Below are 144179 nucleotides of genomic sequence, written 5' to 3'. Positions count from 1 at the left end.
AAGGTTTAAACTTCCACCCTGAGCTTGCTCATCTTTTGAGGTGGAAAGAACTTGGCCAAGAAAGCATTGACCAATTTTTTCCAAGAGTCCAGGCTTTCTTTGGGTTGAGAATCCAACCATATCCTAGCTCTGTCTCTAACAGGGAAAGGAAAAAGCATAAGTCTGTAGACCTCAAGATCAACTCCATTTATCTTAATAGTATCACAGATTTGCAAGAATTCAGATAGGAACTGATGTGGATCTTCTAGTGGAAGTCCATGGAACTTTAATTCTGTTACATTAGAGAGACTAACTGAGGCTTTAGCTCAAAGTTATTAGCTCTAATGGCAGGTATATAGATACTTCTGCCATAGAAGTCAGAAGTTGGTGGAGTGAAGTCAGTCAAGTCACCAAGAACCTTCCTTGCATCTCCTCCATTATTCTGTTTGGCTGCCATGCTTGTATTTTCTGTTTCTTGTTCAAAAAGTTCCGTGAGATCTTTTCCGGATTGTTGTGCTTTAATTTGTTGTAAACGCCTCCTTAGGGTCCTCTCAGGTTCAAGATCAGGATCAAAGAGAAGTTCTTTATCTCTGTTCCTACTCATAAATAAGAAAAAAAAAACAAGAAAGAAGAAGAATGTGAGCTCTCTATGTCAAAGGATAGAGGACTCATTGTGAGATGTGAAGAAGAAAGAAGAATGAAGATAGGAAGAAGAGAAGAAGAATTCGAATAACGGGGGTAAGGAATTCAAAAATTAGAAATAAGAAGGGAAACTAGAATTAAAATATTTTTGTTTTTATTTTATTTATTAATTGAATTCGAAAATAAAAGCTAATTAACTAAAAAGATTTGAAAATTGAATGATGATTTTCGAAAAAGAAGAGAGAGAAAGAAACAAGAAGTTTTCGAAAATAGAAGAGAGAAGAATTAGTTAGGAAGTTTTGAAAAAGAAAGAAAGAGAAAACAAGTAACTAATTAAGAAAGATTTGAAATTAAGATAAGATAGAAGATTAAAAAATATTTGATTTTAAAATTTTGAAATTTAAAAATTAGAAAGAAGAAGTCAACAAGATAAGATAAGAATTGAAAAGATTTAAAAAGGATTTAATTTTGAATTTTGAAATTGAAACAAGATACGATAAAGATTTGAAAAAAATTTGATTTTTGAAAAAGATTTGATTTTAAAATTTGAAATTGAAATAAGATAAGATAAGATTTTTTGAAATTTTTTTAAAGATAAAAAGATAAGATAGAGATTTGAAAAAGATATGATTTTTGACAAGATTTAAAATTAAGATAAAATAAGATAATAATTTGAAATTTTTTTTGGAATTTTCGAAAAGTCAATTAAAGATAAAAGATATATTTTTTTTTGAATTAATGAAGAAAGAGAAAAACAACCAAAAGACACCAAACTTAAAATTTTTAGATCAAAAGACACTTAGTTTTTGAAAATTAAGAAAACAAATACCAAAATACACCAAACATAAAACTTTTTAGATCAGAACAAGAAAAGAAACAAGAACAACTTGAATACCAAGAAAGAACACTAAGAACAATTCGAAAATTTTAAACAAAAGATAAACACACAAGGGACACCAAACTTAAGAATTGACACAAAACTCAAACAAAAGACACTATTTTTGAAAATTTTTTGAAAGAAAAGCAAGAAAATTCAAAACTTTAACAAGAAAAAGAACAAAAGACTGAAACAAAGATAAAGATCAATAAAGAAAAGCAAAGATTTTTGAAATTTTTTTATTTTTTCAAACAAAAAAAGAAACAAAAGACTCAAACAAAATAGTAAAAAGTACATAATCTAGGCAACAAGATAATCCGGTTGTTTGTCAAATCCGAACAATCCCCGGCAACGGCGCCAAAAACTGGGTGCACGAAACTGGCTCTGCAGAATTCGCACAGATAGACCGGCAAGTATACTGGGTCATCCAAGTAATACCTCAGGTGAGTGAGGGTCGATCTCACGGAGATTGTTGGTTTGAGCAAGCAGTGGACACCTTGCAGATCTTAGTTAGGCAGATAGAAAATATAGTTTGTCACAAAAAATATATAAAACAGATAAATAGAATGTTACTAGATAGATGATAATTCAATGGTGATAGAATGGTTGAGGCTTCAGGGATGCTTTGTCTTTCCGGATTAACTTTTCTTACTATCTTCTTCAATAACCTTCTGATTCCTTCAATGGCAGCCGTAAGTGATTAACTCATGTCCTCTCGTCAAGTTAACCTCATCTACTGCAGCCATCCACCACGTTGAGATGAATCATGTCCTCTCATCAGGCCAGTTCTAGGTTTCTCACTGTAGCAGAAGATGAAGCTCTAAGCAATCTACTCCCCTTCATGATCCTACTCAAGGTGCCATAGACAAGGTAGATCTTTCGGATTAGAAAGTGCTACTTCTTTGACTCTAGCCTTAACGCCACAAAGACCTCACGCACCCATAGTCAACAGGATTTCATGCCACATATCCAAAGTTGATCAGATGCTCTATTGGAATCTGCAATGTAATCTCTAGCTTTAGTTCAACGCTATCCGGGTCAGGAATCGCACAGAACCCATGTAGAACAAGGGTGATTGTCACAGGTCACCCTCGATTTATGAGATGAAGAACGAGATTGCATAAGAGAATAAAATCAGACATATTGAATTAGAACAGTAATATTATTGATCCATGAAATTTAGTAGAGCTCCAAAACTTAACCTTAGGAGGTTAGTGACTCATACTATATAGAAAATAATAATGAAAGGTTCGAATGAGTAAAGATCTCTAACAAGGGTGATCTTTGTTCTATATATACTAGTTTAGTAACTAAGGATTACAGAAAATAAGATAAACTAGTATTGTAGTGCAAAAATCCACTTCTGGAGCCCACTTGGTGAGTGTTTGGGCTGAGCTTGAGTGTCTCCCACGAGCTAGTACCCTTTAGGGGCATTGAACGCCACCCCTAGGCTCCCTTTCGGGCGTTGGACGCCAGCTGCTCCCCTGTGGGCACTGGACGCCAGGAATAGGGCTGGTGGCTGGCGTTAAACGCCAGTTTTGGGCCTACATTTTCAAAGCAAAGTATGGACTATTATATATTTCTGGAAAGCCCTGGATGTTAGCTTTCCATAGCCGTTGAGAGCGCGCCATTTGGACTTCTGTATCTCTAGAAAAGCTTCTTCGAGTGCACGAAGGTCAGATCCTGACAGCATCTGCAGTCCTTTCGCTGTCTCTGAATCAGACTTTTGCTCAAGCTCCTCAATTTCAGCCAAAAAATATCTGAAATTACAATAAAATGCACAAACTCAAAGTAGAATCCAAAAATGTGAATTTTTCACTAAAACCTATGAATACTTAATAAAACTTAAACAAAACATAACAAAAGCTATATGAAAATAATGCCAAAAAGCGTATAAAATATCCGCTCATCAGAACACCAAACTTAAACTGTTGCTTGTCCCCAAGCAACCAAAAAAAAGTAGGATAAAAAGAAATAGTAGGATACAATAAATCTCAAAGTTTTCAATGAAGCTCAGTTTCAATTAGATGAGTGGGACTAGTAGCTTTTTTCTTCTGAATAGTTTTGGCATCTCACTTTCCATTGAAGCTCAGAATAGTTGGCATCTTTAGGAACTTAGAATCCAAATGATACTATTGATTCTCTTAGTTAAATTCTTTTTTATTCTTGAACATAGCTTCTTTAGAGTCTTGGCTGTGACCCCAAGCACTTTATTTTCTAGTATTACCACTGGATACATAAATGCCACAGACACTTAATTGGGTGAACCCTTTTGGATTGTGATTCAACTTTTCTAGAATCCCCAGCCAATGGTGTTCAGAGTTCTTAAGCATACTCTTTGCTTTAGACCACGACTTTAACTGCTCACTCACAAGCTTTTCACTTGACACATTCACACCAAAACATCATTTTCTTGCGTTCCTTCCACTTTTGCATGCTTTCTTTCCGTCCTCTAAGCCATTCCTGCCCTATAAAGCATAAAAACACTCAGCAAACATATCACGGCATCGAATGGTAATAAGAGGGGGATTAAAATTAGCAAATTCAAGGCTAAAGAAACATGTTTTCAATCATAGTACAAAATTAGGAGGGAAAATGTAAAACATGCGAATTATATGAATAAGTGTGAGAATAATGGATAAAATCTACTAAATTAAGCACAAGATAAACCCTAAAAATGGAGTTTATCACCTCTCATCAAGTTAACCTCCTCTATTGCAGTAATCCACCACGCTAAAATGACTCATGTCCTCTCATCAAGCCAGCTCTTGGTTTCTCACTGTAGCAGAAGATGAAGCTCTAAGCAATCTACTCCCTTTCACGATCCTACTCAAGATGCCACAGATAAGGTAGATCTTCTGGATCAGAAAGTGCTGCTTCTCTGACTCTAGCCTTAACGCCACAGTGACCTCACGCACCCATAGTCAATGGAATTTCATGTCACATATCCAAAGTTGCTCAGATGCTCTATTGGAATCCGCAATGCAATCTCTAGATTTAGTTCAATGCTATCCGGGTCAGGAATTGGACGAAACCCATGTAGAACAAGGGTGATTGTCATAGGTCACCCTCAATTCATGAGATGAAGAACGAGGTTGCATAAGAGAATAGAATCAGACATATTAAATTAGAACAGTAATATTATTGATCCATGAAACTCAGTAGAGCTCCTAACCTTAACCTTAGGAGGTTAGTGACTCATACTGTACAAAAAATAATAATGAAAGGTTTGAACAGGCAAAGATCTCTAACAAGGGTGATCTTTGTTCTATATATACTAGTCTAGTAACTAAGGATTACAGAAAATAAGATAAACTAGTATTGTAGTGCGAAAATCCACTTCTGGAGCCCGCTTGGTGAGTGTTTGGGCTGAGCTTGAGTGTCTCCCACAAGCTAGTACACCTTAGGGGCGTTGAATGCCTCCCATGGGCTCCTTTTTGGGCGTTGGATGCCAGCTGCTCTCCTGTGGGCGCTGGACGCCAGGAATTGGGCTGGTGGCTGGCGTTGAACGCCAGTTTTGGGCCTACATTTCCAAAGCAAATATGAACTATTATATATTTTTGGAAATCCTTGGATGTTTGCCTTCCATAGCCATTGAGAGCGCGCCATTTGGACTTCTATATCTCCAGAAAAGCTCCTTCGAGTGCACGGAGATCGGATCCTGACAGCATCAATAGTCCTTTCTCTGTCCTGAATCAGACTTTTGCTCAAGCTCCTCAATTAGCCAGAAAATACCTGAAATTACCATAAAACACAAAAACTCAAAGTAGAATCCAAAAATGCGAATTTTGTACTAAAACATATGAAAACTTAATAAAACTTAAACAAAACATAACAAAAACTATATGAAAATAATGCAAAAAAGCGTATAAAATATCCGCTCATCAATAAGGAAGAATAGAATAAAGACAAGGTACATATATGTATATAGACATGAATATAATAGCCACTAGCCACAACCTGCGAAGTTTAGGCCGACTAGGATACAGTAATATGATCAGTTGACAACAGTAATTTTCTTATCTCTCCCAGAATATACATGAAAGCCTCTATAGGCAAGTTTTCAAAAGGAAATAAATACATAATAAAAGGTTTTCAAAATAAGTTTGGAGAAAAGTAAAACAGAGTCTAATGATCTTTGCCATCTTTTAGATCAACCACAACTCACTGCTGAGCACCTGGACCTGCATCTGAAAAACAGAGAATATATACGGAATGAGAACCCCTGACCCATGGGTTCCCAGTACGGTAAAAATGCCAAATAAATACAATGCACTATAATAAGAACTCACTAAGCATCCTAATCTTTCTTTCGTCAATTGTCCACCCTAGGTTTTCACTAATCCATGACTTAGACAACTGTCCTAGGGAATACTACGTCTAATTCAATTTATCATCTTTTCCAACTTCCAAACTTTCCAACTTCCAATTTATTGCAGAACCATGACCAGAACCAGCACCATCTAATTCGACTCAGTGATTATATATCAATACTTCACATTTTCACTTGGAGCAAGTGAAATCACTTAAGTGCGTCTACCCAGGGAACTCAAATCATCTCTTTCAGTGTTCATCATTGTTAATCAGTTATCTCATCATTTCATTTTTACAAAGACAGCCCTCAGCGTCAACCAACACCAGTATGAAGGACCTCTGGTGCACGAAATTGTGATCACACTTTTCACAACTCCGCACAACTAACTAGCAAGTGCACTGGGTCGTCCAAGTAATACCTTACGTGAGTAAGGGCCGATCCCACGGAGATTGTCGGCTTGAAGCAAGCTATGGTCATCTTGTAAATCTTAGTCAGGCGGATTCACATGGTTATGAGGTTTTGATAATTAAAAGATAAATAAAACATAAAATAAAATAAGATACTTATGTAATTCATTGGTGGAAATTTCAGATAAGCGTTTGGAGATGCTTTGTTGCCTCTGAACCTCTGCGTTCCTATTGTCTTCCTCCAATCATGCGTGCTCCCTTCCATGGAAAGCTGTATGATCCTCTCGGATGAAAAATACTAGGTACGATCTCTGCACGGCTAATCAACTGTCGGATTTCTCGTCTCGGATGAAAAATACCAGGTACAGCTATCGCACGGCTAATCATCTATCGGTTCTCACTAGCATCGGAATAGGATCTCTCTATCCTTTTGCACACTGTCACTGCGCCCAACATTCGCAAGTTTGAAGCTCATCACAGTCATCCCTTCCCAGATCCTACTCGGAATACCACAGACAAGGTTTAGACTTTTTGGATCTCAGGAATGCTGCTAATAGGTTCTAGCCTATACCACGAAGGTTCTAATCTCACGAACTCGGTCCGTGTATTAGAGGCCCAAGAGAATATACTCCGGCTGTCGTCTAATGACTACGTTGAATATCATGTAGACCGCTTGTGGTTGTCAGGCACGCGGATCTTGGCTAAGCGAGTAACGAAGATAGTGGGTGATTGTCACGGGTCACCCCTTCATTCTGACTTAATTGAATTAAGTACGAGAGTATATCTTGGAGAAGAAGTAAGCGTGAATTGAAAGAGAAACAATAGTACTTGCATTAATTCATGAAGAACAGCAGAACTCCGCACCTTAATCTATGAGGTGTAAAAACTCCACCGTAGAAAATACATAAGAGAAAAAGGTCTAGGCATGGCCGAATGGCCAGCCTCCAAAACGTAACATAAGATGATAAAGTCTGATAAAGTATGCGAATACAATAGTAAAAAGTGCTATTTATACTAAACTAGTTACTAGGGATTACAGAAAATAAGTAACTAAGTGCAGATAGTGTAGAAATCTACTTCTGGGTCCCACTTGGTATGTGCTTGGGCTGAGCATTGAGCTTTACACATGTATAGGCCATTCTTGGAGTTAAACGCCAGCTTGGATGCCAGTTTGGGCGTTTAACTCCAGTTTTGGTGCCAGTTCGGGCGTTTTATGCCAGAAAAGGGTCTCTGGTGGGCGTTTAGACGCCAGTTTGGGCCATCAAATCTCGGACAAAGTATGGACTATTATATATTTCTGGAAAGCCCAAGATGTCTACTTTCCAACACAATTGAGAACGCGCCAATTGGGCTTCTGTAGCTCCAAAAAATTCCCTTTGAGTGCAGGAGGGTCAGAATCCAACAGCATCGGCAGTCATTTCTCAGCCTCTGAATCATATTTTTGCTCAGGTCCCTCAATTTCAGCCAAAAAATATCTGAAATTACAGAAAAATACATAAACTCATAGTAAAGTCCATAAATGTGATTTTTGCATAAAAACTAAGAAAAATATAATGAAAAGTAACTAAACCGTACTAAAAACTATGTAAAAACAATGCCAAAAGGGTATAAATTATCCGCTCATCACAACACCAAACTTAAATTGTTGCTTGTCCCCAAGCAACTAAAAACAAAATAGGATAAAAATAAGAGAATATACAATAAATTCCAAAATTATCAATGAAGATTAGTTTTAATTAGATGAGCGGGGCTAGTAGCTTTTTGCTTATGAACAGTTTTGACATCTCACTTTATCCTTTGAAGTTCAGAATGATTGGCATCCATAGGAACTCAGAATTCAGATAGTGTTATTGATTCTCCTAGTTCAGTATGTTGATTCTTGAACACAGCTACTTTATGAGTCTTGGCCGTGACCCTAAGCATTTTGTTTTCCAGTATTACCACCGGATACATAAATGCCACAGACACATAACTGGGTGAACTTTTTTAGATTGTGACTCAGCTTTGCTAAAGTCCCCAGTTAGAGGTGCCTAGAGCTCTTAAGCACACTCTTTTTGCTTTGGACCACGACTTTAACCGCTCAGTCTCAAGCTTTTCATTTGACACCTTCACGCCACAAGGACATGGTTAGGGACAGCTTGATTTAGCCGCTTAGGCCAGGATTTTATTCCTTTGGGCCCTCCTATCCATTAATGCTCAAAGCCTTGGATCCTTTTTACCCTTTCCTTTTAGTTTAAAGGGTTACTGGATTTTTCTGCTTGTTTTTTCTTTTTCTTTCTTTTTTTCTTTATTTTTCACAATTTTTTTTTCTGCAAGCTTTGTTTTTCACTGCTTTTTCTTGCTTCAAAAATCAATTTTATGATTTTTCAGATTATCAATAACATTTCTCTTTTTTCATTATTCTTTCAAGAGCCAACAAATTTAACATTCATAAACTTCACTATCAAAAATATGCACTGTTCAAGCATTCATTCAAAAAACAAAAAGTATTGCCACCACATCAAAATAATTAAACTAATTTCAAGATAGAATTCGAAACTCATGTACTTCTTTTTCTTTTTCAGAAAATATTTTTCATTTAAGAAAGGTGAAAGATTCATGGAATCATTCATAGCTTTAAGACATAGGCACTAGACACTAATGATCATGTAATAAAGACACAAACATAGACAAAACATAAAGCATAGAATTCGAAAAATAGAAAAATAAAAACAAGGAAATTAAAGAACGGGTCCACCTTAGTGACGGCGGCTAGTTCTTCCTCTTGAAGATCCTATGGAGTGCTTGAGCTCCTCTATGTCTCTTCCTTGCCTTTGTTGCTCCTCTCTCATGGCCTTTTGGTCCTCTCTGATATCATGGAGGATAATGGAGTGCTCTTGGTGCTACATTCTTAGTTGCTCCATGTTAGAACTCAAATCTCCTAAAGAGGTGTTGAGTTGCTCCCAATAGTTATATGGAGGAAACTGCATCCCTTGAGGCATCTCAGGGATTTCTTGATGAGGAATTTCCTCATGCTCTTGTTACGGTCCATGAGTGGGCTCTCTTATTTGCTCCATCCTCTTGTTACTGATGGGCTTGTGAAATGAATCTCTCCATCTCCCATGACTCGAAGGTGGAAGTAATTGCCTTCCCTTTCCTCTTTCTAGAGGTTTCTCTGGCCTTAAGTGCCATTAATGGTTATGGAAAAATAAAAAGCATAGCTTTTTCCCACACCAAACTTAAAAGGTTTGCTCGTCCTCGAGCAAAAGAGGAAAGAAAGGAGTAGAAGAAGAAGAAATTGAGGAGATAGAGGGGTGTTTTGGTTTTGGCCAAGGGGGGGTTTAAGTGTTTATGATGTGTGAAATTGAAGGTGGTAAGGAGGGGTATTTATAGGGTAAGAGAGAGAGGAAATTTGTGTATGAGGGGGTTGGGTTTGGGAGAGAAATGTTTTGAATTTGAATGGTGAGGTAGGTGGGGTTTTATGATGGGTGGATGTGAGTGGTGAAGAGATTATGGGGAAGAGGGTAGGACTTGATAGGTGAATGGTATTTGGGGAAGAGGTATTGATGTGATTGGTCAATGGTATTTGAGAAAGAGTGTTATGGAGAGGTGTGAAGAGGAGAGAGAGTGAGTTGGGATAGGTGGAGATTCTGTAGGGTCCACAGATCCTGGGGTGTCAAGGAATTCTGCTCCCTACACCTTTCTGGCGTTTAAACGCCCACTGTGTCCTATTTCTGGCGTTTAACACCAATTCTGCTACCTTTTCTGGCGTTAAACGCCAGACTGATGCCCCTTTCTGGCGTTTAACGCCAGACAGACACCAGACACCTTTTTCTGGTGTTTAACGCCAGTCTAGCTCCCAATTCTGGCATTTAACAGCCAGAATGCTGCCAGACTGGGCGTTAAACGCCCATTCTGCTATCCTTACTGGCGTTTAAATGCCAGTAAGCCTGTCCTCCAGGGTGTGCTATTTTTGATGCTGTTTTTTATTTTGCTTTAATTCTGCAGCTGTTTTTATGACTTCACATGATCATCAACCTAAAGAAAACATAAAATAACAATGGAAAATAAATGCCTATAAAATTAAATATAATTTAATAACATTGGGTTGCCTCCCAATAAGTGCATCTTTAATGTCAATAGCTTGACAGTGACCTCTTAGAGAGCTTCATAGAGACTCAGAGCTTAATGGTGGCCTCCCAACACCAAACTTAGAAGTTGAGTGTGGGGGATCTGTTTGACTCTGTATTGAGAGAAGCTTTTCATGCTTTCTCTCCATGGTTACAGAAGAAGATCCTTGAGCCTTAAACACAAGGTAGTCCCCATTCAATTGAAGGGCTAACTCTCCTTTATCCACATCAATCACAGCCTTTGCTGTGGCTAGGAAGGGTCTTCCAAGGATAATAGATTCATCCTCATCTTTTCCAGTGTCTAGGATTATGAAGTCAGTAGGGATGTACAAGCCTTCAACCTTCACTAAGACATCCTCTATAAGTCCATAAGCCTGTTTCATTGATTTGTCTGCCATCTCTAGTGAGATTCTTGCAGCTTGTACCTCAAAGATCCCTAGTTTCTCCATTACAGAGAGTGGCATGAGGTTTATACCTGACCCCAGGTCACACGGAGCCTTTTCAAAGGTTATGGTGCCTATGATACAAGGTATTAAGAACTTTCCAGGATCCGGTTTCTTCTGAGGTAATTTCTGCTGAACCAAGGCATTCAGTTCATTGATGAGCAATGGAGGTTCATCCTCCCAAGTCTCATTACCAAATAAGTTGGTGTTCAGCTTCATGATTGTTCCTAGATACTGAGCTACTTGATCTTCAACAATATCTTCATCCTCTTCAGAGGAAGAATACTCATCAGAGCTCATGAATGGCGACAGTAAGTTTAGTGGAATCTCTATGGTCTCTGTATGAGCCTAAGATTCTTTTGGTTCCTCAGGAGGGAACTCCTTAGTGGTCAGTGGACGTCCATTGAGGTCTTCCTCACTGGAAATCACTGCATCTTCCTCCTCTATAGGTTCGGCCACTTTGGTATATTTATGGCCTTGCACTCTCTTTTGGGATTATCTTCTGTATTGCTTGGGAGAGTACTAGGAGGAGTTTCAGTAACTCGTTTACTCAGCTGACCCACTTGTGCCTCCAAATTTCTGATGGAGGACCTTGTTTCAGTCATGAAACTGAGAGTGGTCTTAGATGGATCAGAGACTATGGTTGCTAAGTTAGAGAGGCTCTGCTTAGAATTCTCTGTCTGTTGCTCAGAAGATGATGGAAAAGGCTTGCTATTGCCAAACCTATTTCTCCCACCATTATTATTAAAGCCTTGTTGAGGCTTCTGTTGATCCTTCGATGAGAGATTTGGATGATTTCTCCATGAAGGATTGTAAGTGTTTCCATAGGATTCTCTCATGTAATTCATTTCTTCCATTCCAGGATTCTCAGGGTCATAAGCTTCTTCTTCAGAGGAAGCTTCTTTAGTACTGCCGGTTGCAGCTTGCATTCCAGTTAGATTCTGAGAAATCATATTGACTTGCTGAGTCAATATTTTATTCTGAGCCAATATTGCATTCAAAGTATCAATCTCAAGAACTCCTTTCTTCTGAGTCATCCCATTATTCACAGAATTTCTTTCAGATGTATACATGAACTGGTTATTTACAACCATTTCAATGAGTTCCTGGGCTTCTTGGTACGCGAAATCGTGATTAATTGTTCCCTGGCTATAGTCCCAAAAACTTGGTGTGAGAGAACATGATTTCAAGACTTCTTCACAATTCCGTGTAACTGACCAGCAAATGCACTGGGTCGTCCAAGTAATACTGATGAGCGGATATTTTATACGCTTTTTAGGGATGATTTCATATAGTTTTGAGTATGTTTTAGTTAGTTTTTAGTCTATTTTTACTAGTTTTTAGGAAAAATTCATATTTCTGGACTTTACTATGAGTTATGTATTTTTCTGTAATTTCAGGTATTTTTCTGACTGAAATTGAAGGAGCTGAGCAAAAATCTGATTCAGGCTGAAAAAGGACTGCTGATGCTGTTGGATTCTGACCTCCCTGCACTCAAAGTGGATTTTCTGGAGCTACAGAACTCCAAATGGCATGCTTCCAATTGCTTTGGAAAGTAGACATCCAGGGCTTTCCAGAAATATATAATAGTCCATACTTTGCACAAGGATAGATGACGTAAACTGGCGTTCAACGCCAGTTTTCTGCCCAATTCTGGCGTCCAGCGCCAGAAAAGGATCAAAAGCTGGAGTTGAACGCCCAAACTGGCATAAAAACTGGCGTTCAACTCCACAAATGGCCTCTGCACGTGAATTGCTTAAGTCTCAGTCCAGCACACACCAAGTGGGCCCCAGAAGTGGATCTCTGCATCATCCATCATAGTCTACTCATATTTTGTAACCCTAGGCTACTAGTTTAGTATTTAAACAACTTTTAGAGACTTATTTTATATCTCATGATATTTTAGATCAAAACTTTGTATTCTATGATGGCATGAGTCTCTAAACCCCATTGTTGGGGGTGAGGAGCTCTGCTGTGTCTCGATGAATTAATGCAAGTATTTCTGTTTTCCATTCAAACACGCTTGTTTCTCTCTAAGATGTTCATTCGCGCTTAACTGTGATGGAGGTGATGATCTGTGACACTCATCACCCTCCTCAAATCACGAACGTGTGCCTGACGACCACCTCCGTTCTATATACGATTGAGTGAGTATCTCTTAGATTCCTTAATCAGAATCTCCGTGGTATAAGCTAGAACTGATGGCGGCATTCATGAGAATCCGGAAAGTCTAAACCTTGTCTGTGGTATTCCGAGTAGGATTCAAGGATTGAATGACTGTGACGAGCTTCAAACTCCTGAAGGCTGGGCGTTAGTGACAGACGCAAAAGGATAGTAAATTCTATTCCAACCGGATCGAGAACCAACCGGTGATTAGCCGTGCTGTGACAGAGCGCGTGAGCGTAGTTTTCACTGGAAGGATGGAAGGTAGCCATTGACAACGGTGATCCACCAACACACAGCTTGCCATAGGAGGACGTGCGTGCGTGAACAAGAAGACAGAGAAAAGCAGAAATTCAGAAGACAAAGCATCTCCAAAACTCCAACATATTCTCCATTACTACATAACAAGTAACCTTTAATCCATGCTTTATTGTTTATTTGCAATTCAACTGATAAACATAATTGACTTCCTGACTAAGATTTACAAGATAACCATAGATTGCTTCAAACCAACAATCTCCGTGGGATTCGACCCTTACTCACATGAGGTATTACTTGGACGACCCAGTGCACTTGCTGGTCAGTGGTACGAGTTGTGAAAAGTGTGATTCACAATTTGTGCACCAAGTTTTTGGCGCCGTTGCCGGGGATTGTTCGTGTTTGAACAACTGACGGATTATTTTGTTGCTTAGATTAGGAAAAATTTCTTTTTTTTTGTTTAGAGTCTCTTATTATTGTCGTGTTAAAATTTTAGAATCCGTATTTTCTTTTTAAAAATAGTTTTCAAAAAATAATTTCCCTATTAGCTCCTGTGCCAACTTTAAGTTTGGTGTTTTCTTGATTGATTTTCCTTAAAATTTTCGAAAATTTTGGTTTGGTTTTCTAAAAAAATTTTAAGTTTGGTGTTCTTTCTTCGTATTCTTGAGTTTTCCTTGTGACTTGATCTTAAAATTTTTAAGTTTGGTGTTCCTTGGTGTTTTCCCTCCAAAATTTTCGAAAATAGGGAACATTAGATCTAAAAATTTTAAATCTTGTGCTATCTTATTGTTTTTCTCTCTCCTCTTTAAATTCAAAAATATCTTTTCTCTCTATTTTAAAAACAATTTTCGAAATATATTTATAAAATTCAGATTTTTTTATTTCAAAATTTAAAATTTTTTTTAATCATCATATCCTTTTCAAAACTTCCTAAACACTTTCTCTCTCCTCACTTTTTCGAAAATCATAGTTTTTGTTATTTTTACTTTTGGTTAAGTTGTCCTCTGTCTATAAAATAAAATAATTAAAAAGGTAAATCAATCCAAGTTATATCCCTTTGTCCATCATGGACATAAGTGGAAATGAACAGTCCAGGAGGACTCTGGGGTCATATTCTAACCCCTCTACTGCTTCATATGGGAGTAGCATATGCATACCCTCCATTGGAGTTAGTAGCTTTGAGTTGAATCCTCAGCTCATTATCATGGTGCAGCAAAGTTGCCAGTATTCCGATCTTTCACAGGAAGAACCTACAGAGTTTCTGGCACAATTTCTACAAATTGCTGACACAGTACATGATAAGGAAATAGATCAGGATGTCTACAGACTATTACTGTTTCCATTTGCTATAAAAGATCAAGCTAAGAGGTGGTTAAATAACCAACCTAAGGCCAGCATAAGAACATGGAAACAGTTGACAGAAAAATTCCTGAATCAGTATTTTCCTCCAAAAAGGATGACACAGCTAAGGCTGGACATCCAAGGCTTTAAACAAGGAGATAATGAATCTCTTTATGATGCCTGGGAGAGATACAGAGAGATGCTACGAAAATGCCCCTCTGAAATGTTTTCAGAGTGGGTTCAGTTAGACATCTTCTACTATGGGCTTGCAGAAGGAGCTCAGATGTCTCTAGATTACTCAGCTGGTGGATCTATCCACATGAGAAAGACAATTGAAGAGGCTCAAGAGCTCATTGATACAGTTGCCAGGAATTAGCATCTGTACCTAAGCAGCAACCCTTCCATGAATGAAGAGGTTAAAACAGTAACTGCTGAATTCAGTACTGTAAAACAAGCTGCTGAATTCAATCAGCAATTGGATTTTCTAACAAAGCAGCTAGCTGAATTCAAGGACAGGCTACAAGAGACAAGGATAGCTAATATACATATGGACGAATAGTTTAAGCAAACAAAGCAGCAGCTATCATGGCAAATAGCAGAAGAATGCCAAGCAGTTCAATTAAGAAGTGGGAAAACATTAAATACCCCACCTCAAGGCATCAAAAATTCAAGAAATGAGCAACCCACCAAAGATTCACCTGAGAACAGTAAGAGCCCAGGGAAAAATAATTCTGGCACTAAAACGCCAGAAAAGGGGTGGAAGGCTGGCGCTGAACGCCCAGACCATGCCCAAAACTGGCGTTCAGCGCCAGAAACAAGGCAGGATTGGCGTTCAACGCCAGAAATGGGCAAGAATCTGGCGTTGAACGCCCAAATGGGGCAGAATCCAGCATTGAACGCCCAAAATGGGCACATTTCTGGCGTTCAGGCGCCAGGAACAGACAGTAAGCTAGCGTCTAACGTCACTCCAGCCTCTGACTCTGGCACTCAATTGTCAGTGAGGGATCAGATACACACAAGTGCTGATAACAACCCCTCTAAAAAGGCTTCTTTAACCACTAAGGTTGAGGAATATAAAGCCAAGATACCTTATCCTCAAAAACTCCGGAAAGAGGAGCAGGATAAGCAATTTGCTCGCTTTGCAGATTATCTAAGGACTCTTGAAATAAAGATTCCATTTGCAGAGGCACTTGAGCAAATACCTTCTTATGCCAAGTTCATGAAAGAGATCTTGAGTCATAAAAAGGAGTGGAGAGAAACAGAAAGAGTTCTCCTCACTGAAGAATGCAGTGCAGTCATTCTGAAAAGCTTTCCTGAAAAGCTTAAAGACCCTGGGAGTTTTCTGATACCATGCATATTAGAAGGTGATTGCACCAAGACAGCTTTGTGCGATCTTGGGGCAAGCATCAACCTGATACCTGCATCCACTATCAGGAAGCTTGGCTTAACTAAAGAAGTTAAACCAACCCGGATATGTCTCCAACTTGCTGATGGTTCCACTAAATACCCATCAGGCGTGATTGAGGACATGATTGTCAGAGTTGGGCCATTCGCCTTTCCCACTGACTTTGTTGTGCTGGAGATGGAGGAGCACAAGAGTGCTACTCTCATTCTAGGAAGACCCTTCCTAGCAACTGGACGATCCCTCATTGACGTCCAACAGGGGGAAATAACCCTGAGAGTCAACGATGATGAGTTCAAGTTAAACGCTGTCAAAGCCATGCAGCATCCAGACACATCAACAGACTGCATGAAAGTTGATCTTATTGACTCTTTGGTAGAAGAGATCAACATGGCTGAGAGTCTCGAATCAGAGTTGGAAGACATCTTTAAAGATGTTCAGCCTGATTTGGAGGATTCAGGGGACATGAAAGAGCCTCTGAACTTTCTTCTGAAAGAGGAAAAACCTCCTAAACCCGAGCTCAAGCCACTACCACCATCCTTGAAATATGCATTTCTGGGAGAAGGTGACACTTTTCCAGTGATCATAAGCTCTGCTTTAAATTCACAGGAAGAGGAAGCACTTATTCAAGTGCTAAGGACACACAAGACAGCTCTTGGGTGGTCCATAGGTGACCTTAAGGGCATAAGCCCAGCTAGATGCATGCACAAAATCCTATTGGAAGATAATGCCAAACCAGTGGTTCAACCACAGAGGCGGCTAAATCCAGCCATGAAGGAAGTGGTGCAGAAAGAGGTCACCAAATTACTAGAGGATGGGATTATTTATCCCATTTCTGATAGCCCCTGGGTGAGCCCTGTTCAAGTCGTCCCAAAAAAAGGAGGCATGACAGTGATTCATAATGAAAAAAATGAACTGGTTCCTACAAGAACAGTTACAGGGTGGCGCATGTGTATTGACTACAGAAGGCTCAATACAGCCACCAGAAAGGATCATTTTCCTTTACCATTCATAGACCAGATGCTAGAGAGACTAGCAGGTCATGATTATTACTGCTTTTTGGATGGCTATTCAGGCTATAACCAGATTGCAGTGGATCCCAAGGATCAAGAGAAAACAGCATTCACATGTCCATCTGGAGTGTTTGCTTATAGAAGGATGCCCTTTGGGCTATGTAATGCACCTGCAACCTTCCAGAGATGCATGCTCTCTATTTTCTCTGACATGGTGGAAAAATTTCTGGAAGTCTTCATGGATGACTTCTTAGTATATGGAGACTCATTCAGCTCCTGTCTTGATCACCTGAAACTTGTTCTGAAAAGATGCCAAGAAACCAACCTAGTTTTAAACTGGGAAAAGTGTCACTTCATGGTGACTGAAGGAATTGTTCTTGGGCATAAAATCTCAAACAAGGGAATAGAGGTGGATCAAGAAAAGATAGAGGTAATTGAAAAATTACCACCACCTGCCAATGTTAAGGCAATCAGAAGCTTTCTGGGGCATGCAGGATTCTATAGGAGGTTTATAAAGGATTTTTCAAAAATCGCAAAACCTCTAAGCAATCTGTTAGCTGCTGACACGCCATTTGTGTTTGACACAAAGTGCCTGCAGGCGTTTGAAACGCTGAAAGCTAAGCTGGTCACAGCACCAGTCATTTCTGCACCAGACTGGACATTACCATTTGAGCTGATGTGTGATGCCAGTGATCATGCCATTGGTGCAGTATTGGGACAGAGGCATGACAAGCTTCTACATGTCATTTATTATGCCAGTCGCATTCTAAATGATGCCCAAAAAAATTACACAACCACAGAAAAAGAACTACTTGCAGTGGTTTACGCCATTGACAAGTTTAGATCATACTTAGTAGGATCAAAAGTAATTGTGTATACTGACCATGCTGCTCTTAAATATCTACTCACAAAGCAGGATTCAAAACCCAAGCTCATCAGATGGGTGTTGCTTCTGCAAGAGTTTAATATAGAAATAAGAGACAGAAAAGGAACAGAGAACCAAGTGGCTGATCATCTGTCCCGGATAGAGCCAGTGGAAGGGACGTCCCTCCCTTCTTTTGAGATCTCTGAGACGTTTCCTGATGAACATTTATTCGCCATTCAGGAAGCACCATGGTTTGCCGATATTGCAAACTATAAAGCTGCAAGGTTCATACCCAAGGAGTACAACAGGATACAAAAGAAGAAATTAATTACTGATGCAAAGTACTACTTGTGGGATGAACTTTATCTCTTTAAGAGATGTGCAGACGGAATAATCCGTAGGTGTGTGCCTAGAGAAGAGGCACAGAGGATCCTATGGCATTGTCATGGATCTCAATATGGAGGCCATTTCGGAGGTGAGCGAACAGCCACCAAGGTCCTCCAATGTGGCTTCTATTGGCCCACACTTTATAAAGATTCCCGAAAGTTTGTACGTAATTGTGACAGTTGCCAAAGAGCTGGTAATCTGCCTCATGGTTACGCCATGCCTCAACAAGGAATCTTGGAAATTGAGTTGTTTGACGTATGGGGAATTGACTTCATGGGACCTTTCCCACCATCATACTCAAACACTTATATTCTGGTGGCAGTTGATTATGTATCAAAATGGGTTGAGGCTATTGCCACACCCACCAATGATACTAAAACAGTGCTGAAGTTCCTCCAGAAACATATCTTTAGCAGATTTGGTGTCCCTAGAGTACTAATCAGTGATGGGGGCACTCACTTCTGCAATAAACAGCTTTACTCTGCCATGGTTCGGTATGGAATTCGCCACAAAGTGGCCACTCCATATCATCCACAAACCAATGGGCAAGCTGAAGTCTCTAACAGAGAATTAAAAAGAATCCTAGAACGGACAGTAAATACCCGTAGAAAGGATTGGGCACGGAGCTTGGATGATGCTCTGTGGGCTTACAGAACAGCATTCAAGACCCCTATAGGGACCTCTCTATACCAACTGGTGTATGGTAAGGCATGTCACCTGCCCGTGGAACTGGAACATAAGGCCTACTAGGCAACCAGATTCCTAAACTTTGATGCCAAATTAGCAGGAGAAAAAAGATTGCTCCAGCTAAATGAGTTAGAGGAATTCAGATTCACAGCTTTCGAAAATGCCAAGCTTTATAAAGAAAAATAAAAAAAATGGCATGACAGAAAGCTGTCATCTAGAATCTTTGAACCAGGACAAAAGGTCCTGTTGTTTAACTCTAGACTCAGGCTATTCCCCGGGAAACTGAAATCCCGGTGGAGGGGACCATACGTGATTACAAGTGTGTCACCATATGGTTATGTGGAGCTTCAAGATATTGATTCTGATAAGAAGTTCATTGTCAATGGACAGAGAATCAAGCACTATCTTGAAGGCAACATCGAGCAAGAATGCTCAAGGCTGAAGCTAGATTAAAAGCTCAGCAAGGTCCAGCTAAAGACAATAAAGAAGCGCTTGCTGGGAGGCAACCCAGCCATGGGGCAACAATCCTCTAAGCATTTTGCCCTATTTCTATTTTTATTTTTATTTGTTTATATAGAGTTCATTGACAACAAGGGAAATAATCATTTACAGAAGACCTCGGCACACAAAACAGAGAAAAAGAGCTCAATGGCAAGAAAACGCCAGTAAAGGGGCATTTTGGGCGTTCAGCGCCCAAAATGGGCATCCACTGGGCGCTGAACGCCAGGAATGGCAGCAACTGGGCGCTGAACGCCCAGGAGATCAGCATTTGGGCGCTGAACGCCCAAAACAAGCAGTGTTTGGGCGTTCAAACGCCAGGAAGGCAGGGAGGAGCCAAATTCATTTTTCCACACGTTTTTCCATTCTAATTTAAAATTTTATGATTCAATACATGATTTTATTTACATAAACATGTCAAGAACCCTGATTTCTAAAAATCCTACTTTCAAAATATCAAATGTATCTTAATTCATAAGCACACACCCTCTTTGCAAATTCAATCCAACTCTTTTCAAATCTTTTCCAAAAACAAATCTATCTTTTTCACTTTAAAATCTTTTCAATATCTTCTTTTTTTTTTCATAATATCTTTTTCAAAAATCTATCCTATCTTTTCAAAATTAAACTATATCTTCTATCTTATCTTTTTCAACTCAATCTTTTTATCTCATCTCTTCCAATTTTTCGAAAACCCACCCCCCACCCCTTTAAAATTGGATTCGGCCTCCCCCTCCTCCATCAACAAGTGCACCTCGATCTCCTTCTATCCCTCTCCTTTCTTTTCTTTTGCTTGAGGACAAGTAAACCTCTAAGTTTGGTGTGTTTATCCGAGATCACTAAGATCATGGCTCCCAAAGGAAAACAATCCACTCCAAGAGCCAAGAAAGAGAGCGTTCCAAAATCACTTTGGAATCAAGGGAAGTTCTTATCTAAAGAACATGCAGACCATTATCTTAAAGTAATGGGTCTGAGATCAATGATCCCGGAAGTGAGATTCGATCTGAAAGAAGATGAATATCCGGAGATCCAGGAGCAAATTCGAATCAGGAACTGGGAAGTCCTAGCTAATCCTGAAACGAAAATAGGAAGGAACATGGTCCAGGAGTTCTATGTAATATGTGGCAGACTGACAAGCAAAGACTATCTGGAACTGCCCACTATGAATTTCGGACCATGGTCAGGGGAAAGATTGTTCACACCACCCCTGACAAGATCAGAGAGGTATTAAAGCTACCTCAGCTAAAGGATGATCCAGACTCCTTCAATAGGAGGATGATGAGAGCAGACATTGGCCTGGATAAGATTCTAGAGGACATATGTATCCCTGGAGCCAGGTGGACCACCAACACAAAGGGCGTCCCAAATCAACTCAAGAGAGAGGATCTCAAACCAGTTGCCAGAGGATGGCTGGACTTCATTGGGCATTCTCTGTTGCCCACCAGCAACCGCTCTGAAGTCACAGTTAAAAAGAGCAGTGATGATCCATTGCATCATGATGGGAAAGGAAGTGGAGGTTCATCAGCTGATTTCAACAGAGCTCTATAAGATTGCTAACAAAAATTCAAAAGAGGCCAGGTTGGCTTATCCAAGCGTGATTTCTCTGCTCTGCAAAGACGCTGGAGTAAGGATGGGAATAACTGAATATATCCTAATTGAAAAGTCGATCACCAAAGCATCAATGGAGAGACAACAAGCACAGGAGGATCCCATCAAGAAGAGAGCACAGGAATTCCTCCCAGAGATCCCTCAAGCAGAATATTGGGAATATCTTGAGACGTCCGTCACCAAGATACAGGAAGCTATGGAGCAAATAATAAAAGAACAGAAGGAACACAGTCAAATGCTGACCTATATGTTTAAAGAACAAGAGGAGCAGGGGCGTGACTTAAGGGAACTGAAGCGCCAAAAGTCTTCTCTTGTAGGACCAAGCACCCCAAGGATCAGAGGAACCCCCGTACCCCCAGAATAAAGGTTGTTAATTTCCAATTTCTGCCTTAACTCTGTGACAGTGTCCTTATAAAAGTTTACCTTAGAAGTCATATAATAGTAATTAGTATCTATTTGATTTTATCTCCAATTAAGCTATAGTTTATTTTTCTCATCATCATTAGACATGAATAAAATAGTAGATCTTTTGAATAAGAAGCAATAAAATTTTGAGTTTAATAAAAGAAATTCTAATTGGTTAAATGTGGTGGCAATGCTTTCTATCTTCTGAATGAATGCTTGAACAGTGCATATGTCTTTTGAATTTGTTGTTTAAGACTGTTAAATATGTTGGCTCTTGAAAGAATGATGAACATGAGACATGTTATTGATAATCTGAAAAATCATAAAAAATTATTCTTGAAGCAAGAAAAAGCAGCAAAGAATAAAGCTTGCAAAAAAAAAAAAAAAAGCAAGCAGAAAAAGCCAAAAGCCCTTAAAACCAAGAGGCAAGGGTAAGAAAAAAAAAGGGAATCCCAAGGCTTTGAGCATCAGTGAATAGGAGGGCCTAAAGGACTAAAATCCTGGTCTAAGCGGCTAAACCAAGCTGTCCCTAACCATGTGCTTGTGGCGTGAAGGTGTCAAGTGAAAACTTGAGACTGAGCGGTTAAAGTCAAGGTCCAAAGCAAAAAGAAGAGTGTGCTTAAGAACTCTGGATACCTCTAATTGGGGACTTTAGCAAAGCTGAGTCACAATCTGAAAAGGTTCACCCAGTTATGTGTCTGTGGCATTTATATATCCGGTGGTAATACTGGAAAACAAAGTGCTTAGGGCCACAGCCAAGACTCATAAAGAAGCTGTGTTCAAGAATCATCACACTGAACTAGGAGAATCAATAGCACTATCTGAATTCTGAGTTCCTATAGATGCCAATCACTCTGAGCTTCAATGGATAAAGTGAGATGCCAAAACTGTTCGGAAGCAAAAAGCTACTAGCCCCGCTCATCTAATTAGAATCTGAGCTTCATGCAAAAAAAAAAAAACTCTGAGATATTATTGCTTCTCAACCTATTAGTCTTCTATTTTATTTGTCTAGTTGCTTGAGGACAAGCAACAGTTTAAGTTTGGTGTTGTGATGAGTGGATATTTTATACGCTTTTTGGGGATGATTTCATATAGTTTTGAGTATGTTTTAGTTAGTTTTTAGTCTATTTTTACTAGTTTTTAGGAAAAATTCATATTTCTGGACTTTACTATGAGTTGTGTGTTTTTCTGTAATTTCAGGTATTTTTCTGACTGAAATTGAAGGAGCTGAGCAAAAATCTGATTCAGGCTGAAAAAAGACTGCTGATGCTGTTGGATTCTGACCTCCCTGCACTCAAAGTGGATTTTCTGGAGCTACAGAACTCGAAATGGCATGCTTCCAATTGCTTTGGAAAGTAGACATCCAGGGCTTTCCAGCAATATATAATAGTCCATACTTTGCACAAGGATAGACGACGTAAACTGGCGTTCAACTCCAGTTTTCTGCCCAATTCTGGCGTCCAGCGCTAGAAAAGGATCAAAAGCTGGAGTTGAACGCCCAAACTGGCATAAAAACTGGCGTTCAACTCCACAAATGGCCTCTGCACGTGAATTGCTTAAGTCTCAGCCCAGCACACACCAAGTGGGCCCCAGAAGTGGATCTCTGCATCATCCATCATAGTCTACTCATATTTTGTAACCCTAGGCTACTAGTTTAGTATTTAAACAACTTTTAGAGACTTATTTTATATCTCATGACATTTTAGATCAAAACTTTGTATTCTCTGACGGCATGAGTCTCTAAACCCCATTGTTGGGGGTGAGGAGCTCTGCTGTGTCTCGATGAATTAATGCAAGTATTTCTGTTTTCCATTCAAACACGCTTGTTTCTCTCTAAGATGTTCATTCGCGCTTAACTGTGATGGAGGTGATGATCTGTGACACTCATCACCCTCCTCAAGTCACGAACATGTGCCTGACGACCACCTCCGTTCTATATACGATTGAGTGAGTATCTCTTAGATTCCTTAATCAGAATCTCCATGGTATAAGCTAGAACTGATGGCGGCATTCATGAGAATCCGGAAAGTCTAAACCTTGTCTGTGGTATTCCGAGTAGGATTCAAGGATTGAATGACTGTGACGAGCTTCAAACTCCTGAAGGCTGGGCGTTAGTGACAGACGCAAAAGGATAGTAAATTCTATTCCAACCGGATCGAGAACCAACCGGTGATTAGCCGTGCTGTGACAGAGCGCGTGAGCGTAGTTTTCACTGGAAGGATGGAAGGTAGCCATTGACAACGGTGATCCACCAACACACAGCTTGCCATAGGAGGACGTGCGTGCGTGAACAAGAAGACAGAGGAAAGCAGAAATTCAGAAGACAAAGCATCTCCAAAACTCCAACATATTCTCCATTACTACATAACAAGTAACCTTTAATCCATGCTTTATTGTTTATTTGCAATTCAACTGATAAACATAATTGACTTCCTGACTAAGATTTACAAGATAACCATAGATTGCTTCAAACCAACAATCTCCGTGGGATTCGACCCTTACTCACGTGAGGTATTACTTGGACGACCCAGTGCACTTGCTGGTCAGTGGTACGAGTTGTGAAAAGTGTGATTCACAATTTGTGCACCAAATACCTTACGTGAGTAAGGGTCGATCCCACGGAGATTGTCGGCTTGAAGCAAGTTATGGTCATCCTTGTAAATCTCAGTCAGGCAGATTCAAATGGTTATGATGTTTTGATAATTAAGAGATAATTAAAACAGAAAATAAGATAGAAATACTTATGTAATTCATTGGTAGGAGTTTCAGATAAGCGTATGAAGATGCTTTGTTCCTTCTGAACCTCTGCTTTCCTACTGCCTTCTTCCAACCATGTGTTACCTCCTTCCATGGCAAGCTGTATAATCCTCTCGGATGAAAACAAATCCATCTGCGCTGTCACCGCAGGGTTAATCATCTGTTGGTTCCCGCTAGCATCGGAATAGGACCATTGTCCTTTTGCGCACTGTCACTTGCGCCCACATTCGCAGGTTTGAAGCTCGTCACAGTCATCCCTTTCCAGATCCTACTCGGAATACCACAGACAAGGTTTAGACTTTTCGGATCTCAGGAATGCTGCCAATGGTTCTAGCCTATACCACGAAGACTCTGATCTCACGGAATGGAATGCTCTGTTGTTAGGAGAGACAACCATGCGTCGTGAACCAGGAGGCTAAGAGATACACACTGAAGCTATTGCAGATAGAACGGAAGTGGTTATCAGGCACGCATTCATAAGTGAGAATGATGATGAGTGTCACGGATCATCACATTCATCAGGTTGAAGTGCGAGTGAATATCTTAGAGAAGAAGTAGGCGTGAATTGAATAGAAAAACAATAGTACTTGTATTAATTCATGAAGAACAGCAGAGCTCCACACCTTAATCTATGGGGTGTAGAAACTCCACCGTTGAAAATAAAAAAGTGAAAAGTCTAGGCATGGCTATGAGGCCAGCCTCCAATGTCTAAGGACTAAACGTTCCAAAGTTTTTCCAAAGATGAAAATACAATAGTAAAAGGTCCTATTTATAATGAACTAGTAACCTAGGGTTTACAGAAATAAGTAAATGATGCAGAAATCCACTTCTGGGGCCAACTTGGTGTGTGCTTGGGCTGAGCATTGAAGCTTTTTCATGCATAGGCTATTCCTGCAGTTAAACGTCAGCTTTGGTGCCAGTTTGGGCGTTTAACTCCAATTCTGGTGCCAGTTTGGGCGTTTTACGCCAGAAATTTTAGGCTGACTTTGAACGCCGGTTTGGGCCATCAAATCTCAGGCAAAGTATGAACTAATATATATTGATGGAAAGCTCAGGATGTCTACTTTTCAATGCAATTGAGAGTGCGCCAATGGGGCATCTGTAGCTCCAGAAAATCCACTTCGAGTGCAGGGAGGTCAGAATCCAACAGCATCTGCAGTCCTTTTTCAGCCTCTGAATCAGATTTTTGCTCAGGTCCCTCAATTTCAGCCAGAAAATACCTGAAATCACAGAAAAATACACAAACTCATAGTAAAGTCCAGAAATGTGATTTTTATTTAAAAACTAATAATTATATACTAAAAACTAACTAAATCATACTAAAAACTACCTAAAGACAATGCTAAAAAGCGTATAAATTATCTGCTCATCACAACACCAAACTTAAATTGTTGCTTGTCCCCAAGCAACTAAAAAATAAAATAGGATAAAAAGAAGAGAATATATAATAAATTTTGAAAACATCTATGAAGATCCGTCTTAATTAGATGAGCGGGGCTATTAGCTTTTTGCTTCTGAACAGTTTTGGCATCTCACTTTATCCTTTGAAGTTTAGAATGATTGGCATCTATAGGAACTCAGAATTTATTTCTTTAGGCCCTCCTATCCATTAATGCTCAAAGCCTTGGATCCTTTTTACTCTTGCCTTTTGGTTTAAAGGGCTATTGGCTTTTTCTGCTTGCTTTTTTTTTCTTTCTTTTTCTTTTTTTTTTGCCTCTTTTTTTTATTTTTTTCTTCAAGCTTTTCTATTCACTGCTTTTTCTTGCTTCAAGAATCAATTTTATGATTTTTCAGATTATCCATAACATTTCTCCTTTTTCATCATTCTTTCAAGAGCCAACAATTTTAACATTCATAAACAACAAATTCAACAATATGCACTGTTCAAGCATTCATTCAGAAAAACAAAAAGTATTGCCACCACTTCAAAATAATTAAACTATTTTAAAATTCAAAATTCATGTACTTCTTGTTCTTTTGTAATTAAAATCATTTTTCATTTAAGAAAGATGATGGATTCATAGGACATTCATAGCTTTAAGACATAGACACTAGACACTAATGATCATGTAATAAAGACACAAACATAGATAAAACATAAAGCATAGGGAACGAAAAATAGAAAAATAAGAACAAGGAAATTAAAGAACGGGTCCACCTTAGTGATGGCGGCTAGTTCTTCCTCTTGAAGATCTTATGGAGTGCTTTAGCTCCTCTATGTCTCTTCCTTGCCTTTGTTGCTCCTCCCTCATGGCTATTTGATCCTCTCTAATTTCATGGAGAATAATGGAGTGCTCTTAGTGCTCCATTTTTAGTTGCTCCATGTTGAAACTCAAATCTCCTAAGGAGGTGTTGATTTGTTCCCAATAGTTGTATAGAGGAAAATGCATCCCTTGAGGCATCTTAGGGATTTCTTGATGAGGGACTTCCTCATGCTCTTGTTGAGGTCCATAAGTAGGCTCTCTTATTTGCTCCATCCTCTTTTTAGTGATGGACTTGTCCTCTTCAATGAGGATGTCTTCTCCTATGACAACTCCAGCTAAATTGCATAGGTGACAGATGAGATGAGGGAAGGCTAACCTTGCCAAAGTGGAGGTTTTGTCAGTCACTTTGTAGAGTTCTAGAGATATGACCTTATGAACTTCTACTTCCTCTCCAATCATGATGCTATGGATCATGATAGCTCGATCTATAGTCACTTTGGATCGGTTGCTAGTAGGAATGATGGAGTGTTGGATGAATTCCAACTATCCTCTAGCCACGGATTTAAGGTCATGCCTTCTTAATTGAACTGACTTGCCTTTGGAGTCTCTTTTCCACTGAGCTCCTTCCACACATATGTCCATGAGGACTTGGTCCAACCTTTGATCAAAGTTGACCCTCCTAGTGTAGGGGCGTGCATCTCCTTATATCATTGGCAAGTTGAATACCAACCTTACATTTTCCAGACTGAAATCTAAGTATTTCCCCCGAACCATTGTAAGCCAATTCTTTGGGTTCGGGTTCACACTTTGCTCATGGTTTTTGGTGACCCATGCATTAGCTTAGAACTCTTGAACCATTAAGATTCTGACTCGTTGAATAGGGTTGGTAAGAACTTCCCAACCTCTTTTTCGAATCTCATGTCGGATCTCCAGATACTCATTCCTTTTAAGCATGAAAGGGACCTCAAGGATCACCTTCTTCTTGGCCACAACTTCATAGAAGTGGTCTTGATGGACCTTTGAGATGAATCTCTCCATCTCCCATGACTCGGAGGTGGAAGCTTTTGCCTTCCTTTTCCTCTTTCTAGAGGTTTCTCCAGCCTTAGGTGCCATAAATGGTTATGGAAAAACAAAAAGCAATGCTTTTACCACACTAAACTTAGAAGGTTTGCTCGTTCCCGAGCAAAAGAATAAAGAAGGGAGTAGAAGAAAAAGAAAATGAAGGAGATGGAAAGGTGTGAGCGGTTCGGCCAAGGGGGGAGAAGTGTTTATGATGTGTGAAAATGAAGGAGGGATGAAGGGTTTATATAGGAGTGGAGAGAGGGGTAGGGTTCGTGTATTAGGGGTTGGGTGTGGAAGGGAAAGGATTTGAATTTGAATTGTGAGGTGGGTGTTATGGGGAAGAGTGGTGGAGGTGATTGGTGAGGGGTATTTGAGGAAGGGTGTTATGGGAAGTTGTGAAGAAGAGAGAGAAAGTTGAGGTAGGTGGGGATCCTGTGGGGTCCACAGATCTTGAGGTGTCAAGGATTTCTCATCCCTGCACCATTTTGGCGTGTAAACGCCCCTTGGAGTGCCAATCCTGGCGTTAAACGCCAGGTTGCTGCCCATTTCTGGCGTTTAACGCCAGCTTTTCTTCCCTTTCTGGCGTTAAATGCCAACTTTTCTTCCCTTTCTGGTGTTAAACACCCAGAATGGTGCCAGGCTAGGCGTTTAATGCCCATTCTACTACCCTTACTGGCGTTTAAATTCCAGTAAGATCATCCTCCAGGGTGTCCTGTTTTCAATGCTATTTTTGATTTCAGCTTTTGTTTTTGTGACTCCACATGATCATCATCCTAAAGAAAACATAAAATAGCAATAGAAATTTAACATAGATAAGTAAAAATTGGGTTGCCTCCCAATAAGAGCTTCTTTAATGTCAATAGCTTGACAGTGGGCTCTTATGGAGCCTCATAGATACTCAGAGCATGATGATGACCTCCCAACACCAAACTTAGAGTTTGAATGTGGGGGCTCTGTTTTACTCTGCATTGAGAGAAGCTTGTCATGCTTCTTCTCCATGTGTACAGAAGGAGATTCTTTAGCTTTAAATATAAGGTAGTCCTTATTCACTTGAAGGACCAACTCTCCTCTGTCAACATCAATCACAGCTTTTGCTGTGGCTAGAAAGGGTCTGCCAAGGATTATGGATTCATCCTTATTCTTCCCAGTGTCCAGGATTATGAAGTCAGCAGGGATGTAAAGGCCTTCAACCTTTACCAAGACATCCTCTACAAGTCCATAAGCCTGTTTTCTTGAATTGTCTGACATATCTAGTGAGATTCTTGCAGCTTGCACCTCAAAGATTTTTAGTTTCTCCATTACAGAGAGGGGCATGAGGTTTATACTTGACCCTAAGTCACACAGAGCCTTCTCAAAGTTCATGGTGCCTATGGTATAGGATATTAAGAATTTTCCAGGATCTAGTTTCTTCTGAGGTAATGTCTGCCTAATCAAGTCATTCAGTTCATTGGTGAGCAAGGGGGGTTCATCCTCCCGAGTCTCATTACCAAATAACTTGGCATTCAGCTTCATGATTGCTCCAAGGTACTTAGCAACTTGCTCTTCAGTAATATCTTCATCCTCTTCAGAGGAAGAATACTCATTAGAGCTCATGAATGGCAGAAGTAGGTTCAATGGAATCTCTATGGTCTCTGTATGAGCCTCAGACTCCCTTGGTTCCTCAAAGGAGAACTTCTTTTCGTTCAGAGGACATCCCATGAGATTTTTCTCACTGGGAATCACGTCCTCCTTACTCTCTCCAGGTTTGGCCATGTTAGTCATGGTTATGGCCTTGCACTCTCTCTTGGGATTTTCTTCTGTATTGCTTGGGAGGGTGCTAGGAGGAGTTTCAGTAATTCTCTTACTCAGCTGACCCACTTGTGCCTCCAAATTTCTAATGGAGGATCTTGTTTCATTCATAAAACTTAGTGTGGTCTTAGATAGATCAGAGACTATGGTAGCTAGGCCAGAATGACTCTGCTCAGAGTTCTCTGTTTGTTGCTGAGAAGATGATGGAAAAGGTTTGCTATTGCTAAACCTATTTCTTCCACCATTATTGTTGTTGAAGCCTTGTTGAGGCTTCTGTTGGTCCTTCCATGAAAGATTAGGATGATTCCTCCATGAAGGATTATAGGTGTTTCCATAGGATTCTCCCATGTAATTCACCTCTTCCATTGCAGGATTCTCAGGGTCATAAGCTTCTCCTTCAGGGGAGGCTTCTTTAGTACTTCCTGTTGCAGCTTGCATTCCAGACAGACTCTGAGAAATCATATTGACTTGCTGAGTCAATATTTTATTCTGAGCCAGTATGGCATTCAGAGTATCAATCTCCAGAACTCTTTTCTTCTGAGTTGTCCCATTATTCACATGATTTCTTTCAGAAGTGTACATGAATTGGTTATTTGCAACCATTTCAATGAGTTCTTGGACTTCTTCAGGTGTCTTCTTTAGATGAAGAGATCCACCAGCAGAGTTGTCCAATGACATATTGGATAGTTCAGACAGACCATCATAGAATATGCATAAGATGCTCCATTCTGAAAGCATGTCAGAAGGACACCTTCTAATCAATTGCTTGTATCTTTCCCAAGCTTCATAGAGGGATTCACCTTCTTTCTGTCTAAAGGTTTGGACTTTCACTCTAAACTTGCTCATCTTTTGAGGTGGAAAGAATTTGGCCAGAAAAGCACTGACCAGCTTTTTCCAAGAGTTCAGGCTTTCCTTACGTTGTGAGTCCAACCATGTCCTAGCTCTGTCTCTTACAGCAAAAGGGAAAAGCATAAGCCTGTAGACCTCGGGATCAATCCCATTGGTCTTAACAGTATCACAGATTTGCAAGAATTCAGCTAAGAATTGATGAGGATCTTCCAATGGAAGTCCATGAAACTTGCAATTCTGCTACATTGGAGAAACTAATTGAGACTTAAGCTCAAAGTTGTTTGCTCTAATGGTAGGAATGGAGATGCTTCTTCCATAGAAATTGGAAGTTGGTGCAGTAAAGTCACCAAGCACCTTCCTTGCATCTCTGGCATTGTTGTTGGGTTCGGCTGCCATGTCTTTCTCCTTTTCGAAAATTTCAGTTAGGTCCTCTTCAGAGTATTGTGCTTTAGCTGCTCTTAGCTTCCTCTTCAGAGTCCTTTCAGGTTCAAGATCAGCTTCAACAAGTATGCCTTTATCCTTGTTCCTGCTCATATTAAAGAGAAGAGAACAAAGAAAGTATGGAATCTTCTATGTCACAGTATAGAGATTCCTTGAGTATCAGAGGAAAACAAGAATAGAGGGATGAGGTAGATAGAAGAATTCGAACATATAGAGGGAGAGGGTTCGAATATTTAGATGAAGTGTTAGTGATTAAATAGAAAGAGATAAGAGAGAGGGAGTTTTTGAAAAATAAAAATTTAAAATAATTAATTAGTTAAAAAGAATTTTGAAAAAAGGGTTAGTAGTTTTCGAAAATTAGAGATGAGAAAAGTGGTTAGGTGGTTTTGAAAAAGATAAGAAATAATAAAATTTTGAAAAGATAAGAAGTTAGAAAGGAATTTTGAAATTAGAATTTTAAAATGATGTGATTTGAAAAAGATATGTTTTAAAAAGATATGATTGAGAAGATATGATTGAAAAATAATTTAAAAAGATTTGATATATTTTAAAAATTAATGACTTGGCTAACAAGAAATTTAAAAGATATGATTCTAAAATTCAAATATTGAACCTTTCTTAACAAGGAAGTAAAAAACTTGAAATTTTTTGAATCAAATCATTAATTGGCAGCAAGGATTTTTGAAAATAGTGAGAGAAAAATGGAAAAAGATTTGATTTTGAAAAAGATATGATTTGAAAAATTATGAAGATTTGAAAAAGATTTGAATTAAAAACTAACTTACCTCCCTTGTGTTGTCCTGGCGTTAAACGCTCAGAATGGTATCCATTCTGGCGTTTAATGCCCATTTGGCTACCTCTTTGGGCGTTAAACGCCTAGCCAGGTACCCTGGCTGGCGTTTAAACGCCAGAATTCCTTCTTCACTGGGCGTTTTGAACGCCCAGCTTTTTCTCCGTGATTCCTCTGCTATATGTTCTGAATCTTCAGTTCTCTGTATTATTGACTTGAAAAGGCAAAATTTTGAAATTTTTTTTGTAATTTTCGAAAATTATTTTGGAAAAGAAAATAAAGAAATTCAAAATTTTTAATAGAAATTTCAGGAATCATGCAATGTTAGTCTAAAGCTTCAGTCTAAAAAGATTAGACCTGGCAAGCCAAGCTTCAGTAGGACATTACATACAACAGCCAAATTGATGGAAATCAACCAGCTCCTATGATGATAAAAGCATTATCTGAAACTCTAGAATTCATTCTTAAAAATTCTGAAGAACATAGAATAATTTATTTATTTATTTTTTTTTGAAATTTTTTTTCGAAAATAAAATGCTTTAAAAATAAAATAAAATTACCTAATATGAGCAACAAGATGAACCGTCAGTTGTCCAAACTCGAACAATCTCCGGCAACGGCGCCAAAAACTTGGTACGCGAAATCGTGATTAATTGTTCCCTGGCTATAGTGCCAAAAACTTGGTGTGGGAGAACGTGATTTCAAGACTTCTTCACAATTCCGTGTAACTGACCAGCAAGTGCACTGGGTCGTCCAAGTAATACCTTACGTGAGTAAGGGTCGATCCCACGGAGATTGTCGGCTTGAAGCAAGTTATGGTCATCCTTGTAAATCTCAGTCAGGCAGATTCAAATGGTTATGATGTTTTGATAATTAAGAGATAATTAAAACAGAAAATAAGATAGAAATACTTATGTAATTCATTGGTAGGAGTTTCAGATAAGCGTATGAAGATGCTTTGTTCCTTCTAAACCTCTGCTTTCCTACTGCCTTCTTCCAACCATGTGTTACCTCCTTCCATGGCAAGCTGTATAATCCTCTCGGATGAAAACAAATCCATCTGCGCTGTCACCGCAGGGTTAATCATCTGTTGGTTCCCGCTAGCATCGGAATAGGACCATTGTCCTTTTGCGCACTGTCACTTGCGCCCACATTCGCAGGTTTGAAGCTCGTCACAGTCATCCCTTTCCAGATCCTACTCGGAATACCACAGACAAGGTTTAGACTTTCCAGATCTTAGGAATGCTGCCAATGGTTCTAGCTTATACCACGAAGATTCTGATCTCACGGAATGGAATGCTCTGTTGTCAGGAGAGGCAACCATGCGTCGTGAACCAGGAGGCTAAGAGATACACACTCAAGCTATTGCAGATAGAATGGAAGTGGTTTTTAGGCACGCGTTCATAAGTGAGAATGATTATGAGTGTCACGGGTCATCACATTCATCAGGTTGAAGTGCGAGTGAATATCTTAGAGAAGAAGTAGGCGTGAATTGAATAGAAAAATAATAGTACTTGTATTAATTCATGAAGAACAGCAGAGCTCCACACCTTAATCTATGGGGTGTAGAAACTCCACCGTTAAAAATACATAAGTGAAAAGTCTAGGCATGGCCGTGAGGCTAGCCTCCAATGTCTAAGAACTAAACGTTCCAAAGTTTTTCCAAAGATGAAAATACAATAGTAAAAGGCCCTATTTATAATGAACTAGTAGCCTAGGGTTTACAGAAATAAGTAAATGATGCAGAAATCCACTTTCGGGGCCCACTTGGTGTGTGCTTGGGCTGAGCATTGAAGCTTTTTCGTGCATAGACTGTTCCTGGAGTTAAATGCCAGCTTTGGTGCCAGTTTGGGTGTTTAACTCCAATTCTGGTGCCAGTTTGGGCGTTTTATGCCAAAAATTTTAGGCTGACTTTGAACGCCGGTTTGGGCCATCGAATCTCGGACAAAGTATGGACTATTATATATTGCTGGAAAGCCCAAGATGTCTACTTTCCAACGAAATTGAGAGCGCGCCAATTGGGCCTCTGTAGCTCCAGAAAAGACACTTCGAGTGCAGGAGGGTCAGAATCCAACAGCATCTGCAGTCCTTTCTCAGCCTTTGAATCAGATTTTTGCTCAGGTTCCTCAATTTCAGCCAGAAAATACCTGAAATTACAGAAAAATACACAAACTCATAGTAAAGTCCAGAAATGTAATTTTTGCATAAAAACTAATAAAAATATAATGAAAAGTAACTAAAACATACTAAAAACTATGTAAAAACAATGCCAAAAAGGGTATAAATTATCCGCTTATCAACCTCTCAGTTGTACAAACACAAACAATGCAAATAAGAAAATCACAAGTAGATTCAAGTAGAGCAGATAGCATATAATCATGTAACATTTTCAATTACAATTAGGCAATCCAAGTACAATTAAGCAAATACAAACAATTCAAACATATGCAAATAATGTACGCCTACCTTATGGCCAATGAGCTCATCTGTCAGTTATACTGTCAACCGACACACCTGGTAGCTAACCTGAATATCGTCTCTCAACACGAAGGAAATCCTCAACCTTCAAGGAGGGAATCCTCAACCTCCTATTTTAGAGAGAGATTGTGATGTAATGATAGGGAATCCTCAACCTAACTCATTCACACCACAGCCAAGAATCGTATCGAAGAGAATTCTCAACCTTCTCTATTCAATTCTCCCATGTAGCAAGAGAGGGAATCTTCAACCCCGCTTGCCCACCATAACAAGAGAGGGAATCCTCAACCCCATCTTGTTCATCATAGCAAGAGACAGAATCCTCTATCTTAGCTTGCCTTTCCCGACATTCAAATTGATAATCACAGAGTTAAACCGAAGGAAATCCTCAACCTTCAATCCAACTCTCTGGTGCGACAAGTGAGGGAATCCTCAACCTTAAACTCGTCCAACCCAACAAGAGAGAGAATCCTCGACCTCAACTTGTTTATCACAGCAAGCGAGAGAATCCTCAATCTCAGCTTGCCTATACGTGAGCGGGATAACACCACCATCCTCACAACACAAATCTTATTGCCTCCTTAATCATAATCACAACACGAGAGAGGGAATCCTCTACCTCAAATGGCCTATTCATTCCGGGATATAGTGCCCATCAAACTTCACCATCATCCTCATTATCAATCTTGTGATCATCATTATTCTCATTATCCATCTCATCTCAATTCATATTCAACCTTAATTAAGTTTAGTCATCATTATCCATTCACTCTCATCATCAATTATCTCATTCATAATCAACATATATCACTTAACATCTTGTTCATTTCTCTCAATTTTATTAACTCAATTCATTTGGCTTTATTCCTAACTCGTCCATCCTCCACTCCACTGGCTCTAGACTCAAATCGAAGTTTATAAAGGTTTAGAAGGCCAAAAGAATGGTTGAAAGCCATAAGAACAAATGTTTCCAAATTCTGGGAGGTGTGCGTACGCATACATGTAGTGTGCATACGCACAGACTGAAAATTTGGAAATCCACGTACGCATGCAAAGGTCCGCGTACGCATAAGGTGAAAATTTAGTAAGTCGCGTACGCATGCATAGTGTCGCGTGGACCATTACGTGTACACATGCAGTGTCCGCATACACAGCGGCACTTGGCAGAGGCCAATCCCTGCGTACGCATGTCAAAGGCCGCGTACGCATCCATATCAGAAAATAGAAAATCTAATATGTTGCAAAAATCAGTTTTTCAGTCTAATTTTCAAAACCTCATAACTTTTTTCACAAAATTCCTTTTTCAATCATTCTTGAACCGTTGGAAAGATCGATAAATGAATTTTCATAAAAATTCAATTTTGAAGTTTTTGAACTCCGAGTTCCAAGTTATGACCCGCCAAAGTTGGCCAAAAATCTGTTTTTACCAAAAATACAAATTTGCCAATCCTTCCAATTGTTCACAAGGAAAATTTATTTTTCTCAACAATTTTTACCACAAACCAACCCATTTTACATTTTTACACTCAACCAAATCCAAACATTCTCTAATTACACAACTCAACTCAAATTCTACCAATTTCATATCTCAATCTACAATTTCTAATTTCCTAGCAATCATGCCTACTTTTCCATCCTTCATTATCAATTTCCATTCAATTACATACATCATCACACAATCCAATCATCACTTACCGTCATTACCTTTTTTCCGGCCTCCGACCCAAAATTCACGGGCTCCAACCCAAATTCACAATTTAATACATATTCTATAAACCAATAATCATTATCTAATTTATCAAAATTTTCAACACCCAAACATACAAATTCACACAATTCTCAATCCAATCATTAATTTTCACAACATATCAACTATACATATCAATACCAACCAATTACACAATCCAAACCTAATCATAGAGGCATCTAGCCTAGGAATCCTCATCACACCACCAGGTACTTAAATGAAACCTAAATTGTACCTCTTGTAGTCACAAGAATTTGGCCCTTCCTTGCAAATTTTTCACCAAGCACTAGCTCCAAGCTTCACCAAGAGTTCCACAATCCAATTCAAGTTCTCAAAGTATGCCAAATTCACCCGACAACACTTAACCAATGAAAATAGTTGATGAAACTCATCAATATCTCATACTAGGGCACCCCACAATACCTAGATAGAATCAAAGAGGATGAAAAGAGCGACGCGTGGCCGCAAGCAACTTGTCAATCGGAACTCCGAAGAGAAAGTTATGGTGATTTGAAGTTTGGGAAGCTAGGTTTTCTCTCTCTCTCTCTCTCTCTCTCTCTCTCTCTCGCTCTTTCTCTCTCTCTCTCTCTCTCTCTCTCTCTCTCTCTCTCATTTTTAGGGTTAAATGAGCTTCAATGCTCATAAATAATGCTTATATACCTTGGGCATGAGACCCACTTGGGCCCGGTTCACGTATATAACTCGTTGGCCCAATTTTGGGCCAAAACATTTAAAAGTAGCATTTTAAACTGCGTTTTAGATATTTTTATTTTCTAAATCATAAATTCTAACTTTCTAATCTTTCTAACTATGTTTTCCGACTCAGAAAAATTCACTAAACCCAAATATCATATTTAGATTGTCAAATTCTAATTGCTAATTTTTTTAATAATTTTTGCCTATTTCCAATTAATTACTTAATTAATTACCACTACAAGAAAAAACAATATTTGTAAAAAAACAAATTGTTACAAAAAATCAAAATTTTGAAACAAAAGGATTTTGTAACAAAAAAAGGGGCTGTTGCAGTATGTCCCGTTACAAAAAATTTTTGTAACAAAAAATAGAACTATTACAATTCAAAGTGATATTTTGTAACAAATTTTTCTGATACAAAAAACCCGAAGTCGTTACAAAAGTGGTAACAAATTTTGATCTTCAAGGTATTTTTGGTGACAATCTATTTTTTCCTATCATAAAATTTTGTTACAAAATGTAACTTGATTTTGTAACCTTTTTTTTCTTTAGTTACAAAAGTAAAATAATTATTTTGTAACAATTTTTTTTAATACAAATTGCATGCATAATTTACTAAATTATTTTTTAAATTAACTAATATATTAACTATTTTAATAAGCAAGTCTACATTTATATAATATGCAAAAATATAAATAATTCAAACATGCCTCATTTAGCTAAAATTATTTTAAAACAAAATAATCTTAGTGAGTACATTGATTAGTTCTACAAGTTATATGTCTTGCATAAGTTCAACCAAAAGTTAAAAGTTCTAACATAGATTAGTGACTCTATGAATCAAAATATTCTTGAGCCCTCAAGGTAGCATATGGTCATCATTTCATCACTTCTGTAAATAAGAAAAACTGAAACAAAAAATTAGAAACAAGATATAACACTAATAATTATAATTTTTTCCTTTAAGTTTTATCCAAAATGTTTAGAAAAATTTTGGCAGAACCTCCCCTAAAACTTGGATATTTCCACCGTCTACGGTTCCAACAAAACCAACCAATTCACAACTTATTTCTCAACCAATACACAACCAAATTTATCAAACTAAATAATAGGACATTTGTCATTTCTCAACCATGACACAAGTAAAATGTCATAAATAGATCCATATACAAATAAAACTATACTAATAATATAGGAATCATATAGGAAAATGTATTAAAACCATAAGCAATTTTAGGAGTACCTTTAGGGTCTAGTTTCTTTCATTGTCAAAGCGCGCTATGAAAGAGTTCACAACGGCTTGTTGAGCTTCCAATTGAGCTTTCATTTGAGCTAATTCTTCCTCTTGCCGTGTTCGTTGCTCTTCAAGTTTTTTTTTTAGCACATCTATTTGCTTTGTTAGCTCCTCATGGTCTTGCATTGCCTCTTGAAGTTGTGCTTGAATCCTTAACTTAGATTTTGAAGCCTTTATGCCATAACTTGTACCACTTTTCTGTTTTCTCACCTCTCACAAGTAAAAATACTTCATTTGGAGTGAGAGGATTTTCTGAATCATAGGATTCATTAATCATACACCTAATATCATCCTGTACAATCCAATTTGTGATTTGAAAATGAAGATAAAATTTAATTTCCGTGCAACAGTAAAAGGAAAAGGTTAGTAATGTTACATCAATTACGCAAAATATTCAATTATAATAAAATTATTTAAGAATCTTAATTGATTTATAATGAAATTATCTCCGAATCTATTTAATTATTTCTAATAAAATAATTTCTAAAATTATAAAGTTTAAACTTAATAAGATAAAATCACAATTTATTTATATTTAGATTTTTAAAAATGCAGGATGTTACAAAATAAAATTATTTTGAAAAAAATATATACACAATTTTTTTTTACTCTTAAAGTGTTTAACATTTTGAAAAAAAATTATTATAAAATATTTTTATATTTTGTGACAAATAATTAACTTGTTACAAAAATTATTGAATTTTGTAACAAATTAATTTTTTGTTACAAAACAATTGGAATTTTTGAAACAAAAAACAAAATTTGTTACAAAATATTTTAAATTTTTGCAACTTGTTTTTCTTTTGTTACAAAATATTACAATATTTTGTAACAAAACACCATCTCGTTACAAAAACTAACATAATTTGTAACAAAATAAAATAGGTTGTTACAAAACATTATTCTTTTGTAACAATCACATATTATTATTACAAAATACTATTTTTTTGTAACAATTTTAAATTTGATACAAATTTTTTGTTACAAATATTTCATTTTCTTGTAGTGTACAGTTTGACCGGATTGTATATCCTATCCACCTTATTTAAAATTTTGTCCTCAAAATTTGGTCCACAAAAGAAAACAAAAATCTTGGTTAAACCTCCATTAGAGGTTCTCTCAACTTCAACTCTTTGTAACACCCTACCATACAGAGACTTATGCTTAAGTCATAATTCAGAGATGGCAAGGTATTACGACCTCTAAAACAAAAATTTAGTACGTATAGTAGTATGAATAATTGATTATAACTAGGAGCCTTTGTAGAAAAAGGGGGTAAACAAAAACCGCAACTCGAAAGCGCAACACTCCGATCACTAACACAACGAGCAAAGGATAAGCTAACGCAAGATCATATATATAAAGAGTATCAAAAACAGGAATATCAAGACTCAAAATTCGGCTGCGAAGGTAACCGGTTCGAGCATAGCAATATATACATATGATAAAATAAGGAAAACCCCAAAGGAAAACCCAAAGGGACACAAATACCGAAAACCTAATCTCCAAAATCCCCTCTAGAAGGAGTCATCACAGTTTGTATTATTTAATGGAGATAAAAGTATCTAAACAAGATATATAAATCAAGATAGAGTCCCGAGAACAAGAATCTTCGCTAATCCAGAAGTCCCCAACATGTCTCAACGAGAAGCCTCGCGTCCTGCATCTGAAAACCACAAAATCCGCATGGGTGAGAACCAGAGGTCCCCAGTACGGTAACAGCTTCCACATATATAATACATAATAATAGAGGAAAGCCGAAGGCAATCCTAGAACTTCCTCCAGAAAATATCAAAGCTTATAAACAAGCTAAACCGTAAGTGGCAACTAACTAAAGATCCTTCAGTCTAACTAATACTTCCCTTTCTACTTCCTTCAGACCTCCCAACAACCAGCAGGAGTATAATATAGCAAACACAGTTATATCAGACAAGAGATTTACAAATAGGAACAAATAAGGCATTTAGGCAATTAGCAAGTAATATGCAGTCAAATAGGCAATCTCAAACAATTCATGTAGTATGCTTATGATGCATGCCTGTCCCTAGTGGCTGATGATATCATCTGTCGGTTATAGAGCCAACCCGACAAGTCCTGGTAGCTAGCCATTGGACTGTCCCTCTGTCGTGCATCCCCAACTCGAGTTATACTCATCATAAACTTGATCATAATCATGATCCATATCCATCACCCTCACTGGTGAATATTTATCCATCACCATCACTGGTGAATATTTATGGGGGCGAGCTCATCCGGGCCTTTCACAGTGCCCGGCCACACTTACGACATAGGGTCAAAAGAGCTTCGAGTCTCAACCTGGAGCACATGGTGGCTAGCCATTGCTACTACCCAGGGAAACCCTCATCTCCAATGGTGGAAGTGCAAACCTTCACAATTCAATCAACATCATATATGCATTTATACTTGGCCATAAACATGGCTCCGCCGTAACACGGCAATAATCTAGCCATCCGGCTCACGGTTAAATCCATAACCAGCCAATTCATTAACAATTACGGCCCTTCGGCCCATGGCACAACAAGCACTTCCACCGCCATTCTCCGCATCTCACATAATCATCTTTGATCCTCAATGATCATTCATTTTTCCCTTGCTTCACTCGCAAGTTACCACATTCACTAGCCCTTTTTCTCATGCTAGGCATATCATAATGATTTAAGACATAAGTGGTGAGATCGGAGGCTTAGAAGTATGAAATTTGGCTTTTAAAACTCAAAAATCAACTTTGGGATGAAAACAGGTCCACGCGTACGCGCACTCCACGCGCACGCGTGGATGGCGCTTTCTCGAAGAACGGCGCGTACGCACCAAGTGCGCCTATGCGCGAGGGGTCATTCTGCTAAAAATTTTCTAAGTTAAAAGCTGCAGAATTTACAGATTCAAACCCCAATCTTCCGACGGACATAACTTCCTCATTTTAAATCGTTTTTCACTCGTTCTTCGAACGGCATGGACATCCTGGATCCAATTTCATTTCTAAACAGATTTGGCACAAATCAGAGATCCGTAGTCCAAGTTATGTCCCGTCAAAGTATGCCCAAAAACCATGTTTTCATACAAAACCACAAGGTGCCATTTTCAAAACAAGCCACTTTCAACTCTTTTCAAAATCAATCAAACATGCCAATTTCAATCCTTCTCTTTGAAATCATTCAAAATCACTACAAGAAAAAAGGCCTATCGGCACCCTTTTTTCTTGCCACGCTTTAAAAGCGTGGCCAAAAGTGGTCAATGGCCACGCTTTTATGAGGGTAGCCACTGATTTGTGATTCGGCCACGTTTTTTTTTGGCACGCTTTAAAAGTGTGGCCATAGAGAGATTTTGGCACGCTTTTATGAGGGTGGCCACTGATTTATGATTTGACCACCCTTTTTTTTACCACGCTTCAAAAGCGTGCCCATAGAGAGAAACAGGTACACTTTTAAAGCGTAACTAATTTGTTAGGATACGGGCACATTTTTAAAACGTGCCTATAACCTCTAATTATTTGGAACCCTGAAAAAGCGTGACGATAAGGTTCCACTTAGTTTAATTTCTCACTCAAACACTTCATTTCTTAAAAGGAACACTCAAAACAGCCCTAACTTTCGCAGCCCTCTCTCAGTTCGCAGCCCTCTCAGCTCTCAGCCCTCTTCATCACTGAGAAGTGAGAATCCATCGTCATCTTTCAGGTCGTAGCTCGCTCTCAACTTGCAACCCTCTATCCTTCTCTTGCAACCCTTCATCCCTCTTTTACAACTCTTGGAAACTTCAATCGGTGCTGCCTCCGCCGGCGCACCCTCCATCGGCTTGCCCTCCGTCGGCGTTCACTCTCGCTCGCAAGGCCTCCATCAGCGCTCGTTCTCTCTCGCTCAAACCTTACCTCCGTCGACGCTGACTCAATCGTCGCTGCCTCTCCCTCAATCGTGTTCCTCCCTCAATCGGCGCTCAACCCTCACCATAACACAAGAAGGTACGTATTTAAAGATTTAATCCCTTTTTGTTTCTCTGTTTCAACCCTCCGCAAATTTCTCTATTCAACCCTCACCATAACGCTGATTAATGTTTTCTTTTCTTATATAATCATCTCTTGCAACTGTAATCACCTCTCTTTTTGTTTTGTTTCTATTATGTGGTGAACTCTCTAGTTTGATTGAATTGGTGTGGGGAATGCGATGGATTGTCTATTTTATTATATGTGCTTTGCCTTACCATGACACGCATGCATTTATTCGAATAGTACAGATACTTGATATAAGGTTTGAGTGATATGATCATTTGTTATTTTGTTTGATTATGATGTAAATTGCTTATTGGAATGGTTTCTGATGTTTGTCTTCAATTTTTTGGTAAAAGAATGCTAAATGGAGGTTTCTTGAGGGTGTGAGGGTCTCTGGTGCACTGCCACCTAGAACGGTCTTGGTGCAGCAGTGTATCTGTGATAAAGGTGTGTTGGAAATTCTATGCAACTATGTGAGTGCTCAATTCGTTTTCGTTTTTGTATTTGATTTTGTCTTATGGAATTGAATAGTTAGATAAAAGTTTCAATTGCAGGAAGCTCCATCAAAGAAGTTTCAACCTTCAAGACATGTAATAGGCTTATGTACTGCGGTTTGCATTTCATCAAAAGAAAATTATTTCCTAGCTTAAATGCTGTAATTTTGCAATAATCTGGTGGTAGGAAGCTAAGTATTTGACCTGAATCAAATAAGTATCCCCTGTTCATACTCATTTTTTTTGGGGCCTGGATATATGTTTTTACTTTTTATCCTAATGTGTTCTCTGCGGATATGATTTGGTATAGAGAGAATTTTACTAATACAAAAGGGAAATGATTTTATAGAGAAAGGGAACTTCTATGTATTTAATGCCATTGGAAACTCAGATTTTATCCTTCCTATAAAAATTCTTCTATTTTTGTATTCTTCACAAATGCCCTTTGTAAAACTGATAAAGATATAAATTCTGTCAGCTGCTGTCTGGTATACCAATGTGTTTTCTAGTCCAAATTTTTTAAGAGTTTGCTTAATTCATTTTTTAGGTTTCATGGGGAGAATCAAGTATGATTCAAGCTGAAAGGTTATTTTCCTGAACCCAAAGAACAAGGAAATGTTGTTGGAGAACTTCAAAGAACAACTTGCTTTGTCTGTGAGAAGCATCCAGTGGAGCTATGCAATATTCTGGTCTACTTCATCTACCCAACCCGGGTACTAACTTCTAACTAACCGTTTCCTTGAATTTCAGTTCTGTTTTGTGATTTTTTTTTTCATTTTCTGTTTCTTGAATATGTGTTGTTTGTGAAAATACCTCAATGGACTTCATATGACGAGACACATCATGACTTGTTTCTTCTTCTTCTCTAATATGAACAACTCAATACAATGGCTTCTTAGACAACACCACAATTCAATAATACTACTATTCAAAATCAATTTCTTTCTATTCATGGTTCCCATTTAGCAGGGTGTTGAGTTGGGGGGAAGGATATTACAATGGAGACATTAAGACAAGGAAGACAAGTCAAGGAGTGGAACTCAATTCTGATCAGATAGGGTTGCAGCGGAGTGAGCAGCTTCGAGAGTTATACAAGTCCCTCAAAGCTGTAGAAGCCAGCCCTCAAACCAAAAGGCGTTCAGCAGCACTGTCTCCGGAGGATCTCACAGATACAGAATGGTACTATTTGGTTTGCATGTCCTTTGTATTCAACATTGGCTAAGGGTAATGATAGTGACACTAATAAATCTTCTCTTTATATGTTTCTTCTTTGTCTTGTTTGCTTTGTATCCTTTTTGAAGTGAAGAGGCAGGTTGGGACGTGGTAATTGCTTGCCATAGTAAGAGTCTAAGTATCTGTTTTTCTTTAGAATGTATCATGTTATTACTTGCCATAGTAATATGTTATTGAAGCTACCATTTTAGCAGACTCTTGTCTAATATCTTGTAGTTTTGTTACTTGTGTGAATACTTCAATTAAATAAACAGGTATACTTGCACATTTTCGAATGGAAAGTGAAAACACTGTGGTTCTAGTTGTTAAGTAACTATACAAGGTTATATCCATTTAATAACAACATCCCTGCCTGTGTTCTACCAAGAGGGAGTTTGCCTACTGCTGAGAATGAGATATGCTTGATCAAACTGCTTATTCTTACCACCTCTAATGATTTTAGTGTTAGCATCTATGTCATTCCCCCCTCCCCCACAAAAACCCCACTCCACCCCAAAGAGTTGTGCTGCTCAATAAACTATGCTGTAAGCCATGCATAAAGTTGAAAATCCTTGAACTGTTTCAGGAAAAGTTTAGTGATGTTGTAAACTAGATCAAAGCAAATTTGACCAAAGGGGAAAATTTGTCTGCTGATGTTGGTGCTTCTTTTGCCGGGAAAACATTATTCGAATAGTACAGATACTTGATACAAGGTTTGAGGGATATGATCATTTATTATTTTGTTTGGTTATGATGTAAATTGCTTATTGGAATGGTTTCTAATTTTTTTCTTTAATTTTTTGGTAAAGAAATACTAAATGGGGAGTTTATTTATTGTATTATTATTTATTATTATAGCATCTCAAAATGTTCCAAAATAGTAAATGCTAAAACTCTCACAAGTTTATGCCAACTTATTATTTATTATTATAAAATTTGCTGTTATTTAGTCTCAGTTTTTTTAATGTTTGTCATTTTCTTTTTGTTCTTTGCAATCTTCTCTAATTGTCTTATTATTTATTATTATAAAATTTGCCGTCATTTATTGCTTTATTTGGATCGATATTTCTCCCTTTTTTTTCTGTTGCTAGAGATCTCTGTTCAGCTCAGTTTACTATGAAAGATGCTGCAACGAAGGATAACTAGTCAGTAATTCAAGCTCATGATTTCTGTCCTTCAGTTCTTTTATTATTTTGCAGTTCAAAAATTTGAAGCTCAATCTCCATTTATGGGCAGTTTTATTTTGTTACAACTGAGCTTTTGAGTTTGTGACAGGATCAACAACATGGCTTGGCAAAGGTCTGTATTGTTGTGTCTGCACAGAGGAGAGAGAGTGATGCTCGTCCCTCTTTTGATCTAACTCCAGTACAAGTATTATGTTATTTCTAATTTATTCTTTTTTTAATTGATATATTACTTTATTAAGTAATGGTTGATACTGAACATAGAATTTAATAAGTTAATCTCCTTTTAGGATTAATTTATTCATTCAAGGTTATTTTTTTATTAAACAGTACATTAATTAATTGCTTTCAACAGGATTTGCCAACTATAGTGATGTATTTCCTGTTTATATTGGAGATGATAGAACCGATGAAGATGCATTCAAGGTATCTGACCACCTCTCTTGATTTTTTACTCCATGCTATAATACTACATAGTTCATTACTTAATTATATTGGTTGACCACAATGTGATGTTTTGGGACAATTTGAACTAACTTATAAATGAGAAAACAGAAATTGGGAGACAGAGGGCATGGTCTTGGAATTCTTGTCTCGAAATTTCCGGAAGACACTAATGCTTCGTACTCTTTACAAGAACCTAATGAGGTAAGTATATAATTTTCTCCTTTTTGTGCATAAACCCTGGTGTCTTAACTAGCAAAAGGTCCTACTTGTTTTCTTCTTGGACTAATTCAAATAACTTTGTCATTCAGAAACTCATCATGTACAAAGCAGCGGCTGCAATAACAGCAGCAGCAACGGCAGCTGTGGAAGGATCAAAACAAGAACAAAAGATGCTCTTCAACAACAGTCTCTAAAATAATGCATCTTTATTTGTTTTTGGATTTCTTTATGTAGATTAGTTGAATCTTCGGAGTTTTTGGGAACAAAGAGAGCTATTTGCGGATTGTGATATTGACAGATGGTGAATATAATAACTACTTCAAATGTTCTGTTAGATATGGAATCATGAAGTCCTAGATGAAGTTGTACACTCAGCTGAAGTGTGATTTAGATGTTGTAAATTTTACTTTGCAAAGTGATGACTTCACAGTGAATTTGTTTTCTTTTCTTTTGATTTTTTCAATTTTCTTGTGCCAGTTTATTTTTGTATTTTTATATAAAGTTTATTTTAATAACATGGTTTAGTTTTTGCATAATGATTGGTTATTTAATGTTGATTATGCTGGCTTTCCCAATGTTGAAAGTGGTATGGAATGGCCTAGTGCTATTGGCACGCTTTATAAGCGTAACCATATCTTCTTTAGTCATTAATATAGCCATATATCATGCTATTGGCACGCTTGAAAAGCGTAGCCGTATATTTCCCTATCGGCACGCTTTTGAAGTGTACTGAAAACCAACTTTCTTGGCACGCTTTAAAAGCGTGGCGATATGTGAACTTTTCGGTACGCTTTTAAAGTGTACCGATAGGTTAACACCTATGGCCACGCTTTTAAGTGTGGCAAGAGTTAAAAGCGTGGCCAAAAAGAAAGCGTGCCGATAGATCCACAAAAGCGTGGCGATAGAGCAACCGGCACGCTGGCAGATGTGACCCTTTCAAAAGCGTGCCGATAGCTCAAAAAGCGTGGCGAAAAGCTATCGGCACCCTTTTTAGCACTTTTCGGCACGCTTTAAAAGCGTGGCAGAAAGCTTATTTTCTTGTAGTGAATGTACCAAAATCAACAACAAGCCATCCTCAACTCACACATTGACACTTTACCAAGGTTTCCAAAACCACATCCAACCATTTTAACACTTCTCAATCAAATGGCTAAAGGACAAACACAATATCATGTCATACATCCTTCCTCATCCCAATTTCCAATAATACCATTTCCAATTAACCATCATTATACATAATCAACATCATACTCACCATCAACATGGTACCACCCATCAATTCAACCTCAATCATCCATCAAGCATATATCACAACATGCATTTCTCATATTTCACACAATCAAGGCATCAATATTCATAATCACATATATGAACACATCATATATTTCAACCATTCAACAACACCAACAATTCAATGCCTATCTTAGGGCCTCTAGCCTAAGTATTTCCTACCACATTACATATTAGATACGGGAAACTAAAACCATACCTTAGCCGATTCCCCAAGCTCAACCGGAGCACTTCCAAACCACTTGTCCACAAGCTCTCAAGGTATCAACACCTCCAAGAACAGATTTTATCACACAAAACCCTCTTCCAAGCTTTCCAAAATCACCAATCAAGCTCCAATATTCACATATACACAACCTAAGCCACAATCATCATACCCATACACAACATCTCAATACCCAAACATCATAGAACAACAAATTATACTAGGGTTGAGAATCTTACCACACCCAAGGTCCAAGGAGACAAGATTAACCTTCTCCTTCAAGAGAGTTGGGTCCTATAACATCAAAGAACCCAAAATCTCAACATTTTTGCTCATGAAACTCGAAATCAAGGGCTGGAATTTCGAACAGTAAAACGTGGCTTACCTCAAGATTGATTGTATGGGTTTTGTAGAGCTCTCCGCGGTGAACGCGTGGCCGCAAACGGAGTGGCAATCGGAGCTCTAGATCAAAAGTTATGGTGGTTTGAAGATCAAGTGAGAGAAGGAAGTTGAGAGAGTGTTCTTCCCCCTTCCATCTCAATTTTCAGCGTGTTTTGGTGTTGTGTGAGGAGAGAGAGTGCTGAAAACTAGGGTTTTGGTTTAGTTATGTTGGGCCAAGGGCCCACTTTGGGTCCGGTTGGTCCGGTTTGGCCCGTTCGGTCCAATCTTGGTCCGATTTCTATAAAATTGGTACCGAAATTCTCGTCTCAATCTCCTCTATCACATTTAGCCATAAAAATAACATTTTTGGCTTTCTAGAATAAATTCTCATTTTATGGATTAGTTAGCCGTTAATTGACCGGGTCTTACATTCTACCCACCTAATTGGAAATTTTGCCCACAAAATTCAAATTCAATTACCTGAGAATAAATGCGGATAATCCGTTCGCATCTCCGACTCAAGTTCCCAAGTGTGTTCCTCAACACCGCCTCGACTCCAAGCCACTTTGACTAATGAAACCTCTTTTCCACGCAATCGTTTGATACTAGTATCATCAATTCTGACTGGAGCCACTGGAAGCGTTAAATCTTCTCTTAACTGAACCGATTCAGGTTCTAACACATGGCTAGCATCAGGAGTGTACTTCCGAAGCTGCGACACGTGAAACACATCGTGCAGGTTCGAAAGATGAGGTGGTAGAGCCATCCGATACGCCACCGGCCCAATCCTCTCCAGGATTCAACTTCTTTGCTTTAATCGCTCTACCTACTCCTGTGGTCGGAGTAACCTTAAGGAAAACATGATCTCCTGCCTCAAATTCCAAGGGCTTCCGCCTCTGATCGGCGTAACTCTTCTGGCGACTCTGCGCCGTAAGCATCCTATCTCGGATTTTCTTGACTTGTTCAGTGGTCTCAGCTATCATTTCCGGCCCCAACAAGCCTTTCTCTCCAGCTTCATACCAACATAGCGGAGATTGACATTTCCTCCCATACAATGCCTCATACGGAGCCATTCCGATGCTCGCATGGTAACTATTATTGTATGCAAACTCCACTAACGGCATATACCGATCCCAACTCGTCGGTTGGTCCAAAACACAAGCTCTCAACATATCCTCTAGGGTTTGGATCGTCCTCTCGGATTGACCATTTGTTTGAGGATGGTAAGCTGTACTCAAGCTTAATCGGGTTCCAAAAGCTTTCTGAAATGCACCCCAGAATCTCGAAGTGAAACGAGGGTCTCTATCAGAGATTATAGTAGCAGGTACACGATGGAGTCTCACAATCTCCTTTATGTATAACCGAGCTAGCTCCTAAAGGGTGTAAGTCATCCGAACGGGTAAAAAGTGAGCTGACTTCGTCAGTCGGTCCACGATCACCCAGATAGCATCAAAACCAGTCCTAGTCCATGGCAATCCCGACACAAAGTCCATTGCAATACTTTCCCACTTCCATTGTGGAACCTCTAAAGGTTGCAACATCCCGGAAGGTCTTTGATGTTCAATCTTTACCTTTTGACAAGTTAAGCACTTTGAAACATATTCCGCCACATCATTCTTCATACCTGACCACCAAAACATCGCCTTTAAATCATGGTACATCTTAGTACTTCCCGGGTGAATGGAGAATCCACTTTTGTGTGCCTCCCTTAAGATATCTTGTCTCAAAGTACCAACATCCGGCACAATGATCCTACCCTTGAATCTCCATAACCCATCTTTTTCTTCCGACACTCTCCACTGTTTTCCTTGCTCGATAGCCGGTAACACCTTCCATAATGCTTCATCATTTTCATGAGCCTTTAGGAGTTTGGACTTAAAGTCACTCGAGATTTCTAATCGGCCCAAACACAAGGTTCCAGATACTTCTCGAACACCAATTTTTAGACTCTCGAATCCCTTGAGCAACTTCTCCTCTTGAAGCATCATCCAAGACGCATATAACGACTTCCGACTTAACGCATCCGCCACTATATTCGCTTTTTCCGGATGGTAATTCAACTCAAAGTCGTAGTCCTTCAACAATTCCATCCACCTCCTTTGCCTCATATTAAGCTCTTTCTGATCAAAGAGGTATTTCAAGCTCTTGTGATCGGAGAAGACTTGGAACTTAACCCCATAGAGATAATGCCTCCACACCTTCAAGGCAAACACGACCGCAGCGAGTTCCAGATCGTGCGTAGGGTAACTAACTTCATGAGGTCTTAACTGTCGTGAGGCATACGCCACCACATTATGATGCTGCATCAGCACGCATCCTAGACCCTTTAGTGAGGCATCACAGTACACCTCAATAGGCTCGTTCGGCTCAGGTAACACCAACACAGGTGCAGTGGTCAACTTTTTCTTCAATGCCTGAAAGCTCTCCTCGCACTCAGGAGTCCAAACAAACGGAGTGTCTTTGCGGGTTAACTTTGTCAACGGCAAAGCTAATTGCGAAAAGCCTTTGATGAACCTTCGGTAATAGCCAGCTAAACCCAGAAAACTCCTTATCTCAGTTACTGTGGTTGGTTGCTTCCAATCCATCACAGCTTCTACCTTAGTTGGATCTACGGCTATTCCCTTCTTACTCACCACGTGACCCAAAAACTTCACCTCATCCTTCCAAAACTCACACTTAGACAGTTTCGCATAGAGTTTCTTCTCCTTTAAAATCTGCAACACGGTCCTCAAGTGTTCTGCATGCTCTTCTTCAGTCTTGGAGTAAATCAGTATGTCGTCAATGAAGACAACAACGAATTTATCCAGAAACGGACGGAATACTCTATTCATGTAATCCATGAATACTGCAGGAGCGTTCGTCAACCCAAAGGACATTACAGTATACTCGTAATGACCATAACGAGTCCTGAAAGCGGTCTTAGGGATATCCTCACCCCTCACCCTTATCTGGTGATAACCGGATCGCAAATCGATCTTGGAGAAAACTCCAGCTCCTTGTAACTAATCCATGAGATCATCAATCCTCGGCAATGGGTACTTATTCTTTATGGTGACCTTGTTCAGCTGCCTGTAATCCACACCGAGTCGCATACTTCCATCTTTCTTCTTTACCAGTAACACTGGAGCACCCCACGGGGAAACACTTGGTCGAATAAAGTTCTTACCCAACAATTCCTCTAACTGAGACTTTAGCTCGGCCATCTCTAACGGTGACATCCTATAAGGAGCACTTGAGATTGGTCCCACTCCAGGCACCAACTCAATAGCAAACTCGACCTCTCGGTTAGGTGGAAATTCCTCAATATCATCGGGAAACACTTCCGGAAACTCACACACTACCGGAATCTGATCCAACCTTTGATCATCACCCGAAACACCCGCGGTTAACAACAGGATACCCTGACATTCGATTCCAGAACAGTTCACCATCATCGAATTCAAGTAATAATTATTCACCACGACCGGCCCTTCTGTATCTTCCGGCATAAAGTACACCGACTTGGTAGAACAATCAAGCAGGACATGGTTCTCAGATAACCAGTCCAATCCCAAAATAAGATCAAGACCGATCATTGGTAAGCAGATTAAATTATGGACAAAATCACGCTGCTTGAACCTAAACGAAACTTTCGGGCATCCTAGCCTAGTTACCATGGCTTCATGGGTAGCATTATACACTTTTAAGTCATAACCTAAGGTTACGATCTTCAATCCTAACTTATGGGCTTTCTCAAATGCAATGAATGAATGCGATGCTCCCGAATCAAATAAAGCATTTAAAGTTTGACCAGCTATTTCATAGTTACCTCGAATGAGTGTCTCGGATCCCTCTGCACCCACAGCTGAGGTGGTGAACACCTGACCAGTCTGTTGTGCTTTCCTCAGCACCTTGCTTCTGCTTCCCCGGACAACTTGTGGCTTTATGCCCCGCCTTTCCACAATTATAGCACAAACCCCATCCAGCCTTGCATGGTACTCCTGGATGGTGACTTCCACACCTAGTACAAGCTTGATCATTCTGAGGCTGCTTCCCAAACCTTTTCCCTTGGGAGTAGTTGTTGTTGGGCCTCCTAAAAGAACCTCCCCTCTTGAAAGACAGACCTCTAGGTGCAAAGCTCTTCCCTCGGTTCTGTGGAAATGATCCTTTGTGACTTCCTTTCTCAGCGGCTGTCCTCTTCACACACTCTTCAGCAACCCTACACTTGTTCACCAATTCGGAGAAAGTCCTAATCTCCATTGGCCCCACCGAACCGAAAATATCACTCCGGAGTCCTCCTTCGTACTTAACACACTTCCATTTCTCATATTCCACCGTAGTCCCTTGACACATACGAGAGAATCTGAACAGCTCCTCAAACTTGTCAGTATACTCAGATACGGACATAGCACCCTGCTTCAGCTGCAACAATTCAAGCTCCTTGGCCGTCCTAGCAGAAGTCGAAAAGTACTTCTTATAGAACTCCTCTTGGAAGACATCCCAGGTGATATAATCATCACCCTGCTGCAGAAGACGACGGATACCTTGCCACCAATGCGACGCTTCACCTGTGAGCATATAGGTAGCGAACTCGACACGCTGTCCTTCAGGTACCACTTGTGCTTGCAGTGCTCGCTCTATAGCCTGAAACCATGTATCGGCCTCAGTCGGGCTAGTAGTTCCCTTGAACTTAGGTGGATTAACCTTCAAAAAGTTCGCCAGTGTCATCGGGCCCTGAACTCCACCTCCGTCATTACCATGGTTGTTCATCTGTTGACCAAGAGCCTCAGCAGTGGCTTGCATAGCAGCAGCCATGTTCTCCAACACAGTCATAAAGTTCACCGGGTCATTAGGGTTAGTCTCTGGCGCACGAGCATTCGTATGTCCTCTCCCACGGCCTCTACCGCGTCCACGAGGCGCCATCTGGTTCCTATACACACCAAACAATCGATATTAAGTTGATCAGTCTCAATATCGGAAGTTTAGTGCTTCAAAGTCCCAAATGCATGCTCATGAACGTTTATGTTAACTATATCAAGTAGATATACTAACAGCACATAACACACATACAGAGAATGCACAGAAGCATAGTCAGTCCATTCCTCAGGCTCTACAGGAACGAACTGCTCTGATACCATAATGTAACACCCTACCATACAGAGACTTATGCTTAAGTCATAATTCAGAGATGACAAGGTATTACGACCTCTAAAACAAAAATTTAGTACGTATAGTAGTATGAATAATTGATTATAACTAGGAGCCTTTGTAGAAAAAGGGGGTAAACAAAAACCGCAACTCGAAAGCGCAACACTCCGATCACTAACACAACGAGCAAAGGATAAGCTAACGCAAGATCATATATATAAAGAGTATCAAAAACAGGAATATCAAGACTCAAAATTCGGCTGCGAAGGTAACCGGTTCGAGCATAGCAATATATACATATGATAAAATAAGGAAAACCCCAAAGGAAAACCCAAAGGGACACAAATACCGAAAACCTAATCTCCAAAATCCCCTCTAGAAGGAGTCATCACAGTTTGTATTATTTAATGGAGATAAAAGTATCTAAACAAGATATATAAATCAAGATAGAGTCCCGAGAACAAGAATCTTCGCTAATCCAGAAGTCCCCAACATGTCTCAACGAGAAGCCTCGCGTCCTGCATCTGAAAACCACAAAATCCGCATGGGTGAGAACCAGAGGTCCCCAGTACGGTAACAGCTTCCACATATATAATACATAATAATAGAGGAAAGCCGAAGGCAATCCTAGAACTTCCTCCAGAAAATATCAAAGCTTATAAACAAGCTAAACCGTAAGTGGCAACTAACTAAAGATCCTTCAGTCTAACTAATACTTCCCTTTCTACTTCCTTCAGACCTCCCAACAACCAGCAGGAGTATAATATAGCAAACACAGTTATATCAGACAAGAGATTTACAAATAGGAACAAATAAGGCATTTAGGCAATTAGCAAGTAATATGCAGTCAAATAGGCAATCTCAAACAATTCATGTAGTATGCTTATGATGCATGCCTGTCCCTAGTGGCTGATGATATCATCTGTCGGTTATAGAGCCAACCCGACAAGTCCTGGTAGCTAGCCATTGGACTGTCCCTCTGTCGTGCATCCCCAACTCGAGTTATACTCATCATAAACTTGATCATAATCATGATCCATATCCATCACCCTCACTGGTGAATATTTATCCATCACCATCACTGGTGAATATTTATGGGGGCGAGCTCATCCGGGCCTTTCACAGTGCCCGGCCACACTTACGACATAGGGTCAAAAGAGCTTCGAGTCTCAACCTGGAGCACATGGTGGCTAGCCATTGCTACTACCCAGGGAAACCCTCATCTCCAATGGTGGAAGTGCAAACCTTCACAATTCAATCAACATCATATATGCATTTATACTTGGCCATAAACATGGCTCCGCCGTAACACGGCAATAATCTAGCCATCCGGCTCACGGTTAAATCCATAACCAGCCAATTCATTAACAATTACGGCCCTTCGGCCCATGGCACAACAAGCACTTCCACCGCCATTCTCCGCATCTCACATAATCATCTTTGATCCTCAATGATCATTCATTTTTCCCTTGCTTCACTCGCAAGTTACCACATTCACTAGCCCTTTTTCTCATGCTAGGCATATCATAATGATTTAAGACATAAGTGGTGAGATCGGAGGCTTAGAAGTATGAAATTTGGCTTTTAAAACTCAAAAATCAACTTTGGGATGAAAACAGGTCCACGCGTACGCGCACTCCACGCGCACGCGTGGATGGCGCTTTCTCGAAGAACGGCGCGTACGCACCAAGTGCGCCTATGCGCGAGGGGTCATTCTGCTAAAAATTTTCTAAGTTAAAAGCTGCAGAATTTACAGATTCAAACCCCAATCTTCCGACGGACATAACTTCCTCATTTTAAATCGTTTTTCACTCGTTCTTCGAACGGCATGGACATCCTGGATCCAATTTCATTTCTAAACAGATTTGGCACAAATCAGAGATCCGTAGTCCAAGTTATGTCCTGTCAAAGTATGCCCAAAAACCATGTTTTCATACAAAACCACAAGGTGCCATTTTCAAAACAAGCCACTTTCAACTCTTTTCAAAATCAATCAAACATGCCAATTTCAATCCTTCTCTTTGAAATCATTCAAAATCACTACAAGAAAAAAGGCCTATTGGCACCCTTTTTTCTTGCCACGCTTTAAAAGCGTGGCCAAAAGTGGTCAATGGCCACGCTTTTATGAGGGTAGCCACTGATTTGTGATTCGGCCACGTTTTTTTTTGGCACGCTTTAAAAGTGTGGCCATAGAGAGATTTTGGCACGCTTTTATGAGGGTGGCCACTGATTTATGATTTGACCACCCTTTTTTTTTACCACGCTTCAAAAGCGTGCCCATAGAGAGAAACAGGTACACTTTTAAAGCGTAACTAATTTGTTAGGATACGGGCACATTTTTAAAACGTGCCTATAACCTCTAATTATTTGGAACCCTGAAAAAGCATGACGATAAGGTTCCACTTAGTTTAATTTCTCACTCAAACACTTCATTTCTTAATAGGAACACTCAAAATAGCCCTAACTTTCGCAGCCCTCTCTCAGTTCGCAGCCCTCTCAGCTCTCAGCCCTCTTCATCACTGAGAAGTGAGAATCCATCGTCATCTTTCAGGTCGTAGCTCGCTCTCAACTTGCAACCCTCTATCCTTCTCTTGCAACCCTTCATCCCTCTTTTACAACTCTTGGAAACTTCAATCGGTGCTGCCTCCGCCGGCGCACCCTCCATCGGCTTGCCCTCCGTCGGCGTTCACTCTCGCTCGCAAGGCCTCCATCAGCGCTCGTTCTCTCTCGCTCAAACCTTACCTCCGTCGACGCTGACTCAATCGTCGCTGCCTCTCCCTCAATCGTGTTCCTCCCTCAATCGGCGCTCAACCCTCACCATAACACAAGAAGGTACGTATTTAAAGATTTAATCCCTTTTTGTTTCTCTGTTTCAACCCTCCGCAAATTTCTCTATTCAACCCTCACCATAACGCTGATTAATGTTTTCTTTTCTTATATAATCATCTCTTGCAACTGTAATCACCTCTCTTTTTGTTTTGTTTCTATTATGTGGTGAACTCTCTAGTTTGATTGAATTGGTGTGGGGAATGCGATGGATTGTCTATTTTATTATATGTGCTTTGCCTTACCATGACACGCATGCATTTATGCGAATAGTACAGATACTTGATATAAGGTTTGAGTGATATGATCATTTGTTATTTTGTTTGATTATGATGTAAATTGCTTATTGGAATGGTTTCTGATGTTTGTCTTCAATTTTTTGGTAAAAGAATGCTAAATGGAGGTTTCTTGAGGGTGTGAGGGTCTCTGGTGCACTGCCACCTAGAACGGTCTTGGTGCAGCAGTATATCTGTGATAAAGGTGTGTTGGAAATTCTATGCAACTATCTGAGTGCTCAATTCGTTTTCGTTTTTGTATTTGATTTTGTCTTATGGAATTGAATAGTTAGATAAAAGTTTCAATTGCAGGAAGCTCCATCAAAGAAGTTTCAACCTTCAAGACATGTAATAGGCTTATGTACTGCGGTTTGCATTTCATCAAAAGAAAATTATTTCCTAGCTTAAATGCTGTAATTTTGCAATAATCTGGTGGTAGGAAGCTAAGTATTTGACCTTAATCAAATAAGTATCCCCTGTTCATACTCATTTTTTTTTGGGCCTGGATATATGTTTTTACTTTTTATCCTAATGTGTTCTCTGCGGATATGATTTGGTATAGAGAGAATTTTACTAATACAAAAGGGAAATGATTTTATAGAGAAAGTGAACTTTTATGTATTTAATGCCATTGGAAACTCAGATTTTATCCTTCCTATAAAAATTCTTCTATTTTTGTATTCTTCACAAATGCCCTTTGTAAAACTGATAAAGATATAAATTCTGTCAGCTGCTGTCTGGTATACCAATGTGTTTTCTAGTCCAAATTTTTTAAGAGTTTGCTTAATTCATTTTTTAGGTTTCATGGGGAGAATCAAGTATGATTCAAGCTGAAAGGTTATTTTCCTGAACCCAAAGAACAAGGAAATGTTGTTGGAGAACTTCAAAGAACAACTTGCTTTGTCTGTGAGAAGCATCCAGTGGAGCTATGCAATATTCTGGTCTACTTCATCTACCCAACCCGGGTACTAACTTCTAACTAACCGTTTCCTTGAATTTCAGTTCTGTTTTGTGATTTTTTTTTTCATTTTCTGTTTCTTGAATATGTGTTGTTTGTGAAAATACCTCAATGGACTTCATATGACGAGACACATCATGACTTGTTTCTTCTTCTTCTCTAATATGAACAACTCAATACAATGGCTTCTTAGACAACACCACAATTCAATAATACTACTATTCAAAATCAATTTCTTTCTATTCATGGTTCCCATTTAGCAGGGTGTTGAGTTGGGGGGAAGGATATTACAATGGAGACATTAAGACAAGGAAGACAAGTCAAGGAGTGGAACTCAATTCTGATCAGATAGGGTTGCAGCGGAGTGAGCAGCTTCGAGAGTTATACAAGTCCCTCAAAGCTGTAGAAGCCAGCCCTCAAACCAAAAGGCGTTCAGCAGCACTGTCTCCGGAGGATCTCACAGATACAGAATGGTACTATTTGGTTTGCATGTCCTTTGTATTCAACATTGGCTAAGGGTAATGATAGTGACACTAATAAATCTTCTCTTTATATGTTTCTTCTTTGTCTTGTTTGCTTTGTATCCTTTTTGAAGTGAAGAGGCAGGTTGGGACGTGGTAATTGCTTGCCATAGTAAGAGTCTAAGTATCTGTTTTTCTTTAGAATGTATCATGTTATTACTTGCCATAGTAATATGTTATTGAAGCTACCATTTTAGCAGACTCTTGTCTAATATCTTGTAGTTTTGTTACTTGTGTGAATACTTCAATTAAATAAACAGGTATACTTGCACATTTTCGAATGGAAAGTGAAAACACTGTGGTTCTAGTTGTTAAGTAACTATACAAGGTTATATCCATTTAATAACAACATCCCTGCCTGTGTTCTACCAAGAGGGAGTTTGCCTACTGCTGAGAATGAGATATGCTTGATCAAAATGCTTATTCTTACCACCTCTAATGATTTTAGTGTTAGCATCTATGTCATTCCCCCCTCCCCCACAAAAACCCCACTCCACCCCAAAGAGTTGTGCTGCTCAATAAACTATGCTGTAAGCCATGCATAAAGTTGAAAATCCTTGAACTGTTTCAGGAAAAGTTTAGTGATGTTGTAAACTAGATCAAAGCAAATTTGACCAAAGGGGAAAATTTGTCTGCTGATGTTGGTGCTTCTTTTGCCGGGAAAACATTATTCGAATAGTACAGATACTTGATACAAGGTTTGAGGGATATGATCATTTATTATTTTGTTTGGTTATGATGTAAATTGCTTATTGGAATGGTTTCTAATTTTTTTTCTTTAATTTTTTGGTAAAGAAATACTAAATGGGGAGTTTATTTATTGTATTATTATTTATTATTATAGCATCTCAAAATGTTCCAAAATAGTAAATGCTAAAACTCTCACAAGTTTATGCCAACTTATTATTTATTATTATAAAATTTGCTGTTATTTAGTCTCAGTTTTTTTAATGTTTGTCATTTTCTTTTTGTTCTTTGCAATCTTCTCTAATTGTCTTATTATTTATTATTATAAAATTTGCCGTCATTTATTGCTTTATTTGGATCGATATTTCTCCCTTTTTTTTCTGTTGCTAGAGATCTCTGTTCAGCTCAGTTTACTATGAAAGATGCTGCAACGAAGGATAACTAGTCAGTAATTCAAGCTCATGATTTCTGTCCTTCAGTTCTTTTATTATTTTGCAGTTCAAAAATTTGAAGCTCAATCTCCATTTATGGGCAGTTTTATTTTGTTACAACTGAGCTTTTGAGTTTGTGACAGGATCAACAACATGGCTTGGCAAAGGTCTGTATTGTTGTGTCTGCACAGAGGAGAGAGAGTGATGCTCGTCCCTCTTTTGATCTAACTCCAGTACAAGTATTATGTTATTTCTAATTTATTCTTTTTTTAATTGATATATTACTTTATTAAGTAATGGTTGATACTGAACATAGAATTTAATAAGTTAATCTCCTTTTAGGATTAATTTATTCATTCAAGGTTATTTTTTTATTAAACAGTACATTAATTAATTGCTTTCAACAGGATTTGCCAACTATAGTGATGTATTTCCTGTTTATATTGGAGATGATAGAACCGATGAAGATGCATTCAAGGTATCTGACCACCTCTCTTGATTTTTTACTCCATGCTATAATACTACATAGTTCATTACTTAATTATATTGGTTGACCACAATGTGATGTTTTGGGACAATTTGAACTAACTTATAAATGAGAAAACAGAAATTGGGAGACAGAGGGCATGGTCTTGGAATTCTTGTCTCGAAATTTCCGGAAGACACTAATGCTTCGTACTCTTTACAAGAACCTAATGAGGTAAGTATATAATTTTCTCCTTTTTGTGCATAAACCCTGGTGTCTTAACTAGCAAAAGGTCCTACTTGTTTTCTTCTTGGACTAATTCAAATAACTTTGTCATTCAGAAACTCATCATGTACAAAGCAGCGGCTGCAATAACAGCAGCAGCAACGGCAGCTGTGGAAGGATCAAAACAAGAACAAAAGATGCTCTTCAACAACAGTCTCTAAAATAATGCATCTTTATTTGTTTTTGGATTTCTTTATGTAGATTAGTTGAATCTTCGGAGTTTTTGGGAACAAAGAGAGCTATTTGCGGATTGTGATATTGACAGATGGTGAATATAATAACTACTTCAAATGTTCTGTTAGATATGGAATCATGAAGTCCTAGATGAAGTTGTACACTCAGCTGAAGTGTGATTTAGATGTTGTAAATTTTACTTTGCAAAGTGATGACTTCACAGTGAATTTGTTTTCTTTTCTTTTGATTTTTTCAATTTTCTTGTGCCAGTTTATTTTTGTATTTTTATATAAAGTTTATTTTAATAACATGATTTAGTTTTTGCATAATGATTGGTTATTTAATGTTGATTATGCTGGCTTTCCCAATGTTGAAAGTGGTATGGAATGGCCTAGTGCTATTGGCACGCTTTATAAGCGTAACCATATCTTCTTTAGTCATTAATATAGCCATATATCATGCTATTGGCACGCTTGAAAAGCGTAGCCGTATATTTCCCTATCGGCACGCTTTTGAAGTGTACTGAAAACCAACTTTCTTGGCACGCTTTAAAAGCGTGGCGATATGTGAACTTTTCGGTACGCTTTTAAAGGGTACCGATAGGTTAACACCTATGGCCACGCTTTTAAGTGTGGCAAGAGTTAAAAGCGTGGCCAAAAAGAAAGCGTGCCGATAGATCCACAAAAGCGTGGCGATAGAGCAACCGGCACGCTGGCAGATGTGACCCTTTCAAAAGCGTGCCGATAGCTCAAAAAGCGTGGCGAAAAGCTATCGGCACCCTTTTTAGCACTTTTCGGCACGCTTTAAAAGCGTGGCAGAAAGCTTATTTTCTTGTAGTGAATGTACCAAAATCAACAACAAGCCATCCTCAACTCACACATTGACACTTTACCAAGGTTTCCAAAACCACATCCAACCATTTTAACACTTCTCAATCAAATAGCTAAAGGACAAACACAATATCATGTCATACATCCTTCCTCATCCCAATTTCCAATAATACCATTTCCAATTAACCATCATTATACATAATCAACATCATACTCACCATCAACATGGTACCACCCATCAATTCAACCTCAATCATCCATCAAGCATATATCACAACATGCATTTCTCATATTTCACACAATCAAGGCATCAATATTCATAATCACATATATGAACACATCATATATTTCAACCATTCAACAACACCAACAATTCAATGCCTATCTTAGGGCCTCTAGCCTAAGTATTTCCTACCACATTACATATTAGATACGGGAAACTAAAACCATACCTTAGCCGATTCCCCAAGCTCAACCGGAGCACTTCCAAACCACTTGTCCACAAGCTCTCAAGGTATCAACACTTCCAAGAACAGATTTTATCACACAAAACCCTCTTCCAAGCTTTCCAAAATCACCAATCAAGCTCCAATATTCACATATACACAACCTAAGCCACAATCATCATACCCATACACAACATCTCAATACCCAAACATCATAGAACAACAAATTATACTAGGGTTGAGAATCTTACTACACCCAAGGTCCAAGGAGACAAGATTAACCTTCTCCTTCAAGAGAGTTGGGTTCTATAACATCAAAGAACCCAAAATCTCAACATTTTTGCTCATGAAACTCGAAATCAAGGGCTGGAATTTCGAACAGTAAAACGTGGCTTACCTCAAGATTGATTGTATGGGTTTTGTAGAGCTCTCCGCGGTGAACGCGTGGCCGCAAACGGAGCGGCAATCGGAGCTCTAGATCAAAAGTTATGGTGGTTTGAAGATCAAGTGAGAGAAGGAAGTTGAGAGAGTGTTCTTCCCCCTTCCATCTCAATTTTCAGCGTGTTTTGGTGTTGTGTGAGGAGAGAGAGTGCTGAAAACTAGGGTTTTGGTTTAGTTATGTTGGGCCAAGGGCCCACTTTGGGTCCGGTTGGTCCGGTTTGGCCCGTTCGGTCCAATCTTGGTCCGATTTCTATAAAATTGGTACCGAAATTCTCGTCTCAATCTCCTCTATCACATTTAGCCATAAAAATAACATTTTTGGCTTTCTAGAATAAATTCTCATTTTATGGATTAGTTAGCCGTTAATTGACCGGGTCTTACACTCTTCAACTAACTCCGTACCATTTAACGTCGATTTAAATACTCATTCATCTTCCTCATTCTCTTGCACAACTCATAAACTTAACCAAATTTCAAGTCTACGCCGTGCTCTCTCATCTTACTCGTAACTCCTTCTATATCTTTCTTAATATCAAATCAAATATCACGTTCACCTTTTCGTTTATAAAACCTATCATAACTCTTAATCAAAATCATGACTTAAAATCTTACATAATTTCCTCCAAAAACTAACAATTAATCATCCCAATCACACATTCACACATCATTTACAAGACTTCCAATCTCAACCAACATATCACAAATGTCAATTTTACCAATATCACCAAAGGATATAACTTTCTCAATTATGGCCTCTGTCCCAAAATTTATTCAACATGCAAACCAACATTCAATTTCACACATTCATACTAAATCATTAACATTAACAACATCAATTCAACAATATCCTAAAGTCAATTAGCTTAGAATTTCACATAGCATTACATAATGATTACTTAAAACCGAAACCCGTACTTTAATTGACGGCGGTTCCAACCTCTTGAATCTCCTTTCCCGACCAAGTCAAGCCTCAATCACCTCCAACCAAGCCAAGCAACCAAACAACTATACTCAATCTAATTTCATTCAAAATTTCATATTGTTCATACTAGATTCTCATACAAATTAGAAGAAAAGAGGGAAATAGTTCCTATATCTTACTCTAAATGATCATAGGTCAAAACCCCGCTAAAAATTGAGCTTGAGTTTCTCTTAATGCATTAAAATCACTAATTTTAACACTCACATATCCAAAACACAAAAACTGAGAGAAATGGAGAAATAGGATAGAGTTTCCGTGATTACTCACAGCAAAAGTGGTATAGAAACGTAGAGAGAGTTAAGAGCGATGCATAGCCGCAAACAGGTCGTCGATCGAAACTCTGGTTTGTGAAAAAAGTATATTTGAAGGTGGAATAGCTTCTCTTCTATCTCTTCTCAAGTCTGGAGTGCTCTCTCTCTCTCTTGAAACAAATGAATAAAATTGGATGAAGTCACTTGCTTTTATGGCCACTAAGTGGAGGTATTTTTGGCCTTTCACCCATTAGTCCTACCTAGGACCAAAACTTTAAAAATAAATGTTCCAGTTTGTATTCTAAATATTTTTCTGTTTATTTTTACATTTTTATACCGGACAATCCTAAGCATGTACAGTTAATTACAATGCCGATACATATTTTTTTTCATAATTAATTATATTTTCGCGCTTTAAATAATTTTCTGAGCTAAATTTTCATTGATAAATTTTCAAATTATAAAATTTTAATTTTGAATTTAGATCATGTGGTTTAAACCCTTTTAAACTTAATTTTATTTAAGTAATTATCTGGTTAAAATTTTTTGAGGACTATCCACTTTAAAAAAAAAATTTGTCCACATAATTTAATCACTTGTAAAAAGATGAAAATAATCCTTTCTCTCACCCAAATCTGATGATATCCCAACCTCAAACCAACCTTTGAAAAAACTTCAAATTTTTGCAATTAATCCATCGAATAATCGATTTTCGGCTAGGGATACTTATTCTTCACTATCACCGTCCCTATTTAGTTGTTGTGAGGAACATTGGGGCGTCAGTCTACTCCTCGTTAATTATTTTTCCTTTTTTTTATTTTTGTCCTTTGGCCTCTGCAACTTCTCTTCTTCTTTTAACCTTCCTTCCTATTTCGGTGGATCAATATATTGTCCTTGCCTTAGCTTGATCGATGAACTGAGCTTGATGGGATTTAGTGTAATATTCTAGGCCTTAAATTTGATTATTCTATAAGATTTTTAATTATTACAGTTGCGAGTTTATTTATTTTTTTATTTAATTCTATTTTATTATAAATGTGAATCATCTAATTTGATAATATTATTTACAAAATTTGATTATAAACACAAATAATATTTAGTTATGAATATAAATTATTTGCATTTTTTGATATTATAAAAAAATTCTACAACCTATTGAAAATAAAAAATATTTTATAAACATAAAATTAATCACAATATATTTATAATGTCGTTTCATATATTTTTTGAACAAATTAATTATTCATTATAATAATAAAATCTGTTATAATAAAATAATGAAATACTTTTATAACAGTATAATTAAATTTTGTAACTTTTATAAATACCAACAACGAACATATTCCTATATATACAGTAATAAATTGATACTTAATTCTTTACGGTAATATAAATACTTGCTTTAGAATAACTCAACGATCATACGCGGAATTTTTTATTTTTAATATTGGAGTGGTAGTGGTGTTTTTTTTAAATGTGGATTGTTGAGGTGTTATACTTAAATGTGGGATCGTTTAACTAGAGAAGCAAAAATCGGACCGACCGATTTGTGAGAAGTACACAAATCGGTGCCAGAAATTTGAGAGGTACACAAATTGGTGCCAGGAATTTGTGTTAAAAAAAATAAAAAAATTTTAAGTACAGAAATCGGTGCCAGAAATTTGTGTACTTCCACAATTTTAAAAAACACCAAAAATTATCATGTTAAAATATATCACCACTTTTACTTCCATAACAAAAAAAATTAGCCTCGTACGCGTAGTATATAAAAATAAATTAGTGATTCTTATAAAATATATATTAAAAATATATAATAATTAATTTTTAATATACACGTACTATTTTTTATAACTCAATTTACACTATTTCATCATGTGTTCCAAAGAAAACCTCAGCAAGGTTCCCATCTACCCAACGTTCCTAGACAATTTAAAATTGCCAAGTATCCTGTAAACAGTTGCCCCCAAGAAAATTTTGATGGATTTGCAAATTTTGAAGAAGCATGGTTCAATTGAGCCTTCAATATCTATATTGTATTTATCAAAGAATATTAAGTAGTTGAGAATTAGGTTAGTAGTAATTAATAGCAATAAATTCATTTTTGATAGTAGTTGGTTATCTACGGACACGGACCCAGTAACAATAACAAGGGGCACTTCCCCACTGTATTTTCAATTTTTGTTGTTTAAGTAATAGTTACATATATAATGTGTTTCTATTTTAAATTTTAAATGATTCTATTATAAATAAATTATATCTAATTGATCAAAATTTTAAATTTATTTTTTTATATTTTTATTATTTTGACTATTATTTAACTTAATCAAATTTAATTCTTGTATCGTCACTCTTTTATTTTCTTAAATCCTCTTTTTAATTTTATATTTTTAACTTTTTTTTATTTCTTAATTAGTAGTCATTTTCTCTTCATCAAAAGATAAATTTCAAAATTTTTATGATTTTTTATATAGTTTTCCAGTCTCCATGATTCTATGTATCTTTCAATTTCATTGTTTCTCTTTTTGATATTTTTAATTGTAAATTTTAATTCAAATAATTATAGTTTAGATATTATCTAATTTTTTATTCTCTTCAGAATTTTATATATTTTATTTTATTCTCAATTTATTCATCTTTATTACTTATGTTGCATTTAAAATTTTAAAATAAATTGATTAGTTTACTAATTTAAAATATATATTTTTTTTAAAAAATAATAATAAAAAATATTTTAATTACAATATATAATTAAATAGATGCACGCATAAAATATTTCATCTAACATTATATCAAAATTAAACTAAAAATATATATAATAAATTTAATTATTTTAAAAAAAAGAAAAAAATTATAAATTAAATTTCTATTATTTTTTATAAATATACTTTTCATATACAAATTTAATCATTTTAGTATTTATATATAATTCTAATTTCAAAATATAAATACTAGTATATTATTAAGTGCCAATATGCCAATTGATTTCGCCTTTTATTATTAATTGTGTATAAAAAAATTAGTTAGGATAACAAGTTATGTATAATTTAATTAAAATATTTTAAGTTCAAGTTTTAGAAATAAAAAAATATTCTTTTATAAATTATATATAATGTATAGTATTTTAAAAATGAAAGTGTTCACTAACTCTTTTTAATTTTTATATCTTCATATAATTAATTTTGAATTTAGATCATGTGGTTTAAACCCTTTTAAACTTAATTTTATTTAAGTAATTATCTGGTTAAAATTTTTTGAGGACTATCCACTTTAAAAAAAAAATTTGTCCACATAATTTAATCACTTGTAAAAAGATGAAAATAATCCTTTCTCTCACCCAAATCTGATGATATCCCAACCTCAAACCAACCTTTGAAAAAACTTCAAATTTTTGCAATTAATCCATCGAATAATCGATTTTCGGCTAGGGATACTTATTCTTCACTATCACCGTCCCTATTTAGTTGTTGTGAGGAACATTGGGGCGTCAGTCTACTCCTCGTTAATTATTTTTCCTTTTTTTTATTTTTGTCCTTTGGCCTCTGCAACTTCTCTTCTTCTTTTAACCTTCCTTCCTATTTCGGTGGATCAATATATTGTCCTTGCCTTAGCTTGATCGATGAACTGAGCTTGATGGGATTTAGTGTAATATTCTAGGCCTTAAATTTGATTATTCTATAAGATTTTTAATTATTACAGTTGCGAGTTTATTTATTTTTTTATTTAATTCTATTTTATTATAAATGTGAATCATCTAATTTGATAATATTATTTACAAAATTTGATTATAAACACAAATAATATTTAGTTATGAATATAAATTATTTGCATTTTTTGATATTATAAAAAAATTCTACAACCTATTGAAAATAAAAAATATTTTATAAACATAAAATTAATCACAATATATTTATAATGTCGTTTCATATATTTTTTGAACAAATTAATTATTCATTATAATAATAAAATCTGTTATAATAAAATAATGAAATACTTTTATAACAGTATAATTAAATTTTGTAACTTTTATAAATACCAACAACGAACATATTCCTATATATACAGTAATAAATTGATACTTAATTCTTTACGGTAATATAAATACTTGCTTTAGAATAACTCAACGATCATACGTGGAATTTTTTATTTTTAATATTGGAGTGGTAGTGGTGTTTTTCTTAAATGTGAATTGTTGAGGTGTTATACTTAAATGTGAGATCGTTTAACTAGAGAAGCAGAAATCGGACCGACCGATTTGTGAGAGGTACACAAATCGGTGCCAGAAATTTGTGAGAGGTACACAAATCGGTGCCAGGAATTTGTATTAAAAAAATAAAAAATTTTAAGTACAGAAATCGGTGCTAGGGATTTGTGTACTTCCACAGTTTTGAAAAACACCGAAAATTACCATGTTAAAGTATATCACCACTTTTACTTCCATAACAAAAAAAATTAGCCTCATACGCATAGTATATAAAAAAATTAGTCATTCTTATAAAATATATATTAAAAATATATAATAATTAATTTAATAATTAATTTTTAATATACACGTACTATTTTTTATAACTCAATTTACACTATTTCATCATGTGTTCCAAAGAAAACCTCACCAAGGTTCCCATCTACCCAACGTTCCTAGACAATTTAAAATTGCCAAGTATCCTGTAAACAGTTGCCCCCAAGAAAATTTTGATGGATTTGCAAATTTTGAAGAAGAATGGTTCAATTGAGCTTTATCAAAGAATATTAAGTAGTTGAGAATTAGGTTAGTAGTAATTAATAGCAATAAATTCATTTTTGATAGTAGTTGGTTATCTACGGACACGGACCCAGTAACAATAACGAGGGGCACTTCCCCACTGTATTTTCAATTTTTGTTGTTTAAGTAATAGTTACATATATAATGTGTTTCTATTTTAAATTTTAAATGATTTTATTATAAATAAATTATATCTAATTGATCAAAATTTTAAATTTATTTTTTTATATTTTTATTATTTTGACTATTATTTAACCTAATCAAATTTAATTCTTGTATCGTCACTCTTTTATTTCCTTAAATCCTCTTTTTAATTTTATATTTTTAACTTTTTTTTATTTCTTAATTAGTAGTCATTTTCTTTTCATCAAAAAATAAATTTCAAAATTTTTATGATTTTTTATATAGCTCTCCAATCTCCATGATTCTATGTATCTTTCAATTTCATTGTTTCTCTTTTTGATATTTTTAATTATAATTTTTAATTCAAATAATTATAGTTTAGATATTATCTAATTTTTTATTCTCTTCAGAATTTTATATATTTTATTTTATTCTCAATTTATTCATCTTTATTACTTATGTTGCTTTTAAAATTTTAAAATAAATTGACTAGTTTATTAATTTAGAATATATTTTTTAAAAAATAATAATAAAAAATATTTTAATTACAATATATAATTAAACAGATACGCGCATAAAATATTTCATCTAACATTATATCAAAATTAAACTAAAAATATATATAATAAATTTAATTATTTAAAAAAAAGAAAAAAATTATAAATTAAATTTCTATTATTTTTTATAAATATACTTTTCATATACAAATTTAATCTTTTTAGTATTTATATATAATTTTAGTTTCAAAATATAAATACTAGTATATTATTAAGTGCCAATATGCCAATTGATTTCGTCTTTTATTATTAATTGTGTATAAAAAAATTAGTTAGGATAACAAGTTATGTATAATTTAATTAAAATATTTTAAGTTCAAGTTTTAAAAATAAAAAAATATTCTTTTATAAATTATATATAATGTATAGTATTTTAATAATAAAAGTGTTCACTAACTCTTTTTAATTTTTATATCTTCATATAATTAATAATGTTCAACAAAATTTATTTTAATTAGTATATATATTTTTGGTCTTATTCTTAAAATTTTTTGAATCTGTCACTAGTTATATACCTATAAATAATTTTGTATTGTTTCATTATCAACACATTTAAAGATATAATTTATCTTTTTTAGTTTTTTCTCTTGAATTCTAACAGTATTATTAATCAAATAAGATTTATTTTTATAACAGAATTTTTCACATAAAAAAATTAAAAAATTTTAGGAGAATAATAATATGTATACGAGTTTCACATTCTCGGATTTCTCGATTCTAATTTCTCAGTTCCCATGAACAACACCCACCGTAGCAAAGTTGCGTGCGATGAATATTTCTGGTATGGTTCCCACCATTTTCCCCCTTTTTACTTAAATATTTTTCTTCTAATTTGGTTAAAAAGTTTTTAACTGTTCCCTCTAATTAATTTGGTGAAGCACAAAATTACACCGCTATAGAATTGGAGAAATCTTTTTTCAGGTAACATCTAACTATTTTTTTTTCTGATCCTCTTTCGATTCCTGTGAGTATCATGTTTATTTATATTTTGTAAATACAATTTCTCCAAGGATTATACTCAATTTTGTTTCTTATTCTTCTTCTTGTCATTTTTGTAATTTTTGTTCCTGAGATGAAATAGATTTTCCTTCATTTATTGACTATTAGGTTGTTGAGTGTTTGCTCCTATTAGTGGATAGGTTGTTGGGAAGAACTTGTTGTTTCTTGTGCTTTTGCTGCGTGTGTCTGAGGCCTTGTTGTACATAATTTATGCTGAATTTTCAGCTATAATCTTTCAATATTTCTATCACCATCAAGCTTTTGGTTAATCGTTCCTTAAATCTTTCCTTTCAACATGTGGTTCTTTGGTGATTCTACATTAATAAAAAGAAGGATATGATATGTTACAATATCTTCTCTGTAAATCCAGAGAAATTAGTAAATGATTAGCCAATAAATTAATTATTATTCTAACAAATTAGAAAATAGAATTTTATAGTTTAATACGATAGAAAAAACTGAAATAGGAATTTTGAGCTAGGTTTAAAGAATTTGGCCCAAAAATGGACCAAACAGGCCAAACCGAGTGAACCGGACCCATAATGGGCCCAAGAATCACTGTATACAAACCCAATTTAAGTCATTCAGCTACCCAACCCCTTGCTTCATTGTGAAACACGCTGAAATTGGAGGTGGAGCACCAAACCCTCTCTTTACTATTCACTAAAAAGATTGAATTCAAAAATAAAAGCTAATTAACTAAAAAAATTTGAAAATTGAATGATGATTTTCAAAAAAGAAGAGAGAGAAAGAAACAAGAAGTTTTCAAAAATAGAAGAGAAAAGAATTAGTTAGGAAGTTTTGAAAAAAGAAGAAAGAGAAAACAAGTAACTAATTAAGAAAGATTTGAAATTAAGATAAGATAGAAGATCAAAAAAGATTTTATTTTAAAATTTTGAAATTTAAAAATTGGAAAGAAGAAGTCAACAAGATAAGATAAGAATTGAAAAGATTTGAAATAGATTTAATTTTGAATTTTGAAATTGAAACAAGATAAGATAAAGATTTGAAAAAGATTTGATTTTTTAAAAAGATTTGATTTTAAAATTTGAATTTGAAATAAGATAAGATAAAATTTTTTGAAATATTTTTTTTAAAGATAAAAAGATAAGATAGAGATTTGAAAAAGATATGATTTTTGACAAGATTTAAAATTAAGATAAGATAAGATAATAATTTGAAATTAAAATTTGAAAACTTTTTTGGAATTTTCGAAAATTCAATTAAAGATAAAAGATATTTTTTATTTTTTATTTTTGAATTAATGAAGAAAGAGAAAAACAACCAAAAGACACTAAACTTAAAATTTTTAGATCAAAAGACACTTGATTTTTGAAAATTAAGAAAACAAATACCAAAAGACACCAAACTTAAAACTTTTTAGATCAAAACAAGAAAAAAAAAACAAAAACAACTTGAATACTAAGAAAGAACACTAAGAACAATTCGAAAATTTTAAAGGAAAGATAAACACACAAGGGACACCAAACTTAAGAATTGACACAAGACTCAAACAAAAGATACTATTTTTGAAAATTTTTTGAAAGAAAAGCAAGAAAATTCGAAACTTTAACAAGAAAAAGAACAAAAGACTCAAACAAAGATAAAGATCAATAAAGAAAAGCAAAGATTTTTGAAAATTTTTTTATTTTTTTGAAAAAAAAAAGAAACGAAAGACTAAAACAAAATAGTAAAAAGTATCTAATCTAGGCGACAAGGTAATCCGGTTGTTTGTCAAATCCGAACAATCCCCGACAACGGCGCCAAAAGCTTGGTGCATGAAACTGGCTCCGCAGAATTCGCACAGATAGACCGGCAAGTATACTGGGTCGTCCAAGTAATACCTCAGATGAGTGAGGGTCGATCCCACAGAGATTGTTGGTTTGAGCAAGCAGTGGACATCTTGCAGATCTTAGTTAGGCAAATAGAAAATATAGTTTGTCACGAAAAACATATAAAACAGATAAATAGAACGTTATTAGATAGATGAGAATTCAATGGTGATAGAATGGTTGAGGCTTCAGAGATGTTTTGTCTTTCCGGATTAACTTTTCTTACTATCTTCTTCAATAACCTTCTGATTCCTTCAATGGCAGCCGTAAGTGATTAACTCATGTCCTCTCATCAAGTTAACCTCCTCTACTGCAGTAATCCACCACGTTGAGATGACTCATGTCCTCTCATCAAGCCAGCTCTAGGTTTCTCACTGTAACAAAAGATGAAGCTCTAAGAAATCTACTCCCCTTCAGATCCTACTCAAGGTACCACAGATAAGGCAGATCTTCCGAATCAGAAAGTGCTGCTTCTCTGACTCTACCCTTAACACCACAGAGACCTCACACACCCATAGTCAAGGGGATTTCATGTCACATATCCAAAGTTGCTCATATGCTCTATTGGAATCCGCAATACAATCTCTAGCTTTAGTTCAACGCTATCCGGGTCAGGAATTGCACGGAACCCATGTAGAGCAAGAGTGATTGTCACGGGTCACCCTCAATTCATGAGATGAAGAACGAGATTGCATAAGAGAATAGAATCAGACATATTGAATTAGAACAGTAATATTATTGATCCATGAAACTTAGCAAAGCTCCTAACCTTAACCTTAGGAGGTTAGTGACTCATACTGTACAAAAAATAATAATGAAAGGTTCGAATGGGCAAAGATCTCTAACAAGGGTGATCTTTATTCTATATATACTAGTCTAGTAACTAAGGATTACAGAAAATAAGATAAACTAGTCTTGTAGTGCGAAAATCCACTTCTGGAGCCCACTTGGTGAGTGTTTGGGCTGAGCTTGAGTGTCTCCCATGAGCTAGTACCCCTTAGGGGCGTTGAACGCCACCCCTGGGCTCCCTTTTGGGTGTTGGACACCAGCTGCTCTCCTGTGGGCACTGGACGCCAGGAATAGGGCTGGTAGCTGGCGTTGAACGCCAGTTTTAGGCCTTCATTTCTAAAACAAAGTATGGACTATTATATATTTCTGGAAAGTACTGGATGTTAGCTTTTCATAGCCATTGAGAGCGCACCATTTGGACTTCTGTATCTCCAGAAAAGCTCATTCGAGTGCACGGAGGTCAGATCTTGACAACATCTGCAGTCCTTTCTTTGTCTCTAAATCAGACTTTTGCTCAAACTCCTCAATTTCAGCCAGAAAATACCTGAAATCACCAGAAAACACACAAATTCAAAGTAGAATCCAAAAATGTGAATTTTGTACTAAAATCTATGAAAACTTAATAAAACTTAAACAAAACATAACAAAAACTATATGAAAATAATGCCAAAAAGTGTATAAAATGTCTGCTAATCAATAAGGAAGAATAGAAAAAAGACAAGGTACATATATGTATATAGACATGAATATAATAGCCATTAGCCACAACCTGCAAAGTTTAGGCCGACTAGGATACAGTAATAAAATCAAGGAGGGAATCCTCAACCTTCAAGGAGGGAATCCTCAACCTCCTATTTTAGAGAAAGACTGTGATGTAATGATAGGGAATCCTCAACCTAACTCATTCACATCACAGCCAAGAATCGTATCGAAGAGAATTCTCAACCTTCTCTATTCAATTCTCCCATGTAGCAAGAGAGGGAATCTTCAACCCCGCTTGCCCACCGTAACAGGAGAGGGAATCCTCAACCCAATCTTGTTCATCATAGCAAGAGACAGAATCCTCTATTTTAGCTTGTCTTTCACGACATTCAAATTAATAATCATAGAGTTAAATCCAAGGGAATCCTCAACCTTCAATCCAACCCTCTGGTGCAACAAGTGAGGGAATCCTCAACCTTAAACTCGTCCAACCCAACAAGAGAGGGAATCCTCGACCTCAACTTGTTTATCACAGCAAGCGAGAGAATCCTCAATCTCAGCTTGCCTATACGTGAGCGAGATAACACCACCATCCTCACAACACAAATCTTATTGCCTCCTTAATCATAATCATAACACGAGAGAGGGAATCATCTACCTCAACTCGCCTATTCATTCCGGGATATAGTACCCGTCAAACTTCACCATCATCCTCATTATCAATCTTGTGATCATCATTATTCTCATTATCCATCTTATATCAATTCATATTCAACCTTAATTAAGTTTAGTCATCATTATCCATTCACTCTCATCATCAATTATCTCATTCATAATCAACATATATCACTTAACATCTTGTTCGTTTCTCTCAATTTTACTAACTCAATTCATTTGGCTTTATTCCTAACTCATCCATCCTCAACTCCACCTGCTTTAGACTTAGATCAAAGTTTATAAAGGTTTAGAAGGCCAAAAGAATGGTTGAAAGCCATAAACACATTTTTTCAAATTATGGGACGTGTGCGTACGCATACATGTAGTGTGCATACCCACAGGTTAAAAATTTGGAAATCCGCATATGTGATGCGAGCGGAAATTGGCGAGTTAAGAATGATTATAAATTATGTGTTGCCAGTATAGTTCTCAACCAACCAGAAATCCGCTTATCAATTTAAAAAGGGGTGTCACAGAAATTAAAATTAAAATACTGGGAGTATGAATCCCAGGTCGTCTCCCAACGAGTTGCAGGAAAGTGTGCTATTTTATTAATCAGAAGGTTTTCAAAAAGGTTTGCATTGAATGACAGAAAATTAAATTGGAGAATGTATATAAATATAAATAAAAGCCTTGACTGGGAGTTGATTAGATGGAAGCCCTATTCTTGTTGCAGTACTCTCAAGATTAATTGACAATTGAGATTTATTGTGTTTAGTTGTCCCTTACTAAGTAAGGGAAAGTCAAACAAGTTGGAATGTTGTTCTATCCACAGGTTCCAATCCACTCTTGGGAGGATTGGTGTTAGTGACTAGAGAGCAATCCAACAATAAACCCAATTACAATCTTTCTCTTGAGCATTCCAACTCAAGTAGTCCTTTCATCGACTCCCCATCAAGTTAGGGGACTACTCGCTCATTGTAAATGTAAAATTCATAACGTAAGAAAGGAAATTAAAGAAAGACATGACAAATAATGCTCAAAAGATTAATTTAAAATAAAATTGATTCTTGTATTAATAAATGCTAAAATAATCCAATAGTAAAATTAAGTAAATTAAGGAACATGGAAGAGTAAAAGACAAGTGAAGAGAACGAACTAGAATGTCGAAGTCTTGATGAGGCAATAACTCTTCTCAATATCCCAATGCAAAGATAACGAAAAGTAACTAATCCTAAAAACTATGAATGTGTAGAGAGAAAACCTAGAGGAGGAGTAGAACTATATCTAAAAACTAAAACTATACGAAATGAATGTTCTCCCTGGTTTCTGCATGTTCTCTGGCTCTAGTCTGCTTTTCTGGGCCAAAAACTGGGTCAAAATGGGGCCCGAAATTGCCCCCAGCGATTTTGAAGATTATGCAGATCGCGCATGTCACACGATCGCGTCGCTCATGCAGACGCGTCATTCGGCGTTCTGCTTTGCCACGCGGTCGCGTCATCCATGCGGCCGCGTCACTGCGATTTGCTCTTCTCCGCGCGGTCGCGTCGTCCATGCGGCCGCGTCGCTTCTCGCTGGTCATTTCCTCAATTTCTTGTGTTCCTTCGATTTTTGCAAGCTTCCTTCCCAATCTCCAACTCATTCATGCCCTATAAAGCCTGAAATACTTAACACACAGATCACGGCATCGAATGGAATAAAGGGGAAATAAAATACATAATTAAAAGTCTCTAGGAAGCAAGTTTTCAATCATGCAATAACTTTAGGAAGGAAATATAAATGCATGCTTATTTAATGAATAAGTGGGCAAAGATCATGATAAAACCACACAATTAAACACAATATAAACCATAAAATAGTGGTTTATCAACCTCCCCACACTTAAACATTAGCATGTCCTCATGCTTAGTTGAAGGAGATAAAATAAATGAGTAAGAACATGTAAAACCTATGCAATGCAATGCAACCTATATATATGAATGCAGCTGTATGATTTTTGTCCACTTGATCAAAAGTAAGTAAGCTCTTTAAAACAATTATAAATCAAATTCCACTAACTCAATTCTTATACAGTAAGAACAGATAAAAGTGCAAGAAAATAGCTCATGAAAGCAGGGAACATAGAAATTCAAGCATGGAACCCTCACTGATGAAGTATGTACACTCTAGTCTCTCTAGTATATAGGGTAATCACTCTATCCTTCTCTAATCATGCTCTCTAATTTTTGTTCTTCTCCTAACCAATCAACAACATTTAATATACCAATGCAAACATCATGAGGTCTTTTCAAGGTTGTAATGGGGCCAAGGTAAGGGTAAGGATACATATATGGCTAAGTAAGCTTATAAATTAAATCTTTAATTAACCCAAGCTTTAACATAACCTATATATATTCTATATAACTTCTAAAATTCATACCTAGCTACCCAGAAATTCCCTTTTACATTCCATACTCATCATGGGCTGTTATGGGTGCTTGTGGTGTTGAAATAGGAATATCTTCAACTGGTTCAGTAGGCTGGCTAATAGTGGCTACTGAAAGTCTAAGGTACTTCCCGTTGGGGACATACTAATCATCTCGTGGAAGCATGGCTTTGGTGTACCCAGCTCTGTAGGAGACTCCGGTTGCTGAGACAAGATCTGAGACCAGGGCTGAAAAAGGTAGGTTGCCAGCGATTTGTACGTGTCCCATGGCATTCCGAATATGTCTTGGTAGATTCAGAGGTTGGTCTGTAAGGATGCACCATAGTAAAACGGCCATGTCCGCAGTGAAGGAGGACTCATAAGTGCTCGGGAAGACGTAATGGGACATGATCTGTGCCCATACGCGAGCCTCCAAGGTAAGTGCTGAAGCCGATATTCCCTTAGGGCGGGTACGATGGTATCCGTAGATCCATCTGCTGCCAGGTAATGCGATGACTCTGAGAACAGCGTCCCAGTCAAATTGGTACATCTGGCGCTTGAGTGCGGCTTCTTGAAAGGCATCCAATCCTTCTAGAATAGTGGGAAGACTTAGAGCTTTTTGAATGGCTTCTTCTGTAATGGGGACTTGCTTTTGACGAACATAGACAGACTGCAGAGTGGGCAGGTGGAAATTGGAGTAGAACTTGACTACCCAAGAAAGATTGACTTGCCTTGGCTGTCTCTGTAGGAAACCACATTGTCTTCGGGCAATTTGCGGCTCAACGAAGGTAGCAATATTGGGCGGGAGGAGAAGAAGGTATTCGTTGTTGTAATTCCTTTCTGCCAGGATGGAGAACATCTGCTCACAGTAGCGATTGGAAAATCGCGCAGTGTCCTTTGCTTGGAAAGCTTTCTCTTTTTCATCAACCTTTATAATCCTCTTAAATCTCTTTGTTGAGGGCTTTATTGCAGTTGAAGAGGGTTCTGCCACTAATGCTCTTTTTGTACCTCTTCTTGCTGGTTGTTTAGGAGTAGCTTTCTCCTTTCCTTTCTTGGTGGCCATCCTGAAAAAGGGAAGAGAAAATAAAATAAATTGAAAGGAATAGAGCAAGGAAGAAGGTGGTGTAAGTGATAAGCAATGCACAATAAAGAAGAGTGACGTTAACACATGGTCCGGATGACATGGAAAAAGTCATCAATGGAAACATAGCAAGGGCATATAGGGACAAGTAAATGCAAGGGGTTTATTGGCATGCAAGCAAAGGCATGAGTAGTGTAGATCAAGCATTCAATGTCTAATTTAAATATGTTATCACTCGTAACTAACTATCACATTTGTATTGACAATTAAATACAATTAATAAAGTAGTAAAGGGATTTTGTGAAAAGTAAGCATTGAATATTAGAGTAGAAAAATGTAGAGAAGTTCATAATGCCATATGGACTTTTTCACAAACACATAGCATGCATGTAGAATAAGCTCTTGAAAATAATAATTTGAACATGCAAGTAATCCCTTAAAAAGTAATATATAATTGTCAAACAAATTTACAATAATCCACAAGCATATAATTATAAATAATGACTCAATTAAATTTATAACACCAAGTAAAAAGGAAAAGGAAAGAAAAAGAAAATAAGAACAATGAAGGTAAAAAAGAAAAGAAAAGAAGATGACATATAAAAATAAGAAGAATAATAGAAAAGTGAGGAGGGAAGAAGAAAAGAAAAACCTTGTTAATGGGGGTGAGAGAAAGTAAAAAGTGAGAAAGAAGGAAGAAGGTAGGGAGGAAGAAAGGTAGAAGAAATAAGGAGGAAAAGAAGAAAATAAGATTTGGGGAGAAAAAGATAAGATAGTTGGCAGAATTAGGGAGGCTGTGCGACGCAAGCGACACGATCGCGTGGGGCACGCGGTCGCGCGACTTGTGCTTAAAGTGAATGACGTGGTCGCGTCGGTCACGCGATCACGTGACCCATTTTATGCCATTGGCGCGAGGGTAGCCTCGCACTCGCACAACTCTCTATTCAAAAACCATTAAATGCCAAATTTTGGGTGACGCGATCGCGTGAGGCATGCGATCGCGTGAGTGGGCAATTATTGGGATGTGACGCGGTCACATGGGGCACGCGGTCGCGTGAGTGGACTGTGCGTCCAGCGCGAGTCCAGCATCACTCTAGCACAACTTTCAGTTGTGCACCATTATTACGTCGAAATCCTTGGTCACGTGGCCGCGTGGGGCACGCGGTCGTGTGGGAGGCCACTGATCCCATGTGACGCGGTCGCGTCAGCGACGCGATCGCGTGGGCCGAATTGTGCCATTGGCACACCTCCAGCCACGCTCTCGCGTGGCTCTCTGTTCAATTTTAATTGTCTCTCCCAACACCTGCGACGCGGACGCGTCAATGATGCGTTCGCGTCGCGTAACATTTTTTTTTAAATAAAAATAAGAGTATGTAAATGCAGATGCACGAAATGTACTAATGAAGAGAAAAGTTATTGAATAAGAAAACTAAAAAATAAAGAAAAGAACGATCATACCATGGTGGGTTGTCTCCCACCTAGCACTTTGCTTTAACGTCCGTAAGTTGGACGCTCCACTAGCTCAGTCTTCGACTATGTGGGGATCTTCCAAGCGGAAGATCTCGAGCTCCTTGTCTTTCTTCCGCTTCTCGCCATGGTACAGCTTTAAACGATGTCCATTAACTTTGATAAGTTCAGAGCTTGAAGGATGGCTAAGGTGATAAACTCCGTATGGTTCAGCCTTCTCTACTCTGTATGGACCTTCCCATCTATATCTCAACTTGCCTGGCATGAGTCTCAGTCGAGACTTGTAAAGGAGGACTAAGTCCCCAGGTTGGAACTCTTTCCTCTTGATGTGCTGATCATGTACAACCTTCATCTTCTCCTTGTATAGTCTTGAGTTCTCATAAGCTTCTAGGCGAAGGCTTTCCAGTTCTTGCAGTTGCAATTTCCTTTCAGCTCCGGCTCCCCCAATTCCCACGTTGCATTCCTTTACTGCCCAAAAGGCTTTGTGCTCTACTTCAACAGGGAGATGACAAGCTTTTCCATAAACTAAGCGGAAAGGACTCATCCCAATGGGTGTTTTGTATGCTGTTCTGTATGCCCAGAGTGCATCTTGTAGCCTGGTGCTCCAATCTCTTCTATGAGGTTTGACTATCTTCTGCAAAATACACTTAATCTCTCTATTTGATACCTCGACTTGCCCATTAGTCTGAGGATGGTAAGCTGTTGCAACTTTATGGATTATCCCATGTTTCTTCATCAATCTTGTTAGTCTCCTGTTACAAAAATGGGTGCCTTGATCGCTCATGATTGCTCATGGTGATCCAAAGCGACAAATAATATGGTTTCTCACAAAGGAAACAACAGTGTTAGCATCATCAGTGCGGGTAGGAATTGCTTCCACCCATTTGGAAACGTAATCCACAGCTAACAATATATAAAAATAACCATTGGAATTTGGAAATGGACCCATGAAGTTAATACCCCAAATATCAAAAATTTCACAGAAAAGCATAATCTGTTGAGGCATCTCATCCCTCCTGGATATATTACCAAATTTCTGGCATGGGAAACAGGATTTACAAAATTCAGCAGCGTCCCTAAAAAGAGTAGGCCACCAGAATCCACAGTTTAAGATTTTTCTAGCGGTTCTTTGAGGGCCAAAATGTCCTCCACTCTCAGATGAGTGATAGGCCTCTAAGATGGACTAGAATTCTGATTGAGGTACATACCGTCTAATTACCTGGTCAGCGCCACATCTCCATAAATATGGGTCATTCCATATATAATATTTAGATTCGCTTTTTAGTTTGTCTCTTTGATGCTTAGAAAAGTATGGAGGAAAGGTGCGGCTAACTAGACAATTAGCTACAGGTGCATACCAAGGGACTATCTCAGATACTGCTTGCAGGTTATCAAATGGGAAATTATCAGCTATAGGAGTGGAGTCATCTGTAATGTGCTCAAGGTGACTCAAGTGGTCTGCCACTAAATTTTGGTTACCACTCCTGTTCTTAATTTCTAAATCAAACTCATGTAATAGCAGTATCCAATGTATAAGCCTTGGTTTGGACTCCTTTTTAGATAATAGATACTTTAGAGCTGCGTGGTCTGAATACACTACTACCTTCGTACCAAGTAAATAGGCTCGGAATTTATCCAGAGCAAAAACAATAGCAAGAAGCTCTTTCTCAGTAGTAGTATAATTAGACTGAGCGGCATCTAAAGTTTTAGACGCATAAGCAATAACAAAGGGGTCCTTACCTTCACGCTGAGCCAGTGCTGCTCCTACTGCATGGTTGGAAGCATCACACATAATTTCAAATGGTTGGCTCCAGTCTGGTCCTCTTACAATTGGGGCTTGAGTCAGTGCGGTCTTCAGCTTATCAAACGCTTGTTTGCAATTGTCACTTAACTCGAACTCAATGTCTTTCTGCAGTAATCTTGACAAGGGAAGTGCTACCTTACTAAAGTCCTTAATGAATCTCCTGTAAAAATCTGCATGGCTAAGGAAAGAACGGACCTCCCTCACAGAAGAGGGGTAAGGTAAAGTAGAAATAACATCCACCTTTGCTAGATCTACAGAAATGCCAGTATTAGACACAACATGTCCTAGTACAATCCCTTGTTTAACCATAAAGTGACATTTTACAAAATTTAATACAAGGTTTGTACTGACACATCTATCTAATACTCTAGATAATCCATCTAAGCAAAGGCTAAAGGAATCGCCGTATACACTAAAATCATCCATAAAAACCTCCATACAATCCTCAATAAGATCAGAGAAAAGACTCATCATGCACCTTTGGAAAGTAGCTGGTGCATTGCACAAGCCAAAGGGCATTCTCTTGTAAGCATAAGTCCCAAAAGGACATGTAAAAGTGGTCTTTTCTTGATCCTCAGGGGCTATATGAATCTAGAAATAACCTGTGTAACCATCTAAAAAACAATAATGCGATTTACCTGACAGGCGATCCAGCATTTGATCAATGAATGGAAGAGGATAGTGATCCTTACGGGTTGCTTGGTTGAGGCGTCTGTAGTCAATGCAGACCCTCCAGGCATTCTGAACTTTGGTTGTCAGGAGCTCTCCATGCTCATTCTTCACTGCAGTGACTCCAGACTTCTTTGGCACCACTTGTACTGGACTTACCCATTCACTGTCTGAGATGGGATAGATGATATCTGCCTCTAGTAGTCTGGTCACTTCTTTTTTGACAACCTCTAGGATAGTGGGGTTCAGTCTTCTCTAGGGTTGACGGACAGGTCTTGCTCCCTCTTCTAAAAATATTCTATGCTCACATACTTGAGGGTTGATGCTTACGATGTCTGCCAAACTCCACCCAATTGCCTTCTTGTGCCTCCTCAGCACACCAAGTAGCTGTTCTTCCTGTTGAGAAGTGAGTTCCCTTGCAATGATAACTGGAAACTTCTGCCCGTCTTCAAAGTAAGCATATTTGAGGTGTGGATGAAGGGGTTTTAATTCTAACTTCTGATCATGTTCTGGCTCTGGGTTGTCTGGAGCTGGTAACAATGGCAAAGCACTGTCATTGTCCTCTGAGAATGTCCCCACACTTGGACCTTGTCCTGTGTGCTTCTCTTCAAACTCCTCCTGGTGAACTTTAGCTATGGTTTCATCTATAATGTCACATTGGAGGATGGAATGATCCTCTAGAGGATGCTTCATAACTCCATTCAAATTGAAGATCACTACTCGGCCATCTATTTCAAAAGAGTATGTTCCTGAAAAAGTATCTAATTTGAACTTTGAGGTCTTCAGGAATGGTCTTCCGAATAGGATTGATGATGGCTTATCTGAGGCATTCTGAGGCATCTCCAGGATATAAAAATCAATGGGAAATGTGAGCCCTTTAATGCCCACTAATACATCTTCAGCAACTCCAGCCACTGTGATAATGCTTTTATCTGCTAACACAAAACGAGCTGCCGACCTTTTTAAGGGATGGAGCCTCAAAATATCATATATAGACAAAGGCATTATACTTACACATGCTCCTAAATCACACATGCAATTAGAAAATACTACACTACCTATAGTACAATTAACCATACAAGGACCTGGGTCACTACACTTCTCAGGTAAACCTCCCATTAAAGCAGATATGGAACTTCCTAAGGGAATAGTTTCTAATTCATTAATTTTGTCTTTATGTATACATAAATCTTTTAAAAACTTTGCATATTTAGGTACCTGTTGAATAACATCAAAAAGGGGAACAGTTACCTCAACCTTTTTGAATATCTCTACCATTTTGGAATCAGGTTCCAGCTGCTTCCTGGGCTTCCTTGCAAGTTGTGGAAATGGAATGGGAGTGGTATCTTCTACAGTGTCTGTGCCTTTTGGTGCTTCCTCTTGTGGTTGCACTTCTTCTTCTTCAGCTATGTCCTGTGTGTCCTCTTCTTCTTCAACATCTTCTATTTCTACTACCTCTTCAGTTGAGGCGTGCTCTGGTGGGTTTGGCTCCTCCTGATTCCTCTCCTGTAGTGTGGTTCTGGACCTCAGGGTGATGGCATTAATACCACCCTTGGGATTGGGTAATGGTTGAGAGGGAATTCCACTGGAGCTCAAAGGTTGGTTATTGGAGTTGTTCATTGATCCAATCTGTGAGACAAGAGCTTGCAAAGTAGCGTTCAGACCATTTAGAGTGGCATTAATGTTATTTTCCTTGGTCTGCTGTCTCCGATCAATAGATTGTAGTAAGTCATCATTGGCAGATGAAGAAGGATAGGTAATTTGAGAGGTCTGCTGTTGGGTATTCTGTGGTCCTTGGGATTGCCTCAGGTGAGGTGCTCTGTAAGGCTGATTCTGATTCTGCTGCCTGTTGTTGTTATTATTCCACCTCTGATATCCTTGATTATCTCTGCCTCCTCTGTTGTTGTTGTCCCTCCAATTCTGGTTAGAATTGTCCTGCCATCTATGGTTGTAATTGCCACCTTGATTGTACCCTTGGTTGGAGCGGTCATAGAAGTTATGAGTGGCTGCCACGGTGTTGTCTTCCTGCTGGAGCTGCGGACATTCATCAGTATAATGACTGTAATCAGCACAGATTTCGCAAACTCTCTGTGGAACTAACTGTTGGTTTTGCTGTGCTGGAGAAGGTTGAGCTTGTTGAACTTGTTGTTGATTCAATTGCATTTGCTTCAGCAAGTTGGTCATTTCACAGATACTCTGAGTTAGAGCAGTAGTCTCTCTGCTAGAAGATACTTTTGCAAGGACTTTTGAACGGCCTTGTTTCTGCCTGTGATTCCTGGTAGATTTGGCTAAGTCACTAATCAATTGCCATGCCTCATCAGTGGTCTTGTACTTTTTTATAGACACATTGCTAGCACTTTCCAATGTGGTCTTATCTTGGGGCCTCATGCCCTGTGTGACATAACCGAGTAACACTATCTTGTCAATCATATGGTGGGGGCATGCTTCCAGAAGATTATTGAAGCGCTCCCAATATTCATAAAGCGTCTCGGATTCATCCTGAACAATCATGGAAATATCTTTTCTCAGTTTATCAGTAACTTCAGCTGGAAAGAACTTTTCCAAAAATTCTCTTCTGAGTGTATCCCAGTTGGATACAGTTGTTGCTGGTTGAGTGTAGTACCACTCTCTTGCCTTTTCCTCAAGAGAAAACGGGAAAGCTTTCAACAAAATTGAAGTTTCATCTGCACCATCACGCCTGACAGTAAAACAGGCTGCCTGAAAATCTCTCAGGTGCTTGATAGGCTCTTGAGCAGGTAAGCCATGAAACTTGGGCATCAAATTGAGCAGTGCGGTCTTTATTTCAAAATCTGTAGCCACCGCTGGATGATGCGCTTGGAACGGTTGCATTGAAAAATCAGGGGCTCCACCCTCCTGGATAGTAACTCTTCTGGCTGCCGCCATGTTACCTGTACGTAAATCAACCGAATCAGTAGAACGGGAGCTGGTTTCTTCCTCAAATGGCGTTTCAAATCCGCCCTCAGAGAGGGCTAACCGACGCCAAGCTTACGTTATTCGTGAAATAGTTCTTTCAATCTCAGGATCGAATACTGGCAAGCTTGGATCAGGAAGTGAACGCGTCATCTAACGAAAGAAACAAGCAGCTCATAGTAGCAAAATAAAATAAAATGCAAATAAATAAATTCCAATTAATAACTTTAGCACTCTATTGCAACTCCCCGGCAACGGCGCCAAAAATTGATGCGAGCAGAAATTGGCGAGTTAAGAATGATTATAAATTATGCGTTGCCAGTATAGTTCTCAACCAACCAGAAATCCGCTTATCAATTTAAAAAGGGGTGTCACAGAAATTAAAATTAAAATACTGGGAGTATGAATTCTAGGTCGTCCCCCAACGAGTTGCAGAAAAGTGTGCTATTTTATTAATCAGAAGGTTTTTAAAAAGGTTTGAGTTGAATGACAGAAAATTAAATTGGAGAATGTATATAAATATAAATAAAAGCCTTGACTGGGAGTTGATTAGATGGAAGCCCTATTCTTGTTGTAGTACTCTCAAGATTAATTGACAATTGAGATTTATTGTGTTTAGTTGTCCCTTACTAAGTAAGGGAAAGTCAAACAAGTTGGAATGCTGTTCTATCCACAGGTTCCAATCCACTCTTGAGAGGATTGGTGTTAGTGACTAGAGAGCAATCCAACAATAAATCCAATTACAATCTTTCTCTTGAGCATTCCAACTCAAGGATTCCTTTCATCGACTCCCCATCAAGTTAGGAGACTACTCGCTCATTGCAAATGTAAAATTCATAACGTAAGAAAGGGAATTAAAGAAAGACATGACAAATAATGCTCAAAAGATTAATTTAAAATAAAAGTGATTCTTGTATTAATAAATGCTAAAATAATCCAATAGTAAAATTAAGTAAATTAAGGAACATGGAAGAGTAAAAGACAAGTGAAGAGAACGAACTAGAATGTCGAAGTCTTGATGAGGCAATAACTCTTCTCAATATCCCAATGCAAAGATAACGAAAAATAACTAATCCTAAAAACTATGAATGTGTAGAGAAAAAACCTAGAGGAGGAGTAGAACTAGATCTAAAAACTAAAACTATGCGGAATGAATGTTCTCCCTGGTTTCTGCATGTTCTCTGGCTCTAGTCTGCTTTTCTGCGCCGAAAACTATGTCAAATGGGGCCCGAAATCGCCCCCAGCGATTCTGCAGATTATGCAGATCGCGCATGTCATGCGATCGCGTCGCTCATGCGGACGCGTCATTCGGCGTTCTGCTTTGCCACGCGGTCGCGTCATCCATGCGACCGCGTCACTCGTGTTATACCATGCCGCGCGGTCGCGTCATCCATGCGGCCGCGTCACTGCGATTTGCTCTTCTCCGCGCAGTCGCGTCGTCCATGCGGCCGCGTCGCTTCTCGCTGGTCATCTCCTCAATTTCTTGTGTTCCTTCCTTTTTTGCAAGCTTCCTTCCCAATCTCCAACTCATTCATGCCCTATAAAGTCTGAAACACTTAACACACAGATCACGACATCAAATGGAATAAAGGGGAAATAAAATACATAATTAAAAGTCTCTAGGAAGCAAGTTTTCAATCATGCAATTACTTTAGGAAGGAAATATAAATGCATGCTTATTTAATGAATAAGTGGGCAAAGATCATGATAAAACCACACAATTAAACACAATATAAACCATAAAATAGTGGTTTATCAATATGCATGCAAAGGTCCGCGTACGCATAAGGTGAAAATTTAGTAAGTCGCATACGCATGCCTGGTGTCGCGTACGCATGACCAATTTTGGACCATTACGCGTACGCATGTCAAAGGCCGCGTACGCATCCATATCAGAAAACAGAAAATCTGATATGTTACAAAAATCAGTATTTCAGTCTAATATTCAAAACCTCATAACTTTTTTCACAAAATTCCTTTTTCAACTATTCTGGAACCGTTGGAAAGATCGATAAATGAATTTTCATAAAGATCCATTTTTGAAGTTTTTGAACTCCGAGGACCGAGTTACGACCCACCAAAGTTAGCTAAAAATCTGTTTTTACCAAAAACACACATTTGCCAATCCTTCCAATTGTTCACAAGGAAAATTTATTTTTCTCAACAATTTTTACCACAAACCAACCCATTTTACATTTTTACACTCAACCAAATCCAAACCTTCTCCAATTACACAACTCAACTCAAATTCTACCAATTTCATATCTCAATCTACAATTTCTAATTTCCTAGCAATCATGCCTACTTTTCCATCATTCATTATCAATTTTCATTCAATTACATACATCATCAAACAATCCAATCATCACTTACCGTCATTACCTTTTTTCCGCCCTCCGGCCCAAATTCACAATTTAATACATATTTTACAAACCAATAATCATTATCTAATTTATCAAAAATTTCAACACCCAAACATGCAAATTCACACAATTCTCAATCCAATCATTAATTTTCACAACATATCAACTATACATATCAATACCAACCAATTCCACAATCCAAACCTAATCCTAGAGGCATCTAGCCTAGGAATCCTCATCACACCACCCGGTACTTAAATGAAACCTAAACAGTACCTCTTGTAGTCACAAGAATTTGGCCCTTCCTTGCAAATTTTCCACCAAGCACTAGCTCCAAGCTTCACCAAGAGTTCCACAACCCAATTCAAGTTCTCAAAGTGTGCCAAATTCACCCGACAACACTTAACCAATGAAAATAGTTGATAAAACTCATCAATATCTCATACTAGAGCACCCCACAATACCTAGATAGAATCAAAGAGGATGAAAAGAGCGACGCGTGACCGCAAGCAACTTGTCAATCGGAACTCCGAAGAAAAAATTATGGTGATTTGAAATTTAGGAAGCTAGGTTTTCTTTCTCTCTTTTCTCAATCCAACCCTCTCTCTCATTTTTAGGGTTAAATGAGCTTCAATGCTCATAAATAATGCTTATATACCTTGGGCATGAGTCCCACTTGGGCCCGGTTCACGTATATAACTCGTTGGCCCAATTTTGGGCCAAAACATTTAAAAGTAGTATTCTAAACTGTGCTTTAGATATTTTTATTTTCTAAATCATAAATTCTAACTTTCTAATCTTTCTAACTATGTTTTCCGACTCAGAAAAATTCACCGAGCCCAAATATCATATTTAGATTGTCAAATTCTAATTGCTAATTTTTCTAACAATTTTCGCCCATTTTCAATTAATTACTTAATTAATTACCACTACAAGAAAAAACAATATTTATAACAAAACAAATTGTTACAAAAAATCGAAATTTTGAAACAAAAGGATTTTGTAACAAAAAAAGGACCGTTGCAGTATGTCCCGTTACAAAAAATTTTTGTTACAAAAAATGGAACTATTACAATTCAAAGTTATATTTTGTAACAAATTTTTCTGATACAAAAAACCCGAAGTCGTACAAAAGTGGTAACAAATTTTGATCTTCAAGGTATTTTTTGTGACAATCTATTTTTTCCTATCATAAAATTTTGTTACAAAATGTAACTTGATTTTATAACGTTTTTTTTCTTTAGTTACAAAAGTAAAATAATTATTTTGTATCAATTTTTTTTAATACAAATTGTATGCATAATTTACTAAATTATTTTTTAAATTAATTAATATATTAACTATTTTAATAAGCAAGTCTACATTTATATAATATGCAAAAATATAAATCATTCAAACATGCCTCATTTAGCTAAAATTATTTTAAAACAAAATAATCTTAGTGAGTACATTGATTAGTTCTACAAGTTATATGTCTTGCATAAGTTCAATCAAAAGTTAAAAGTTCTAACATAGATCAGTGACTTTATGAATCAAAATATTCTTGAGCCCTCAAGGTAGCATGTGGTCATCATTTCAGCACTTCTGTAAATAAGAAAAACCAAAACAAAAAATTAAAAACAAGATATAATACTAATAATTATAATTTTTTCCATTAAGTTTTATCCAAAATGTTTAGAAAAATTTTGGCAAAACCTCCCCTAAAACTTGGATATTTCCACCATCTACGGTTCCAACAAAAACAACCAATTCACAACTTATTTCTTAGCCAATACACAACCAAATTTATCAAACCAAATAATAGGACATTTGTCATTTTTTAACCATGACAGAAGTAAAATGTCATAAATAGATCCATATACAAATTAAACTATACTAATAATATAGGAATCATATAGAAAAATGTATTAAAACCATAAGCAATTTTAGGAGTACCTTTAGGGTCTAGTTTCTTTCATTGTCAAAGCGCACTATGAAAGAGTTCACAACGGCTTGTTGAGCTTCCAATTGAACTTTCATTTGAGCTAATTCTTCCTCTTGCCGTGTTCGTTGCTCTTCAAGTTTTTTTTTTAGCACATCTATTTGCTTTGTTAGATCCTCATGGTCTTGCATTGCCTCTTAAAGTTGTGCTTGAATCCTTAACTTAGATTTTGAAACCTCCACTTTTCTGTTTTCTCACATCTCACAAGTAAAAAAACTTCATTTGGAGTGAAAGGATTTTTTGAATCATAGGATTCATTAATCATACAGCTAATATCATCCTGTACAATCCAATTTATGATTTAAAAATGAAGATAAAATTTAACTTCCATGCAACAGTAAAAGAAAAAGGTTAGTAATGTTACATCAATTACGCAAAATATTCAATTATAATAAAATTATTTAAGAATCTTAATTGATTTATAATGAAATTATCTCCGAATCTATTTAATTATTTCTAATAAAATAATTTTTAAAATTATAAAGTTTAAACATAATAAGATAAAATCACAATTTATTTATATTTAGATTTTTAAAAATGCAGGATGTTACAAAATAAAATTATTTTGAAAAAAATATATACACAATTTTTTTACTCTTAAAGTGTTTAACATTTTAAAAAAAAAAATTGTTATAAAATATTTTTATATTTTGTGACAAATAATTAACTTGTTACAAATAATATTGAATTTTGTAACAAATTAATTTTTTGTTACAAAACAATTGGAGTTTTTGAGACAAAAAATAAAATTTGTTACAAAATATTTTAAATTTTTGCAACTTGTTTTTTTTTGTTACAAAATATTACAATATTTTATAACAAAATACCATCTCGTTACAAAAACTAACATAATTTGTAACGAAATAAAATAGGTTGTTACAAAATATTATCATGTTTTGCAACAACTTGTAATGTTGTTACAAAACATTATTCTTTTGTAACAATCACATATTATTATTACAAAATACTATTTTTTTGTAACAATTTTAAATTTGATACAAATTTTTTGTCACAAATGTTCCATTTTTTGTAGTGTATAGTTTGACCGGATTTTATATCCTACCCACCTTATTTAAAATTTTGTCCTCAAAATTTGGTCCACAAAAGAAAACAAAAATCTTGGTTAAACCTCCATTAGAGGTTCTCTCAACTTCAACTCTTCAACTAACCCCGTACCATTTAACGTCGATTTAAATACTCAATCATCTTCCTCATTCTCTTGCACAACTCATAAACTTAACCAAATTTCAAGTCTACGCCGTGCTCCCTCGTCTTACTCGTAACTCCTTCTAGATCTTTCTTAATATCAAATCAAATATAACGTTCACCTTTTCGTTTATAAAACCTATCATAACTCTTAATCAAAATCATGACTTAAAATCTTACATAATTTCTTCCAAAAACCAACAATTAATCATCCCAATCACACATTCACACATCATTTACAAGACTTCCAATCTCAACCAACATATCACAAATGTCAATTTTACCAATATCACCAAAGGATATAACTTACCCAATTATGGCCTCTGTCCCAAAATTTATTCAACATGCAAACCAACATTCAATTTCACACATTTATACTAAATCATTAACATTAACAACATCAATTCAACAATATCCTAAAGTCAATTAGCTTAGAATTTCACATAGCATTACATAATGATTACTTAAAACCGAAACCCGTACCTTAATTGACGGCGGTTCCAACCTCTTGAATCTCCTTTCCCGACCAAGTCAAGCCTCAATCACCTCCAACCAAGCCAAGCAACCAAGCAACTATACTCAATCTAATTTCATTCAAAATTTCATATTTTTCATACTAGATTCTCATACAAATTAGAAGAAAAGAGGGAAATAGTTCCTATATCTTACTCTAAATGATCATAGGTCAAAATCCCGCTAGAAATTGAGCTTGAGTTTCTCTTAATGCATTAAAATCACCAATTTTAACACTCACATATCCAAAACACAAAAATTGAGAGAAATAGAGAAATAGGGTAGAGTTTCCGTGATTACTCACAGCAAAAGTGGTATAGAAACGTAGAGAGAGTTAAGAGCGATGCATAGCCGCAAACAGGTCGTCAATCGAAACTCCGGTTTGTGAAAAAAGTATATTTGAAGGTGGAATAGCTTCTCTTCTATCTCTTCTCAAGTCTGGAGCGCTCTCTCTCTCTCTTGAAACAAATGAATAAAATTGGATGAAGTCACTTGCTTTTATGGCCACTAAGTGGAGGTATTTTTGTCCTTTCACCCATTAGTCCTACCTAGGACCAAAACTTTAAAAATAAATGTTCTAATTTGTATTCTAAATATTTTTCTGTTTATTTTTACATTTTTATACCGGACAATCCTAAGCATGTACAGTTAATTACAACGCCGGTACATATTTTTTCATAATTAATTATATTTTCACGCTTTAAATAATTTTCTGAGCTAAATTTTCATTGATAAATTTTCAAATTATAAAATTTTAATTTTAAATTTAGATAATGTGGTTTAAACCCTTTTTAACTTAATTTTATTTAAGTAATTATCTGGTTAAAATTTTTTGAGGACTATCCACTTTAAAAAAAATTTTGTCCACATAATTTAATCACTTGTAAAAAGATGAAAATAATCCTTCCTCTCACCCAAATCTGATGATATCCCAACCTCAAACCAACCTTTGAAAAAACTTCAAATTTTTGCAATTAATCCATCGAATAATCGATTTTCGGCTAGGGATACCTATTCTTCGCTATCACCGTCCCCATTTAGTTGTTGTGAGGAACATTGGGGCGTCAGTCTACTCCTCGTTAATTATTTTTCTTTTTCTTTATTTTTGCCCTTTGGCCTCTGCAACTTCTCTTCTTCGTTTAACCTTTCTTCCTATTTTGGTGGATCAATATATTGTCCTTGCCTTAGCTTGATCGATGAACTGAGTTTGATGGGATTTAGTGTAATATTCTAGGCCTTAAATTTGATTATTCTATAAGATTTTTAATTATTACAGCTGCGAGTTTAATTATTTTTTTATTTAATTCTATTTTATTATAAATGTGAATCATCTAATTTGATAATATTATTTACAAAATTTGATTATAAACACAAATAATATTTAGTTATGAATATAAATCATTTGCATTTTTTGATATTATAAAAAAATTCTACAACCTATTGAAAATAAAAAATATTTTATAAACATAAAATTAATCACAATATATTTATAATGTTGTTTCATATATTTTTTGAACAAATTAATTATTTATTATAATAATAAAATCTGTTATAATAAAATAATGAAATACTTTTATAACAGTATAATTAAATTTTGTAACTTTTATAAATACCAACAACGAACATATTCCTATATATACAGTAATAAATTGATACTTAATTCTTTACGGTAATATAAATACTTGCTTTAGAATAACTCAACGATCATACGCGGAATTTTTTATTTTTAATATTGGAGTGGTAGTGGTGTTTTTTTTAAATGTGGATTGTTGAGGTGTTATACTTAAATGTGGGATCGTTTAACTAGAGAAGCAAAAATCGGACCGACCGATTTGTGAGAAGTACACAAATCGGTGCCAGAAATTTGAGAGGTACACAAATTGGTGCCAGGAATTTGTGTTAAAAAAAATAAAAAAATTTTAAGTACAGAAATCGGTGCCAGAAATTTGTGTACTTCCACAATTTTAAAAAACACCAAAAATTATCATGTTAAAATATATCACCACTTTTACTTCCATAACAAAAAAAATTAGCCTCGTACGCGTAGTATATAAAAATAAATTAGTGATTCTTATAAAATATATATTAAAAATATATAATAATTAATTTTTAATATACACGTACTATTTTTTATAACTCAATTTACACTATTTCATCATGTGTTCCAAAGAAAACCTCAGCAAGGTTCCCATCTACCCAACGTTCCTAGACAATTTAAAATTGCCAAGTATCCTGTAAACAGTTGCCCCCAAGAAAATTTTGATGGATTTGCAAATTTTGAAGAAGCATGGTTCAATTGAGCCTTCAATATCTATATTGTATTTATCAAAGAATATTAAGTAGTTGAGAATTAGGTTAGTAGTAATTAATAGCAATAAATTCATTTTTGATAGTAGTTGGTTATCTACGGACACGGACCCAGTAACAATAACAAGGGGCACTTCCCCACTGTATTTTCAATTTTTGTTGTTTAAGTAATAGTTACATATATAATGTGTTTCTATTTTAAATTTTAAATGATTCTATTATAAATAAATTATATCTAATTGATCAAAATTTTAAATTTATTTTTTTATATTTTTATTATTTTGACTATTATTTAACTTAATCAAATTTAATTCTTGTATCGTCACTCTTTTATTTTCTTAAATCCTCTTTTTAATTTTATATTTTTAACTTTTTTTTATTTCTTAATTAGTAGTCATTTTCTCTTCATCAAAAGATAAATTTCAAAATTTTTATGATTTTTTATATAGTTTTCCAGTCTCCATGATTCTATGTATCTTTCAATTTCATTGTTTCTCTTTTTGATATTTTTAATTGTAAATTTTAATTCAAATAATTATAGTTTAGATATTATCTAATTTTTTATTCTCTTCAGAATTTTATATATTTTATTTTATTCTCAATTTATTCATCTTTATTACTTATGTTGCATTTAAAATTTTAAAATAAATTGATTAGTTTACTAATTTAAAATATATATTTTTTTAAAAAATAATAATAAAAAATATTTTAATTACAATATATAATTAAATAGATGCACGCATAAAATATTTCATCTAACATTATATCAAAATTAAACTAAAAATATATATAATAAATTTAATTATTTTAAAAAAAAGAAAAAAATTATAAATTAAATTTCTATTATTTTTTATAAATATACTTTTCATATACAAATTTAATCATTTTAGTATTTATATATAATTCTAATTTCAAAATATAAATACTAGTATATTATTAAGTGCCAATATGCCAATTGATTTCGCCTTTTATTATTAATTGTGTATAAAAAAATTAGTTAGGATAACAAGTTATGTATAATTTAATTAAAATATTTTAAGTTCAAGTTTTAGAAATAAAAAAATATTCTTTTATAAATTATATATAATGTATAGTATTTTAAAAATGAAAGTGTTCACTAACTCTTTTTAATTTTTATATCTTCATATAATTAATAATGTTCGACAAAATTTATTTTAGTATATATATTTTTGGTTTTATTCTTAAAATTTTTTGAATTTGTCACTAGTTATAAAAAATTAGTAGTACTTTTTCAGAAAATAAAAAATAGTTCAGTTGGCTCAAATACTTTATTATGACTTAAAATATCAAAGTTCAATCTTCATCTCTTTCTTTTATTGTACAATAGTTTTTAGTTTTAAACATTCAAACCTTGTTGGATTTGGACTGAATTGAGTGTATGTGTATTTTGCAGCTCTCTATTCAATAAGTAACACTCCTTCTATCTTTGAGTTCAAATATAAAAAATTAGGTATTTTTTATTTATGTAATTTAATATTATTATATATTTTACTTTTTATTTAATTTAATTTTTATATGATAAAAAATATTAGAATATTCAATAAGTATTGATATTATTGTATTTGTATAAATTGATAAAAAAAATTCAAGAAATATTATAAATTTTAATATTTATCCTTCTAATTTCTTTTTTACATATTTTACAGGATATATATTCAAATTTTTATATAAAATAATCATGAAAAATCAAAGAATTGATGCATTTTTAAAGGGAAGGCTAATATTCAAGAAGGAGAACATATAATTTTTACAATATCAACCCCTGTAGATAGTTCTTCTACTTTAATGAATCACGGAAAAAGTGAGATATAACCTTCAAATGTTTAAAGAGTTGCATCTGATGAGTTTGACATTAATTCTTTAGAACGAGATACTGAGAAACGGCTTTAAATTTGGCAATGTCACCCAAATAAGAAATATGAGGTTAGACGAACTTATCTTAAATGGGTCCATATAAAAAACATCTTGACAATTATCTTCTATCTGACCCTCCCAAAATTTTATTTCAACTTCCGCCACTGACACACACATACGTTTTTCTCACTGTCGGACACTCTTCGCCTCCCCACCGCGACCCACTCCTCTTCTATTATCGACATCTGGCTCGTCGGATTCGCCACCGTCGACAAAAACCGCTAAACCATTATGTGATGAAAGCAGACGATGACACATATGTGAGACTCAACAGTTTGGTGGAATCGTTGAAACCGTTGCCAAGGGAGGATTTCTACTTTGGATTCATCAGTGGAGATCCATCTTTCATAAAGTTCAGCAACTCACCTTGGAATTCGATCCCCTCCTCAAGGCTTCTTCTAATTTCTAAAAATTACTGCTGATTCCACCAATGGATGCCTTCTCTTGGCAAATGGACCTCGACATTGCAAGAAGCGGCTGCAAAATTTTTCACTGATAGTCTAGAACAAGGGGTTAGTTAATTATGCCAATTTTTAGTTTTAAATTTTTAGGTGTTTGTGATAATTTTCAAGTTAAAAATTGAAGTACATATGTTCTTACTTTTAAAGGTGAACTTGGTGAGAGTACTATGATCATGTGAAGTTCGAATTGCCAATGATTTTCATAGTAGTCGCACGGTAGTAGCATCATCACGATGTTGCTCTTTGGTTTTGGGATATTAGGTGCCGTTTTGATGATTAAAGAGGCTGCAAATTATATAATTACAGAAATAAAAAAAATTATTTAATATGAAAAAAAACATCATAATACTTAACAAAAAAAATATCCAATTATATTTTAATAAAAATAATTAAATATCTATAAAATTTTAAAAAAAATATATAAAATTCTCAAAAAAATAGAGACATTCACATTTGCAATACAAAAAAATTCGAAAAATATATAAAAGAACATTCATTTAGTATGAAAAAGAAACATTCTGATACTTAACAAAAGAAACATCTATATATATTAACTCGTAGAGATTTTGGATTCATCCAAAAATATTTAGCTGATTTTTTGTTAATACCTTTTGGTTCCCTAGCATTGTTCAAAAATAAAAGATTAATACTATACATTTAAATATTTTTTATAAATTAAGTTTAATTAAATTAAATAATAAAACTTAAAATAATATTAATTATAACAAATTTTTATTATATTAAATTAATTTAGTTAAATTTAGTTAATAAAAAGATTCGAATATATAACATTATTCAAAATAAAAAATTAAATGAAAGCATGATTCACGTGTTCAATTTCTCCCCTATATTAAAATATAATTGAATTTAAAAAAGGTATATTCCAGCTAACATGTTCTCTTTTTCCATGAAGAATGGAGAATGCTTATTAGGTGAATCCATTGATTATATAAGTGAAGCCTTGGTCCGCTTAAACCCTCATCACATTCATCACTCTATCTTAGCACTCCAACAACAATGGCAACTATCACACCGTTGTGCTCCTCCGTCTTCAAGCAACATGCTTTCTTCCGTCTGATGACCCCTACGCCACCTCGGGAAACAAACCCTGCATTCACCTACAGCCCTAAGATTCATCAATCTCTCTCTCTAAGCACTGCACCAAACAACAAAAAACACATAACGTTAACAGCGGCAGCTACCCCGCCGACAAAGGAGATATTTCACGAGTTCGACTTCTTTGTTGTCTACACAGACGGAACCGTGGAGGTCCTCCGTCCTACACCAGCATTCGTTCCTCCCTTCGAACTCCACATCAAGGATGCTGAAATCACCACCACCAACCCCCGCCTCACCGCTCGCCTCTTCCTCCCAAAAAACCACGACAACAAAAAACTCCCTGTCGTCCTCTACTTCCATGGGAGTGGCTTCTGCTCCAGGTCCGCCCTCGGTCCAGAATATACCAACCATCTCGCCGACATCGCCAATCAATCCAACGTCCTTGCTGTCTCCGTAGAGTACTCCAAGTTCCCGGCCCGACCACCACCTGCGTGCTACAAGGAGGCCCTGGCCTCCCTCGATTGGATCGCGTTGCATGCAAGCGGGAACGGGCCGGAGCCTTGGCTAAACCACCACGCCGACCTGCAGCGTGTTTTCGTCGCCGGAAACAGTGCCGGCGGTAACATCACCCATTACGTGGTCAGCCAAGTGGGAAAAACAGGACCACCGAAGGGTATAAATGTGGAGGGTGCGATTATGGTGCACCCTTTCTTTGGTGGATTAGGGGAAGATAGGCAGTGGCTGTATATGTGCGAGGATAATGAGGGGCCGGAGGATCCAAGGCTGAAACCGGCGGCGGAAGAATTAAATACATTTGGGTGTAGGAGGGCTTTGGTGTGTGTAGCGGAGACTGATCCGTTGAGACCTGCTGGAGAGAACTTCTTTAGGGATCTGAAGAATAGTAGTTGGGGTGGGCGTGTTGAGCTGGAACTGAATAAGGGTATTGGACATTCCGATCAAGTTTATAAGCCATATGACGAAAACGCTCGTCTCGTCGTGCCAAGGATTGCTACTTTCATTAATCAACAATAAATCTGTTATCTGTTCTGATCTGATCTTGACGTCAGAAATAATGAGCTTCTGTTGTTTTAGATATTGATGTTTATAATAAGTGAGTGTAGGACTCACTCAAAATGCATATGTTAAAGACTCACAATCGCCGTACATGCATGCATGCATGCATGCTTCCTTATTAGTATTGTTTACTAAAATAGTGAAATGTATCCATATGTCCGAAAATTTATAAGCTATTTTCATATTACAAGACAAGTTTTATTTTTGTGAAAACTCATCTTCACGTGAAGTTGATAATTGAGAGTCGTTAGATAATTTGATTGATTTGATTAAATTTTTATTTAACGGCTCTCAACTATTAACTTTACGTGAAATCGATTGCACCTGAATTTTCACTTTTTTTTTCTTCACATTATATCTTTTAATTTACATGATAGTACGACGAAGGAGAGAATTTTAGATGAATACAAGCTCAACAAATTTAAATATACTTTTAAATCTAAATTTTAGAAGAAAAAATATTAGAAGATCATCAAAATTTATTGTTTTAATTATTACTTAATTATTAACTCAATTTTTTAATTTAATTCTTTTAGTTTAATAATTTAATAATATATTTTATCATATACTTTTAAACATTAATAACTAAAATAATTAAATTCTAATAGTTTATTTCTTAATATTTCTCTTTTAAAAAATCAAAATAAAGGTGCGTGGGATATTATATTGCATTCTTGCATAAGATAGAAGGATCGGAGATCTTCCATGCATATCAATATCAATGTATCTAATGTTAAAGAGACTAATTTTTTTAATTAATATTAATTATTTTTATTTTTAACAATAAAAATAAAAATATTAAAGACATGATACTTTTTATTATTATTAGTTAATTTTTTCTATTATTTTAATAGTTTATAACAAAATTTAATAAAACAACAAGCTAAATTAGTAAGTGATCAGAGAAAATAAAATCAAAAAAATTTAAAACAATTATAAGTAATACATAAAGAATTTGATTATTATTATAATTGTCATAGTACATGAATTTTTATTACGAGCGATCCTATCACACATTTAAATATTTTTATCAACTAAATCTAATTAAGTTTGGCTAAACTTAACAAAAATTATTATATGAATCACACACTTTTTTTTTATTTTTTTTATATGTTTCTTTTTTATTGTCGTTCTTTTATTACTACTGTTGTTATATTTTTTATTTCTTCTCCAACTCTTTTTTTAGTGGTTATTGCAGCATTTTTTAAGTTTTTTTCTTTGTTTGAACTTTTCTTTTTTTTTTCTTGTTTTTATTCTAAGAGAGTGAAAAAAGAAAAATTATAAGAAGGTGAAACAAAAAGAAAAGATGAAGAAAAAAGAGAAGATGATAATAATGATGATGAAGAATAGGAGGAGAAAAAATTTTGAATTGTACAGAATTTATCAGAAAAATAGCACTAAATTTTTTTAATGTGACACATGAAATTTTTTAATTTTGACAATGAAATTTCGTGATGATGATGATGATGATGATGATGATGATGATGATGATGATGATGATGATGATGAATAAGAGAAAGAGGATGACAGAGAATTTTAAACTGTGCATAATTTATTAGAAATAGCATCGAAATTTTTTAACTCTAACACAAAAAGTTTCTTAATGATAAACAAGAATAATGATGAGAGAGATGACCATGATGATGATAAAAATAGGAAGAAGGAGAATTTTGAATTGTGTTGAATTTATAAAAAAATTACCACCAAAATTTTTTAATCGTGACACAAAAAATTTCTTAATTTTTATACCAAAATTTTTTACCCATGAAACAAAATTTCTTAACCAATTTTTATTATCATTGAATTAATTGAGAAGTATTGAACTCACATATAAAGGTCTAATCATTTTGTGTCATTTTTAATAAATTGATGTAGTTTTTAGTTGTAAAATATATTTGAATATATTTTGTTAGTTAAGTAAGTTAAAATTTTAGATTTGTGATTCTTAAAAATTTCTTGTGTCATTTATCAAAAATTTCAATATTATTTTTAACAGATTTCTTGTGCTATTAACAAAAAATTTGTGTTATTTTTGTTATACTAATTGTAATATTAAACTAAGAAGAAGAAGATGATGATAATTGTAACACTCTACCACACAAAACTATACGTTATAGTCGTAAACTAAAGGTCGTGAGGTATTATGATACTTAAAAAGAGAGATACATACATAATAATATAACTAAAAGCATGTGAAAAAAAGCAAACATTAATAGTCGTCAATCATACACGAACGTTTTAACGAAATAAAGGTCGTATACAAAAACAGAATATATAAATAAGTTTAAGTGAGGGTACATAATAGTCACTAGTCTCGATCCGCGAAAAAAGACCAGTTAGAATATTACAACATAAGAAAATCTATAACATTGACAACCTATCTCTCCAACAAAAATTTCTAATAGAAAATTCAAGTTATACAACAATACATTTTTAAAAGGAGAGAGAACCCTATAATCAAAATACATATTAAAAAATCATCTTCACTTCATCATAAGAAATCTCGCATTCTCAGTGAGGTGTGTTGTGTTTTGCATCTAAAAAATATAATAACAACGGATGAAAATTCAAAAATTTTTAGTAGGATAACAATTCTAAATAAAGACTGCATAAAAAAAAATATAAACCATCTAGAGAATCCTAATTTTCAATTTCACAGGGATTAAAGTTAGAATATTAACTAATCTATACAGAATTAATTTGTTAAGTTAAACATATTTTGAACTACTAAATCATTATAATAATGATGGTGATCATGATGTTGATAATCATAAAGATAATGAAGATGAAGAAAAAAGAACAAAAATCCAAAACGTAAAAATTAATTTGATTGATAAAAACTGTTAGTAATTTTTTGAGCATGTCAATTATTCTCATGAAATTATATATTTTTTAAAATTTATTTGAATAATAATTTTTAATTGAAGAAAAGACTAAAAAAGTTTTCATACATATTCTTCACCCAATTAAAAATTTATTTTGCACCAAAATTAATTTAAAACATGTTCTAAATTTCTAAGACACCCATCATCTCTTGAAATTATATTTTATTAAAAATTTAAAAATAAAAATAAATTTCATTAAAACAACAATTAAAATATTTCTAACACTTTCCTATCACCAAGTTAAATTATTATTTTATTCTAAAATAAATATAAAAAATATTTTTAGATTAAAAAAATGACAAAAATTTCTTATCCCACCACCTATCACTCTCTTAAAATTATACTTTGACAAAATTCATAAAAAATATTTGTTTTTGATAAAGTAAAAAATACACTATTTCTAACTCATTTAAAATAATATTTTGCATGAAAATCGATATAAAAAATCACACCCATCCCTCTTCTAAAATTATATTTTGGCAAAAAAACATATAAAATAAATTTTCACTGAAGCAAAAATAAAAAATTTCTAACCCTTTTCTATCAACGATATTTTACACCAAAATTAATATAAAAATTAATTTTTATTTAATGAAAAATATTACTAATTTTTTGAACATGTCAATCACTCTCATAAAATTATATATTTTTTTAAAATTCATTTAAATAATAATTTTTTATTAAAAAATTAAAAAAAGTTCTCACACATATCCTTCGTCCAATTAAAGATTTGTTTTGCACCAAAATGAATTTGAAAAATTTTCTAAATTTCTAAAGACACCCATCATCTCTTGAAATTATATTTTATTGAGAATTTAAATAAAAAATAAAATTTTATTAAAACAACAATTAAAATATTTTTGACACTTTCTTATCACCAAGTTAAATTAATATTTATTCCAAAATAAATATAAAAAATATTTTTAGATTAAAAAATGATAAAAAAAATTTTATCACACTCATTACTCTCTTGAAATTATATTTCTATCAAAATTCATAAAAAATATTTGTTTTTGATAAAGCAAAAAATACACTATTTCTAACCATTCATGAGACCCATTTAAAATAATATTTTGTATGAAAATCAATATAAAATAATTATTTTGCATAAAAATTAATATAAAAAAATATTTTCTGTGAACGAAAAATATTACAAATTTCTAAAAGACACCTATCACTTTTATAAAATTATGTTTTTTCTAAAATTTAGGGAAAAAATGAAGCTTATTAAAGCAAAAATTAAAAAATTTTAAATCCATTTGCTTCACAAGATTAAAATAAATTTTTTACCAATTCGGTTAAAGAAAAAATTATAAATTTTTAAATCACACCTATCACACTTACACTTCTAAAGTTATAGAGTAAATAGTCAAATTAGTTTTCAAAAGATCATTTATTTTCTAAATTAATCCTTAAAAGATTTTTTTTAATCGAATTCGTCTTTCAAACATTTTAAATTAGTTATTTTAGTTCTTCAGTCACTTCCCTTACTAAGGATGTCAAAATTTGTTGATGTGATACGTTAAGTGACACCACAACACACACCTAATAGTCTTTATTGACGGCTAACATGGTAAGTTTATGAAATTAGATCAAACCAATAACCCCGAATTGAGAGATTTTAATGGCTCAAGTTCTCTCCTCAATTAAACTTTGATTTGATTTAATTTTATAAACCTATATATCATGCTAATAATTAATTAAGACTACTATGTTTGTGTTACAGTATCAGTTAACGTGTCACATTAACAAATTTTGACACCATCAACAAAGAAAATACCAAAAAGACTAACATGATTAATTTAAAATTTTTGAAAGGTGAATTTAATTAAAAAAATCTTTCAAAAACTAATTTAAAAAACGAGTAATCTTTTAAGAACGAATTTCACTATTTTTCCAAAGTTATATTTTGACAAAAAGTCATATAAAAAATTTTTTCACTAAAGCTGAAAAAGTTTTTTAACTCTTTTCTCTCGTTATGCTAATCTAATATTTCACATCAAAATCAATACAAAAAATAATTTTTGATTAGTGGAAAATGTTATCAATTTCTTGAACATGCCGATCACTATCATTAAATTATATATTTTTCAAACTTCATATTAATAATAATTTTTTATTAAATAAAAAATTTAAAAAGTTCTCACGCACATCTTTCGAGCTTTTTATTTTACATATTGGGGACGAGTTGGTATATAACAACGTTATGAGCGTCCATGGTGCTTCACACAGATGTGACGGCTGCGATGAAGAAATCAGACGGACCGATTTATTCAAGGTAATCGGACGGTTCGTTTTCGGGACTGGAAGGGTACACAAATCGGACCGTCCAATTTGTGCCCCAGCCAGGTGTCATGCATGCAAGTGTCCCCCACCAGAAAGTAGCAATATTTTGGTGAGTTTTCCTATGCCCCCCTCTCCATTCTCTTTCACTTTCAGCAACCAAATTCTCTTCTCCTCCAACCCCACAAGCTTCTTCCATGGCCCTCCATTCATAAAGCTTTAAGGAAAAAAAAATTGGACTACTCCTTGACAATGCCCAGAAGAAGAAGAATAAAAGATGTTAATCGTTCGGAGCTCCACATTACTAATTATCTTGATCATCCTAACTATGTAAGTTTTTATTTTATTTTAAAAAAATTTATTTTAATTAGAATAATAGTTATTACTATGTTAGAGATTAGTAATTTATTATGATGATAATGTTAGAAATTAGTGTAATAATAGTGTTTGATTATTTTAATCTGGTCAAAATAATTTTAGAGATTAGTAGTAATGTTAGATTATAATGCAGAAATTAGGGGATTAGTGTAATAATATTATTTAGAAGGAAGGATTATAATACATTATGATAATATAATAAATTAATTATTGTTATTAGTAAGATAATTAAAATAATGATAATAATAATAATACTATTATTAAAAATGGAGGTATGATAAATAAATAAAAGAGTTAATGTTAATTAATTATTATTACCGAATTTATTGGAATAATAATAATAATAATAATAATAATAATAATAATAATAATAATAATAACTGATACTGATGGTCCAGTTGGTTTAATTATTTTTATTAGAATACGGCACTAATAGATAGATCAACGTGTGATAATGATAGTAAATCATTTAAGTAGTATTAATTGTTAGTAATAAATAATTTTTTTGTATTAATAATATTTATTTATGATGATTAAGCATTCGTAGGATAGTAAAATAAATATTATGATTTAAAAATTATTAAATTAACTATTTTTGTTATAAGTATAATATAAATATTTAATAAATGATTAATGATTGATTTATTGTTATATGTATGTTGTTAGAATATAATTGAATAGTTACTTTAGTATTAGTATATAATATAATAGTTATTTTTATTGGTTGTGGTTGTGGATACGTTTTACTGGTTATTTGGTAATGAAAGTTTGAGTTGATAAATTTAATTTGTTAATTATTTAAAATTATGTTTGTGTTTAGGGTTCTCGAATGTTGCAATGTGACCACTACATACCGTCGGATCGGTATAATCCAATTGTAACACCCTAACTACCAAAGCTCACGCTTTCGGCTGCGCAACTCTGATAGCTCGGACATTACGACGACTTTTATACTATTTAATACTAAAATATGAGCCTGTTTAAAACTTTAAACCGCAATATCACTCCCAAAAATACTTTCATCCGATAACATACATCCATAGATACCATACAACTTACAAAACTCATAAAGAGTACATCCATATATACATACATATATATATATATATATACACAAATATATTTACAAGCATTAACCAATACAATCCCTATCCCTCTCACAGAATATATCAAGATAAAGGCGAGGGTACAATAAATAATCTACATCAATACAGAACATATCAATAACTAAATAAACTCTTCGTGACTTCTGCGCCCATATCCTGAAAGGGGAAAAATGTAGGGGGGTGAGAACATCATCCTCGAAAGGGTTCTCAGTAGAGGGTTTTTGGGAATTACTATAATAGGATACGTGAAGATAACCACATCAGTGATTAATAACCGTCTTATGCCTCTTTTCAAAAACAACAGTTTCCAATAAAAGTAAAGTCGGAAATCTTTTCAGAAAGAAGAACCGTTCAATTCTCAAAAACTCAAAAGCCTTTCAAAACGGTTTATCTATGCGGAACCAAAATAGCCTTTCATAATTTTTTTTTTCAAACCAGAAACACAAAACCGAAATCAACCATCAGTTCATCTCTTTCCAGCCACGGCCCTAGGCCCAAACAATGCAACCAACAACCAATCACCACAATCCAACAGAGTCCCAGATGCAAACACAAATAGGAAGATGCAGGCACAAACAAACAGTTATTGCAAGTAGGACAATTAGCAATTAATCACAAAGGCAAGCCAAGTACAATATGCACAGCCAAGCAATGTCACATAGATGCATATGATGAATGCCTGTCCCTAGTGGCTGATGATATCATCTGTCGGTTATAGAGCCAACCCGACAAGTCCTGGTAGCTAACCATTGGACTGTCCCTCTGTCGCGCATCCCCAACTCGAGTTATACTCATCATAAACTTGATCATAATCATGATCCATATCCATCACCCTCATTGGTGAATATTTACGGGGGCGAGCTCATCCGGGGCTTTCACAGTGCCCGGCCACACTTACGACATAGGGTCAACAGAGTATCAAGTCTCAACCTGGAGCACGTGGTGGCTAGCCACTGCTACTACCCAGGAAAACTCGTAATCTCAGATAGTGGAAGTGCAACATTCACATTTATCAATGATTCAGCATAAACATGCAATCAATCTCATCCATGGATCAACATCCATCTCAGCCATCCGGCTCACGGTTCATTCCAGAACCAGCCAATATTCATATCATACACAGCCATTCCGGCTCACGGTTCAATCCAGAACCAATCAATATGTATAAACATACACAGCCATTCCGGCTCTCAACAAAACAGCACTTCCACATTCAAAATCATCAAATTCATGAAATCGGCATTTAAGCCATAAATCATTTTCTCAACTCATTTCACTTTGAAATCAAGTTTCAACTCTTTTCAGCCTTGGCTTTAAAGATCTCATTTCTCAAATCATCTCAGGCTCATAAGCCACTTTTACTCAAGGTAAATTCTCCTTTCAAAACAATGCCACTCTCGGCATCCTCTTTCCAAAACTTCCATAATCATGGCAAGTTAAAAGCCTCTTTGAGATATTCAAAATCACCCATCCAACAATGGGATTTTATAACAAAAGTTTCTCAGCAGAGTCCCAAGTCTTTAGGGGAGAATAACATAACTTATTTCGCCAAATTCATTTAAAATCATTAAAACATTGGCTTTCCGACTTGAGTAATAAAATAGGATCTAAGCCAAACCGAGTCACGTAATCATTTACTTCTTTTAAAGCCGTTTCCTTTACCTAGGCAAAACCAGCTTCAACCCCCATGATAAATTCTAAAGTATTTCAACTGTTCGAAATTGTTTTAGTCTTGCAAAAGTTCAGAATTCAAAGAGTACTTAAAACCTTTCTCAAAACATTTAAAAATGAAACTTGTCAATAGACAGTCAGGTCTTTTCAAAATCATTAAAACTCTTTAATCGAAACTCCCAAGGCAAATTCAAAGGCATAAACCCTTTTCACATTCAATTAGCTTTAAAACACAAGTTTCATCTAAATAACTTTCTCCTGAAAGAGATACAATGCATTTCTTAAGAAGCAAGACTAAATCACAATTCCTTCTTTAATAATTCATTTCAAAAGTATGAATCATCCCTTTCTTGATAATTCAAATAAAATAGCAGAAGTCTTTAACTCATCATTCTCCGAACAACATTTCAATAAAGACTCGGATTTTATAGAAATTTTGGCAGCACCTCCCCTAAAACTTGGACTTTGCCACCCGGTTCGGGTCCCAACTAAACCGTTTCACAATCCTTTTCAACAGCCCAAAACCAGAAATCAATTCAAAAGCAAGCTAAATCCAACAGTCGCCTCAGTGGCATATCTCAAGGAAACCATTTCAGAAATCAACTCAATATCAACCGATTTAACTCATTTCTAAAGCTTTAAAGAAACGGCTCAATAACAAATCATTTGTCCAAAACCAAGTCAATTAAAGTAAACCAGGCTGATTTCAAAAGTGCGTTCGGCTTTTCACATTATCAAGATAATTAACTCAATTCAACTCAATTCTCAACGGATCAAACTCAGATTTCAAATCTTTAAAGAATTAACATCAAAACATTATATTTCACAAGCCGCACAACAATTCAGCCCAACAAGCATCCTTAACCATTCGAGACAATCAAATAACACACAAGGCAGATACAATCACCAAATACCGATTGTCTCATATCAGTATCCATATGTAATAATTCCAATACATAAAACATAGTTTTTGGAAAGCGCCCCTACCTCAAAACACAAATCCATAATCCAAACGCGTCACAGAATCCTTTCCGCCTCAGCCCGAGATCAACAATCAAAATCCCGGCAGCCAAAACCTCGGTTCCAAGCCACTTTCGCAACAGTCTCAACAACTCTAATCGCAACATACAACAACCGAAACTCAATCGTATAGCGATTAATGCCACAACCTCAGCGTATGATAACAGAACAGTAACTAAAGGACTTTCAAATCAAAAACGCTTACCGAACCGAAGGAGGAACGGCTGAACCGACACAGCGGCGGTCTCCGAACCGGCTCGGCGGCAGCCCGGCAGCCACCCCAAGCGGCAGCGGCGAAAAATTCCAATCACGATGACTGAAACCAACAGGCAGTGACCATAGTAACCTCGGAATTCAAAAAGGACAAAAATCCCAAATAAAACCCTTACCGGCATTGGAACTCGACGGCGGCAGAGGCGTTTTCCGGCGACGGCAGCGGGGTCTAAAGTGGCAGAAACGGCCAGAAGCTCCGGTGTGGCTCCGGCAGCCACAACCACTTCTCCGGCAGCCATTCACAACAGGCGACGACCACCGCAGCAGCTGGCTGGACGGCGGCAGCTTCTAACGGCAATGGAAGCTCCGGCAGCGTCGCGGGTGGCTTCCCCCTCTCTCTCGCGTCGGGTTCTTCTCAGACGACAGTGGCGTCCTCCATTACTGGCGCCAGGGCACGACGGCGACGCCAGGTTGAGATGGAATGGCGATGGCGAAGGCACGGGTAGCGGCGGCGGCGCGATGCTCTTCGCGAAGCCTTCCTCCCTTCTCACGCGCATGCCCTCCCGTCAGACTCTTCCTCTCTCGCCTCAGTTCCGATCTGTGACGGAAGCGACCTCGCGAACGGCAGCGGCGGCCTCAACTGGGCAGGGCGCGGCGGCAGAACGGCTCCCCACGTGTAGCTCTCGGCGGTGGCGGCAGAACCCAGTGGCGCCGGCAGACAGCCCCTTTCCTCCCTTCTCTCTTCCGTTCTCCCGATTTCTGCCTTTCCTTTCTTTCTCTTCGTTGGTTTCTCAAAGAACAGTGTGTGTGTGTGTGTGTGTGTGTTTCACATAGGGCTGCGCAGAAAGAGGATGAAGGAAAGCCTGGAGGCTGCGCAGCGTGAAGGAGGTTAGTTTCAGGGAATGGGTGTATCAAAATTAGGGTTAGGGTTACTTTTGTAATTTCAAATAAAAGTAGGGGTAATATAGTAATTGAAACTCAATTAAATTCAACACTAATTATATATAGAAAATACTATTTGTTCATCACTTTCACAAATTATTTTCAATAAAATGTCCAAATCAAATAATTAGAAATAATATACTTGATTTCTTCATTTTCCAAAATAGCAGTATTAATACTTAAAATATTACTTATTCAATCCAAACCATATAAAATCCTTATTATTTCATAACTATCAACTTTATACTTTAAATATAGAAAATAATCCAATAATTATAAAATTGGATAATAATCATAACTTATCTCAAATCCAATAAGTCAAAACTTGCCTTAATTATTTTTAATAAAAATAATTTCTAAAATTAAGGCTATAAATAACCATATGATCTGAGACTTGGTCATAATAAGACTTTTCAAAAGTTCTGGGCCTTACATTCTACCCACCTTATAAAAATTTTTGCCCTCGAAAATTGATACAAAACGAAAGAAATTCTATAACAGTTCACCTTTGAATACATTTAAGAAAGAAGCAAAATATCTCAACATATAAACATATATACGGTTTTCAAATACTTGGATGGTCGTATGCATAAAGGTACAAAGGCAGGAGTGTGATTGTAAAGCAAACATTATAAGATAGGCTCAATGCACAAGGTCATATGATCTCAATGCCTCACAAACTTGAGGTGCCAAAATAGGGTGCAAATCAAGATAGGCGTTCACAAAGCAAAGATGACATGGTTCAAACATGTGATGGTAAGGCAGAGCATCGAAGGCTATAAACATGATGGGATTAAAACGACGTGCTTAACTTCCGCACACTAATCTCTTATCAACCTCAAAGTTTCAACTTTCTAACTCCATCAAGCACTTTACAACCTCATAGCCGATTATGAGCCTAACACCTGCAAGTTCGTTTGCAAGGGACAAAACACCCACAACTCATCATAACGTTACACACCTACCGCTTCACCTTCCATATACACATATCATGTCTTAGGGAACTAACGCATCGCGTTATTACGTCTACAAGTCGCACGTGATATCAAAACAATTCTCGAGTCTACTCAGAAGGATACAAGACTCTAGCAAGGAGGAACAACATCAAGGATAATGCTCATAGATTTAAGAGAATGTATCCAGTTCCCAGATAAACAAAGACGCTCAAGCAATGAAGTTTGCTAGAAATAAATTAATTGACAACTCCAAAAATAACCCTTAGATCAAGGTAGTTCAACAGGATCAATAGGAAGAAAACCAGCGCATCAGTTTGAAACAAACTCGAGCTGAGTCGAGGAAGCATGAGGTTTACAGAAGAGAATATTTCAAACCCAAGACAAAGCTCACAGAACTCAAAAGCACGATTAAAAGTACTTCCAAATACATTGTTCATAAAGGAACCGAAACTTGCGGAAAAACCACTTCGAAATCTAAAAGTAAGGTTAATTAACAACATCCTTCAAGTGAGTAACAAAAGCATAATCGTGGCTTTGCTTTAATGCAAGTCCATGTTGAAATAGATTTTGTCGAGTTCTAAAAACAAGGTGCACACGGGTTTGGCTAAAGGCTAAAATATTTCTTCAAATATTTTAGAAAGGTAATTAGATGCACAACTTAACCAAAAGCAGTTCATAAAAATCGGGAGAGAAATCAAATGCTTGTTCAAAAATTCTCAAAGTTCATATTCAAACAAGCGTGTATAGCATTCATAGCAAGGATGAAAGAGGAAGTTAAACTCCTTTTAGAAAGGAAACTCCAAGGTAAAAATTTGCACACAATCTGGTAAGGAAATAAGTGGTGTGTTACAAACAAACCGGTTTCCACTAAACAAGGAAGCTTTTCAAAACTTCATTTAAAATGGCGGATGCCAACTTTAAATTAATTTCGTCAAAATTGGACAATGGTTCTAATCTCAATCAAACAACAGAAAATAAATTCCGTTTAATATTTCTTCAAAGAGAATTCGAAACTTCTTTAAAAGGTTCAAAACAAGACTCCAAAAGGGTTCTTGAAATCACTATCTCAGAAGAACATTCAAGAAGTTTAAGATGTACTGAAAAGGAGTCAAGCCATACAAGAAAGGATCTTAAATCAAAGTAGTTCAAACAAGATTCACTAGGCATGAGTCATCAAACAAGCTTTCAATTGATCCAAAAGAATACAAAAGTCATAGGAAAAGACAACTCAATCATTAGTAATTTCTCAAAGGTAAATCTTTAACTAAAAACTCTTGTAGAGAAAATGAGAGAATAAACAATGCACTAATTTGAAACGAATCAAACTAACTCACATACGGATGAGATTCACAAGAGAGGACAAACCAAGATCAATGGTAATTTTCACAAGATGTAAAAGGTTAGTTAAGAACAGAATCACGTATGACGTTCATAGAGGTGAAAAGCTTAAGAAGGAACGATTCCGTTCATAAGAAGAAAGCTATGAATCCAACATTTTCAAAAGAACAACAATGGCATAACCCATTAGTATGCTAAATCAAACTCAAATCAAAATGAATTAAGTAAAGTTTGTCAAACGAAACCCAACCGGGATAAAAGTGAAAAATTCTTTCTTTCCAAAATTTTGAAAAATACCCAAATACATAATCAAATGAAGTTGTGCAGTGGAACTATAGTAAAATTACTAGAAGGTCAAATTGTAATTTAAGGTAAATGCAGCTCCATAATCCAGTAAAAATACAGGCGGGGTATTGGAAATAAATATTTGTTAAACTGTATAAGTAATCTCAAAGTTTCATATATAGAAAAGTATATATCAACTCAACAGCGATTCATAAAATCTCAAAATTGGCTGGGATCACTGTCAAGTAAGAGAAAAACTGAATCAACAATTTCTCAAAGAATGGACTCGGAATTCGGAGTTAAAAGGCACAGCGCATTAAGACAAGTTCAAAGCTATATCAAGGGATATGTGAATCAGGAAGAACTCAAACAGAAAAAGACAGAGACAACATGGATTCCAAACAAGTATATGCAATTGAGATCAAACAAGAATGCATATGAATAGAGAAATAGAGTGGAAACATCAAATTACTTTTCGAAAGGAGTAGCAAACAAGAACTTCAAGTTAGGACATGAAAGAACAAGTCGACTCGAATGAAATTCAAGACACAACTGAATAGCCTCGAGAAATAGTTTCTAGCGTTCTCAAAACCCGCGATTCGCTTTACCCAAAACTCGTATTTCATCTATGATAACCCATCAGTGCTTTCATATACAAAATCCACTAGTATTAAGCTGGCCAAACTTAATACCAAGAATTATGCAATGCAAGACTAACAGCGTTAAATCAATAGATCGTCATGTTCATAAAGCTCTAATCCTCGTCATTCAACAAGACCTAATACATGATAAACACTCAGAGTATGCAATTGAAGCATAGTCAGTCCATTCCTCAGGCTCTACAGGAAGAACTGCTCTGATACCATAATGTAACACCCTAACTACCAAAGCTCACGCTTCCGGCTGCGCAACTCTGATAGCTCGGACATTACGACGACTTTTATACTATTTAATACTAAAATATGAGCCTGTTTAAAACTTTAAACCGCAATATCACTCCCAAAAATACTTTCATCCGATAACATACATCCATAGATACCATACAACTTACAAAACTCATAAAGAGTACATCCATATATATATATATATATATATATATATATATATATACAAATATATTTACAAGCATTAACCAATACAATCCCTATCCCTCTCACAGAATATATCAAGATAAAGGCGAGGGTACAATAAATAATCTACATCAATACAGAACATATCAATAACTAAATAAACTCTTCGTGACTTCTGTGCCCATATCCTGAAAGGGGAAAAATGTAGGGGGGTGAGAACATCATCCTCGAAAGGGTTCTCAGTAGAGGGTTTTTGGGAATTACTATAATAGGATACGTGAAGATAACCGCATCAGTGATTAATAACCGTCTTATGCCTCTTTTCAAAAACAACAGTTTCCAATAAAAGTAAAGTCGGAAATCTTTTCGGAAAGAAGAACCGTTCAATTCTCAAAAACTTAAAAGCCTTTCAAAACGGTTTATCTATGCGAAACCAAAATAGCCTTTCATAATTTTTTTTTCAAACCAGAAACACAAAACCGAAATCAACCATCAGTTCATCTCTTTCCAGCCACGGCCCTAGGCCCAAACAATCCAACCAACAACCAATCACCACAATCCAACAGAGTCCCAGATGCAAACACAAATAGGAAGATGCAGGCACAAACAAACAGTTATTGCAAGTAGGACAATTAGCAATTAATCACAAAGGCAAGCCAAGTACAATATGCACACCCAAGCAATGTCACATAGATGCATATGATGAATGCCTATCCCTAGTGGCTGATGATATCATCTGTCGGTTATAGAGCCAACCCGACAAGTCCTGGTAGCTAACCATTGGACTGTCCCTCTGTCGCGCATCCCCAACTCGAGTTATACTCATCATAAACTTGATCATAATCATGATCCATATCCATCACCCTCATTGGTGAATATTTACGGGGGCGAGCTCATCCGGGGCTTTCACAGTGCCCGGCCACACTTACGACATAGGGTCAACAGAGTATCAAGTCTCAACCTGGAGCACGTGGTGGCTAGCCACTGCTACTACCCAGGGAAACTCGTAATCTCAGATAATGGAAGTGCAACATTCACATTTATCAATGATTCAGCATAAACATGCAATCAATCTCATCCATGGATCAACATCCATCTCAGCCATCCGGCTCACGGTTCATTCCAGAACCAGCCAATATTCATATCATACACAGCCATTTCGGCTCACGGTTCAATCCAGAACCAATCAATATGTATAAACATACACAGCCATTCCGGCTCTCAACAAAACAGCACTTCCACATTCAAAATCATCAAATTCATGAAATCGGCATTTAAGCCATAAATCATTTTCTCAACTCATTTCACTTTGAAATCAAGTTTCAACTCTTTTCAGCCTTAGCTTTAAAGATCTCATTTCTCAAATCATCTCAGGCTCATAAGCCACTTTTACTCAAGGTAAATTCTCCTTTCAAAACAATGCCACTCTCGGCATCCTCTTTCCAAAACTTCCATAATCATGGCAAGTTAAAAGCCTCTTTGAGATATTCAAAATCACCCATCCAACAATGGGATTTTATAACAAAAGTTTCTCGGCAGAGTCCCAAGTCTTTAGGGGAGAATAACATAACTTATTTCGCCAAATTCATTTAAAATCATTAAAACATTGGCTTTCCGACTTGAGTAATAAAATAGGATCTAAGCCAAACCGAGTCACGTAATCATTTACTTCTTTTAAAGCCGTTTCCTTTACCTAGGCAAAACCAGCTTCAACCCCCATGATAAATTCTAAAGTATTTCAACTGTTCGAAATTGTTTTAGTCTTGCAAAAGTTCAGAATTCAAAGAGTACTTAAAACCTTTCTCAAAACATTTAAAAATGAAACTTGTCAATAGACAGTCAGGTCTTTTCAAAATCATTAAAACTCTTTAATCGAAACTCCCAAGGCAAATTCAAAGGCATAAACCCTTTTCACATTCAATTAGCTTTAAAACACAAGTTTCATCTAAATAACTTTCTCCTGAAAGAGATACAATGCATTTCTTAAGAAGCAAGACTAAATCACAATTCCTTCTTTAATAATTCATTTCAAAAGTATGAATCATCCCTTTCTTGATAATTCAAATAAAATAGCAGAAGTCTTTAACTCATCATTCTCCGAACAACATTTCAATAAAGACTCGGATTTTATAGAAATTTTGGCAGCACCTCCCCTAAAACTTGGACTTTGCCACCCGGTTCGGGTCCCAACTAAACCGTTTCATAATCCTTTTCAACAGCCCAAAACCAGAAATCAATTCAAAAGCAAGCTAAATCCAACAGTCGCCTCAGTGGCATATCTCAAGGAAACCATTTCAGAAATCAACTCAATATCAACCGATTTAACTCATTTCTAAAGCTTTAAAGAAACGGCTCAATAACAAATCATTTGTCCAAAACCAAGTCAATTAAAGTAAACCAGGCTGATTTCAAAAGTGCGTTCGGCTTTTCACATTATCAAGATAATTAACTCAATTCAACTCAATTCTCAACGGATCAAACTCAGATTTCAAATCTTTAAAGAATTAACATCAAAACATTATATTTCACAAGCCGCACAACAATTCAGCCCAACAAGCATCCTTAACCATTCGAGACAATCAAATAACACACAAGGCAGATACAATCACCAAATACCGATTATCTCATATCAGTATTCATATGTAATAATTCCAATACATAAAACATAGTTTTTGGAAAGCGCCCCAACCTCAAAACACAAATCCATAATCCAAACGCATCACAGAATCCTTTCCGCCTCAGCCCGAGATCAACAATCGAAATCCCGGCAGCCAAAACCTCGGTTCCAAGCCACTTTCGCAACAGTCTCAACAACTCTAATCGCAACATACAACAACCGAAACTCAATCGTATAGCGATTAATGCCACAACCTCAGCGTATGATAACAGAACAGTAACTAAAGGACTTTCAAATCAAAAACGCTTACCGAATCGAAGGAGGAACGGCTGAACCGACACAGCGGCGGTCTCCGAACCGGCTCGGCGGCAGCCCGGCAGCCACCCCAAGCGGCAGCGGCGACAAATTCCAATCACGATGACTGAAACCAACAGGCAGTGACCATAGTAACCTCGGAATTCAAAAAGGACAGAAATTCCAAAAAAAACCCTTACCGGCATTGGATCTTGACGGCGGCAGAGGCGTTTTCCGGCGACGGCAGCGGGGTCTAAAGTGGCAGAAACGGCCAGAAGCTCCGGTGTGGCTCCGGCAGCCACAACCACTTCTCCGGCAGCCATTCACAACAGGCGACGACCACCGCAGCATCTGGCTGGACGGCGGCAGCTTCTGACGGCAATGGAAGCTCCAGCGGCGTCGCGGGTGGGTTCCCCCTCTCTCTCGCGTCGGGTTCTTCTCAGACGACGGTGGCGTCCTCCATTACTGGCGCCAGGGCACGACGGCGACGCCAGGTTGAGACGGAATGGCGATGGCGAAGGCACGGGTAGCGGTGGCGGCACGACGCTCTTCGCGAAGCCTTCCTCCCTTCTCACGCGCATGCCCTCCCGTCAGACTCTTCCTCTCTCGCCTCAGTTCCGATCTGTGACGGAAGCGACCTCGCGAACGGCAGCGGCGGCCTCAACTGGGCAGGGCGCGGCGGCAGAACGGCTCCCCACGTGTAGCTCTCGGCGGTGGCGGCAGAACCCAGTGGCGCTGGCAGACAGCCCCTTTCCTCCCTTCTCTCTTCCGTTCTCCCGATTTCTGCCTTTCCTTTATTTCTCTTCGTTGGTTTCTCAAAGAACAGTGTGTGTGTGTGTGTGTGTTTCACATAGGGCTGCGCAGAAGGAGGATGAAGGAAAGCCTGGAGGCTGCGCAGCGTGAAGGAGGTTGGTTTCAGGGAATGGGTGTATCAAAATTAGGGTTAGGGTTACTTTTGTAATTTCAAATAAAAGTAGGGGTAATATAGTAATTGAAACTCAATTAAATTCAACACTAATTATATATAGAAAATACTATTTGTTCATCACTTTCACAAATTATTTTCAATAAAATGTCCAAATCAAATAATTAGAAATAATATACTTGATTTCTTCATTTTCCAAAATAGCAGTATTAATACTTAAAATATTACTTATTCAATCCAAACCATATAAAATCCTTATTATTTCATAACTATCAACTTTATACTTTAAATATAGAAAATAATCCAATAATTATAAAATTGGATAATAATCATAACTTATCTCAAATCCAATAAGTCAAAACTTGCCTTAATTATTTTTAATAAAAATAATTTCTGAAATTAAGGCTATAAATAACCATATGATCTGAGACTTGGTCATAATAAGACTTTTCAAAAGTTCTGGGCCTTACACCAATAGTGGAGGGATATTTACGGGACACAGGCTTTTATCATGTTTCACAGATTGGAGTTGTCCAATGTCAGTCGGCATTGGTTAATGCTCTGGTCGAGAGATGGCGCCCTGAGACCCACACGTTTCACTTTCCGGTTGGTGAGTGTGCTGTGACACTGGAGGATGTGGCGTTAATTCTTGGTCTTCCGACAACTGTTTTGCCAGTTACGGGACCGACACTGAGCAGTTATGAGGCTTTAGAGACTGAATGCTTGGACCAGTTTGGTGTTGCACCTATGAAGGCAGACTGCAGGGGAAGTTTCATCAAGTTGGTTTGGTTTCGAGCATTGAAAGATCGGTTAGTGTTGGTTGATGATATCCAGATTCAGAAATACGTGAAGTGCCACATAATGTTATTGTTTGGGACCGTTATGTTTGGAGATAAGTCTGCATCAGGGGTGCACTGGAAGTTTCTTCCGTTACTTCGTAACTTTGTTGGGATCATACAGTTCAGCTGGGGATCGGCCTGCCTGGCACACCTGTATAGATCGTTGTGTAGAGCAACTCGGGTCGACTGTAAGGAGATTGATGGTCCGCTGACACTGTTGCTTGCATGGGCTTGGACTCGTCTACCGTTCATTGCGCCGATTCCAAGCAATCCTCGAATCTTTCCGATTGCAAATAGGTAAATTTAATTACTAAACGCTTTTAAATAGTGTATTTTAAATTGTATCCATAAATGTAAGTTAGCGACTCGCTTGATGTCAGGTGGCATAACTGGGAACGTCAGAATCGGCCTTACAGATTTCGTACCCTTGAGAACTATAGGAGAGATCTGGATGTTCTGCAAGAAGGACATGTTTGTTGTAATAAATAAGTAGTTCTTTTCATTTAGCCGTGTTATTATTCTGTGTGTAATCCTCGGTTACTTGCATAATGTGTGCAGTTTGTTTGGGAGGCTTATGCAATTGGAAGGACCGATCCGGACGTGATTCCTCCTGACATCCATCAGCATTCTGCTATTTGGAGTGCCACAGTTCCACTTATATCTTTTGAATGTATTGAGTGGCATACATCTGATAGACTGATGAGGCAATTTGGCTTGACTTAGGGCATTCCTAATCAGGAGCGAGACCTAGGTGAAGCACACGGCGAAGTTCTGACAGGTCCGAAGAATCAAGATTGGTCTGGAACCCATCATTCTGGGTTATGCATTGGATGAACCGGTATAGTCATGTTCTTGTCGATGACACGGTGCCCTCACAGCATCAGGCAGATATCTACTTGCATTGGTACCGAGGTACATTTGGTGACCACTTGCATCTGTCACAGATCGAACCGCAAGAGAATCAGCCTGGTGATCCTATGCATAATCAGGAGAACCAAGGAGTACAATCACCGCCACCACCATCGCCACCGCAACCACTGCCGCCCCCTCACAAACACAGGCACAACAAGAGCCTGAGCAGTTCACTCCATACATTCCTGACACGCATTCTGCGGATTACTTGACTCCACCAGTATATCAGCAGTACTGGAGTGTCACGCACCAAGAATCAGGTGAACAGGGTTCTTTTAGCCAGCTACTTGGGTTCATGGCTCCTGTGCCAGGTTACTCATATCCAGCTTACAGAGACATTCCCACCGACCAGATGGCCCAACCGAGTGGGATTACTCCAGGTAGATTGTCATTGGATACGAGACCTCGACAGCTCACTTCCTCTGGTACTTTCGGAGGTAGAGTTTCTGTTGACTCTAGTATGAGTGATGATGCCATGACGGGTATCATACAGAGCGAAATTGATCGTCGTATTCCGATGAATCTCATTCTAGAGAGCTACCAGCCAGTTGATGAGGACAATGATGACTTTCTGGTTGACCATCCAGATGGGGATGAGGATGACGATGAGGACGACGATGAGGATGAGGCGGATGGTGAGGATGATGATGACGGGGGTGATGGTCCGGATGATGGTTCAGCGCCTACTGCAGGTAAAACGATTTGTTGGTCATTGATTATTTGGATTGATTGTTGATTATTGAATTAGTTGTTTGTTGAATTAGTTGGTTATTGATTATTTGAGTTGATTAGTTGATTTAATTAGTTGGTCATTGATTATTTGACTTGATTATTGATTATTCGAGTTGATTATTGAATTAGTTGTTTGTTGAATTAGTTGGTTATTGATTATTTGAGTTGATTAGTTGATTTGATTAGTTGGTTATCGAATGTTTTCATAGGTACAACCACTGGCGAAAAAGGAAAAGGATACAACCTTAGAGCTGACCCCCTCGGCGGAGCGCTAGTCGGTATACCCCATCCGTTTTTAAGAAGGTTGCAAAGAAATGCAAGAAATTAGTCAAAGATGTAAAATGGGCGATGAGAAAATGATGTTGGACTTACTTATGTATCTTGTCGTGAACTTATTTATATAGCATGTGTTGGACTTATTTATGTATCATGTCTTGGACTTATTTATGTAGCATAGAATGTCGTCGGTTCTGACTCATGCACCCGATAATCTACACCTCTGCGGATTGTATAATCTTTCATCGCCTTAATTACTGCCTCCCTAGAACTGAATTTCATTCCCACAGTAAATTCACCATCCGGCATAAGGGGAAGCTCTGTGGCAACAATATCACAAATTTTAGACTTGTCAGAACTAATAATGTAATAAACTAATAAGCACAGAACAATGGAAAACGTACTTCTCAAAACCGAACCGGTGATCGAACCGGTCAGATCACTGCTTTAACTGATCTACCCGGTCTTATGTAATTAAAAAATAAAGCATAGTAAAAAATTTTCACTAACAATTCAACAATTTTCGTTGCCTTCTGCGGTCTCACCATGGGACCGGACCGGTCTAAGATTCGGTTTACCAGTTTGTCGGACGAACTGACCGGTCCGGTCTGTCAGTTGAACCGGTCGGTCCAGTCGAACCATCAAGTCCCGTCCTAATGCCCTGCCCGGTCAGACCGGCTGGTCCGGTCTAGATGGCCGGTCTGGTCAAACCGATCATTTTGCTCGAACAAGCCAGTCTGGTTGAACCGGCTAGCCGGTCCAATCGAACCGGCCGAGCCAGTTTGATTCTATCAACACCGACGAAAAACACTACATTTCTCAGCCTACATGTTCACTTCATAATTAAACGTTAAACAATTACTAATTACATGCTATATTTTGCCTATTTACCCTTGTCTTAATTATTTGTCCTAAACTCAAAATCCATGCACAAATCATACTATCACAAATCTTAATTTAAATTAATGGCGCACCTGCATTTACATATTAAGGAAACTCCGGTGCATGCATGGCCTCCGAATCCAACGACCGCATGAAACTCGGCTCCATAAACGGCTGCTGATTTGCTAGTGCATTTGCCACATCCGCCACATCTACCACCATAGCCTCGTCAGCTTGATCTTCGTCTACACCCGGATCAACGACCTCGTAGTTACTTTCGAACTCTTCTTCACTATCACTGTTGTAATCTTCCAATTCAATATCTCGGTCCGCTACAGATTGCTCGAACTCGATATACAATTCGATAAACGTCATTCGCGACCGACTTTCAAGATACACTGAAAACATTTCTTGCATGCTGGCTTCGTCGGTCACGTATTTCATTTGAAATTGCACGAACCCACCAAAGACAGATATATGATATCTGTACAGAATACACGACACTCTCCTAGATATTTGAGAATCCATCTTCTCACAAATGACCTCTTTTAATTCTTCAAATGACAGTGTGAATGGAATAATAATATCTAACAGATTATCACACACAAATTTCACTCCTTCTGATGTTTGTAATAAAATATGGCCATGATAATACACTTTTAATCTTACTCTATCATCCATGATAATAGAGAAGAAGAGATCTACAAATAAAGAAGAAGAGATCTGCAGAGAAGAGATTTAGAGAGTTGTAGCACCGAAGAAGAAGAATGAAATGAGCTGCTCAGATTGGGGGTACATATATATATATATATATATATATATATATATATATATATATATATATATATATATATATATATATATATATTATCACACTCAAATCGGACCATCCGACCGCATGTATGGCCATTCGAAATTTTTAGAACTAATAAATCGGACGGTCCGATTACTAGACAGCCCGCCCATAAAATTTTTGAAACCTAGAAATCGCTGGGTCCGATTTGGGTGAGCTAGAGTTTTTTTGAAATTAGCCCTCAAATTGGTAGGTCCGATTTCCTTGGGCAAAAAAGAAAAAACCCTCCGCATGCTACAAATCGTATGGTCCGACTTCCATGCATGCAACATCACCACGCGGTGCCCCCCATCCCTGCAAGAAATCGGACCGTCCGATTTCCCTCCGTCAGCTAACCGCCGTCACACACTTGTTAAACACCTCTAAGCTCCATAAACGGGCGTTACACCAAACCTAGGTTCATATCCAAAAAAATTAGCCACATCTTTCACCTTATTAAAATTTTATTCTGCTCCAAAATTAATTAAACAATATTCTAAATTTCTAAAAAGATATCCATTATGTCTTGAAATTATATTTCGTCCAAAATTTAGATAAAAAATAAATTTTATTAGAGCCAAAGTTCAAAAATTTCTAACCCATTTCATTTGCATGATTAAATTAATATTTTGGACCAAAATAAATGAAAAATATTTTTGGTCAAAAAAATTATAAATTTATAAATTACACTCATTACTCTTTTAAAATTATATTTTGACAAAAAGTCATATAAAATAAATTTTCACTAAAGCAAAATTAAAAAATTTCTGACCTTTTTCTCTCACCAAGCAAATTTAATATTTTACACCAAAATTAATATAAATTAATTTTTATTTAATAAAAAAAAGTTACTAATTTCTTGAACATGTCAACCACTCTCATGAAATTATATATTTTTTCAATATTTATTTAAATGATAATTTTAATTAAAAAGAAATTAAAAAAGTTCTCACGCATATCCTTCGTCCAATTAAAGATTTGTTTTGCACCAAAATGAATTTGAAAATTTTTCTAAATTTCTAAAGACACCCATCACCTCTTGAAATTATATTTTATTGAAAATTTAAATAAAAAATAAAATTTTATTAAAACAACAATTAAAATATTTTTGACACTTTCTTATCACCAAGTTAAATTAATATTTATTCCAAAATAAATATAAAAAATATTTTTAGATTAAAAATGATAAAAAAAATTTTATCACACTCATTACTCTCTTGAAATTATACTTTGATCAAAATTCATAAAAAATATTTGTTTTTGATAAAGCAAAAAATACACTATTCTAACCCATCTATGAGACCTATTTAAACTAATATTTTGCATGAAAATCAATATAAAAAATAATTTTTGTCAACGAAAAATATTACAAATTTCTAAAAGATACCCATCCCTCTCTTAAAATTATGTTTTTTCCAAAATTCAGGAAAAAAAATGAAACTTATTAAAACAAAAATTAGAAAATTTCTAATCCATTTGCTTCACAAGATTAAAATAATATTTTATACATAAATATTTATTTTTCGGTTAAAGTAAAAATTATAAATTTCTAAATCACACCTAACACACTTCTAAAGTTATATTTTGACAAAAAATCATATAAAAAGATTTTCACTAAAGCTGGAAAAATTTTTTAACTATTTCCTCTTATTAAGCTAATTTAATATTTTACACCAAAATGATACAAACTATACTTTTTGATTAACAAAAAATGTTATTAATTTCTAGAACATGACAATCACTATCATTAAATTATATATTTTTTGAAAATTCAAATTAATAATAATTTTTTATTAAAGAAAAATTAAAAAAGTTTCCACCCACATCTTTCACTCGATAAAAATTTTATTTTACTTCAAAATTAATTAAAAAAACTGTTCTAAATTTCTAAAAGATATTCATCGTCTCTTGAAATTATATTTTATCAAAAATTGAGATAAAAAATAAAATTTATTTTTTTTAACACATTCATATCACCGATTTCAATTAATATACTACGAAATTAATATAAAAAAATTTTAGATTAAATAAAATTTTTTATCACATTCATAACTCTCTTAAATTATACTTTAACCAAAATTCATAAAAGATAATATTTTTTAATAAATTAAACAATAAAATATTTCTAACATATTCATTTGACCCATTTAAAATAATATTTTATACAAAAATTGATATAAAAAATATTGTCTATGAAAAAAAATATTACAAATTTCTAAAAAATATAAGCACCAACTATGTACTCATAAATAAAAAAATTTATTTCAGAAGATATAACTATTCAATAAGTTACAATGGTTTAACAAGTTGCAACTTTTGAACAGGTTATAACTTTAAAAGGAGATGTAACTTTCAAACATAACTTATCACATATTTTAAAAATATATCTCACATATTGTTCTGCAATTATATTTCATCCAAATTTTTTAAATAAAAAATTAATTTTATTAGAACAAAAATTCAAAAATTTCTAACCCATTTTCTTTGCATGATTAAAATAATACTTTGAACCAAAATAAATGAAAAAATATTTTTTGTTAAAGCAAAAAATTATAAATTTATAAATCACACCCATCACTCTTTTAAAATTATATTTTGACAAAAAATTATATAAAAAATTTTTCGTTAAAGCAAAATTAAAAAATTTCTAACTCTTTCCTCTCACCAAGCAAATTTATTATTTTACACCAAAGTTAATATAAAAAATAACTTTTGATTAATAAAAAATATTATTAATTTCTTAAACATGTCCATCACTCTCATGAAATTATATATTTTTTTAAAATTAATTTAAATAAGAATTTTTAATTTAAAAAATTCTCATGTACATCCTTCACCCGATTAAAATTTTATTCTGCTCCAAAATTAATTAAATAAATATTCTAAATTTCTAAAAGATATCCATCATCTCTTAAATTATATTTTATCGATAGATATCTTTCACTACTGTTATATCTTGATCTGATGTTGTTATAAAAATGATATTGCAAAAAATAGGTGTGAAATCTCTTGTGCTTGTCTTGCTATTTTAATTCCTCGGATCATCTTTTTTTCTTGAGCTTTGATCAACAAACTAGAGAATACTTCTGCACAAAGGATGAAAAAATAAAGGGATTTTCTTGTCTAATCTCTCTTATGGGATTAAGAGTTTGTTTAGATGAACTTCTAAAACAAAGATTTTTTTTTGAGTTATTTTTTTTAAAGATTTTATGAAAAAAATAAAATAATTTTATGTTTGAATATTTTATAAAAAAAATTATCTATCAATTATGTTTGGATATAATAATATAAAAATATTTTTTTAAAAAAAAAATTTAAAATGTAAATTACAACTTCTCAAAAAAAATATATTTTTTTTTATTTTTCTTATATTTTTATTTTTATTATTAAAAATTTACTAAATACACTAAAAAAATTTAAAAAAATAAAAAAAGATTTTTTTTTCTTTAATGACACCCAAACTAAAATCTTGGAAGGTGCACCATTAATTAAAATTGCAAAGGATACTGAATTTATACATCTGTCAATCAGTTGAATTCATTTGTTAGGGAAGCCCATGACTTTTAAAACCTCTAGAAGAAATTGTCATTCAATCCTATCGTAGGCTTTAGCCATATTTAGCTTCAGCCCCATGTAGCATTTTGTTCCCTCCTTCCTCTTCCTCATAAAATAGAAGATATCATCAAAAGCTATCAAAGCATTGTCAGTAATCAATCTTTCTGAATTCTTTTGTATGCTTCGGGTTCTTGGTTTTAGGAATTAGGCAGATGTGCATCTTGTTCAAATCCGCCAACTCACCTCCATAAGCACCTAATTCGTTGTGTCTACTCCCACGATGTCCCACATTGGCATTCCATCAGGCCCTGGGGATTTCATTGGCTACATTTGCTTCAGAGCTTCCTTAACCTCCTCTCTAGTGAAGTCGCTGTCCAGGATGTTGTAAGCTTTCCGTGATATTCTCCCTCTAATTCCCTCCGCCTTAAACAGTTACTCATAGTATTTTACAATGGTTCCTTCAATTTTCTTGTCTTCTTCATAGAGATTCTTCTTCGTCTAAGTCTGCCTGTGCCGTTTTCAAATTCAGAATTGTTTCTTCAGTTTGTGAGTGAGATATAAGTTGTCGTATGAGTTCTTGTTTTTCCTTTATTTGTTTCGGAAGCTCCCCAAATTTCTCTTTCCTCCATTCTTGCAATGCTTTGCTGCACTTTCCTAGTTTCTCTTCAATCTGATCATAGTTCACTGCCCAGCTTCTTTTGATAATATCTTTGAATTCAGAGACTCTAAGCCACATTTCTTAGAATCTGAAAATATATGGCCTCTTCTTCCTTTTTAAGCTCTCCCCATGAACATCGATTAGGATTGGACAATGGTCTGATCTGTATCTTTGAAGATGCTTTACCACTCCTTCCGGGAATGCTTCCTTCCAATCTATTGTTGCCACTGCTCTATCTAGCCTTTCTTGAATATTTGCTTTTACTTGAGTATAAGTCACTGGCAGCCCTCCGAGTTTCTCTTTTTGCTCCAAAACTTGATTAAAATCTCCACACACTAACCACGACATGTTTTTGGTTTGCCCCAAGAAATTTAGGTGATCCCATGATCTTTGTTTATTTGTTGCCTTTGGATTACCATAAAAACCTGTGATTCTCCATGCTTGCCCTCTTCCATTTCCTTGAATGATCATGTCCACATGGATGTTATCTCTACTTCCAATGTGCTGTCCCATAAAACTGCTAATCCTCCTAACCGTTGCTTTCCTTCTCCATCACAGTCGGTTCCCATAACATTAACTAATCCTCCTCTGTTTTTCTCCTTGTTTCCATGAGGAACACAAGGTTGGGATCTTCTTGTTTCAAGAGGTTGTTAAGAGCTCTAACTGCCCATGGATTTTCAAGTTCGCGGCAGTTACAACTTAGGAGCCTCGTGTTCCCTGGCAGGGCTGCTTTGCAACCTCTGCCAAGTGTTCCTCCGTCTCGTAAGGTTGCCTCTTGGTGGGTATTTCCTCCTGATCAGTCTCTATTTTTATGGTTTCACCATTCTTCCTTTTCCCCAGCTCCATCTCCTTTTTCCTTTCAGCTGTGGTCTTGACCAGAGCCTCTCGTGCCATCCTTTTCCATTTCTTGTTCTGAGTTTCATGTTTTGTTTCTTGTTGTTGCCATTTCTTTTGCTCTCCGATTTCAGTTCTAATTTGGTTCTCATCTTCATTCCCTGTCTTCTTCCCTTCCTTCACCTCCTCAGTACTTTTTCTGTGGCTTGCTTCTGCAGTCTCTTTCTCATTTGTTTGCAGGTTTGTATCCTTCATAGTGAGGCTGGCCAATTTCGCCATCACGCTCGTTTTCTCTTCTTTGTTCACCTTTGTATAATTGTTGTTTGGCATATTTCCTTCAAAATCCATTTTTGCTCCCATTGTGTCCACGGTGACCCATGGTCCCCAATCTCTTGGTTTGGCATCATTGTCCTCCTCTTCCGATTCCACTTCCCACAGTTTGTTTCATCATGGCCTATCACTCCGCAGGCATAACAGAAGGTTGGGAGCCTTTCATACCTAAACTTGCTTCCCATGGTGATTCCTCTTCTAAGCGGTTCCGTTATCTCCATATCTACTGTTGCTTTCAGGAAGCTTTCTTTCCCTGGCCCAGCTGAGAAAAGACTACATTCCTTGACTTTTCCATCTTTAGCTGCTATTTTCTTCCTCAAAACTATCGTTTTGCAATGCTCTGGCATGTTCCAAAGTTGTAGCTTGACTTCTGCTCTTGTGAACTTCATATCTGTAGGACTTATGTCCCTCTCCCACCTTTTAACCATGAGCCATGAATTTCTAAAAATCCATGGGTTTCCTTTCAGCACCTACTTCATGTCTGCCTCTTTGTAGTTTGAACCCATATTGGGTTTATGGTCTTGTCCGTGATCAGTTTCCCAACCACACTATGTTTGCATTTCTCCACTCCTATTACATCACCATCTTCAAAGTTCAAACTCTATAAATTCATTTAGGCCTTCTATTGTGACTTCTCTTCGTTCCGTTGTTTCTTGTGTTGTCTCTGACGACGTTCCTTCCATCTTAAAGGATATGAAAACCGATACAATGCAGCACTTGGCGATAGTGAGGCACGATTTGTTGTAGGAAAATAGACAGCTCACTATACTCTGTTAGTGTTCGGGAACCCTAGCAGACTAACAAGGAGAGAGGATTTAGGTTTATTATGTATATCAATCTTCCGAATGTCGTGTAACTTAAATGGAGGTTAGTATATCTTTTTGTAAAATGAAGGTATATCGTGTATTAAAATACCGTTGAATCCTAGGAGGTCAGTATAAGTTACCTAAGAAAATATTCAATTCAATGTAAATTTTAAATTCAACACTTTCATGGACAGAACTACTGAACTACTTCAAGGGTAAAACTTCTTCAGAAAAATAAAATAAAATGTAAATCACCACCAACAAGGTGAGGGGCTTAAATCTTAAATGAATTAATATCAGTAATAAGTACAAGGCAAAATTCTATTATGAGTTTATGACTGTTGATTAACGTAACAAATAACTAGAACATAATTATGCTTCTACAGTTCTACACTTCTACAGATTCTGACACTATCAGACTAATCAAAGTTACATGGATGATGCACCCTAAGTAAAGAATAACACAAATCGTAGATTGAACAAAAACAAGTCCCAAAATCAACTATTGTGTTGGTAATTTTTTAAAAGGCCCTGTTTTTCTCATTGAAGAAATTGTGCCTTACCCCAAACTTAAGCATTTTGTCGTTGCTTTACCAGTATAATCAGCTGCAGAAGTCATTGAGCCAATTCAACTCTCTGAGCTGCAGAATGGAAATCAGTTCTCTGGACTCGATGCGACGATGCCATCAGTAGAGAGAGATGTCTTAATCCCAGACCTTTCGGAGAATGCCAAGAGAAAAAATGTGGCATCAAAGGATGCTGCAATTTTCTAGCTAATATTGCACTAAACTAAACACACTTCTTTCCACAACACACAAAATTGGTATTCAGAGTAATTCCTCAGCGCCTGTCAACTTAGCATATTCATTCTCATCTATAGTCCCTTTCTTCAGTTTCTTCAACAAGCGGTAATCTTGCATCAACTCTTCCTCATCTTCAATTGTCTGCTGAGCACGTCTCTGTCGGGCTGTTTTCTTCCTCATGGCAGTAGGTGCACTGGGAGTTTTGCTTGGCTTTTCTGGTTTTGCCTCTTTCTCCTTCTCTTTCGCTTCTTTCTTTGCTTGCAGGTTTTTCTTCCTTTGTTTTTCACGAGATTTATCTCTAAATAGTTGAAAGTATCAGCACAGGATTCCAAGAGAAAAGGAACAATTATATTTTTAATTACAATGAAAGGCACTAAATTGAATATGGTGCATTCAACCTAAAAATACAAATTTATGCAATAAGAACTGTATAGTTTCCATCAGTCTAACATATTAGAAAGGGCATCAAAAATAAATAATTGGTTAATCTAGCTAAGACCAAGACTATTAAGCCTCCACATAGCTCCAACTAGACATTGGTGAGCTTCAAATCCAGTCATGCACATCAAGTTACTTGCTTCAATCATCATCTCTTGGAAAATATGACAATAAGCATGATAGATTTTCTATTAAATAAAGAGTGGTACATTTGATGCTTTTACCACAGAAGGGTTATGCATGAATTTTGCATTTACCTGTATTTAATGTCCTCCAAATTGATATCATCAACTGGTACAAATCCCTCAGTAGAAAGTGAGTGATGTTTTACCTCTGGCATTAGAGGAAGTTGCAATAAGCCATGTCCCATGGCCAATTTACCAATTTCAAGTTCTTTCCACCTGTAAGTAGGGTGAGCATTTCTTTGCAAATTATGATGCTTTAACGAATTTATAGAAAGACAAACAACACTTCTCATAAACATTGCTCACCTAAAAATATATGAACAGTGATGCTCCTTGTACGCACGGATGTAGGAAACAAATGCCCTGACTCCTTTCTCCATAACATCACGATCTTTTTTCGCAGCAGAACGAATCTGAACCATATTTTAGTAATATAGTTATCAGGAGTTGGGAAACAAATTATAATTTTGTATGTTGTATACAATTGTCATCCAAACTTTGATAAATATAAGATTGATATGCATGTTTGTGCAAACAATCAATCAACACAAAATACATCCAAGAGTGAATCAGCAATATCAGCATCAGCCTAAGTAGCCATAAGGGCTTTTCTTAGTAGTATCAGAGAATTTATTTCTACAAATCAGTATGTTGCCTCTATTAGAAAAATTATTAAGCAATTCATAGCTCTATTGACTATTACTAACCAGCATAAAAAGGGGTCTTTATTATATTATTAAAAATTTATTAACCACTAATGAGCATGAGTCCTACCCTTGTATGATTAAAATAGTCAAGAACAAAATAAATAAGATGATAAGGGCGCAAACAAACCTGAGGTACAACATCAGGTGCATTATCAGAGCATTTTCTCTCTTGAAGAGGGACTCTTCTTATACGTAGGAATTCTACGTAAGACTCCTCCTAAACACTTATACAAGTTAGTTAACCGAAAAAGGAACACACTTGAATCTTGTATTGGGAAATGTGGAAACGCATTAAAACATGAACACACTCGACGATACCTTTGGCAATAAGAAGACAACTGCATGACCTTGTTTACCCAGCCGAGCAGTTCGACCAACTCTGTGTATGAAAACATTTGGATCTTGAGGAGGATCATACTGTGCAGAAACAGGGAACATATCAAGATCATTCAGTCAATGTATGAATTCAAATGGTAAGATATCAAGAGAACATTTGAATGACAATGAATAATTTACTTTGGCATCCAAAACCAGAAGATGATAAAACACACCAATCAACAGAGAGTCAAACTGCATATAAATATGGTCAAGAAGGTACCTGCACTATACAATCTACACCTGGTATGTCAAGTCCACGTGCTGCAACATCTGTACATAGCAGAACTCCATTTGAAAGGGATGTAAAGGAGGCTAATGCTTTCTCCCTAACAGTCTATACAGCAACAAAGAAATTCATAATCAATTAACCATACAAACAGTAAGAGTTAAGCAATACTTGAGAGTGATGAAGAAACTATCATTGATTTACAGAATATTAAGCTTCTATATTGACAAATGGTAACAGAAAGGCTTTTACCTGCTTCATCTTTCCATGAAGAGGAACCAAGGAGAAGCCTTTCAAAACAGAAAGGCGTGGAAGGACAACTCCCCAATAGTCAACGCAAGCACAAGTCATGAAATATCTGTATTGGAGTCAAAATCACCTTTTGAGCAAGATACGCTAAAATTTTACTACTCAGATTACACTATTGATTATGGTTAATATTTATCTCACATTATAACTTTTCTTGAGCGATTCTTAATAAGGATGTCTACTAGCTGTGATGGCTTCTTATCTGCCTCACATTCCAAGTACTGCAAAATCAAAATGACAAGAAGCTGAATATAAGAAAAAAGCTGAGCATGAATGGTGTCATGACATGAATTAGCAATACCTTAAACATATATGAATTAGGGTAGGGACGCTAGAGTCTAGCTGCTAAATACCAAATATATTGAAGTGACTTGGACTTAGTGCTGAAATGGAGGAGGGAAACCATTGGATAGCAAAGTTACTTATGATATGCACTAGGATGGAATACTTCATACCTCAATTTGAAGCCCAGAAGGTGTTTTTGTAGATTCAGGTTGTTTTGATGCTGCAGGAGCATTTAAAAGTTTCGCCTCTGCCCGAACTTCAACCCTCACAGGATTTCTTAATCCTGCTCTAGCAAGCTCTTCAACAGCCTCAGTTTGAGTAGCAGAAAACAGGCCAGTTCTTCGAAGCTTAGGCAAAAGAGATATAATGGAAGTTATCTGCTTCTGGAATCCCATATCTAAAAGTCTATCAGCCTCGTCTAAAATCAAAATCTGTAAGCACAGTTATAAACACAATACTGTCATCTTCCAAAAAAAGCAAAATCAAACCAAGCATTCTATCACTTTAAGTCAAATTTTCCAGGTGAACCTAGTTCATAACATTGCATCGTTAAGTCTTGGACTTTTGGTCCTCTGCTAAGTGAAAAATGCATATGTCCCATAAAAGATCAAGAACCACATTAAACCTCCAACATTCTTTCTAAAGTTATATATGCACACTATCTCACACACGTGCAAACATAGTCACATACTATCAAATCATCCTTGAAAACTAACTGTGAAACCGAAAAGTATTATATACCTCGAAGTTTTTGAAATCCAAGAAATCCATCCGGTTCATTATGTCATACAACCGCCCAGGTGTGCCAATTAGTATGTTAGCGCCTTCTTCCTCTATCTTCTTCATGTCTGATTTCACTTCAACTCCACCAACAAGCAGCATGGACTTAACATTCGCTAAAGTTGAAATGAAAGGTTGTGCAACATGATATATTTGATGTGATAGCTCCCTTGTAGGGGATATGATTATTCCTAGTACCTAGTATAAGCAAAAAAAAAAAAACCAGCATTTAACACACTTCTATCCAGTAACCCCTATTCCAAGTCTTTCATTCCCCAAAGTCATAGCAGCTAAAAATAAATAATTAAAGAGGCCAATGGAATTTTATCCTTCGAAGCTGAAAGGTTAATAGTTGAATGATACTTATTCCAATACTAGTCCTTAATATACCTTATAAATTTCAATTACCAAGCTTCATACAGTGGTACAAAAGAAAAGTAACGGGTGAAGAACGAACCTGATGAGGCTTGGGGTTAGAAGAGGAGCGTCGAAGAATCTCAACAAGAGGGATGACAAAAGCTAAGGTTTTGCCTGAACCAGTGGCGGCATCGACAGCGACATCCTTGAAGCTGCAGAGCAAGGGAATGGTGGCGGCTTGAACCGGCGTGCAGAAGTTGAACCCAGATTCCGATAAGGCTTCGAGAACCTTCTCTGATAGCGGCGGATTCAGCTCCGAAAAGCGCATGGTGGTTAAGGCCTTGTTTGGGAGTTCGAATTCCATTGTAATGGTGCGCCGCAAACCTCTATGCTCCGCCTATCGCTCACTGGTTTTGTAACTTTTGTTTTCCTTATTTTCTGATTTGCAAGGTTCTGAAAACCGAATTGGTCATCAAACCGCTCTAGCTACTGGTTCACTGGTTCATAAGTTCAACCGGTTCAACCGGTTCAACCGTGGTTGAACCGCAAAAACCGTTTTATAAAAAAAATAAAAAAAATATAAATAAACACATTAAAACATAATTATATTCTAATATAAACTTTAAAATATCATCCAAATTAAAAGTACTACATAAACCAGAATGTTATGATCTCATTCAAATACAAACTCAAAAATCAAATAACAAAAACAACCAACCAAATATAAAATGCCAACATCCAACTGATCCAAGTTTGTCATTCAATCTTATTAGTCATTTGGGATTTTCATGAGATCAGCTTGACTTATTCCGTTGGATAACTTTTAGTAAGGTATAAATCCAAGTCAATATATGGAAATGCAAACCAAAAACTGAATGTTTGCAAAACATTTCATTGATCAAATGCTGAAATGCGGTGAGATCAAATAACAACCAGCAAGCATCACAAAGCAAAACAATCGTATTCATCTTGGAACGACACAACACAACCTTACCCTAATCAATTAATCAATCAATGCTTCAAAAACTAATCATGCTTCAAGCAATCAACAACAAGGTTAGAACCAACAATTAATCAAGGTTTCAACAATTATTATTACAAAAAACAAAATTCATACCTAGGGTTGAAGAATCACAAGTACAAAATCCAAATAGAAAATCCAGCAACCCAATAACAAAAAATAACGACAATCACAATCTCAAGAATCAGAGTTAACACCAGTAATTTAGCAAATTAACAAATTAACAATTTGATAAAACAAAGCAACCCAATAATCTCAATTTTAACTTTCAAGAATCACAACAATTTAACAAACAAACGAGTACAAAATCCAAATAGAAAATCCAACAACCAAATAACAAAAAACAAAGACAATTTCAATCTCAAAAATCACAATAACAGCAACAATTTAGCAAATTTACAATTTGAGAAAAGCAAAGCAACCCAATAATCTCAAGTGCAAGAATGACAACAACTATTTACCGAATTAACAAGAACCCACAGCAAATCACTCCAACCCAATAATCTCATAAGTTAAAATTATTCGATAATAATTCAACCTAGTAACAAGTTAGAACAACAAAATTCACAACTTAACTAACAATAATTATTCATAATTATTCAACAATCATTCAACAAAGTTCACAGTTCAGTTCACAGTTCACAGAAAAATAAAAAAGCTAAATCATAGACATAGCTCACAGTTCACAGTTCACAATTCACAGAACTTCACAGTAACAAAAAATTATTCAATTATAGTTAAAAAAATTACCTAGAAGCTAGAAGCCTTGAACAAAGCACGCAAGAGGCTAGAATGGTTCAGTAAATCAGTTCACACTTCAGTGACTTCACAGTTCACAGAGCTTCACAAAATCATACAATGGTTCAAACATAGTTAATAAAAAAAATTTACCTAGAATCTAGAAGAAGCCTTCAACAGAGCATGCAAGAGGGAGACAGAGACACCGAGTGACCAAGACAAGGAAGCGTGGCTGCGCGATGGGCTTCGAACGGGCTTCGAACGTTGCGGAGTAACAGAGCTAGTGCCGGCGGCAGGGTGGCTGCGCGACGGAGGAAGGTTGCGATGGCTGCGCGATGGAAGGGACGGTTGATATCGATGGCTACTGCGCGATGGAGGGAAAGTGAGCGACCAGACGGTGGCTGCTCGAAGGAACGACGGCGGCGGAACGAGGCAGTGGCTGGACGGAGGTGAGGGACGGCCAGGAGCTCGATTGAGAGGAGCCCTGCCCTGGACTGTGTGAGAGAGGCAGAGCGTTCTGGAATCTGGATGGAGTTAGGGCATCTGGCACGAGAGGATGGAGTTAGGGCAAAGCTAAGACAGTGCAGCAGATGAAACGGCCACGTTTGACTACCCGCTCAAAAAACCGGCCGGGTCACGGTTTGGTTCGACCGACCGGTTCCCTGCCGGTTCACTGGTTTAACTGATTTTTGAAATTTTTGGTTTTGCTATTTGTCCGAACCGTATTTCTTCATAGTTTACGATTCGATCGGCCGGTCCAAACCGGTTTTTAGAAACCTTGCTGATTTGTTGGTTTCGTAGGTAGGTTAATGCAATTTTTATGGAGGTCCTCCCTGGGTCCTTATTTGCTCAATGACCGTGTCATTTTTTGTGATTTTTTTTTTTTCACTCTACCAATTATAAAATGAAATAGTTCAAATTGCTCCCTAAAAAATTGAGCGATTTTTATTTGTCTCCAAAAAATTTTTTTAGTAAAATTTATTCTTAAAAAATTTTAAGTTAGTCACATTAGTCCTTCTGTCACTTTCTTCACTAACGCTATTAACAGAAACTGACCTGACAAGTTAAATTACACCTCACCATATAAAACGATGCCAATTTAAGTCAAGAAGAGATGATTCATCAAAACGGTGTAAAAATTCGCTTTTTGATAAACTATTAATGAGACAGGCCTAATGATAAAAAAAGAAAATAAATTAGAAAATAATAATCAACAGGTCAAACTTGACTAGTTGACTTTACGAGGGTAATCAATTCCTCTAAGTCAAATTTGACTAGTAAAAAGTAAATATTTGCATACCATTGATTTATTTTTTTCACTAGAGACTTTTTGAACTAGAAATTCACTTTCAGTGACGATTTTGCACGAGACGAGAAAAAAAGTTAGTAACCGAAAAATTCGGAATCAATGGTAAAAATAATTTCTATCTTGATAATTGTGTCCCAAGATTAATATTAGCCGTCTATTCATTATTTATTTCTTTAAGAATAAATCTTAGCCATTAATTATTTTACCATAAGGTAAAAGTTACCTCTAACTGAATTTCTGACTAGTATTCTACAAACGATTCCTAATAACCCCGAATCCTCTTACTTGCCACCCAAGTAACTCGCTCCTCTCTCTCAGCCTCTGGGTCGAGATTATCTCAGCCTCTCACCCCTCTTTGTTGTGTTTTTAACCCCGAGTAACTAACTGCAGTCAATTACGAATAAGCTCGACATGCGAGCGCTGACCAAACTTCTTCGTTTTTAAGCTCCTTCTTCATTAATACTTATCCCTAGACCACGAAAATTTTCATCCCTTTTACCACAATTAATTAAGCCAATACTTTGAATTTTTATTTAAAGAAACCTGGCTCACAAATTTTACAAATACTTATGCATTTTTACCACCTTTTTGACCGAATTCTTGAGAGAGAAAGAGAGAAAAATACTGTACATTTTCTATACATTTTCTCTACATTTCAGCCTTGATTTTAGCAACTCTTCCATTATTTTTCATATGTTCTTCAAAAATCCAAGCAATACAAACATAATTTCTTGCCCATTTTTACCAATTCTTGCATTATTATCAAAAATTTAGCAAGGTGGGCTCTTGTTCCTTCTCTATTCTTTTCAGTTCTTTTAGCAGTGATCATGATAAATTCTTGCTCTCTTTCTTGTATAGAAAACTCCTCTTGAAGTCCATACGGAGCACACCTAAGGAGCTAGAGAAATTCAAGTTCAAAGTAGTTAATTTCATCACTTTTTTGCGATACTTTTTTGCCAAAAAAAATACTGCACCACCATCAGCCGTATCTCTGCCTTTGTGTGAGTATTTTTTGGTGTGTGAAAGGTCTAAGAATTGAATTAAATAAGAGGTAAGGGATGAAATTAGATAGAATATGTTTGTGCTTGATTCGGTGTTCATATAAGTCATTTTGTAGTAATTTTATACTTAATTTTTAATTCTAAAAATTTAGTGATGCTTCTCTATTTTTGGATTGTTATTTGAGTGTTATATGAAGCTTATTTTCCTATAAAATTGTATGAAACCACTAAAATTATTTGGAGCACTTGAAGTTTAAGTTTCAAGTCTTAAACGTCACTCAAAATGAATAAAAATGTAAAACTATATTTTTGAAAATTTCAACCCCTGAAAACCTGAAAAGTCACATCCTAAGGAGTTAAAAAAGAAGTTAAAAAATGTTTTTAATTCTATGGAACAAGTGGGTAAAAATAAAAAGGGTGTTATAGTCATTTTTGGGTAAAAAAAAGTTAAAAATATAATTTAATTTAAAAATCAATAAAATTTTGAACTTAGTGTCATTAGGGATAAAATAATAATTATATAAATTAATTAGATCAAAATTATAATTAAAATAAAATTTCGGGTCTAAATAAAAATTTTAATAAAAGTTAGAAGTAAAACAGTAAAAAAACTAAAATAAGTAAATAAATTAATAAAAGATAAAATGGTCTTTAGGCTCCTAAGGGTAAAATTTGGTATTAATAAAATTATTAGGGATAATTTGGTCGTAGAAAAATATTAGGGTTAATTCGGTAAAGTTTTAATGCTAAATAAAATTAAATGGAAAAACTAGATCACTTAGAGATAAATTGGTAATTTTAGGTATAAAGTAAAAACAATTAAAAATTAATTAACTTAATAAAAGGTAAAAAGGTATGTTAGGAAGGATATGAGGGTAAAATAGTAAAGTAATAACATTAGTGGTGAAAGCATCACTAAAAGTCTAAAAAATGGTAAAAAACGAAGTTGTGTACAAAAGGGTAAAATTGAAAATATATAAAAGTATCAAGGAAAAAATAGTAACTGTGACAAAGGTTGAGAGATTTAAAGAGAAGAGACCGCGTACACGTTTTTATAAAAGAAAAGGACAAAGAAGTCCCTTAGAGATAAAGTTTATTGAAAAGTGTCGAAGGAAGAGAAAACTGTAAACCCAAGGTGATAAGAGATTATCTGGGGAACTAAAACCATCATAAGAGAATATCTAGGGAGGAGGAGTTTCTGCTTCGACAGAACCAGAACCATAAGATGTAGGGATGCCCACTTTATTTGAAACCTATTTCTCCAACTGTTATCATACTATGGCGTCAAGCTTTGCGATGATTGCCAGTTGCCATAATGCACGTGGCTTTGTCCATTAGGCACATATGCAGAATGTACGCATTTGGAAAAATCATATTCGGGTTTAGTCCCAGGTAACGTCGAGTTGCGAGTAGTCAACCCACGCGTGAGCTCATGGCCTACATAGGACAAGACATGCATCATACTTGGTTGCTGTATTTCTCTATGATTTTGATTTATCTCTGCTTCCTGTATTTTGTTCTTGTTTACTATTATGCTATATACTTGTACTTGTACTTGTTTGTGTGACTTACCGACACAACTGTGCGAACTGTTAGACTTAGGTTGCGGAACTCTTTAGGTTTCTCGTGCAGTATCCTATTGGGAACCTTAGGTTCTCACCCCCTTACTTCCTCTCGTTCCGCAGATGGGAACCAACATGATCTTTTTTTAGTTTCCCGCATTTGGACAGGCGAGCAGCAACATCACGGGTGTGTCCAATAACTCTCTCCTTGCTTCAGCACAGTGTTTCCTCAGCTACCAAGATATACATGAGAAGCAGCAGTAATAGTAGCAGTAGTAGTCGTCCTTGCCCTTGCTCTATGTAAACTTTTAGAGGGTTAGGTACTTTTGTAAATATCTATATAAATAAGCTAAAACGAGTCCTAGATTCGGGTGGCTCTTGTGAGTCGGGGTCTGTTAGTATAAATAATGGAGTCTATAAATATTTTCATGAAAAAGCAACAATGTAACTTATGAGTGAAAATTATAGCTCACGGATACCGATAAGTGCACCGGATCGCTCAAGTAATACCACAGTGAGTAGATATCGGTCTCACGAGGATTAAAGGATTGAGCAAGCAATTATCAGATTAAACGCCTAATTAGATCAATAAAACCTAGATTGATGAGGGCAAGATTGTGTCTTCCTGAGAGCTTGAGAACTTTGAATGCTTGATGCTTACGGCCAAAGAACTTGAATGTTGAATTGAGAGAAGACACTGATGGTGAGAATTAAGGGCTTCGGAGATATTTATACTCTTAGAGAAATCAAATCTTGTTTACTTATCTTGAAGTATGCAAAGATCTTTCACAACAAATCTTTAGTAACTGATTTTCAATTTCTTGGTTTCTCAGTTTCTCAATAATTAATTAGTCGTCAATTAATTAATCAAAGAGGTTAAGAACGAAAATTGATTTATATTCAAATAAGATTTAAAAGTAGTCCTTAGGTCGAATTATATGTCATGTATTCAAGTTAGTCGGAAATGGATCCTTTCCATTTTTTTAACACTTGAGAGAATAAAGTGTGATCTCTCACCTTTAATTCTATAAGTGGGACCAAAAATAAATAGGAGAAAGAAAGCAATGAAGGGTGAGATTAAACACTGCATACCATCCAGTTTTTTTTCCACTGTAGAGGATCCACTCCCCAAGTTAGTCCAGTCCAATTAAATTTTAGAAGAAAAACACAATTTTCAAAAGTTGTTCTAATCCGAATTATATGTCACTTATTCAAAATTATAGTGGTTGAAAATCATGTATGTGTCACACACTAATTGAACCACTATTCCTAGCCAAATTCAAAGAGTCACGTGAAAGAGTTTTCAAGTTATAATTCAAATATTAAACTTTTCAATTATAATAAAAGAATTCAAAAGAGATTATCATACATTTTGATACTACTAATCCGAATGAAGAACGAATAACTCAACTATAAAATAGATCAATGCAAAACTTCAAAATAAAATAAACTTAGATTAGTTACCGATGGAAAACATAAATAAAGCTCATAACCCTTTGACAAAGGATTAGTTACCCATGAAAAAGTGAAAGAAAACGAAAAGAAGAACTAAGCTGAAGAACTGCATGGGATTTGGATCCGAAGATCCTCCTCTTGGATGCCCCTCTCTTGTGAACAAGATTCACTTATTATATCCTAATTCTAGAATTCAAATTCAAATTCTATCCTAATCTTATCTTTCAGAAAGGAAGATAAAGTAACTAACTTACTTACTTCAAATTCAAATCAAATTAATAATTCAAAATCAAATCCTAACAACCAAATCTTTAATATTTCTAGAAGGAATTAACAACTAATCTTCTGGAGTCTTAAATGTTTTGGATGTGATAAAGGCTTTTAATGATGTGTATAATTGAGATAGGGCCTTAATTGTTGCAACTTGAGAGTTGGAATTGTCTTTACGCTGGGCTTGTATTAGAGGAATTCGGGCGTAAGCCCAAAATGCACTTCCCAGGAAGCACACACGCCGGACGTGTGTCTTGGAGGCTTTAAGGGATGCCCGGCAAATGAAGGGAGAAGACAGGGTCCGTCGAGCGTGTGAGGAGGCCGCCAGGCATGCTGGAGTGAAGGGGTGATGTCTGTTGGGCGTGTGGGCTGTCCGCCGAGCGTGGGTGTTGAGAAGTCTGGGCCGCTATTTTTTGTGTCCCAAAGATAAGAGTGATGTGTGTCTCAAACTAAATGTCCAGTATAGAGATATGCATATCGTTCCGAAGTTATGGACGTTCGCTTTCTAACATAACTAGAACCGTCTCATTTGGACCTATGTAGCTCAAGTTATGACTATTCGAGTGTGAAGAGGTCAGGATTGGGGACATGCACGTCAGGCATGTAAGCATGGCCACGGGGCTTGCATGCAATTTTGTGTTTTAGGCTCCAGTTTCTTTCTTTTGGGCACGATTTTGCTACCCTTAAATCGCATTTGTGTTTTTCTTGTAAAAAGCTTTAATTTCTGTTTTTTTTTAGCCAAAAATTTCTGAAAACACAAAAACACTATCCTAACTTCAAATATTTGATTATTTATGAAATTTCATTAGAAAACATAAGAAATTTGATTAAACTTATAAGAAAATGAATACAAAAGAACCCTAAAAATTGCTTAAGATGACGTGTTATCAGTAACCCGGTGTGAACTATGATATACTAAATGAGCTTTCGGGCATATATGTATGACATCACTATGTTTTTTGTGTTTTCTATGCTTCATGTAGATATTATCTGTTTAGCTATTACCTATTCCGTTATATCTATCTAACACACGACCTCGACTAGCGCTACAGGCTCATATGTATATATTTAATATAAGGTCTAAAGTCTCTAAGAAAAGTCGTGAAGTAGTGCCCGATGGCTAGCACTGGTCATGACGTGCTAGAAGCTGGGTTGTTACAAACGGCGTCGTATGAATCACTCTTCACTTTTCAACCACACTTCCCTTTACTCTCAGTAAAAGAAACCCCTATTCTTCATTGTACTCTGAACCCAGCAACGACACTCACTGGAAGACGAACCAGGTTGGATTTCGACGCGTGATTAAATGGCGGGTGTTGTGTGTGTCTTCTCCAGCGAGGGTCGGTTCACGTTTCGTACACGGGACAACAAGGAAGGATGAGAGGTAGTGATTGAAAGAGCGTCATCTCTATTTCTCTCACAAAACTCTCTCTCTCACTTTCTTTTCAAAGAAGCCTTCACCATTGTCGCCGATTGAAGCATTCAGCGCGTTGTCCCTATTTCTCTCACAAAACTCTCCCTCTCAGTTCCTTTTCAACGTTGTTGAGAAGACGAAGAAGCCTACAACATTGTCGCCGAGTAAAGTATCTGGCACAACGTGTTCGTGAGTTTGTCGTTGAGGAGTAGCTTCAGCGCTGTTGAAGACATGATTGACAGCCATTTTCATCGTTGTTTAAGGTTATAATTTTTCTGGTTAGTAAACTTGTTAGGATTGTGCCATTGATAAATTTTCTATTAGAACTAAAACCGGTTATGGGATTAGGGTTTTACTCCTTGTTGATTCATGAAAGTTGATCAAGGGCTCTGTTTTTCTGAATATTGAAGGAGTCTACCAGCTATTAATTTCTCTGTTCATTGTTTATGTTTGTTGTTTGTTTTGTTGTTTGATTTTAGTGTTTTTATTTTCTTCATGGAATTCGATTTTGTGGAAGGGGAGTTTTTTCTGTTGCTGAACTTCTTTTTAGGATTGTGCCATTATTAAATTCTGTTTCTTGTTGGTGTTTTTTTGCTGGAACTAAAAAATCTTTTTGGAGTTAGGGCTTCATTCTAGTTGATTAAACACTTTCAATACCTCAAAGTTGATCATTTCACCACTGCGACCTCCATTTCAACCACCCATCATGCTGGCGACCTCAATTTTTGTCGTCTGAATAGCTGCAGCTACACTCTATAGGAAAGGGATATATATGCAACATTTTAGGATTAGGATTTGTCACTTAGGGACTGATTTGACCAAATTTCATAAAGATATCGTGCTGGCTGCCAATTGGAATGTAGAAGGGTGTGCTAATATGCAACTTAACGCGCTACAGCAGCTTCTGTTAACGCTGTCAATGTGAAAAGTGTCAGAAGGACTAATGTGACTAAACTAAAATCTTTGGGGGATAGATTTGATTAAAAAAATCTTCCGGTGACCAAATTTGAGATTGTGTGATATTTCAGGGACTATTTTGACCATTTACTTTTATAAAATGTTACTAAGAGTGGCAATGAGGCGGGTAGGGATGGGTTTTTGCCCTACTCGATCCTACCTTGCCTTATAATAATTTGTTTAGAACACATCCTACTCCTATCACTGAGTAGTAAAAAATTGAACCTTAGTCTGCTCTTGCGAGTATCCGCCCTTATCATTATTAAAATCTAACAAATAAAATTAAAGTTCAAAATTTATATAACCATCATTATATCATAACATAAATTAAAGTAAAAATTTTACAATGATACAATATTATTAATCATTTTACTAGTTGTTTTACATATCTTATTGATATTATATATTAAAGAGAGTTAATTTATTTGTGGATATAGATGTGAAATTCGCGATCCAATCTTATTTAACTGCGGATCAAATCAGATTCGATCCTATAATCTTGTGGATCGGGTGGGGATAAATACCGCGAATCTAACCAACTTGAATTGGTTGAGTGATCAGCCCACTCATCCACTTAAGCAAGGGTGTGGGTTCGAATCTCGCCTTGTGTATGCAACAACTCATTGACCAGCGACAAACTCTTAAATAGAGTTCAGATTTGTGATAAATTAGTTGTTGACTATCAAGTTGGGGATACCGTAGGCAACACACACAAAAATAGTGAATCTACGGATTAAATCCAATCCATAAACTGTAATAACCCAACTTCTAGCACGTCATGATCACACTAGAAGCCAAGCATCACTAATTTGCTTCCCTTGAACTATAACTATTAATTAATATATGAGCCTAAATCATTGTTAAAGCGTAAGCGTGTTACCGCGGTAATTATTTTTTGTAAAACGCTTTGCCAATGATATCAGCCATGTACAATAAAAGTTATAAAACAGAAAGAAAGATGTATATAAGGTAGTCATATAAGCCACATACATACAATTAGAAAATAAAAATAGCAACAGTTATTCAAACGTAACACACTTTAACCCTGACTTAAACTCTTTCAACATTCAACACTACTCATATATATGCACAGACTCACCTATACACATGACATCCTAAGTCTTGGCCTATTTAAAAAATCCTTTAGTTTGGAACCCAGGCTAGATAAATCCTACCCCTCAAAAAGACTAACAAGGATAGGAAAAACACACTCTAGGCTCCTTAGCTTCACATAATATCGAGTGTCTTTAAGCATACATGTACTCCAAGTCTGGGATGTGACAAAAGGGTAACACCACTTCTTTAGCGGGTAACTCCATTAGCTCCGCCTGTAGGAACAGTGAAGGGAAGGTGGTGAGAGCCTACGATTCCCAGCAGGGTACCAACAAAAGGAAACGAATCATTTATCGATCCTAGGGTAAGGCTCTAGCGTAAAGGTAATCGCATGCGTATTCGTTTTGACCCTAGGTTATATGATCTTAACTTTCCTTCACTTTGTGACAATCTCAGTTTCTTACTAGTTATTCCAATCTTAAATTCCTTTTCCTTTGACTCTTATAGTCTCTTATAATTTCTTAAAGTTTTTCCTTTATGTTTAGCATTTCGAATTACCTTTTCAACCAGTCAACAACAACAAACAACCATAGATCAACCACAAACATTAATACAAACAAGTCATACAACAAAATCACAAGATCACAGAAATAATACTGCAAACAAGTATGATACATGTTTGTTCTATGCAGGCCGTGAGCTACGTATTGGTTTATACCCTACAATCCGGCATTACTTAAGAACCAGTCTCAGATGCGATTTCCCTTTGTGTACTATACGTACATATGTGTCAATATGGTTAATAGCATCAGTGCATGAAAACCGGCAATCGTTGCAAAGCTTGACGCCATAATATATGCGCAAAAGGAAACAATGATCAATCAGTACGTGGGTATCCTCAAGATCAATCATCAACAGTACGTTGATTTTCCCGAATTCTATAATTAAACAGTACATGGGTTTTTTCTGATTTCAAACATCAACAGTACGTGGGTTTTTCCGATTTTAATCATCAACAGTACATGGGTAATCTCCGAATTCAATCATTAACAGTAGGTCCCCTGAGCAAGCGGGACGAAATTCTCGTCCTTGCCAGGTGAACATTTAATCATTCAGTTCTCTTTTCCATTTCCAATATCTTTTTCAGTATCTAGTCATCAGTTCTCTATTTTCAAAACTTAATTCTCTTTCCTCTGTTCTCTTTTTCTGTTTTCAGTTCTTTATTTTCATTTCCTTATACATCATTTATTCTTCTTCTTTCTACTTTTCATATCTTAGTTATTCTTTTATCACTTCTCTTACCTTACCCTATATTTTTTATGAAGAAAATCTCTAGATTTTGAACTTTAAATTGTCTTTCTACATTTTTTATTATAATTACCGTTATGTCTCTAAACTTTTACACTATTTACCATTATGTCCTTGTCTTTTAACTTAATTACATTTATATCTGTTAAACTTTTGCTTATTTATAAATTAATCCCTAAATTTTTAATTAATTATATTTTAGTCCATAAATTTTTAGTTAATTATATTTTTGCTATCCTACTTTACTTAATTATATTTTTACCCCTATATGTTTACCTAAACTATTTTGTCCTAACACATTTTATTAAATACCCAAATTGTCATTGCACCTTAAATGACTATTTTGACCTTAATTTTTTATCAAATTACCATTGTATCCTTGTTGCCAAATCATCTTTTTGTCCCTCCTTCATAAAATCGGAAGCTTGCTTAAGTTCTTCACCAAATTTTTTTTGATTTTCAACATATTCTTAAGCTTTTCCTTAACCTCTTTTTAGCATTATTTATCTCTAAAATTCAACCATTAAAACTACATCAAAACACATTAAACAAGCTTAAAATTAAGCTCCTTAAAAGCTCCATACAAAACCAGCCATGAAAATTTTAAGAACATCGAATTTCTAAGCTTGCAAATAACATAATAACATCACTAAATATTCAACACTCAATTTTAATCATCAAACCTTAATTCATCAAACACACATTAAACTTACACTTTTCACACAATTAATTCAACCAAACCCTTACCTCTTTTGAAGGCTCAAAACCGGTCCTCTCTATGGAACTTTCTAACTTACTTTCTTGTCTAGTTTTCGATCAAAGTTCACTTTTAGTTCAAGAACATCATGAAAAACAAACCTTCTTCAAGGATTCAAGAATAATTTTCTCACCTTTTTCAAGTTCAAATTGATAGTCCCTTACTCCTCAAGACTTCTAGATAAGAGTTCCTAAGTAAGAACATAAAAAACATCAAGTTTTCTCTATAGTTAGCCGTGGCCGAAACTTCAAGAAAGATGAATAACCATCATATATCATCTTATCGTATGAAAATTAGTATGAGAATGAAAAGGAGGATGAGAGAAACACTTTAATCGGTTTAGAATTTTGATTGAGATTTTAGGGAGAAAGGTGGCCGAATTTAAAAGCTAGAAGAACATGGAAGTAAAGGCTTATTTTCTCTCTTTTTCTCTCTTGAATTTTTGTGGATGGAGGTGGAAAAATGAAGGAGGAGGTAGTTGAATATGGGGAGGTAGTGGCATTAAGTAGGTGAGTCATAAGGTGGGTTCTTGATAAAATATCATTTGCGAGATAATTACTAAAGTTAGATGTATCAAATCACATATATTTATTTTGCTAGAGTAAACATATAAGCTACTAGTATATATGATACTAGTAACATGATTATCTCGACGATCAAAGATCTATAAGAATGTCCTAGTATAGTTACGTTCATCGGAAAGTATCAGCATTAATCTGTATCGACAGATTTTAAGTCCGATTATTATATTATTATCATAAAATACTATTATAATAAAATATTATTATAATAAAATATTAATATCTTAAAATATTATTATTTATTTTTCTACATATTTAAAATCGGCTCATCAAATTAAGTTTAACTATATCACTCGAATTTTGCGAATTTTCAACATACAAAACTCGAAAAGTTATTTACTGAAAATCTGGGTTGTTACAAAAGTACAAAACTTCCCCACCTATAAACCATTCCATTAGCATCTAGTAGGGGTGTACATGACCTGACCCGACCCGAAGATCCGGTCCGGATCTGAATACTTTGGGACTAATTTGGTGTGATTTTACCGGGTCTAGAGTTTCAAAAATAGACCTGATAATTATTTAGGGTCGGGTCCGAGTCAAGTGAACCCAACTTTACCCGACCCATGTGCACCTTAAGGGGACTAAAAAAGGTACATATGTTTTAAATTAATTCCAATATTATGTTATATTAATTATAAGCTTATTGTTTTGTTATTAATCACATTTGTTGAATTAGGAAATAGATCAAAGAAGCATGAAATTAGAATTTATGGATAAATTTAAGTTCAGGTATGGGTATCAACTTCTCTCTAACAAGTATTTTTTTTTTTATAAATAAGTGCATCATAATTTTTTGGCATAAAATTTATCAAGATCTGAACTTCACCCGGCCGAGACCCGGTTTTAGTGTGGCCTAAAAATAGTGTGATTTTATCAGGCCTTAACTCACATAGCATATCTCCCCCTCCCCACCTCAAAGGTCTAGGGTTCAAATCCTAGAGATTGCAATTGAGGAGAAAATTTGGTAAATGTGTGAGGAGTGTGTGGGTGTGTCACGTACCTAGGATTGGGGGTTCTCCAATCCACTGACAAAAAAAAAAGAGTCTCAAAAATAGACCCGATCATTATTTAAGATCGTGTCCAGATCAAGCCAAACCCAATTTCAACCGATTTTATATGCACCCCCAGCATCTAGTATCTGACTCTAACATATTGAAAGCTCAAATTGACACATCATCATGTCATCCATGATTAGGGATGGGAAACGGGCCTAAACCCACCGGGCCGGCCCGTGTAACCCGCTAAAAAAGGCAGATCGGGCTAGAAAATTGGGACCGCTAAATAGCAAAAGCCCGCCTAACCCGCACCACTTAAACCGTGAGTTTTAGCAGGTTTTGCTAGGGCAGGGCGGGGCGGGCTTCTCTGTCAGATTTAGTGTTTTTTTTTTTTGGCAAGGGGGTATTTTTACAATTTTTTTGCCAAAACCCAACTTCCCCAAACCAACTTACAAGAGAATGAAGATTGATGGTAATCAGTGGCTAAGAGAAGGAGGGATTGAATCTTAGCCCCTTTTTGCTGAGTAACACTTGCTGCTTTTTTTCTCGTCACTAGTCAAGAGACTTTTTCTTTTTTTTTTCTCGTAACCGGTGAAGAGATATTTTTCAATTTTGTTTCCTATGAACAGAATCAGAATTTGAGTAGAAGAAAAAGAGAGAATCACACCCAGAAGTATCCTTGTTCAGCTGCTAAGTGTAATACAGCCTACATCCAGTCTCCATCACAACAATGATGGAATTTCACTATAATCAAACAGATTACAGACACCAATTCTCCCTAGAAACTACCCTTCCTATCCGGGACAAGTCCAGAATCTATCCCCAACCCTGAACTTGACTTGGTCACCTACCAAGCTTTCAACTGCTAAGTGCTAACCCAACTTGCAAGGAATTCCCACAGAATCATGATACACAACACATAGATGTACAAAGGACCTCTAAGACACCTATGATTTTTTCTTTAATTTTGTACACTCTGCCTTTTTTCACTCACTGGATTTTTCTTACAAACCTCACACTGTTTGTCTTTTTCACCATGAGACTCAGACAGACAAAACTAAAAAAAAATACAAAATGAAATATTGAAAGAGAAGAACTTCTGTTAGCTTGGGTAGCTATGAGAACTCTGTGCTTCCTCTCCTTGCTTCAAGTCTTGGCTGTTCACCCTTATTATAGAAGGGGAAGCCTCCAAGGTTGAAACGGTTCAACCGAGCCAACTTCTTCTTCTTCAACACCAAAACCGGTTCAGACAGAGAGAAGAGAGAGGGAACCGAAAGTTAAAACCAACATGCAATTACCTCTTTCTCATCCCTTTTCTTCAAGCTTCATCAATCTGAG

General features: G+C 36.0%; 4 protein-coding genes, 2 long non-coding RNA genes and 1 other non-coding gene across 35 annotated transcripts; 4 read left to right on the top strand and 3 right to left on the bottom strand.

Annotated features, from left to right (window-relative positions):
• The first annotated feature begins 29946 nt into the window (after window positions 1-29946).
• LOC112787968 (small nucleolar RNA R71) lies at window positions 29947-30050 on the top strand. Its single transcript, XR_003195353.1, has one exon. It is a non-coding gene; the product is annotated as a small nucleolar RNA R71 (small nucleolar RNA).
• A 10981-nt stretch (window positions 30051-41031) lies between these two features.
• LOC112784827 (transcription factor EGL1-like) lies at window positions 41032-45495 on the top strand. 18 transcript variants are annotated; one of them, XM_072229959.1, is made up of 11 exons: window positions 41069-41478; window positions 41862-41978; window positions 42060-42095; window positions 42547-42712; window positions 42969-43178; window positions 43301-43338; window positions 44303-44356; window positions 44487-44582; window positions 44751-44821; window positions 44951-45043; window positions 45151-45495. In XM_072229959.1, exons 4-7 carry the CDS (start codon window positions 42615-42617, stop codon window positions 44329-44331), a joined length of 375 nt encoding a protein of 124 aa, XP_072086060.1. In that variant the 5' UTR covers window positions 41069-41478; window positions 41862-41978; window positions 42060-42095; window positions 42547-42614; the 3' UTR covers window positions 44332-44356; window positions 44487-44582; window positions 44751-44821; window positions 44951-45043; window positions 45151-45495. The 18 variants fall into 18 exon arrangements, 10 of the variants coding, with proteins under 10 accessions (XP_072086063.1, XP_072086058.1, XP_072086060.1 ...); XM_072229958.1 differs by having other exon boundaries at window positions 42966-43178; XR_011878753.1 differs by lacking the exon at window positions 43301-43338.
• An 8991-nt stretch (window positions 45496-54486) lies between these two features.
• On the top strand, window positions 54487-59012 carry LOC112784897 (transcription factor EGL1-like). 6 transcript variants are annotated; one of them, XM_072230030.1, is made up of 9 exons: window positions 54487-54896; window positions 55965-56130; window positions 56387-56596; window positions 56719-56756; window positions 57722-57775; window positions 57906-58001; window positions 58170-58240; window positions 58370-58462; window positions 58570-59012. In XM_072230030.1, exons 2-5 carry the CDS (start codon window positions 56033-56035, stop codon window positions 57748-57750), a joined length of 375 nt encoding a protein of 124 aa, XP_072086131.1. In that variant the 5' UTR covers window positions 54487-54896; window positions 55965-56032; the 3' UTR covers window positions 57751-57775; window positions 57906-58001; window positions 58170-58240; window positions 58370-58462; window positions 58570-59012. The 6 variants fall into 6 exon arrangements, 3 of the variants coding, with proteins under 3 accessions (XP_072086131.1, XP_072086130.1, XP_025684034.1); XM_072230029.1 differs by having other exon boundaries at window positions 54532-54896; window positions 56384-56596; XR_011878813.1 differs by lacking the exon at window positions 56719-56756 and having other exon boundaries at window positions 54532-54896.
• An 8941-nt stretch (window positions 59013-67953) lies between these two features.
• LOC112784641 (probable carboxylesterase 1) lies at window positions 67954-95523 on the top strand. The gene is made up of 2 exons (XM_025827928.2): window positions 67954-67997; window positions 94091-95523. The coding sequence occupies exon 2, from the start codon at window positions 94195-94197 to the stop codon at window positions 95266-95268; it is 1074 nt and encodes a 357-aa protein (XP_025683713.1). The 5' UTR covers window positions 67954-67997; window positions 94091-94194; the 3' UTR covers window positions 95269-95523.
• On the bottom strand, window positions 86090-88947 carry LOC112782228 (uncharacterized). The gene is made up of 4 exons (XR_003192921.2): window positions 88779-88947; window positions 88445-88545; window positions 86710-86941; window positions 86090-86358 (listed from the first exon to the last, which is right to left on the bottom strand). It is a non-coding gene; the product is annotated as an uncharacterized lncRNA (long non-coding RNA).
• Window positions 95524-101857: 6334 nt separating the features above from the next.
• On the bottom strand, window positions 101858-105805 carry LOC140182704 (uncharacterized). The gene is made up of 4 exons (XR_011878747.1): window positions 105043-105805; window positions 104859-104969; window positions 104621-104747; window positions 101858-102118 (listed from the first exon to the last, which is right to left on the bottom strand). It is a non-coding gene; the product is annotated as an uncharacterized lncRNA (long non-coding RNA).
• Window positions 105806-124215: 18410 nt separating this feature from the next.
• On the bottom strand, window positions 124216-131097 carry LOC112784883 (DEAD-box ATP-dependent RNA helicase 18). Of its 7 annotated transcripts, none has more exons than XM_025828217.3 (13): window positions 130330-131097; window positions 130189-130225; window positions 128518-128914; window positions 128022-128258; window positions 127451-127711; window positions 127137-127216; window positions 126939-127044; window positions 126681-126794; window positions 126401-126499; window positions 126210-126299; window positions 125682-125788; window positions 125448-125591; window positions 124216-125050 (listed from the first exon to the last, which is right to left on the bottom strand). In XM_025828217.3, exons 3-13 carry the CDS (start codon window positions 128779-128781, stop codon window positions 124777-124779), a joined length of 1776 nt encoding a protein of 591 aa, XP_025684002.1. In that variant the 5' UTR covers window positions 128782-128914; window positions 130189-130225; window positions 130330-131097; the 3' UTR covers window positions 124216-124776. The 7 variants fall into 7 exon arrangements, with proteins under 7 accessions (XP_025684002.1, XP_025684004.1, XP_025684005.1 ...); XM_025828219.3 differs by having other exon boundaries at window positions 128518-128870; window positions 130330-130756; XM_025828220.3 differs by lacking the exon at window positions 130189-130225 and having other exon boundaries at window positions 128518-128870; window positions 130330-130768.
• Window positions 131098-144179: the final 13082 nt, after the last annotated feature.

The sequence above is a fragment of the Arachis hypogaea genome, chromosome 20, assembly GCF_003086295.3.
Source record: "Arachis hypogaea cultivar Tifrunner chromosome 20, arahy.Tifrunner.gnm2.J5K5, whole genome shotgun sequence".
Lineage (NCBI taxonomy): Eukaryota > Viridiplantae > Streptophyta > Magnoliopsida > Fabales > Fabaceae > Arachis > Arachis hypogaea.
This window is presented reverse-complemented; position numbering and strand designations above follow the sequence as displayed.

Bases quoted from the DNA above. Each gene is read 5' to 3' on its own strand.
- LOC112784827 (XM_072229957.1), top strand. From the start codon at position 42,615: ATGTTGTTGGAGAACTTCAAAGAACAACTTGCTTTGTCTGTGAGAAGC. The intron at 42,713-42,968 runs GTACTAACTTCT...CCCATTTAGCAG, and splicing joins ACTTCATCTACCCAACCCGG to GGTGTTGAGTTGGGGGGAAG. The intron at 43,179-43,300 runs GTACTATTTGGT...TCCTTTTTGAAG, and splicing joins GATCTCACAGATACAGAATG to TGAAGAGGCAGGTTGGGACG.
- LOC112784897 (XM_025828249.3), top strand. From the start codon at position 56,033: ATGTTGTTGGAGAACTTCAAAGAACAACTTGCTTTGTCTGTGAGAAGC. The intron at 56,131-56,386 runs GTACTAACTTCT...CCCATTTAGCAG, and splicing joins ACTTCATCTACCCAACCCGG to GGTGTTGAGTTGGGGGGAAG. The intron at 56,597-56,718 runs GTACTATTTGGT...TCCTTTTTGAAG, and splicing joins GATCTCACAGATACAGAATG to TGAAGAGGCAGGTTGGGACG.
- LOC112784641 (XM_025827928.2), top strand. From the start codon at position 94,195: ATGGCAACTATCACACCGTTGTGCTCCTCCGTCTTCAAGCAACATGCT.
- LOC112784883 (XM_025828217.3), bottom strand. From the start codon at position 128,781: ATGGAATTCGAACTCCCAAACAAGGCCTTAACCACCATGCGCTTTTCG. The intron at 127,217-127,450 runs GTATGAAGTATT...TTGATTTTGCAG, and splicing joins CTTCTGGGCTTCAAATTGAG to TACTTGGAATGTGAGGCAGA. The intron at 125,789-126,209 runs GTTTGTTTGCGC...AATATGGTTCAG, and splicing joins CACCTGATGTTGTACCTCAG to ATTCGTTCTGCTGCGAAAAA.